The sequence below is a fragment of the Ochotona princeps genome, chromosome 21 (assembly GCF_030435755.1).
Source record: "Ochotona princeps isolate mOchPri1 chromosome 21, mOchPri1.hap1, whole genome shotgun sequence".
NCBI lineage: Eukaryota > Metazoa > Chordata > Mammalia > Lagomorpha > Ochotonidae > Ochotona > Ochotona princeps.
In genome coordinates, this window is record NC_080852.1 from 34024712 (window position 1) to 34162063 (window position 137352).

The window sequence follows — 137352 nt, forward strand, 5'->3', positions numbered from 1 at the left end:
GAACACATTTCGGGGACCCTCAAACAGTGAGAGGCCCAGGAAGGCCAGACTCTCCTGCTGCCCCTTTGAACACATCTCTGGGACCCTCTAGAACAGTGAGAGGCCCAGGAAGGCCAGACTTTCCTGCTGCCTTGGGGACAAGCAGAACATCCGTCATGTCTGACGTGCTGGAGAAGGTGGCAGGGAAGGGAGGGGCACGTACCTGAGGGCACCATGTGGACACAGGAGAGGTGGGGGTGGGGAGGCCACAGGGAGACGGGATGTGGAAGGGCTCCGAGTGCATGAGGACACGGGCCGACTCACGTTTCAGCAGCCCCGGCACTGGCCGCCATGTATAGCAGGTTCAGGGATGGGAGCCAGGACCCTGCAGGCAGAGGTGCCAGGGCGGACATCCGGGATGGCCTCAGACAGCAGGTAAGCCGGGGTTACAGCACCAAGGCAGAGCCGACTCGAGGTTGGGAGCTGAGCTTGCCCGGGAGGAGTCCAGTGTCCAGCGTCCAGGTGGGTGTACCTGGGCAGGTCCAGGCCACGCAGCGGCCTGGTGGACGAGTGGAAAATCTGCACAAGTAAATCCAGTCACAGGGTGCCAGTGTAGATGGGAGAAAATAAAGCATTGGGCTGCAGTGGTTGAAGCCTCTGCTTGGGGTACGTCTATCTCCAAGTGCCTGCTTCAAGTCCGCTGTGCTTTGGCTCCAGCTTTCTGCTGCTGTGCCCCCGGGAGGCAACAGGCAAGGGTTCCAGTGCGAGAGAGACCCGGATGGAGCTCTGGCCTTCAGCTTGGTCCAGCCCCGGTTGTTGCAGACATTTGGAGGAATGAACAGCAGATGGAAGATTTCTCTCTGTTGCTCTGCCTTTCAAATAAATAAACGCACAAGCAAAAGCAAATCCCACCCCTGACAGTTCAGGCCTGGGAGGGCACCTCGCAAGCAGGCAGAAGCCGGGATGGGCTCTGCTTCGACACAGGGCTGCCCCAAGAGTATGGGCGCTGCGGGTCAAGGAATGAGGTCGCCTAGGTACCAAGACCCTGGGGCAGACAGAGGAGGGACGGACGCCCACAGAGAACATCTGGTTTATTAGGATTAGCTGTAGTGTACGTGGTCCTTGGACAGCTGAAGCTGCTAACACGGCCCCCGCTAAGGTGTACAGAGGCAGGACGGCACTGCAGGGACAGGGACAGACTGCTGGACAGCTTGGGAAAGCGCTGTGATCCTAACGGGTTTACGCTGGCAGCTGGCAGGACAGAGAAGGTGTGTGGGGTCGGCAGGGGGAGGCCGAGGCAGGTGTGCCCACAGGTGTCCTGCAGCGTTACCTCGCGCAGTAACCCCTTTCACCAACCCCCCACTAGCTCCAGGAGGAAGGGGAGGCTGTTTGCTGCTGGGAGGGAGGAGGGGGATGCCACCTGCTCAGCCCACCTTTGCTGGGGACATGGGTGGTGTTGAGCCCCCAACTCACTGCACATGGCCTCTTTCCCCAGACCTTCAGGCATAAAAGCCACTCCCGGTGGATGCATGTCACCTTGGAGCTGCTGGGGAACCGGCTGCCTAGCATCACCTCCTGGACCCAGTGTCCCAGGCAGGCAGGGACAGGACCTGCTGCACGCCCTGGGTCCTCTTCCTGGTCATTTCTGCTCTCTGGCCCAAGGCCAAGCCCTGTGTCTCCTGCCTCTCCAGCACCCCAGCCCCCCTGCACTGGCCCCCTGGCTTCAGCCCTCCCTTCTGAGCAGGCTTCCTCAGGACCGGGGGAGGGGCACAGCTTGGAGTGGCCCTGCCTGGGACCTCTGTCCCCACTCCCAGTTGTCAGGATGTGGGGACCCGGAGTGGCCTACACTGTCCAAGCTGGGGGGAGGGCGTGGGATCCTGCTCGTCCTCACCTGAGAGCGGCAGCACAGCCGCGTGGTGGGGTGGGACTCCACACACCAGTTACAGCTCTCCAGGGAAGCCAGAGGTACAGTGGGGCTGGCAAGCTGCTCTCTTGACCCCTGGGTTCTACTGGCACCTGCGGCCACTCCAGAGGGGGCAAGGGAACATAGACCTGAGGTCTCCAGCAAGGTGACCAGCTCTTGGCCATGCTATGGTGTGGGCAGGGGCACTCAGAACCAGTCCCTAGGGTCTGGGGGGTCCAAACACCCCTCCCTCAGCTGAACCTCCACGGTGTTGGGCTCCCCAGGACTGCTTTAGCGCCTGTGGGGTTCAACCACACCCCCAGCCAGGGCCACCTGTGCACTCTTGAGGCTCCTGAGGTTAAAGCAAGGCCCCTTGAAGGTGGAAGCGCTGTGTGCACTTGGCTGAGGTCCCCGTTTATTGCTGCTGCCCTGTGAGGCCCAGGGCATGGCGGGCACCTGAGTAGAGCAGGTCAGGCTTGGGGCCTTGTCTGGAAAAGGCCGGAGATGCCAGCCGTGGCCATGGGTGAGGACCCGTGGGCACATCCTGCTAGGGCGCCTCGGGTCCCTGCTCTGGGTCATAGCGTGCTCCATGCTGTCTGCCAGGAGGCCTGAAGGGCCACTGTGGTGGGCGAGTCCCTCCTCCTGCCACCAGGGAGAGCTGTGCTGCCAGCACGGAGGCAGCCAGTGCTCTCACGTGCCCCCAGGTCAGAGGGGCAGAAGGGGCACCGTGGGGCTGTCCCAGTCGCTTTGGAGGGGGGCTTCCAACAGCTCCTGGAGCTCAGGTTCCACCTGTCCTCCTAGCTTCCCTGTTACCCCACAAATCTCTGCTTCCAAAGCAGCATTCTATGTTAAACACAGCCCGGGGCGGGGTGGGTTAAACAACCCCAGCTCTGTCTGTGGCAACATGCAGCTCCCCCGTGGGAGAGCCAGGCTCCCTCCCACTTCCCCTTCTGGGCTCAGCCTCACCCCCGGCCCCCAGAGGTGGGCTGCACTGAAGACCCCGGGCCCATTTCCAGCATTGTGGCCTCAGGGAGCATACAAGAGTCTTGGGGAGCTGGCCCCAGTGGAAACCCGGTCACATGGCCGGCTGCAGGAAGGCCACAGAGCCAGGCCAGTCTCGGGATGTGGGGTGCACTGGGGTAGGAGCTCGGGGTGGGCAGGAGGAGGGCTCCTCAGTTACTGGATCAATGTCTGGGCCCAGGCGTCCCTGGAGGAAGCGGGTTGAGACATGGCCTTGCCTTACCCATCAGGGCAGGTGACCCACAACTGGCACACTCTCCTTTTTTGCATAAAGTGACTTCCCCTGAGGGGGGAACCAGTGGCTAATAGCTTTAGGGTACTGGAAACGTCTGATTAAAAAAAATTGTGCTAGGGATTCCTCCAGTAGTGGTGGTTTTGCTGTGTTCTATGTGTGTGTGTTGTCGCGCACAAGCCACATCTGAGAAGCCAGCTCTGCCCTCCCTCCGCCTGCCTCCCCAGCCCATGAGCTGGTCACCTGTCCGGTGCGCTCAGGGCGGGCACCCGGCCCCTGCCGCAGCTGTCCTTTGGGAGATCCACGCGTTAATTTCGTGGAAGACAGAGTTGGTTACTTCAGGAAGCTCTTTGTGGAGAACGTGGTAGGCACCTTCGTAGATCTGCAATTATGGGGAGATACAGTAAGTCAGGCACTGCCTCCCATCAGAAGGGGCATGTGGGGGGCACAGGCAGGGCCAGAGTCCACAGGGTCTCCGGCCTGTCCTCAACACCCTGAGGACACAGCCAGCTGATGGCTCAAATGAACGATTTCCCAGCATATTCTTGAACTTGCCTTCTTAAATGCACATCTTAAAGGCAGACATGGGCCTTTCCTGTCTTCTGTTTCTTAGCAGGGGGCCCCTTTCTTAGGCTCCCACAGGGGCCTCATTCCAAGCCACGTTCCCTCCTTCCAGCCCACGGAGGTCACCCATGACAGGGTCTCCGAGGGCCGTGGCAAGCGTCATTCCCAAGTGGCTGTCTCCCTGCTTCCCACGCCCCTCAGGTCTGCATTCCTCCCTGTTGGTTCCCCCCTCCATGTTCCTTCTCGGTGCGGGCACACACCGCCACCAAGGGCTCGCCATGACTCTCACCCTCGCTCCCCTTGCCCAGTCCTGTGGCTCTGGGACCTCCCTGAGCTGGGGACCGCCTCTGTGTGTACCTGCAGGAGATGTGTGCAGGGCCATCCCACGCAGGGGCCCCTTGAAGGCCACCCTCACTCTGCACAGCCTGGCACCCAGGCCTGGGGCACCCTGGCCTCTTCCTGTTCATCAGTGAGCAATGAGGGCTATGGCTTGTGCCAGAGAGCCCACCCGTCAGTGGTGGGTGCCAGAAAGGGCTCCTCCCCCAGGTAAGGCTCCCAGTGCAAGATGTCCTCTTCAGGGTGTGTGCCTCCCTGCCACCCACCTTTAGTGTCTTGTCCTGGCTCTTGGCCGACTCCATGAGCAGGTAGGCCCCCTTGCTGTCGCACAGGCGGTCAGCTGAGCCCTGCAGCAGCAGGAACGGCAGGGTCAGCTTGGGCAGGGCCCGCTCCACCCGGGAGACGGCGTTGAGCAGCTGGATGCCAAAGCACACCTTGAGTCCCGCCCGGCAGATGAGCGGGTCTGTGTTATACAGGTCCACCTGGAGGGGAAGGGGGTGATGTCAGTGCCTGGCCCTCGGGCCAGCAGTATGGTCAGTCTTTGGGGAACCCCAAGTTGACGCTCTTGGTGTCTCTCCTTTGGGGCTGTGGTGCTCGACCAGCATCCCCGAGGACTGGCCTGAAGGACAGTCCCCTGTGGAGCCTCTGAGCACACTCGTTTCCTTCCAAGTGATGCCCCGGTGACGTACAGCAGTGGGCAGGTGGGCAGGTGTCAGGCCCACAGGTGCCTGGGGATGAGCAGGCACAATTGTGTTTTTGTGTCCTCCCTCTTACCCAGATGTTTTCAGCCACAGCTGTCTGACTCCAGGGACAGGGACTCTCAGGGTACAAAAAAAAAAAAAGATTCAAGTGCTTGGGTTTCTGCTACCCTCATGAAGGCCCAGAGGGAGTTCCCGGGCTCCTGGCACACAGCTGTAAATAAATCAACAACATCCCATGGCTTGTTTGATGACCTCATTGATAGGGCCCAGGAGGCGGCTCTGGTGTTTGGTTTTGTTTGTATTCTCCCCAACGTAAACCCCCAAAAGTACCTGGGGAAGAAGGTGGTCAGGCCTGACAGTGATCATGGCTCAGCAGGGAGCTACCTGCCAGGCTTTGAGAGCAGGGCGGGGCAGGCCAGGCCTGGCTGCAGCAGGGCTCCAGGTGGCAGGAGGCTGACCCTCTCCTGCCTTCCTTGGGCCATGCTGGACCCGATCATCGATCATCATCCTCTCTAGTGAGTTGTGGTTTCTGCTTCTCTTCCCGCACCTCGCCTGGCCCATAGGTTCTAGGCTGCAGCTCCACCGTGGGTGAGGAGCAGGGAGGGCTTGGGGAGGGAAGGCAACTGGATGCTTCCAGGGCCTCCCAGAGAACATTCCAGATTCATGCTGGCAAGAGATGGGCTGCCATCCCTGGATCCCTTCCCAGGGCTTGTGCCCAAGCACTGCCAACCAGAGCATTTGTGAAGGCCCCACGAGGCGGATTAGCCACTTCCTGCAGCTGAGCTGGCACAGACCCACGGGGCCAAACCATCTGCTCGGTGGCCTGGGGACACGACACTGCCAGGGAGGTGTGTAGGTTGTGCAGGGACAGCCTGCAAGGGGCTGGGCTGCGGGGCCCACCCAGGAGCCCTGAGCTGGGGTCAGTTGAGTCTACATGACAGCAGCATGGTGGCACAGAGCCAGGTCTCCCTGAGCAATAGAGTAAGGATGGCTGATGACCTCAAACCCTTTCAACACGCTCCGCACTCTTTCTTTCCCACCACCCTAGCATCACTCCAGTGAGAAAGCTGAGACAAGGGGAGGTTTGATAACCTGTCATTAGTTTCCCCAACTTTCTTTTCTCCCTGTAGGACCCATGATGTTTATGTGGGTACTCATAACTACTCAGAGTAAAAACTACACTTCCCAGACTCCCTTGTAGCTCTACATGATCATACAACCCTGATCTGACCAATAGGAATGGGGCAGCAGGGCCTTGGGATCACTGGGTCAGGGTCTTTCCTGGGGTCACAGGGACAGGGAGAGGCATACCCAGAAACAGTCAGCAACGAAATTATCATGTTAAGAAGCACCAGGCAGGGAATGAAGCCCTGTTCTCACCCAGGCTACCGGGCTGGGCTACCAGTACTGGGAACTCAGCTGGAGCGGCTGGCTGGTGCCCTGACCCATGCTGCTCTGCACAGTCTCCCTGCAGGGCTCCCAGGAGACAGGGGCCCATGGGAGGGTGTGTCCTGTGAGCACCCCTCACCCGGCTGGCCCCAACGTCCCAGGCAGCCGGGCCACTTCCTGCTCCTGGCTTCCTTTCCCAAGCCTCCAGCACGTAGGTCCTGTTTACGCAGTAGTCTATTCAACGGACCTGGGGATGGAGCCAACAGATGTGTGGGGGAAGGAGCAGGTCCCTGACGCACAACAGGGAGGTGAGGGTGGAGGCAGACCAGGACCGGGGAGGAAGGGACGGTCATGCGGGGAAAACATGGGCTCCAAGGGTCCGTGCCCTCCCTCACCCCCCTCGTCCGGACCCAGACACAGTCCCTCTTGGTTACCCCTTCATCTATTCTGTTGAAAAGTCTGCTCCATGGGGCCAGTGCTGTGGACGCAGCAGATAAAGCTGTCATTTGCAGTGTTGGCATCCCATAAGAGCATTGGTTCGAGTCCTGGCTGTTCCACTTTTTTTTTTTTTTATTGCAAAGTCAGATATACAGAGAGGAGGAGAGACAGGAAGATCTTCCAATCCGTTCATTCATTCCCCAAGCGGCCACAACGGCTGGAGCTGAGGCAATCTGAAGCCAGGAGCCCAGAGCTTCTTCCGGGTCTCCCCCACGGGTGCAGGGTCCCAAGGCCTTGGGCTGTCCTCGACTGCTTTCCCAGGCCACAAGCAGGGAGCTGGATGGGAAGCAGGGTTGCCAGGATTAGAACTGGCGTCCATATGGGATCCTGGCGTGTGCAAGGTGAGGACTTTAGCCACTAGGCTACCACATCAGGCCCTGTTCCACTTCTGATCCAGCTCCCTGGATAGCCTGGGAAGGCAGTAAAGGATTACCCTCTCTGGGCCCCAGAAGCAGCTCTGGGCTCCTGGCTTCCACCTGGGGAGTGAGCCAGGGGATGGAGGATCTGTCTCTCTCTCTCCCAGCCCACCACCCCTCCTGCAGTCTCCCTCACCTGTGTCTTCCTGCCCCCTCTTTCCCTCCCACGGAAGCCTCACCTCCCACCTGTGCTGTGGAGCCCATCCTGGGATCCCCACCGCCTCCCCCCCTGCTTAGGACTCTCAACTCTCCTGTTTCCATCATAGGTAAACCAAATGGCTTTCTCCATCAGTCTGGAGAGTGAGCACGGCTTGACCGCTGTGACCCCTGTGAAATCCAGACCCCCGCGGGCACCCTGCCGTGAAACCTCAGAAACAACCTTCTCTTCTTTCCCCTCCGCCTTTGGAAAGGCAGGAGGCTCCCCCTTCGGCGTGCTGGCTGCCATCTCCCATGCCCAGAGTTCCAAGGAATGCTGTGTGCTGCTTTTCCCATTCTCAGTCTGGACTTGACCCTGCAGGAGCAGCCCTCCCTGGACACCTCGCACCTCCCCCTGCCCTTCTGATACCTTGGCTCAGGCTGGTCCTCACGGCTGTGTGCATGCACTCTCCAGCCAGGCCCTGGCAGGGATGCTTCTCCAGAGGCCCTGAGCAAGCAGTGGACAAGCTGACTCTCCTTTAACCCAGCCCAGGCAGCAGCACAGAGCACAGACCCCGGTCCACCGAGGCCAGCAACTCTGCTTCCATCACACGGTCTAGGGTGGCACATTCTCATACTTCCTGTCCATCAGTGTCCATGTGTGCCAGGCACCTGAGTGGACTCCCAGAGGGCCCATGGAGCAAGGAGACTGCCTGTGGTATTTCCACCCCCCCCCCATGAGGGACAGAGGGGTGAGTGTGGGCTTTTCAGATGCAGCAACTCACACCCAGGGAGGCAGCGACTACGGCTCAAGGACTTGGGTCTCTTGCACTCCTCCCAGCAACAGGGACATCAGGGTAACTCTCTGGGCGCACCCCAGCCGCCAGCGTAGGGTCTGGCCAGCACGGGAGCCCCACTGACCAGGAGGCCCTGCTGTGACCACACTTGCTTGTGTCTGCCACAGCGGGCCCCCGGTGGAGCTGCACGGGACCAGGATGTGGCTACACACCCTCCTGTGTGGCCGCAGTGGTTCATGCTGGCAACCAAGGCAAAGGGGCCCGGTCAGCCTGCAGACTGGAGTCCACACCATGCAAGTGGGGCAAAAGGCCAACCTCGCGCACACCTCTGGTGCAGACGGCCCTGGGGCATGTGAGCTGGACACAGACGGAACTTGTGAGTGGCCACCGAGGGAAGGGGAGAGTGACAACCACCTGCTGCCCTCGCTCACGGGCCCAGGGTGGAAGAAGAGAAGCAAGAAGGAGCTTCCAAGGACCACCTCCACAACAGCCTGGTCACAACAGCAAAGCCACGTGGCCTCCAGTCCCCAGATCAAACACCGGTCACCATGGAGCAGGAACTATGGAGTGTGTGGGTGGCTGCGGGCCAACGTTCCTATTCTGGGACCTTCCTCACAGGCAGCACGAACTCTGGTACTCAGGGCCACGTCCCTGCCGCTTCCTGCAAACGTCCCTACAACAAAGGACACCAGAACCGTTGTGACATGGCAAGTTAAACATCCAGCTGGGACGTCCACACCCCAAGTGGAAGTGTGGATTCAAGGCCCAGCTGCTCCACTGCTGGCTTCCTGCTGGCGTCCCTAGGAGGACAGCGGGTGGCAGCTCAGGTCCTTGGGGTCCTGCCACCCTCATGGGAGATCTGTGACAGAGTTCCTTGCCCTTTGGCTTGGGCCTGGCCACTGTTGTGGGAATCTGGCGGCGGGCGGGGGGTGAACCAGCAGGTGGAAGATCTCTATGTCTCTTCACAATAAAGAACTCCTATGACTCAACAACAACAAAACAAGTAATCTCATTGAAAACTGAGCGAAGGACTAAACACACGTTTCCCTAAGGACCTTGGAGGCAACGAGAGCATGAAAAGCTGCCCAGATCACCAATCACCAGGGCATACAGGTCAGGGCCTCAGGGAGACACCACGTGATGCCAGCAGCAGAGTGACCACTGACAGCTGTGCAGGGCTGTGGAGAAGCCAGAGCCTGGTGCGTGGCCAAGGGGCACACAGAACAGGACAGCCACCGGGCAAAACAGTGTGGGGCAGCCACAATACACTAACACGATGCGTCAATCCCACTTCCAGAAGCACGCTGCAAACCACGGAGAGCAGGGTCTCCCAGAGGCGCCCGCACCCCCAGTTGGGTGCACCTCCTCTCTCCCGCCACGTGCCCGCAGTGGTGCAGTCTCGACTTTGGCTGGCAGGCAGCTGGGACGGCCCTGACGCCTGACTTTTCTGCTGATATTGAAGCAGGCGGCTTCTGGGACCTGCCCCTTTGTGTGCTCTGAGATGCTCCTCCCCGTGCCGGTGGTGGCAGGAGCCAGAAGCAGCCAGACCAATACGTGCACCCCTGTGGCGGCCCCACTGCTGCTGACACTGTTTATTCCAGCACTGCTGGCCTGTCAGCTGTCTCAAATACACAAGGATTTTGTTGCAAATGTTAAGAGATGAGCGATGCAGTCAGAGTTGAGTCTGCTAACCAAATCGGCTTAGTGGAAATCTAATAAGGTTCTCAGAGGGGACTTGTGTGGGAGGCTGCATCCCGGGGAAGAAGCAAGGCGGGGCGAGGTCCGTCTTCAGCCACACCAACCACTGAAGGCTTAGAGGAGGTAGAGCCTCCCAGGCCTCCATCAGCATGTGGGGTAACGGGGTGTGGGGCTGCGAGGAGACCTCTGAAACACTGGTGGGGGCTGGGGGTGGAGGAGGGAGAGCAGAGCCCAGCTCTGGAAAAAAGCCTGGAACTCGCCAGGCAGCCTGTGTGCCTGGCTCGGATAGCACCCCTGGGCAGGTATAGAGAGCCGAGACTGGGCGCTAAAGAACAAAGGGTGTCTGTGAGCAGAGCCTGGGAGCCATCACAGCATCCCCTCTCCCCTGCTCCCTCCAGGGAAAGGCTGGAGCTGGGAAACGGGGCCAGGCGTGCCGTGTGTTACAGGGTGGCTGCCAGGCATTCAGGGCATCAGGGCCTCAGCAATCCCTCCATCCTGGTTCTCTAACCCTCACCCTGCCCCTGAACTTGGCCTTCCAGAGTGGGAGGAACCCATTACACTCTGAAAAACTGACAGTTGTGGGTAGAGCGACTCCCCTGTGGAGAGTCTGGGGTTCCAACTGGGGCCCTGCGCCCCCTTGCACAAGCACAAAATTCTGCTTGGCTGCCAGGGTTTCAGCACGCACCCCTCCCAAGGTTAGAGAGGGCTGGGCTCGAGTCCGACTGGGCACCTGTGTGTCTGTGGGTAAGAGACAGCCTCTCTGGGCCCAAGCTTCTACTGACACCCCAGGGTTAGGGTTTGAACAGAGGATACAGGGGCAGCATGGGGAAACAGACTCCCAGAATCTTCCCCAGGGCCCTCCCGTCTGGCCGGTGGCCCCATCCTGATTTTCCTGGGAAGTTCTGACAGCTGCAGGGCCCTGTGGGAAACCTCCTGGCTGCAGCCAGGCTGCAGACGCCCTGGAGTTAGGGCTGGGAGCTGCTCCCTTGGCACTGCTATTTTTACAGCTCAGCCAGACAGTCAAACGAACCTCTGAGGAGAAGCCAGCGGCTGCCTTCCCCTGCTGAGGGTAGAAACTGCCCTCACTTTCCCAGGGGAATCCTGCCACCCCCATCCTGGTGACTTCCCTGTGGGGGCACTGATCAGGGTGTTTGAACCATCACAGCATCTGCCAGCTGGCTGGAGACCTCGGTTTTCACGGGGTGAACTCTGAACAGTATGGATGGGAGCAGGCTGCAGGTGTGGGAGGAACTGGGAGGTGGAGGCGCCGTGCATGTAGCCACACCGGGTGCTCCTTCAGGTTGTGGCGCAGTGGGTGAAGAGACCACGTGGGGTGCTGGCATTCCCACATCTAAGGCCTGGTTCTAATCCCATCCAGTCTCCTGCTTATGTGCTTGGAAAGGCAGTAGGTGATGGCCCAAGTGCTTAGTGCCCTGCCAGCCACAGGGAGACCCAAATGGAGTTCCTGGCTCCTGGCTTTGGCTGCTGCAGCCATGTGGGGTGTAAAGCAGAGCATGGAAGACCCAACCTTTCTCTCCCCATCCCCTATGGCTCTCCACAGGCCCAGGGTTCTCAGTGGCGCCCCTTGGAGACTTGGGGGGTCTCATCCTGGCCCAGTTGGGACAACACTGCCCACCTGAGCCACGAGATGGGGATCTGAGCCAGAAGGGTGTTCATACTGATTTGCTTAGTTCTGGAGACTATTCTGGTATTTTCCACACACCCAGAGTCGCTCCCCATCCACTGACCGTAAGCCCGGGTGAGGCAGGGGTAGGTCCTAGGTCTCCCACATAGTAGGGCTACAGACCTCTCCTCTGACTTGGGTTTCTGTCATTTGCAACCACAGGGGACTGGGTGGATGCAGACGATGATGCAGAAACACACACTCACCCACTCACTCAGCGGCAGCAATTCCACGGTTCTGGCCCCACCCACACCTGCCCCATCCTTCGCCTCGCACCTAAAGCCCAGCGCGGTCTCTGCTTCCTTGGTGTCTCCCGCCCCTTTCCTCGGCCTCCGGCCAAGCACAGCAGGACACAAGGGACGCAGCCCTCAGTGACCCGCCAGCTGAGGCGTTCTCTCACCTCTGTCTTGTTCCGGGAGAGCACGCTGGAGTCGATGGGCCCCAGTGATAGGTTTGGTAGCACGAGGTTGAGCACTTTCGCAGCAAGGACCTGCCCGGGGAGGGAAGACAGGAGCTGTGAGTCCACGGTGGGGGTTTCAATGGGGTGAGGGTGGTTGGCAGAGCCGGGCCCCTCGCCCCAGGCCCTAAGAATGCCCCAGATCTGTCTCCCGGGCTGGCCCGGCTCCCCCAGGCTGGGCCAGCACCAGTGCAGGACCTGCAGAGTCTGTTTCTCGCCTGCTCTGGAGCCGTAGTCGTCCATCCTGCCAGCACTCATTGGAAGGAGAAATTTCAAAAGACACAGAGGAGCTTTCTAGGCTTTTGGACACAAGAGCTAAACCTAGCCTTAGCCCTGCCCTGGCCATAAACCTGACCCTAACCAAAACCCTAACAATGGCCCTAGCAATAGCCCTGGACATAACCTTACCCTAAACCTAACCCTGGGACCCTGAAAACATACATTAGGGCAGGGTGCCCAAGGCTGGCTTGGAGGAGGAGTATGGGTTGCCTACCAACAGGGAAGTGAGCAGCCCAATCCAACCCAGGAGAGCGTGTGGCAGAGGGGAGGAGGCCTAGTTTGACACCCGGCTCTGCTGCCTGGAGAACTCTGCCCAGGGCTGAGCCTGTGTCCTTGGCTGCCAAGGAGGAGCCTGGTGCTTCCTGGAGGTGCCAGGGACTGTCCTTGATGTCCCCTGGGCAGAGGCCCTGGCGCACAGGGGAGACCTGGGCTTGAATCTGAGCCTTCCTGCCTCTCCCCCCACCCCAGGCCTCCTGGATCACAAGTTTCTTTCTCCCCTGTGGAGAAATCAAGAACCTGGATCTCACGGGAAAGCAGCTGTTTTCATTGCTGCAGGGTGTGAAGGCACTCAGGGAGGGAAGATGCTATTTCGAAATCCAGTCGTGAAATTAGAGCCAGAATTAGAACTGTGTGAAGGTGGCCAGCAGGGAGCTCTTGGGCTGAGACAGGGGACACACGGTGTGGTACTTGGGGGCCTTGGACAGGCGTGGGGCACCGCCACTCCCTGGAGCAGGCAGGGCTGTGCAAGGACATCATGACAGCCGCGGTGTCACCAGAAGCTAGAAACCGTCTAACTCCACCGTCATCTCCCAGGCCTACAGCTGCACACCCCTGGGTCTTTGCCCAATGTTACTTTCAGATGTAGATCAGGTGTGTGCACATGCCAACAACCCAGGGTTCCTCCAGGAACCCCAAAACTTCTAAGCCATCTGTGCTTTCCCATAGAAGAAGACCAGAGTTGTGCAGTGGGGCAGGTGCAGGGGACAGCGACCTCACGGCTTTGACTAGACTCCAGCTGCAAGCAGGGTGGGGTGGGGGCTTCCCAGCTTCCCACCCACCCCTTGGGGTAACAGTGACCCAAGGGCAAGGTTATCAGCAAGTCACGGACATTCCAAAGTTCCACAGCACTAACTTCTCAGTGGGTGACTCCTGCCATAGTTGCCATGAAGATGAGCAGGTGCAGGGCCAGGAGCGTCCCTGCCCCCATCCAACCCCTCACGACCCTCTCATGGACACGGCTCTTTGCTGCAGCCCCGTGTCCTAGCAGCCTCGAGCACTGCTCGCGGAGCAGGAGACAGACTTACCTCTGTGTTCCTAGTGTGGCCGCCTCTCCGAACACGCATGCCCCAGTGAGCCTGAGCCTCAGCTCCCAGGCCGAGGGCTCAGCAAGGTGCCGGATGGCTCAAGCCACCCTTGCTGTGCGGCCGCAGGGGCTGGACGAGGGGAAAGCCACCACCGGGAGATAATCACAGGGGAAACACCTGCTCTCCTCACACCAAGCGGGCAGACGCCATCTACAGCCGAAGCGATGCCTTTGACAAGAGCTTTGTGGGGAGGCGCCTCCTGGGAAGCACCCGCTTTACAGGAGCAGCACCCAGGGGTGGTTTGAGAGGGGACAGATCACCACCCACCCTCCTCAGCTGCCAATCATCTATCTGTCACCAAAAGCACAAGTAGGAGATGGGACAGGAGCAAGTGTCCCCTGGCCATGTTCCTTTGGAGAGCTGCCTGTGGGCCTCCGGAAGAGCTGGCGCTGGCAGGTTCAGGATGGGTGGACACTCCCCTTGGGATCAGCCAGTAACAACAGGAGCTCCAGTGGCCAACCTAGTGGATGAAGATGCTGGTGTCCTAGCAACAAGGCTGGTGGCCTGGTAGCTCCCTGCTAAGGGGTCCTGGCTGTCCTGTAGCTGTGTCTCCCTAGGAGTTCCCTAGCAGCTACAGAGTGCAGCCAGAATATGAGCACTGTGGGCACAGGGCACCCATGTGTCTGCAGGGCAAGCTGCCCCCCAGCTTCTGGCACTCTGGTACAGCTCTGAGCTCCAGCTCCTTCTCTAACCCTGCACGGTTTCCAAGCCACATCCCCAGCAAAACGCAGCTGGGACAAGGTCAAGCGCTTGCTTAGCCTCTTCCCCACAAAGCCCCCTGTGAGAGAGAGGAGTGTGTCCACCCCGAGGCAGGAGGCTTCCAGCAATCATCAGGCAGGCTCACTCCCTGCTCAGCTTCTATTTATTTATTTTTTAAGGTTTGTTGATTTCAGGAGCCTGGGATCACATGGGAGGAACAACACCCAACCAGAAGAAGGGGGCTGATTGTGGCAGAAGGGTTGAGCTAGGACCCTGCAGCCACATGGCGAGGAAGCGCTAGGAAGATGGGGGTCTTGGCAGAATCCACACCCAAGCAGATCATTGTTGAAGAGGTTGACCAGCTGGCTGCTGGCAGTCCCAGCGTTGTTCTCCATCATCAGTGGGCACAATCTGAAGGCCCAGTCCCAAGGGAAGGCAAAGGACTCCTCAGAGGGGAGTTTGCTCACCCATAAAAGCAGTGGAGTCCAAACCATTATCAAGCGTGACGTCTTTTCCACCACACCCTTCACAATTTCCGGGTAATCCTGTGGGGGGCGTGGAGAGAACCTTGTGCCTGGCTTGGGAGTGGGGAGCACTGAACAGGGCCCCCAGAGGCGGAACCTGGACACCCCAACAGGCATGCATCTCCACCCAGATCCCAGGTGTCACTGCCCGAGGACAGCTGAGAGCCAGAACCTGCCACCAGTGGCCACTGGGCCACTGGGCCTCAGCTCTAGGGGTGGAGGGCAGAGTGGGCAGAAGATGGCATAGAGAGAGGGGTCAGACTCAGAGGCAGCAAATTTAGAGGAGGATACTGGGTGATAAGATCCTCAGTGTTTTCATCTGTAAAGTGGACATTACAAGACCCACTTCTAAGGACAGTTCAGCCAGCAGACCCAACGCCTTTAGGGCTGGTCCTCCAGCCTCCTGCTGGCTTCCCATCTGGGGAAGCACCCATGGGCAAGTAGACGATGCAGGGGAGAGGCTGAGACCTGAGGCTTCCCAGCGAATGGTGCAGTGGCCACCGATGTCATAGCCAGGGTGCTGTGGTCCTGGATACCTGCAGGCGAACTGTGGGACGCCCACCAGCGTGAGTGCTGGAGTCACACATAAATGCTGTCATGGATACACAAAGACCCAGTGCCTCCCGGCACTCTTGATCAAGCCTCTGCCAGCGAGGCAGACTGCAGGAAAACTAATTACCTCAAGTGGCTCCAGCAAGCCGCCTTGTGCATCAAGAGGCCTGGAGTCCATGCTTTCCATGGGGCCAGCTAGAACAAGGGTCACAGGCTGACACGTCCTCGCGGCAGCAAGTACCCCCCACGGGCTACACTTCCATGGGAGGAAAGGCCCCGTTTACCGGCAGCAACACGTGCCTTTTCCAGGAAGCCATGCTGCCCAGGACACAGCTCCCGCTCCCCTCCCCAATCTGGGTAGCAGGGGACTTGCTGGGACAATGGCTATTTCCTCCCATTGAGATTGTTTGGAGATCTGTGCCCGTGCCTGAGACAGGGCTCAGCTGGCGCCTGCAGCACGGAGGTGAACTCCCATCTGCTCCTGGCTGCAGCCAAGTGGGCCAGGGCAAGGCCAGGGTCGAGCTCCGGGCTTCCGGGTCTAAATTCCCTGGAGTCCCAAAGAGTGCTAATTCCCCATGCTCCACCTACTCCCCTGCCAGCGCCCACCCCAGCTGCCCTGAGATTCTATAGTCCTCTGGATTCTAGAGATCGCAAACAGACGCACGTTACATCCAAGAGAAAGTGAGCTGCACGCATAGGAAGCTGACCCAAGGTGTCCAGAGGCTAGGGCACAAGGCCAAGCAACAGGCTCAAGGTCTGGAGTGACGCGTCTCCACGCAAGCAAGTGCGGGTTCATGCTGTCCCTTCCTGCAGGTCCCCAGCAGGGAGGAGGGCCCTGTTCCGGAGGGTTGTCCCAGGCAAGCGCAGGCAAGCAGCCGGCGATCAGCACCTCTGTAACCAGCCCCGACCCACAAAGCTCCGTCCTCCACACCAGGAGCTTGGAGACGGCGTCAGCTAGTGGGAAGCACTGCGGTCATTGCCTCTCTCCTGTGACACCTCTCGCAGCACCATGCTGGGGCCCCAGCCGCTGCCCTCAGGATCCCTGCTCAGTATCATCTCATCCTGTGGAAGATGAGCAGGGAGGTGTTGGAGGATGCCATTGGTCTGTCCTTCTGCGCCAGGGGCTGGGGACGGTCACCTTTGCTCACCTGTCTGTCCTCACATACTCAGCCTTTCCCAGTGCCTGCCCCCCCAACAACAGGCAATACTGCCCTTAGAGGGCCTTGGTGCCAGGGAGCAAATGCTGAATGGTTTGGCAAGCAGAGCCCTAGATGGGGCATCCTGAGGTTGGCACTTGGCTTTGCATCTGTTGCTGCTTATGAGCTGACTTGGGAAGGCCCCCAGTCAACCACATAGAATTCTCACCCAGAATGCATGGGGAAAGAAGCAGGTTCTAGAATCGTCCATCTTTGAGGGTCCCAAGAGCAAACAGCAGGGAACAACCTGAGGTTCCATGAGCAGGAGCCTACGTCATCTTTCCTGGGGCAGAACCTGTCTGCACCGGGGGACCCATGTGAAGTCCCGACGTGCAAGCAGAGCCCAGCTGGGCTGCTAAGCAAAACGACAGAGCAGAACCCAGGACTGGCAAAGACAAAGCCGTACTGGCTCAAAGAACAAGATCGAGTGACACCCCCAACATGCTAGGAGCTTCTTCTGGGTCTCCCATATGGGGGGTAGAGGGACCCAAGTTCTTGGGCCATTCTTTGCTGCTTTCCCAGGCCATCAACAGGGAGCTGGGTCAGAAGTGGAGCAGCTGGAACTTGAACAGGTGCCCAAGTGGGATGCTTGTGCCACAGGCAGATGGTTAGCGTGCTATACCACTGCACTGGTCCCATTGTTCTTAAAGCAGGGACCAGTGTTGGGGTCCAGCTGGAGGGCAGCCAGTTGCAACGCCAGGATCTCACATCAGAGCTCTGATTTGACTCCTGTCTGCTTTCCTTCTAATCCAGCTTCCTGCCAATGCACCTGGAAAGGCAGCAGATGATCTGTGCACCTGGATCTCTGCCACCCATATGGGAGACCTAATGCAGCTTCAGGCTCTTGGCTCCAGCAGGCCCAGCCCTGGTATTGCAGCCATTGGCGAGTGAGAAAGCAGATGGAAGACCCCTCTGCATCACTCCCTCACAGATAAATAATATGCATAAATATAAATATATATAATTTTTTAAAAGATTTGCTTTTGATTTATTTGGAAGTCAGAGTGACAGGAAAGAGGGAGAGAAAGAGATCTTCCATTCACTGATTCACTCACCAAACAGCCACAACAGCCAAGGCTAAAATCAGGAGCTTCATCCGCGTCTCCCACGTGGGGACAGGGGCCCAAGCACTTGGGCCATTCTTCACTGCTTTTCCCAGGCCATTCCCAGGCAGCTGGATCAGAAGAGCACGCAGCTGAGGCACAGTTGGCGCCCATATGGGATGTTTACCCACCATGCCACAAGGCTGGACCCAAAGAAATCAACGTATAAACTTTAATTAAATTTTTTTAATGTAGCAAGACTCTGATGCTGCTGAGATATCCAGAGAGCGTGAGAAAAACACGAAGCGGTATGGGGTGGGTAGACCTGTGCATTCCAGGCTCAGTGTGTGCCAGAGGGGCCGTCAGGGAGCTGATTTGTCTTAGTTCATAAGAGGGGACCTGGCTGTGTTACCCAGGGACAGCGGCCCCTGATGTGACAAGGTGATCTATTAGCCCCAAGCTCCAAAAGGTCACTCCAGATGGCCTTGCCCTGAAGTGCTGCCTCCTCCAGCCAGCCCAGGACTCCCCTGGGACTCCTGGAAGACCCTTGCTGGCCCCACTGCCAGCCCCAGCTGCAATGTCCCCATCCCTCTTTCCCCCACTCTCTAGATCTAAAAAGTCCCAAGTCTAGCTTCTCTCTAAGGGAAAACATTTACATAAACATCAAACACCACAGACAGGGTGCACCAGCCCCAGCTTCAATCCTGTTGCACGAATTTTGTAATTCTAGCAAGTCACTCAGTTCCTTGCCTTTCCCAAACCTCCGTCTCCTCAGACACACAACTCTCAGCCGGGCTGGGCATCTACTCTTGTGGCCACAATGCTCATATCCCACACTGGAGGGCCTGGGCACCATGCCCAGTGCCGGTCCAGCTCCCTCCTAGTGCATACCCCTGGAGGCAGCAGTAACTGGCCCCTGCCACCCATGCAGGAGATCAGGGCTGAATTCCTCCAGCTTTGACCATCCCAGCCTCTGCAGGCCTTGGGGGAGTGAATCAGAGGACAGGCGAAAACAACATAACAGGGGCTGGCACGGTGGCACAGCCAGCAGGTCCTTCCTCTGCAGCACCGGCACCCCATTGGGTGCTAGTTTGAGTCCTGGCTGTTCCACTTCCGATCCAGCTCCCTGGATTGCAGGAACAGAAGATGGCTCAAGCCCTGCACCTGACCTGGAGGACGCTCCTGTGTTTCAAATCAGCCCAGCACTGGCTGTTGCAGCCATCTGGAGAGTGAATCAGCGGATGGAATATTCTCTCTCCCTCCTTCCCTCCCTCTCAATCTCTGTAGCTCCAACTTACAAGTAAAACAAATTAATCTTGAAACACGCATAAATCCTTTTAAACACATATCCCCAAAATGACAAAACTTCCCTTAAATACCTTTTCTTAGGTGGGAGAGGAGTAGATACACAATCACAAGATATGCATGGGCCCTCCAGGTGCCCAGGGGTTCCTGACACATGGTGGCAACTCCTCCCTCTGTTCCCATTGTTCAGTTCCTCAGGCTCCTGTGGCACCATCATTCCAGTCAACACAGAACTGCCCAGCGGGCCACGCCTCCTCTCTCACAGTGAACCGAGGAGGAATTAGCCCAGCCACAACATGCACATGATGCCTGAGGCCCCAAAATACACCACCTGCTGACCAGCCCTGCGTTGGGACCTCCAGACCCACAGCTCAGCTGTGATTCCCTCACACGCAGAGCAGGCACCAAGTCCGTGGCTGGGGCTGGAGGGAGAATGCTCAGGAGCACGCTCAGGAGCACTCTGAGCCTCCTGGCTCACTGTCGGTTGCTCACATGTTCCGTGCTCTACTGTTTGGGTCCTGGCGGGCACTGGTGGTGTGAGAGCCACATCGAAGTGGTCCTGCTGACCCCAGGGGGTGCTGGCTGCCTAGCATTCCTGGCCCAGAACTGAACCACTCCCTTTGGAAGTCCTGAAAGGCACTCCCTGGGGCTGGGGTGAGATTGAGAATTCCCAAGGGACAGCTGGGGTTGGGGGCTCCATATCCATCCTGAGCCCCAGACCCCCGAGGGCAGGTCTATGGGGACCCCACAGCCTCCACGAGGCAGCCTGTTCACTACCACAGCTCCAGCACTGAAAGTGGGCGCTGTACCAGCCGAGTGTCACCCTCAGGCAAATGAAACGATGGGTCTGCTGGGGTCAGGCAACAGAGGAGAGGGCCTGGTAAATCCAGCACTACGTGATGGCCAGAAAGGAACAGCAACCGGCCCACAGCTCAGTCAGCAAGCAGACCTGACCCTGCTGGGCTCACAGCCCATGTAACCTTTCCTCCTTTAAAAGCCACCAAGAAACTACGCATAAACAGGAAAGCACTTTGCTCAAGTTTTGGAGTGGTAAAGGGACAGACACCTGACTTCAGAAATCACAGAACCCCCAGCGCCAACAATGACTGGCGTCTGTCCAGGCGTCTACACAACCACACTTGAAGCCCAGGGCTGGGCCCCTCTGGCCCAGATGGCAGCTACAGGTGGGTGCTGGCGGGAGCTGGGCAGGACCTCTTACCTTGAATGTTGTCGCTGACTCAGGGCTGGCAAGAACCAGAGGCGAGATCAAGACCATGCCAGCAAAGTGGCCAGGCCTCTCGGCGGCCGTCAGGATGGCGATGGCACCGCCCTGCAAGGCAAAGTGGGCATGCCATGACCCGGCCACCTCGGCAGCCATCACATGTTGATACTGGGCTTTTCGGTGGCGGGGAGTGGAGTAGGGAACGGATCGCTGGTGCCTTTTTCCTGGTTTGGTCAAGGTCTCAGCAGTTTAAATTCCAGGGAAAACACTTGAGAATGAAAACAGAGGGAGGAGGGAGGCCTTGTCTGGCTCTCTGGGAGACTGATGCTCATGCAGCCCAGGCAGGAGAAGCAGGAACGGAGCCAGGCAGTGGCAAAGGAGACAGGAGCCCCCTCCAGTCCTAATCCCCTGAACTCTCTCCCAGGCAGACTGCGGGGCCCAGGGATTGCCAGGGTGAGGACCCTGCACATCAAGGTCAGCCCTGGCTGATTCTTGGGGGCTCTACTTGGTGAAAAGGCGAGAAGGACTCTGGGCGACCTTAATGGTGGCGTCCAAAGGGAGCCCTTGCCCCTGAGTCACACCGCATGCTTCTGTCACGAGCACGTGGGGAGGGGGTGGAGCCCCTCCCTGAGAAGTAGCTCCAGGCAGCTTCCCCATGAGGCAACACCCAGAGGGGCAAAGGAAGCTGGGAAAAGGATCCACTTCCCGGTGGTGACACCTGAGCTCCTCTGAGCGCCTGGCTGAACCGGCAGTGCTCAGGACTTTGAGTCCAGCCCGCTGCCTAAGCCCTAAAATCTCCTGGGAACTGCAGGTGTATGTGCAGGTGCAGGGCCTGCTGAGAAGAGGGGGATGTGGTGGAGCCAGTCGAGCAGGGAGCAGGTAAGTGGAGGAGACAGGGCCACACACTCTCCCTGACCTACCCCACCCTAGCCCTGCCTGGTTGGGTCCCAAGAAGTGACATCAGCTGGGTCTGCTTACCATAGAGTGGCCCAGGAGGAAGACCGGGAGTCCGGGGTGTTCTTTCTGCAGGAGATCCACATGCTGGAGCACATCCCTGACAAAAACGTGGAAGTCGGACACGACCATCCTCTCCCCTTCGCTCTGTCCATGGCCCACTGGAACGGAGACAAGGGAACCGCACAGTGAGCACAGGGCTGCCCTCCAGCCTCGCCAGGTCCAGCGGCTCTCACACAGCAGTGACAGCCGCTGTCGGCTGGGGACCTGACCACCAGCTCATCTGATCCCTTCCCAACCACGCATGCTCACTGGGATTCCTCTCCCATCTCATTGGCCAAGAAACCGAGGCAGTGAGTGGTGAAGGAACTTGCCTAAAGTCACTTGAACAAGAACTGACACACCACAAAGTCCAGCCCCTTAGGGTTCCAGGAAGGGACGGGCGCACAGAGGGCTTGAGCATGCCTGCTGATCCTCAGGTGGCCCCAGGGAGGAGGGAGGAAGGAGATGAGTGAGCCCCGAGTCTGCCTGCGTCGGGATTCCGTACCCTCATAGCCACATGTTGGTATCAGCCTGCACCGGGGAACCTGCTGCATCCTGGCATCTCACTTCGCTGCTCTAGGTGATAATAATACGACAGATACAGCAGAAGATCAAGCCAAGCGTGGTTGCCAGAAATGTTCGATGTAGCAGGCATAAAACTGGGTCACATTCTGTTCCTGCTGAGTTTTTCTGTTGGCATCTCAACTGCTCATTTCCGCTCTCCTCTCTGCTGACCCACAGCAGTCGCTATAGAAACAGCTGGGCGGCTACAGATGAGACGAGCTGAAGATCACAAAAAAGAACTGGGACCAAGCAGCGAGAGGACACACCCAGGCCTTCCTTGCTGAGAGCCAGCAGGCTGTCACCCTGAGCCTCCCGTCTCCCTGCTCATCTTACGGAGAGAAAGGGTGAGGCCACCATGGTCTGGAACTGACTGTTGCCCAGACCCCAGCTCAGAAACACTCCTGGCGGTCAGACCCTGGACTCTGGTCTGGCGTTCTCTAGTGCCCAGCCTCTCGTCCCTCTGAGCAGCTGGCTGGCCGCTTCCGCCTGCAGTGGCAACACCCTTGGTTTTCTCATGTCTTCCAGGGATTCTGTGTGATACAGCAGGCTCAACAAGTCCATTTTTAATTTTTCAATATTTGTTCATATGGAAGACAGCAAGTGAGGGAGCAAGCTCCCCTTTGCCCAGGCTGAAGCCCCCACCCTGGCACCTAGTGACATGGCCAGGGTAGCGGGTACAAGGGAGGCAGGGACCTAAGTACTTGACCATCACCCGCTGCTTCCCAGGGTACACATGAGCAGGCAGCTAGGATGGGGACCTGAGCTGCCACATGAACCCAGCCACTTCACAAAGGGATGCTGAGTGTCCTAAACTGGGTCTTAGCTGCCAAGCCAAACTCTGCTCCCTACCCCCCTCAGCCCCGACTGACTTCAACCATCTCAAGCTGGGAGGCATTTGTACGTCCTTGGTGTCATGAGCCCTCCCCACTGTCTGCTTAGGCTGACGCTGCATGGTGACAGTTCATCCTGCACCAGGTGCCGCCAAGTCCAAGGCCCTTGGAATGCCACTGTACATGCAAACAGGCCCTTAGGGCCCGTGCCAGTCCAAGCTGGACAGAGACCACAGTGAAGGACAGTCTGTGTGTGAGGACACTGGGAGATGACCACTGCATGTCCCTGAAGAACCTGGTCCCACTACTCCCGGCCTCTGGCCCTGCATCCAGGAGACACCACGCTTCAGCTGACTGAGCCACTTGGTCTGTGGAGCTATTTCTAGCTGCAGCACAGTGATTAAACCTTCACTCCCCAGCCCCCACCTTCCATCTCTAGGAATCTACTCTCCAGCGGGTGCAGTTGGCAGCATGCGGTGCCCAAGACTGGCAGATTCTTCCCAGTAGGACACCCTTAAGGTCCATCCTACCATCCCTGCCACAGCAGGTGTCAGGATGCAGCTCCAGGAATACATCACATCTTGTCTGTCCATTCCTCTGACCTCCAGGGACGTCACTCTGCACCCACTTGGGGGCCTGTCTTTTATTCCTTGGGGTGAGCATCCAAAAGGAGAATGCTGGAGCCCACAGCAATCTCATGTTGGATTTTTTAAATAAAATATTTATTTTTTTTTTTTATTGGAAAGGCAGATTTATAGAGAGAAGGAAAAACAAAGAAAGATCTTCCATCTGCTGGTTCACTCCCCAAGTGGTCTCAATGGGGAGCCAAACTGAAGCCAGGAGCTTCTTCTGGGTCTCCCACGTGGGTGCAGGGTCCAAAGGCTTTTGGGCCATCCTCCACTGCTTTCCTAGGCCACAAGTAGGGAGCCAGAAGGGAAGTGGAGCAGCCAGGACATGAACAGGTGCCCACATACAATCCCGGAACATGCAAGGCAAGGATTTAGCCACTAGACAACCGCACCAGACACCATGTTGGATTTTCAAGCACTAGCGCCTGAGTTTGCACTTGGAAGGGTTTGCTGGTTGCCAGCCCTCTCCACGCTGACCACCACAGGCTGGGAGCATGGACTTTGGAGCTTAGTGCTCTCTCGCCTGTTCACTCCCGTCTTGGTCCTGCTCTGGTATAGCGTGTGCGGTTTGTCCAAGCCAAGATGTACACTGGGTGGTGGCTTCGGCAGCAGGATCGGGACAGGGACTTCAGTGTGGAGAACAAGACTGGCTCATGGCCTGCGGGAGACAAGGTCCCCACCCTCCCTCCGGTCCACACATACACCCTGCCCTTTCGTTCTTCGCACTATACAGCACAAGACATCCACCAGAGCGGCCATCTGACTCTGAACTTCCTGGCATGGAGGTTTGTGGGCTGGCCTAGCCTCTCTTTACAAGCTCAGCAGGCGGGGCATTTTGTAAGAGCAATATGGAGGTGGCCAAGCTGGGCTCCAGGAGACTTGGTCCTGTCTTGCTTCCCATCAGTCTGTTTTCCCAAGGTTCATGGCCATCTCAGCTTGGTCCCCATGGCCTCCAGTCCAAGGTGGTTTCAACTGTTGCATTTTTAAAAAAGATTTTATTTTTATTGCAATGGCCAGAGCTGCGCCGATCCAAAGCCAGAAGCTGGGAGCCTCCTCTGGATCTGCCACACAGATGCAGAGTCCCAAGGCTTTGGGCCGTCCTCAACTGCTGCCCAGGCCACTAGCAAGGAGCTGGATGGGAAGCAAGTTGTAATCCCAGTGGGTCATATGGGATCCTGGCATGTACAAGGTGAGGATTTTAGCTGCTAGGCTACCGCGCCAGCCTGTGGTTTTAACTATTGTGCTTTAAAAGACAACTTATGCGTGAGGTTCAGATATCAAAGTGTGTTAAAAGAGGGACACAGCTTTTTCCCATCACCATCCCCACCTACCCAACCCACCCATCTTCCCCTAAAGTCTTCTCTTCAGATTTTAATTCTAAACAAGCAAAAACAGACATACAGTCTGCTCCCCATCCCAACCTAAAATAGAGTAATATTCAAAGTACTCAGAGAGATACTGGAAAACGGAATTAAAGAAGGATTTTTTTGAAATTAAAAAAATTGAAATGCATGCAGGTCAGGGAAGTCTTAAAATCAGGGGAAAAAATGCACAGGTTTCAGATAACTTTATCAAAAATGCATCTCTGAACTCCACTTTCCATGATCTCTCCCAAGTTCCCTGGCCCAGGACAGCCCGCTGGCACTAACTGCACACCTCAGGGCCCTGCGGCCTCTGAGACAGGGTGCCGCCTGGGTGTATCTCCCTGTTTTTGACTTTGCGAGTCTTCCAACGCGCAGCCACACGGCCCAGCATCCCGGCGGACACGCTGCCTGCTCCCCGCACCCGGCAGCGGCTGCCCCTCCCTCTGCTGTGCACAGCCATGTTCATGAACGAAAACAGATCGTTTGAAAGGAAGCTGCATCAAAGGTGTTTTACTTTTTTAGGTTTTTTAAGATTTTTTTTTTTTTTTTGGAAAGTCAGATAAACAGAAAAGAAGAGAGACAGACAGGAAGATCTTCTGTCCATTGATCCATGGACTGAACTTGTGGACTTCTCAGAGTCCCAGTTTCGGTTGGTGTGTGCGTTTCCAAACCAAGATGCAGACGCTGGGGCCACTCAACGTCACGAGGTGACATCAGTTCTCCCTTTCAGCTGAGTCGGAGACCTTGACTGTTTTCTTTTTTAGAAAGCTGGTCTCCGTCACATTTCCAGTTAAAACAGCAAAGTTCTAAGGGTTTTGCGGCAGGGGTTTGGTGCAATGGCTAAGATATGGAGTGGGACTCCTCTATCGCCTGTCGGGGTGCTGGGTTCGAGTCCCAGCTCCATTCCCAACTCATTTCCTGCTAGTATGCATCCTAAAAAAAAAAAAAAATAGCTCAAGTACTTTAAAAAAACTTAATAGGGCCTGGCGGCGTGGCCTAGCAGCTAAAGTCCTCGCCTTGAATGCCCCGGGATCCCATATGGGCGCCGGTTCTAATCCCGGCAGCTCCACTTCCCATCCAGCTCCCTGCTTGTGGCCTGGGAAAGCAGTCGAGGACGGCCCAAAGCTTTGGGACCCTGCACCCGCATGGGAAACCTGGAAGAGGTTCCTGGATCCCGGCTTCGGATCAGCGCGCACCGGCCCGTTGCGGCTCACTTGGGGAGTGAAACATCGGATGGAAGATCTTCCTCTCTGTCTGTCCTCTGTATATCTGACTGTAATAAAATGAATAAATCTTTAAAAAAAAAAAACTTAATATCCTACTTTTTTTCTTCTTTGCTTTTATATTTTATCTTTTCTCAACACTGAAATTCTTGGTTCCTAATAGCACAAACATGTCTATCCGTCTATGGAACCCACACAACACGGCATGGCTTCAAGCCCACAATACCACCGTAACCATTAACCACACACCTGCCCAGGGGGGACTAGGCTGCAGGTTCATTTGCACTTGTTTTTATCCCTAAAATATAGCTCAGCAATGATAACAGCCAGGTGCTGTGCCCAAGTAACAGGTTGTAATTATCTGCTCTGTATTCACATGTTACCAATTAGGTATACAATTGGATTCATCCATTCCAAATTAACTGTATTTTGGATGATAAGTTATGCCCTTTTGCTTTTCAATTTAATTTCCTCTTCCAAACACATCAACAGTGACTTGGTTCAGCAGTCAGAAACACAAGATTCACCCAGCGAACTCTGACATCAACTCCTGCCTCCTCTCCCGCCACTCTGACCCTGCAGTTAACCATTTCAATTATTTCCTCAGTTTTCCTCTAAGCATTTCTGTTTCGTAAAAATAATAAAATTTCCTGTCTAGGTATGTGCCTAACTCCATTATCCAGCTCCCCTGCTATCCATTCCAGCCTCCGTCACCTGCCCCCTTCTCTCTTACCACGTGGCCTGTCCAACACCTGTCTTGTATCCTGAAGGTCACTTTGGGTCACAGGCCACAGAGCTCTTGTCCACTCTGTTTCCCGACTGAGTGGACCGCCTTCATGTGGGCAATCACTCATAGGAAAACCTCCACACTGGGTTCGGTCTCTTGTTTGCACAGGTGGCTATTGTGAGCAGCCCTTGGGAGGGGTGTGTCTTTCATTCTGGGGGGTAGGGTAGCAATCTGGCTTCAGGCTGTCACCCTAGACACCCAACTGCTTGCTCCAGTGTCAAGGTAAGACACACAGGAAAGTGAGTTCCAAGCAGCTCCGCAGCAGGAAGTAACCCTCGCCACCATCCAGCTCCAGGTATGGGCTCCTTGCTGAGTGCTCATTCTTTTATTATTTATTATTACTGGAAAGGCAGATTTACAGAGAGAAAGATCTTTCATTCGTGGACTCACTCCCCAAGTGACCACAACAGCCGAAGCTGAGCTGATTTGAAGCCAAAAGCCGGAACCTTCCTCCAGGTCTCCCACGTGGGTGCTGGGTTACAAGGTTTAGGCCATCCTCTACTGCTTTCCCAGGCCTCAAACAGGGAAGTGGAACTGCTGGGACATGAATTGGTGCCCATATAAGACCCCTGCATTTGGGCCAGGCGGCGTGGCCTAGCAGCTAAAGTCCTCGCCTTGAAAGCCCCGGGATCCCATATGGGCGCCAATTCTAATCCCGGCAGCTCCACTTCCCATCCAGCTCCCTGCTGGTGGCCTGGAAAAGCATTCGAGGACGGCCCAAAGCTTTGGGACCCTGCACCCGCGTGGGAGACCCGGAAGAGGTTCTAGGTCCAGGCATCGGATTGGCGTGTACCGGCCCGTTGCAGCTCACTTGGGGAGTGAAACATCGGATGGAAGATCTTCCTCTCTGTCTCTCCTCCTCTCTGTATATCCGGCTTTCCAATAACAATAAAATCTTTAAAAAAAAAAAAAAGATCCCTGCATTTGTAAGGTGAGGATTTTAGCCACTGAGCCATCATGCCGGGTCCATGCATTCTCTCTTTGAGCTGTTGATGTTCTATCTTGGTATAAGGCGTGAGGCAGGGATCTGTTTCCGTTTGGGATTATTCCGTCTCTTCCTAACAGCAAAGTCCATTGCCACTCTTCTGCATTGCTGTGTTACTGTGGCTGTATGTTAAAACTCCTTATTCCCGAGCCTGGCATGCTAGCCTAGCGGCTAAAGTCCTCGCCTTGCACGTGCCGGGATCCCAAATGGGCATCTGTGCGGGAGACCCGGAAGAGGCTCAGGGCTCCTGGCTTTGGATTGGCTCAGCTCCAGCCATTGCAGCCACTTGGGGAGTGAATCAGCAGTGGACAGAATATCTTCCTCTCTGTCTCTCCAACTTTCCAATAAAGATAAAAAATAAAAAATTAAAAAACTCCTTATTCCCTTGAGTCTAATGACCCAGCTCCCCTGGGTGAGTGTTCCTAAACCAATCCCATGTCACTCTCCCATGGGCAGCCTGCTCTCCCATGCTCCGTGTACAGAAGGGCCCCGGCCACTGCATGAGCCCTGGCTGCTCCCACATTCTGACTCTTGCCCTCACATAGTCATTGTCTGGGTTTGTCACTCCAGAGTGGCTTGTTCGTCTTCAGAGCTGCAGCTTGCCCTTGTGGGGAGCCTGGCCAAAAAGGCTCTCGCGCTGCCCCAGCCCTCCAGCTTCAAGGTCAGGTCTCCTGCTGGGCCCTAGGATCCTTCCAAATCACCCCAGGCGCACAGCTGGGGCTGTCATCTTTGACTTCAACCCACGCCCATGTCCAAGTTTGGCACCATGCCCTCCTGCACTTCTAGATTCCTTCTCTCATGCCTTACAACCTGTGATGGCTTTGTCACCCATCTCCCGGCCCTTGCCCACCCCGAACCAAGCTGTTCTGTACAGGATCCACTGCCTGCGCTGACCTGTAGGGCTTGGGCCACCCTACTATTTCCGAACACAGGCCACAAGGTCCAGTACAGAGCCCACAGCACCCACTATTGGTTCCTTCTGTTGCACGTTCCTGGCCCCACACGCTGGCCCCTACCGCAACTCCCTAACGCATAGAACACTCTCTTGCCCCAAGTCACTGACCTCCCCCCCCACACTGCCACTCTGTGGGATGCCTTTATCCTGCACTGGGCCAGGAGCAAAGTCCTACAAGGCCTGCCTCAGGTCGCACACCTCCCTGGCATCAGCAGCCTTGCCTGCATATGTCGCCTCTCTCCCTTCCATACCCACCTAGCACTCCTCATTCAGAACACACGTGAGCTGCCAGGAGATCTCCCTGTCTCCTCCAGCCCTTCCTCCTAAAGGCCCAGGACCCTCACAGCCAGAAGGACAAAGTAGGCCAAGGCTGCCCATTACACTGTGCCAGGGAGGATTCCGAGGCAAGTCTGGCTGGACCAGGCAGAGGAGGGCTGTGGTGTGATGTTTGCAGGACACAGGCAGGGGGCTCAGCATGTGCATTTGCCGGAGCTGCCCTTGAGGGCGAGGATCCTGCTATGTTCCTGTGGGCTCCGTGGGGCTTCCTGCACGGGTTTGGCAGAGGGCAGGTGCCTACTGAATGCCTGCCATCCTGGCTGATCAGCGGAGTTTGCCTGCAGCTTCCCAGTGACAGCTAATGCAGAACATTTTTTCCCCACCAGCAAAGCACGGTCGACAAGCCCTCTGCAAATACAAGGACAGTCCTCCTCCTCCTCTTTACTGAAACACCCTGTTCCTCAGGCTTTCATTGAACATATTTTCCACATTAACTAAGCCTCTGATTTTCTGTATTATAATGCTTTAACATCTTGGGCCCTGCTCATCTGCTCATCCTGGAATTAGCTTCTTCATAGAGACAGGAATCCATCTTGTATACAATCCCACCCACCCCCAACACACACACTTTTATTTAAAAAAAAAAATTATTTCAGTTTATTCAAAGGCAGAGCCGCCACAGATTGAGAGATCTTCCATCCACTGGTATACTCCTCAGATGGCTGCAATGGCCTAGACTGGACCAGGCTGAAGCCAGAAGTCCTGGGCTTCCCATGTGGGTGTGGGGGCCGGGACCAGAAGTGGAGCAGCTGGGACTCAGACCAGCACCCATACAGGATGCTGGCACTGTAGGCAGCAACGTGCTATGCCACAGTGTCAGCCCCTGCCTCCTTTCTAACTACAAGCCAAATAGTTAAGGGTCAAAGCTCCTGGCTTTGGCTTGACCCAGTCCTGGCTACCGCAGCCATTTAGAGAGTGAACCAATGGATAAAAGACTTCTGTGTGCCATTCTGCCTCTCAAACAAAGTTAATTTTAAAATTCCAGCTAAAGCTAATAGTATATATGTAACCAAAACAAACAAACAAAAAAAGGAGTGAAATGCCAATTTCAAGAGGGCGGCTACCTGCAGCCAGTTCCTCGCCTGTAAATTGAGAAATGTTCCTTGCACAAAGTCACTGGGAGAAGGACGCCAACAGCAGAGCAGCCCCACACCTGGCAGGCAACGCCGGCCCCTAGCCCCACGGCTGACACTCTTTGGAGAGTAGGACGTACACATTCACCCACAGTCCCAGGGCTCAGCATTATTCTCTGTCCAAGAGTCCTCCCCATCTGGCCAGGATTCTTTGCACTTCCAATGAGTTCCTCTCACCCTGTTCCCCAGAGACATGGGCATCGTAGCAGGTGGAGTGTGGAACTTTCCAGCCAGGACTGGAGCAAGCCACTGGGAGTTCCAGCTCGGTCAAACGGGGACAAAGACACAGAGAGCTGACAACGCAAGTTTAATTGCCACGGCAAGTGTGCTGAGCTTTGCTTTTAGGAAAGCGAAAGGGAGATGAGAAAGAGACGTGAGGTCCTCACTCCAGGATGTGAGGTGCTTGATTTAAAAAAAACTAAGAAGTGCCTGGCATCAGGCTTCCGGGACTTCCAGGAGAGGCAGGAATGGGGCCACTTGTAGACCTCACAGTGAATGTGTCCTCTCCATTATCCTGCCTTAGACAGTGCCAACCTCCCCTCTGTAAAGCAAATGGCACCATGCCCCTCTATCCAATGCCACTCCATTCTGTCCAGTGACAAGGAGTGAAGGCAAAGAGGACACAGACTCATTTGCTAAGCACCTGCTGCATACCTGGCCCTATGTCATTTGGTTTCTCTTGCTTGATGACAGCCAAAGCCATCAGCCCACTAGAAGACAAGCAGACCAAAGCCAGAAGAAGCCGGGAGATGCTGGACTGGAATTCACACACATCACGGGGGTGGGGGGGTGGGGGTGGGCATGCAGATCAGTGAGTGCAGCCATGAGGCAGCTGGCACCAGCATGGCACACAGGACATGCCAAGAAGCTCCCTGTCACTGTAACGACTGCTGTGGAGAGGGGCTGGGGCCCACACGGCCTGGAATATTCCCAATTCTAGTATGCGACCACCCACCTGCAGGAAATATGCCTTCATCCATCGCGCCTTGCGGCTGGCATGAATCACACCCTCCCCCAGGGTACATGGTCACAGGAAGCCAGAATAAAGGCAGGAGGGCTGGGGCTCCTACAGACAGGAAGGCATAAGCTGGCTTTTTTGTGGGGCTGATTCCACAGGCAGACACAGGAGCCAGCCCACCTGCAAGGCCTTGACTGACACCCCTTCGTCCTAAAGAGCCTGGCCAGGATGGGCTCTAGGAAGGCGGAGATCCAGAATAATGGACAAGGCCAAGGGAGGCCTCAGGCACATGCCACCTGCTGCAGTGGCGAGCAGCCTGCAGCCTGAGCCCCAACCCCTCCTGGACTGTCCATGAGAGGCAAGAGACATGCCATCTGGCCTCTCTGCCCACCCTCACCATCTGGACACACAGCCTGCAGTAGGGAGTGAGGAAGCGTGGCCCCATGGCTGCCCGGCCAGCCCCTGCCTGCCACAGTGAGCTTTCCTGAGCTTGCCAAATGGGCAGGCAGGGCCTGGCTTCCACCAGCAGGACTTGGAGTCCCTTGATGGTACTGGGCAGAGTGACCAGGATTGGCATCGAGGATTCTACCTGGTGCAGAAGCCACCATCCGCATGAGTCTGTGATATGAATTTGGAATTGGCTAATAATGACATACTCAGTTCCTTAGTCTCCCCTGCCAAATTTCAAGTGTTCAACAGCCAAGGCTGGCAGTGGCTGCCCCATTGGATGGAGCAGGGGCACAATACACCTGTCACGGCAGGAAGGCTCGGTCAGGCATGGGGTAGAGCAGCACCTATGTTCACCGACTGCCTAGGACACATCCTGCATACCAACTCTGGGCTCAAGGCCAGGACAGCCTTGGGGCAGCTGCTGAGGCTGGGCTAAGAATGGAGACTCCAAGTGAGACTAGGACAACCTGGCTACACTGCGAGGGAGACTTCACAAGCATCCCGGTCTCCCTAACTCTCTGTACCGTTGGTAAATCTGCCTATGACAACCCAGAAGAGCACTTCAGAAAATCAGCGGGAAATAGAGTTCAAAGGTGGGCTTGGGGCGGGGGTTTGGCACAGCAGGGGAGCTGTCGCTTGGGCACCTCACCTGCACCCCACATTGGCGTGTCTAGGTTCATGTCCTGCCTTCTCTACTTCTAATTCAGTTTCCTGCTACTGCACATCTCAGGAGGCAATGGTGACAGCCTTGCCCACGTGGGAGACCAGGGTGCAGTTCTTGGCTCTTGGCTTCACTCTGGCCTGGATCTGGCTGCTGTGGCCATCTGGGGGTAACTCAGCAGACACAAGTGCCAAAAGAGTAGAGTTTTTGTTTTGTTTTGTTTTTAACCTGACGGCAAGACCTTCCATCCACAGACAGGTTCACTTCCCAAATGATTACAGCAGCTGGAGCTGGGCCAGGGTGAAGCCCACCCAGGTCTCCCACAGTGGGTGGCAGGGACCCAAGCATGTGAGCCCTCTTCCACTGCTCTCCAGGCTGCACGAACAGGCGGCAGTATCAGAAGCGGAGATGCTAGGACACAAACTGGTGCTCTGACACAAGATGCCAACAGTGTTGTAAGGTGTTATGCCACAACATGGGACCCACAAGGACAGAAACATGATCCTGCCATGCTGTTCTGCAGGTGGGAAAGGCCCTTGGAGGGTTCCTCTCATGGGAGGGAGGATGAGTTCTCAGAGCTGAGTCAAACCCAGCCCCGCTTTCTGCCTCTGCTTCCTGGCTCACGCGTGACCCCTTCTCCACACACCACTGCCATCCACAGCTCTCAGCAGAGGCCAAATGAACGTGGCCACCTGATCTTGACTGTGAACCCCTGAGACTGTGAACCAGTGTGCTGGGGACTTTGCAACGGTGATGAAATACTGACCAACACAAGGGGCTAAGACACCAAGTGCATCAGCTGTGACAGCAAAAGCTCGATCACCACCCTGGCCCTCACCAGCTAGGAAAAAATTCAGTTTTTCATTAGTTCAGGCCCACTCCAGTGTCTCATCAGCTTGGGTACAGAAACCTCAGGGAAACACTGAAAAGAGGAAGACTCCAGCTGCCCAGCGACGCTGGTAGAGGTCTCTTCTGCTTTGAAAAGCCCACGAGACACAACTCTTTTCCAGTAGACTTGTACAAACATCCCTCAGAAACCTGAGAAAGCTTGGGAAGGAGACACCTGCTAAGGGCTGTGAGCTCATGGAGGCCCTGGGGTCTGCATGATGACCCTCAGCAGGTGTGAGGGTCACTGACCGACACTGCTGCTGCCCTGGGTACTGACCTGCACTCTCGGGTGACCACACAGTTGGCCCCAGCACACCTTGTTAGTAACCCGCTGTCTGCTGGCCAGTATCTAGGTGCCATACAAACCGAGGTTCCTCAAAACACAAGGGTGAAGGGCTAACAGACATATGAAAAGATTCTCAGGCTCCCTAGCCATCAGGGAGATACAAATGAAAACCACACTGAGGTACCAGCTAACTCCAGTGAGATTGGCCTACATTCACTACCGACAGCACTGCTGGTGTGGATGTGGGGAGAAAGGTACCCTCCTTCACTGCTGGTGGGATTGCAGGCTAGTACAACCACTATGGAAATCAGTATGGAGAGTGCTTAGAGAATTGCAAATAAACCTGCCATAGGACCCAGCTATCCCACTCCTAGGGATACACTCTAAGGAAATGAAAACAGCATATGAGAAGGGGATCTGTAATCCTATATTTACAGCAGCACAATCTACAATAGCAAAGACATAGAAACAATCCAGATGCCCATTCAAAGAGGAGTAGTTAAAGAAAGAGTGGTGTATCTACTCCATGGAATATTACTCAGTCATTAAAAAGAATGGTTCCAACTAGAGACCATTATGCTCAGTGAAATAAGTCAATCCCCAAAAGACAAATACCATATGTTCTCTCTAATATAAGGAAACTATCATGCAAATTGGAATGTGTAGTGATGGAGTAATACAGACTACCATATCCAGATGTGAGGACACAATGCAACATGTATCCCTACTTCCAAGTGGGGAATAGACTCCCAGTGAAACAGTTGGACATGTCTAGACAATGGGATGATGGACTGTCTGACGCTGTCTGTACCAGCAATGTCAGGGAATATTTAAACAACAGACTGATGGAATTACAACTCCTTATGAAGGACTATGCTATTGTGACATTATGGGGAAAATCAACCAGGGAGTAGGAATGGGGGGGTTGCAGAAATCACAGACTCTACAGAATTATACCATAAAATTCAAAATTTAAAATTAAAATTGAAAAAAAAAAAAACCACAAGGGTGGCCCTGGCCCTGGACACATGTTGCATGCAGTGAGTCACCTGTGTGGGCAGGGTGGGGAACCCACTCAGGGACTCACGCATGGGGGCCAGAGAAGACAGGCCAGGAGCAGGGGACAGGCACAGGCCCTGGGGTCCAGCTCAGCGCCACCTCCTCATGTCCAAGAGAAGCCAGAAATCCAGCTTTCAATTTCAAGGCTACCAATTACGTGTTTCTATGTTTTATTTTTAAATTACGGCAAAATGTGCATAATGCAAAATTTAACCTTATAACCATTCTCTAGTTCACTGTCATCAAGAACATTCACCCCAGTTGTGTAACCAACACTGCCCTCTGGGTCACAACCTGTCCCTTTTCTCCAAACTGAACTCTGTCCCCAGTAAACAAAAACTCTCAACGGCCTTCAGCGGAGCTCCAGGCCACGCCACCGCCCTCTTCCTCTGTCTGTGAATCCCACTTCCCCAGGAGCTCCTGGCAGTCAATTTCAGTAGCATTTGTCCTTAGCAGTTCGTTTGCCAAGTCTGAGTGGATTTATAACGGTTAGGGTGACGGTGCACCAGCCTCGGTCCTCTGGTGTGGAGCACCTGGGGGAGGCACACACAGGGCTCAGTGGGTCCTGTGGGGGCAGCAGGAGGAGGCCCCAGAGGACGTAGCCTGGGCCTACGTCGTGACAACTGGGTCCGGCTCTTCAGGATGAAATATGTCCCTGATGCAGATCACCAAGGCAATGCAGGAAAGACAGAAGTGGAAGGCCCCCATGCTGGAGTGTGTGGACGAGCTCTGGAGAGACCAACATGTGGCCAGTGTCAAGGCAGGGCGGGGGAGCCCCCTGGTCAGGTGGGATGCAAGGGGACAGAACCCGCTGTGGTGGTGTCACCATCTCATCAGGCTGCACCAACCTGGGCTACATAGGGACGAATTCCTGGGCCCAGCCCCAGACAACGGGTGCCACCTGCATGAGCACAGCAGCACCTGGTCTGGTGGCCCCAGCTGCCAGGCACTAACCACGTAGGGTGATGGGCCTCTCAGTGCCAGGGACCTGAGCATGGCCCTGCCCTGCAGAGAGAAAGAAGTGCCACATCCCAAGAGTCTCTCCGCTGGCGAAGGGGCAGAGGGTTGGGAACCAGGAGCTATGGACGAGCCTGGCAGCAGGGACAGCCAGCAAGGCCCATCCGGCGCCTTGCCCATCACTATCTTGTGTGTCACGGTTGTGAGGGACGCACGTCAGGGCATGGGTAGGGACAGGATGCGGCCTTGAACTAGACGAGACCTCTCCTCACAAGGCTGCTGCCAGCAGGAAGCCTGTGGAAAACTGATGCTCTCAAGTTCATGAACATTTCCAAAGAACTGCATGTGTGCCAGGCCTTGCCCAAGTATTCAGGGACTTCAAGTTAACTTTCAACTTCAGGGCCCGGTGCCATGGCCTAGCAGCTAAAGTCCTCGCCTTGAACGCCCCGGGATCCCATATGGGTGCCAATTCTAATCCCGGCAGCTCCACTTTCCATCCAGCTCCCTGCTTGTGGCCTGGGAAAGCACTCGAGGACAGCCCAAAGCCTTGGGACCCTGCACCCGCATGGGAGACCTGGAAGAGGTTCCTGGTTCCCGGCTTCGGATCGGCACAGCACCGGCCATTGAGCTTACTTGGGGAGTGAATCATTGGACGGAAGATCTTCCTCTCTGTCTCTCCTGCTCTCTGTATATCTGACTTTGTAATAAAAATAAATAAATAAATAAATAAATAAATAAATAAATAAATAAATAAATCTTAAAAAAAAAAAAACCTTTCAACTTCAAGTGACCTGTGACTCCTCCCCTCACGTGGCTGCAGAATCTGTGCTTGGGACTTTAGATGGAATAGCACCCTTGGGGAGGGGAGGAGGGAGTTAAACCATGACTCACTCAAACCAGCCCTTACTGTGTGAGTTGGAGACAGACTCCAAAATTCGGTTACTATAAATAACACGAACATGAACACCTTTTATGGCTCTTCAGGGAGTTTCTAGCATAAATGTGTCCCTGTGGGATTTCAGGGTCAAAAGCTATCAATATTTCTATGAGCCTTAACTCATAAAACTAAAGAGACTGTTCTACTTCACGGCTTTCCTGGTCTCCTGCAAGGTGTGAATGTGTGAGGCTGCCCGAATCCTTGTCCTGGGGGCCGGGGGTTTCTGCAGATGCCCGCTGGTGCCACAGGAGGCGGCCAGACCCACCAGGCCTCCACGCGGGCGCTTGGTTTCTGCACCAAAACTCTACTGTTTCTATCTGAAGTCACTGACATTTCACGCTTCCTTCTCCGTTTCTCCTCTTGAGGCCTTTATGAACAGACAGGCAGGAAACACCTCAGGTCGGGGAGGCTCTTTTGGGGACCCCAACAACAGACAGAAGCCCGTGAGCTGCTGGAACCATGTCACATGCACCCAGAAGTGATTTCACAGAAAAACAGCTGGGGGACCATCTGCCACCCAGACGGGGTCCAACCCCATGGCCGGCTTCCTGTGATCCCTTGTTCTCCAGTCCCAGTTGCCAACCACAATGCTTTATGGGGAAGAACATGCCAGCCAGCAGCCCCCTATTTTCTTCTCCAGCCCCAGGCTGCAGCTCCTTATGTTGAAGACATTTTCAACACCACAATTTCCTACCTTCTCATGCAGGCCTGGTCTTCCACGATCCAACCTCTAACAGCAGCAACTCCACCCCTCGACCCCCACTTCTAAGCTCCAACCTGACCTGACCATCCAGCAGAGCACAAGGAAACAGGCGCAGGGAACAGAGGACAAGGAGAAGCCATCGACTGCCACTCACCCACACTCAGCACAGATCCTTATTAGGTCTTAAAACTGCAGAGAAAGTGGCTACCAAGCAAGGCTGCCACAGAACCTTTGGGCAAGGGGGCTGGAGAAGCCTTGAGATCCAGGGAAGACTAGAGCTGCCGTGCAACCTGCCAGGCTGGGCCGCAGCCCCTGCCCAGGTCGGGAAGGATGTGTGAGTTCAGAGACAGGTTCCCCTCATTGTCTTTCTGGAACAACACGCATATGGCAGTAAGTCCAGGCTCACAGCTTGTTGGCCTGGAAAACAAGTTTGTTTCCCTCAACAAAAGCCATTTCCTCCTCTTGTGTTTGCTGATGGTTCAAGTCCACATTCGTGGACACTTGATGCCACATGTTCGGGTCTCCCGGCTCTTGCCAGGCCGAATCACCTTCCTCCAGCAGCGACACCATTCTTGGTGGCCCGTGCAGCCACCCAGCATGAGCACGGCTTCCCAGGGGCGATAAAGCAGGAATTAATTTCCTTACTGATTGATGACAGCTTGAAAAAGGTATGAAGATGCCAGAATCCAGCATATGGGCTAGGGAGACACATTTCCACTCGGGTTCTTCTTTGTTTTGTTAAAAGCAGTGACAGCATGCTTTATAATGTAAGCGGCTAAAAGGCGGCGAACGGTACAGCGTTTTCAAAGTAATGCGTTCTCGGCATTGCATATTTAGAGGATTTATTTGAAAACATCCCACTCGCCACTGTATAAATAAGAGGAAGTAGCATGACAGAATAATGTCACAGAGCTGATTCTTAGCGCCTGGCAGGATGGTCCTGCTTCCTCGTTATGCTGCAGGTGACAACACAGGCTCTCCAGGGGCGAGGGGGCTGGCAGAGGAGGACTGGCTATGGGGGTCCCTGTGGCCATGAAAGGATGGGGGTCTGGACAGTTCTGTGTAGGGCAGAACCAGCCAGACAGGGAACTGCTGGCTGCGACCAAAGCTGTATCCATAGAAGACGCCTCCGACTTCCAGACAAGCAACAGCTGTGGGGTGGGGAGAGGCGTTAGCCACCCGAAATGCGCGGGATGTGACAGACCAAGGAATAGAGCCCACAGTGAAGTCACAGGATGCTCCCTGTCACAGACTGCAGGGCTGGGCAGAGCAGCAGGTGCCCAGGACTGTCAACGCCAGATGCGCCTCGCAAGATCAATCTAGAGCCCAAGACAGAACCATGTCAGTGGGAGATGTGGCTGCATGTCAAGTTGGGCCAGTGTCTGACCTGCGTGGGGTTCTGCAGGATGCCTGATTTCAGAGGACTCTCTCCATGGCCTTGTGGTCACCTTCACCTGTGTTAGAGGACACAGGAGAAACTCAGAGCTCAGGCAGAACCAGACCTTCACAGAGTGGCACCCAGAGCCAGTCCCGGCCTCTGTGCCATCGCCATGGCAGCAATCCTGCGTTCGGGCACAGACAACCCAGGGGAGGAAGGGAGAAAGCTACGCAGCACCCAGCCATATGCACACAAAAGTTCACTTTTCTCAAGTACGGCCATGAACAGAAAAGTCCAAAGAGAACACGAAACCCGGCATCCAGGGACTTGGCAGAGCCGGCCCCAGTGGAAAGGAGAGGACTGAGAGCCGAGAGTACAGCAGGGCCAACCAGGGATGAGGGGATCAGGACTCTGGGATGAAGCCAAGTGCGGCTGGAATGCAACTTCCGGACTCTCCTTGCAACCCAAAAATTAAACAGAACCACGGACGGAGCTGGGTTCTCCCGAGTAATGGCCCAACACTTGGACTTGTCCACATTGCTAGATGTGTCCCTGGCCAGTTGTGTCCCGTGTTCCTGTGTGGGTGGCAGTGCGCCTCCCTCTGCCCACAGCTCTACTCTGCCTTACTTGGACTTTCCCCCAACAGGTGCCGGGGGGGCCACAGAATCCCAGGCCTGCACTGACAGATGCCCAAGTCACATCCCATGGAAGGGGGGCAGTCCCCACCAGGGCATGGCTCGAGCCCCATCCTGGCACCTTAGAACCTGACATCTGAATGGACTGGATGCTTTCTGCTGGAGACCACTGGGGGCTTCACAGGGGAGTGGCCACAGTTTTGTTAAAGGCATGAAATAAAACAATGACCACGAGTCAGAAAATGGACACTATCAGAAGCGACAGGTATCACCTGTGATCTCAACAAATAGGAAACAGCCTTCAGTCTAACTGGGTGCTCTTGGCAGCACAGTGGAGGAAGGGCCAGCCAGCCTAGGGGCTCTACGAGAACACTCCAGCAGCCACCATGGTCCCCGACCGGAGGCTGGTACTCAACGACAACACGAGTGACCTCTGACTGGCCCTTCCCTGCTAACTCCCTGGAAAATTATGCTTATCTACTTTATTCACTATGATGCACTTGACCATTCATTTAAACAATGTAGCAGCTGAAAATTTTGTTTATCTGAAATACAAACGTAACTAGACAAAAACAGAGAGATAGAAGAGCTCATCCATCTGCTAGGTCACTCCCCATACAGCTTCGGGTCAAGGGCAGGGTCAGGCCAAAGTGAGCAGCCAGGAATTCAACCTAGATTCCCCACGAAGGAGGCAGGGACAGCGGCCCTTGGGCCATCACTTGCTGCTCCCCAGGGTGCACAGGAGAAGGAAGCAGATACCGGACCCATGGCATGCGGGTGTTGAAAGTGGCTCCTTGGAAAGCCCCTCTCCCATACCTGCCACTCAATTTCCAGAATCCTTTGTGGACCCCACCCCCTCCACAGCCTCTCCGGCCTCCACTGCCTTCTCCCCTCCCCCAGCCCCACAGCCAAGCCTGCAGCTCCATCACACTCATCCTGAGTGTGACAGATGGCCTGGGCTTGGCTGTGCTCTGAGACGCCTGTGACCTGGGACAAGCCCGGGCCCTCGACCCTGAAATCCACGTTCTCCCCTGGTCCCCAGGGCTGGCATGGGCTGCAGTGGGCAGCAGGCCCTTGATACACAGGAGCTGGATGTCACAGCACATTCTGGTCCCTAAGGGAGCAGGACCAGATTCACTGTACTACACCCTCAACCCAGTCATGCCTGGCACTTAGATCGGGAAACACCACGCTGGGGTCTCTCTAACTCTGAAATACAGAACCTCTTCACCAGAACCTGGAGCTGGCTGCTACCTCCAGCTTCCCGTCAGTGCCAACGTTGGGAGGTGGCAGCGATGGCTTGCGCAGGCAAGTGTGAATTAGGTTCCTAGCTCCAGTCTCCAGCCAGCCCTGACCCCTGAAGGTCTGTGCAGAGCGAACCAGTGCAAGAGAGCAAGCTCTCGCCTCTCAAATTGTACTTGCACACATGTCTAGACATGCAAAGCAGGACAACCAAGTCCCCCGGCTTTGTGAGTCCATCTGCTCTCAGAGTGTGACTGGAACTGCAGCTATTGCATTTCACATATCACACACACCCAGGGTCCAGGCCTCAGCTGGGGATGGAGGACATGAAAACCAGTGAGAGAGGGGAGGAGACTGACAATGTGTGTGGCAAGTGGAGACAATGACAATCCACCTCAAAAAGCCCTCTGACGGGCAACAAGGTCCAGTGACTTGGCTTAAAGCCATAGAGACAGTCCTGGGAGATCAAAACCAACAGTCAGGAAGAGTTCCAAGAAATGCTGCTTGCACTCTTCTGCCACCTATGCCTTCTCTGCAAGGCGCCTGGAAGCCCACCTCGGTCACCTGACAGGTGGATGGCCAGCCCAGCTCTGCTACAAGACCTAGTCCAAGCTCCCATGCCAGTGGTCACAGACGCCCTATCACCCTGGCCAGTCAGCACACGGTCCCTGCACAGAGCCACCTTGCCCAGCTGGAGCTGACCACGCGGGTGTGATGGGCCTGCTGAGATTAGCAGTACTTCCCCCCGCCGCCCGGCCATGAAGGTCCAGATGGACTGGTCTGTTGTAGCTCCGCAGACTAGAGAAACGGCTGTCATCTCAGCATGGTGTTTGGGGTGCTTTGTCACACAGCCAGGGCAGATGGACTGACTGCTGCATCCCAGGGTACCTGGGAAAGAGCTGCAGCTCATTTTATCTATGTGTCTGAAAGGTAGAGGGAGGAGAATCCATCCCCTGACCGTTGATTGACCCCCTACCCAGTGCTAACAGCAGCCTTGGAACTAGGAACTCAATCTGCACGTCTTATACACCTGGCAGGAGCCATCACAGCTACCCCAAAGGGCTAAGTTCATGGGAAACTGGGCTCAGGGGCAAGTATCAAGCTCAGCCCAGGACAGCTCTTGTGTGACAGACATCTGGAAATTCCTGGGGTGTGAAGGTCAAGTACTATGGTGAGTGAAGAGCCACGGAGAACGCTCATCACATCAAGTGACCTGCTGCTTGTTTCATGGAGCTTCCTCTAGCAGGCTGGCCAGCCACGCATGCGCACACACCATCCCCTGCTCTGGAGACCCAGCCCCAGCCCACACGAGGGGTGTAGCTTCTCTTCTGCTGTGCCCAGCTCCTGCGCCTGTCCCTCGGCTGATGGGTATAACGGGACCAGGTGGTCTCCCGTGCACACAGGCGGCAGCTCAGGAAACCAGGGGCATGGCAGCCCTGGCTGACCTGGCTGCCAAGGAACCCTTTAAAGGGAAGACAGTGGCAGGTGGTCTTTGCAAACCCTCAAGGTCCCCCTAGAGAGACAGCCAGGTCTCCCCTGCCAATGGTTTCCGGGTTTCTGTCGGCCTCCACCCTTCCTGTCCACTGTGGCCCAGTGCTAGGTGCACAAAGCCGGGGCAGATGGCAACACGCACAGCATACCCTGCTCCACTGGCCGTGGATCACCCTATCCCGCTGGCCCTGGGGACCCCAAGCTGCTCCTGGGATTAGATATGGGCCTGCTTGCCCCCTGCACAGCCTGCGCTGCGGGTCTCCAGGGCAGCCCGGCTTTTGTCCCCAGGCACAAACCATGGATCCCACAGGCACTTTTGAAACACATGGCCCGTGGCACTCCTGGCCTTGAGTCCTTGCTCAGTCTTTGGAGGACTTGTCACAATGCTGTCACCTCAGGTCATGGTAATGAGATCAGCAATAATCCATGGAGGCAAGGGTTCCTGAGACAAACGCTCCCTCCGTGTTGGTCTGAGATAACCCAATGACTGGACCAAGGCCACCTGGTGACGAGATGACGAAGCAGCCTGGCTGGGGACAGTGGGGCTCCTGACACCTGAGCTGAGCTGGGTGTCTGTTCCCACCTCTGACCTGACACCTGGAGGTGGATGGGTCAGCTGCCCGTATGTCCTGTCTCCCACCCAGGGACACTTCCTTTCCTCCTCCACATGGCAGCCTTCTGGGATGCTGGCACCCAGCCCTCCCAGTCCTCTCCTAGCTGTAGGGAGCCACTGTTGCCATCAGCCTGTCTCCTACATGCACTCTTCTGTTCTGTCCACTTCCAGGCAAGGCCCATGGAAAGCTGACGCTGAGTTTTACAGGCAGCTCTCCGCTGCCCTGACCCCAGAATCACCGGGCTTCTCAGGGCTTCCTCTTCTTGCCAGAGCTTCCTTCTGTCAACTCAACCCACGGCCTGGCCGGGGATCAGCCGTGCTCTGCACCCACATGTCCACCCAGCTCCTCCAAAGCCCTTGAGAAAGTGAGAATCAGCAGGCTAACCTGCAGTCTGTGACAGCAGCATCCCATGTCAGTGCCAGTCTGAGTCCTGGCTGCTCCACTTCCAATCCGGCTCCCTGCTAGTGCACCCAGGAGTTGTGGATGACGCCCCAAGTCCACGGGCCCTCCATCCACTTGGGAAACTCAGATGAAGCTTCTGGCTTCAACCTCGCCCAACCCCAGCAGCTGCCGCTATTGGGGGAATGAGCCAACAGATAGATGAATGTATCTCTTCCCACCACCAACCCCTAATTCTGCCTTTGAAAGAAACCTTTAAAAAATAAAAATTAAAAAATAAGAACACTTCTCCTTTTCAGGGAAGCAGTCCAAATCACCTTCACCACCATGAAAGGCCACACACCCACACCCAGTGGTCCCTCGGCAGCCACAGGGAGTGGCTCCAGGACACCACAGCCTCAGATGCTGCAGTCACTGCTGTCACACAGCTAGAAACTGCACAGGGTGTCTGCACACGACTAGACTGCTCGCAGCACCACCTGAATGCCAAGTCCGACCCCATCCCTCGGGAGCACCAGCAGGAAAAGCATCTACGTGTGGCCAGGACAGGTGCATGGTTTTCCAGCTACCCTCGCCCGGCAGCTGGTGGAGCGTGGAACGCATGTGTGGGGGAGGTATGTGTGCTGTGCACGCAGTGGGGAGACCATGCGTGTTTAAAGTTCCGTGCCAGCACACCTCAGGTAGCAGCCTGTCTCAGCGTGGTAACTCCTTTTTGCCTCCCATCCTTGGCCACAAGATGAAGGCCCAGACCTCAGGTCCTAGGACACTGGGAGACCTACAGTACCCCTAATCCTCTCATACATGAAATTGTGGTCCTCCTGGGAGGAAAAAACAAGCAGAGAGAAGCGTCGGGGGACGGGGTAGCAGGGTCAGGCTCATGTGCAGCCCAGCGCCTGGGTTTGCTGTCCTCACCTGAGACTGGGCCCCAGTGGGTACCCAGAGCTGTGTCCTGCAGGCTGGGGTAGGAGCAAGGGTCCTGAAGCTGACTTGGCCTTCCTGCCTGGGCACCATACTGGCCTGCTCTTGGGGTGGAGGACACATGGCACATACAGTCCAGTGTCCCGCAGTGGATTGGCCAGCCTTCCGTCACACCCTTCTGGGCTTGGGACATCCTGGGAGATGTGGTCTGGATGAGGGCACTCATGCCCATATGACTTCAGCAGAGGAGGGCATCCTGTTTCAGAAACCCACATAGTAAGGAGGGGACAGGGGTAGGAGCGGGGCAACATCCTGCCCTGCTTAGGACTTAGGACAGCCTGGTTGGCACGGGTCTGTGAGGAACCACCCCCACACCAGCTCACCGAGCGTGGCCTCCACAGGGCTGCCCTGTATAATGCTCAGTCTGGGAGAGAAAAGGAGAACCACCCCAAATTCAGGCAATTTCACTTCTCATCGGCCCCTGTGACCCAGGAACCAGGCAAGTCGAAACCAGGCTCATGTTAGCTCTGCTTTGTGTCCTCTGGTTGAGAGACTGGGATGGGAAGAACGTGCCCCCGAAGGGTGTCTGCTTCAATATTTGCTCCTGGCAGAGTAAAAGGTGAGATGCCCTCCCCAACCCCCATGGGGGGCAGGCAGGGAATCCACAGCAATGAGTCCCCAGTGGGGCTGAATGACCATGGTGTCATGGTTCCCCTGTTGCTAATGGTCTCCTCCCATGAGCAGTTTAAGCGGCAGAAGCTGCTATATGCCTGCCGTCCACTTTCTCCATCCACTCTCTCCCTTCAGCTAAAGCACTCTGCCTTCCAGTCTCCCTGCCTATCAGGGAGACTACATTCTAGCCACCAAGATGTGGAAGGAAGCTTCTAGAAAGGCTTCTTAACTGTAAGATGGGCATCATTCTGACACAGACATAGGATGGGACGGCTGGAGCTCTCGTGGTCACACTGGACCAAGAGGGACATTCAATGTGAGATGCCCTCCTGGTGGTTTCATGATGACCCAGGGAGTCGTAGTCCCCAAATGCACTGAGTATGCCTTCTAATTCTGGTATCTACGCATCGCAGACCTCACCAACACGGGAGAACACTGCTCCATCTTAGTGTCAACCACCAGAGACGGTAAAGCGCTTGCATCCAGGTCTATCTGCAGAACAGCACCCACAGCCTCAGCCCAGACCAGACCAGCATTTTCCTGCCCTCATCACCCCAAGGCAAGGAGCACACAGCCCTGTACCCCAGACTCCCCAAAGCATCCCAATAGCCCCGCCTGGGCATGCTTCCCTGCCTCGTCCCCACCCCCCACCATAGTAGAGGCTCATGTCCCCATCCCCCGGGCGGGGCAGGTGCACCCCGGACGGCCTGGCACATCATGCTGTGTCCCGTCCCCTTGGGACATGAGGATCATGCAGTCGCCTCCTGCCAAACAGACCTCCCTACTGCCAGACGCTGGCCACATTCGCGTTTCTAGCCTGAACTAGAAACTCCTTGTTTAATCATCTGCTCTATGACTGATCTTTGCACCTAACAGCCAAACTGAATTCCCAGCTGATGAAGTACACGACAGAAAGTGACAGGCTCCGCGTTTTCCAAAACCTCCCCAGTGGGCCACGCAGCCGTGCAGGTCATGAGATCTGCTTCCCACATCAGAATGCCTGGGATGCCAGGACCACCAACGCATGCTGGCCAGCCAAAGGCTCAAAGCACGGTTCCTGCTGGGCCTGCACTATTCTCCCACCAGCCCTGCCTGGAAGTTCCCCCACATCTGAGCATCCAAGCCAGGGTCAAGGCCGCCAGGGCTGCCTTTTCATTTTCCCTTCACCACTAAGAGGTGAGAAACCAAGCACCGCAGACAGCCTAACAGGTGCCATTTGCAATCCCGCTCCTGGTACTTACACTTGCTCAGGGAAGCCACCTGCAGGGACAACTTAAGGTGCAGGACAGGTTCCAGAGTGTGTACACCGGCCTCCAAAGCTCCCAGGCCGGTGACCCAGCCTTGCAGGGTGAGGGGGGGTTCCCAGGGGACATCACCCTGCTCCCCTTCCCTGAGCTTTCCCTGGCTCACCCTGGCCGTTGGCAGCAGCACAGGTGGTTATTTTTAGCTCTTGGCGGCTTGGCAGTTTCCTGGTCACATGCTGTGTGAGCGCCCAGATTGGGCTCACAAAACGCCTGCTTGGGGCCTTCAGCCCTTGCAGCCAGGCAGCAACGCCCCCTCCCCACCAAGGACGAGGGTGGAGTGGGGGCAAAGCCTGAGTGGGGTCCAGGCCCAAATCTGCCACTCAGTCCCCTTTCTCTGTAAAATGGGAAGGGGGCGGGGCTTTCCTCACGGACTCACTGCCACCTGCTGCTGTGTCAGCGAGTCCAAAGTGAGGGCGATCAGGGTCCTCATTCCCGTTATGGTTGCTAATGTAGTTAACAGGGGCTGCTGGCAGGGACCTGGCCGCCGCCCCTTCACAGCAGGCTGGACTATGGTCCTCCCAGTTCTTGTGCTGAGGAACTCCACCCGTAATGTCAGATATTGATGGCCATTAAGGGCAGGTGGAGTCCTGAGGGTAATGTCCCCACCATGGCATTAATGGCCCTGTATAGGGAGAAGTGAGACTCCAGACCCACGTCTCACCTCTTGTCTCACCTCTGCATTGGTGCAGCAGAAAGCTGGCCCCAAGCAGGAAGCTGCCTTGTGAAGTGCAGGGGGCAGGATTTGAACCTGAGCTTTGCTCTGGAATCTGGCGCCTCGCCCTTGGCAGCCTCCCCAACTTGCTTTGCCCTTGACGTCAATACACGCCAGAAAATGACACTGACACACCCACTGGGAACAGATGCACCTTCTGTAGGGAAAGTTGGTACCTGAAGATTGGAGGAGAAAGATGGGCCTGGTTACCCAAGCAGGATGCGCTGACTTCAGTTTATAAGGTGTCTGGCACATGGCACCTGCTGCTGCCCAGTAGGTGCCAGGGGCCCCCCAGGCTGTCCCAGCAGTCGGGCAGCATGGGAACCCGGCCCCACAGAGGCTCAGAGGGCACATGGTTTCAGCAGCAGACCGCTGCTGGAGTGAAGCTGTGCTGGAAGCCACATGCCAGGCTGCTGTCCCTCCGTTGCAGCAGCCTGGGCTCCTCACGCTCAAGGCCAGCTAGGACCAGGCAGGAAACAGCAAGCTCAGAGACGCGCCCAGGAATGTGACCCCTGCTTCCCAGGGGCCTGCCAGGGCGATCAAGGCCGCCTGGGTCACACACCCCACCCGGGTCACACACCCCACCCACCCAGATCAGCAGCTTGCAGCAGTGAGAGGCCTGCCTGGACTTGTCCTGACCCCGGCTGCAGCAGGCTCTGCCTCTGCTCCAGCTGTGCCCCCCAGGGTCACTCCCTCCACTCCCAGCCCCCTCTCCCCTGGCAGCTGCTGCTGCCCATTCACACAGGTGAAACCCACTGCCCAGCAGTAGGGGGAGCAGGGGGGTGAGTTGATTGATCTGTCTCTGCCCCTTGCCTCAGGGACCAGACCCTGGGATGTGTGCAGGGCAACAACACTGTTCCACGCCAGGAGTCACTGGGAACATAGCACGTACCCACAAGCACACAGTGTGAACAGGGCCAGCTGGACACAAGCAGAATGGGAGCACTGGAGCCTGGGTGGCAACACCAATGCCTGAGCTGGCCCTGTAACCTCTGATCTGCACCAGGGTTTGCAGGCAGTTGGGCAGCTGGGGATGCCTCTGCCTGGCCACAGTACATCCATTAATCCCGCTAGTACCAACCAGGAGCAGGCATTGAGCCCGCATCCCATGCTGGAGCTCCGGCTCAGCCTCCTACCAGCACAGGCCCCGGGGAGGCAGTGATGGAGGCTCAAGAACTGGGCTCCCTGCCACCCACGTCAGAGGCCTGAATCAGCCCAGTCTTGGTGCTTGCAGGCATTTAGGGAGGAAACCAGCAGAGCAAGGATAACAGTGTGCCAACCAGCAGCTGTACAAGGGGCACTGGTGCTCCCTGGGCCCCAGAGCTCTTGGCTATTTGGGGCCACACAAAGCAGCCTGGAGGTGTTAACCAGGACCCCAGAAACTGACTAGACAGCAGCACACCCCATCTGGTACCTGGGGCTCCTGGGACTGCCCCAGAGGGAGGGAGGTCAGGCTCCCCTCCCCACGAGGTTGGTCGGTCTGGTGTGAATTCCCACCCACACATCTCCCTGACAGTGAAGTAGATGCTATCTTCTGCAAGTGACCATGGCCCAGCTCTCTCCCCAGTGTATCTTTCCAACTTTACCATGGACGGAGCCCGGGGCTCCTGACTGGGACTTCTGGCTGGTGACGGGGAAGCTTGGTCCCCTGTTCAGTCATTCTGAGCCGACTTTACTCCTGCCTCTGGGCCATCTCCTGGGCCCAGGAGGCCCTTCTGTTGGGAAGACAGTGACAGCTCACAGCCTTCGCTCTGAGGACTTGTAATGTCCTTCCACCCCAAGCAGGAGCCAATCATCTTCCCAGAGGCTGCTAGGATTCACAGGTCACCCAGGAAATCACGATCTCATTCCAGGGCCTCTCTGGAGACACCCCACATCCATTTGCCAGGGTTAACGGGGTAATTCCCCTGCTGCAGACATGCCTGGGTCAGGGGTACACCATGCTTCAGGAACATCAGGCTCCACAGACCCCAGGAAGTCCAGCAGCTTGAGGGGAGCTGTGGACACAGCCCTATCAGGGCCAACGGCAAGTGGACCTTGGGGGAAGGCACTCCTGGCCTCTGGCTCCCTGGGTGGCAGCTCAGTTGCCCGCCTGCAGAACGACCATGCTGACATCTAGGCCAGCGATGGCATGAGAGGCCAAGACAGACTCCAGAGAGCCCCGGCCAGCAGCCTGGGCCCAGGGGTGACGCCCTGGGCTGGCTGTGGCCACACTGGTGCTGGCGCCAGGGGCACTCACGAGCCTGGTCCCTTTGTGGTCATCACTGTGCCCACTTTGAGGCTACCATGAGGGACCAAGCAAGACAATCAGGGGTATGACAATATCAACAAGGGTCAGTTAAATAGGAAATATTCTCCCATCCACTTTAAGGTAGCGTGAAGCTGTGGGTGGAGTCACTGCTGGTCACCCCAACAGCCAGTGTCTGTGGGGGGCCTAGTGTGAGCCGGGCACACTGCACAGGTAAGCTCATTCTCTTCCTTTTCTGTCCCTCCCTGTCAGTCCTACAGCGAAAGAAGAGACTTGATGAGGAAACTGATGTTCAGAGAGGGCAGCTCACTTGCCCAGGGTCGCACAGCCAGAAGTGATGGCTCCAACTCAGACTTCTAGAGGGCAGGGTCTGTGTTTAGCTCTTTCCCCCAAATACAAGCCTACGTACGCATTATAACCAGGCCCGCCTTCTCTCAGTTCCCGAGCTGCAGCAAATGACATCCCTGGAGTGCCTTCCCTAAAATTACTCAATCTTCCCTTTTGCATGGAATCATGTGTTGCTTGACTTTCTTCCTCCTTCACCAAGTGACTCATGTCAACACTGAAGAGACTGGCTTTTCTGGAAGCCCACAAAAGTGTTGTGTGTTTTCTTCACACCTGAAAACCTTGGATACATTCATCTGGAGACGCTGGGGATAATTTTGCATGAACAGCCACATTTTGGGGTAAAGTCACGGCGCAACTCCAACCCATGGACGAGAAAGGAGGGCTTGGCCACGCCTGCCACTTCTGATCCAGGGTGCAGACAGCACCCTCGCGCTTGGGTCCTCTGCCCAGCAATGCAATCCTGTCACTTTGGCAGAGCCGTGTACGCCTCTGCACCTGATTCATGTCTGGCCTTCCCCACCCATTACCCATCACACACTTAAACACCGAAATGGACGGCGGGTAAGAGTAATGACGGCCCTGGGTGGTGGCAGAGCTGAGCCTCCCCACGCCGGCTTGAGAGCTTCAGAAATGGTTGGACACCTGTGTTTCCCACTGGAGGCCCCGGGTTCCACTCATAGCTCCAGCTTCCTGGTAGCATGGACCTTGAGGGTCAGTGGCAATGCATAAGTACTTGAGCTCTTGCCACTCACATAGTGGATCTAGACTAAGCTACCAGCCCCCTGTTCCAGGAAAGATGTAAATAAGATGTAAACTTGCAGAAATAACAAAATTGATTCAAAGGACCCCGTGCAGAGGGCAGACAGGGGTCTGTGTGGGAGAACGGGTGGCACTGGCTGCCACCCAATACCCATGGGGCAAACCAGCACCTGCCAACAACCACCACGTCATGTAACCCTCACTGGGCAGATACCCAGGGGAGTGGGAGTCCCAGGCAGGGACACCAAAGCTTGCCATGACTCACCCTGGTGATAAGCAATGGCGTTAGCTAGTTTCCCATGGTTGCTTGTACCAGTCTGTGCCACCTCATTTCCCCCTGTCCAGTACAGACCCAGCACTTACTGCTCTCATTGGTCCCTGCTGGACTCATTTTCAGCTGCTCCTGACCAGCCTGCATTCACACCACACCCTACTCAAAATCCACCTAGGCTGACACGGGCCCCCTTCGATCTGGGACCTACCCAGTCCCTCACCCTTGGGCCTCTGTGATTCGCAAAGAAAGTGGCTTGTTGTAGCTCATTGTACAGGATCCTGGCAGGCACTTGTGCTGTACACAAAATCATGCGATGCAAATCTTTGTGACAAAAGACTGTGTCCACCCAGGGGCTTCTCCAGGTCCAGGGTGTGCTGGACCCTTCTCTCCCAGCCCCTGGGGACTGACCTTCTGAGGCTCTGCCCGAGTTAGAGGAGACTACTACCGACCCCTGGATGGTTCAGTGTATGCCAGCACCCAGACAGAACAGCAGCTGTGTGTGCTAAGAGGCTCAGGGGAGGGCTGGGCCCTAAACCTTGATCGCTGTCTGAGGACCCAATGGGGCCCCTGCGAGGGCTCGGCTAGGAGCCTGGTGCTATTCCTCTCAGCCATCACACTGCCCACCCCAACCGTGCCAGCCCTGCCCCCACGCTGCAGCAGTAAGCGCCCACTCCCCCCCTTGGCACACCAGGCACTTCCACACTTCGCCTCTCATTTAAGATCAGAGAATTTCATAACTGGAATTATTCCTGAATTATTCAGTCCAGGAGAGTTGGAAATTTTTTAAAAAGCGAATCCTTTAATCAAATGAAATCTTCCAGAACAGAAAAGCTGAGCAGCCCTGGGTATGGTGGAGGAAGGCTGCAGAGTCTGGCACCTCCAGCTTCTGGAATCTTCCCCCACAGTTCCTTGGAGGACTGGGGCGCTGCTGGACAGCAGCGCATCGAAAGCCTGAGATGACCCCATCGGCCCTGCCTGCTTCCTCTGTGGAGACTTCAACTGGGATGGTTATGGAGGTCTGCTACACACGCTCAGTTTGGTTCCTGAGCCCCTGTTCCCTCCCCCGGGACAACCAAGGCCAGGGGCTGCAGGGCACACACCGCCACATTTACCTCACACTTCCCACAATGCCAGCACATCTTACACCTAAGGACAGGGAAGATCTGCCAGGCCTGTCTGTCTGATGACCTGCCACAGGGCTGGTGGGAGAGCTGGCGACCAGCAGCTCACACAGCAGGTTCACCAGTGACAGCTGCTCTGTCAGCCTCCGATACTGATGCCCTTTGCTATGGTTTGTGTCCGTCCCCCCACACCCACAAATTCTTGTTGAAATCCCACCCCCAGCATGCCGTGTCAGGAGACAGGGGTGATGAGGTCACGGGGGCTGAGACCCCGCAGACAGGACTAGATTCCTTGTAAGGAGACCCCAGCAAGGCTCCTGGCCTCCTCCCCTTATGAGGAACCAGGAATGTTCCCACCAGGCGCTCAATCTACCCCCACCTCGGTCTGCAACTCCACACCTGCAGGCCAGGAGCAGTAAAAATGTGCCATGTTAAAGCCACTGCTGGGCCCAGCAGCATGGCCTAGCAGCTAAAGTCCTTGCCTTGAACGCCCCGGGATCCCATATGGGTGCCAGTTCTAATCCCGGCAGCTCCACTTCCCATCCAGCTCCCTGCTTGTGGCCTGGGAAAGCAGTCGAGGACGGCCCAAAGCTTTGGGACCCTGCACCCGCATGGGAGACCTGGAAGAGGTTCCTGGTTCCCGGCTTCGGATCGGCGCAGCACCGGCCGTTGCGGTCACTTGGGGAGTGAATCATCGGATGGAAGATCTTCCTCTCTGTCTCTCCTTCTCTCTGTATATCCGGCTTTCCAATAATAATAAATAAATCTTTTTTTTTAAAAAAAAAAAAAGCCATTGCTATGTCTGAGTGTGAAGTCACAGCCACCACCTGTGTTCTAGCCCTGGCTGCTGGTTCCTCCTGGGGTCGCTGGTGAGCTCCCAGGAGAGGCTGTGCGAGGAAGCCTCATGTACACGGGGAGGTTCTGTGCACACATGCATTGCCGCCACATCTGAGGACCAGAGGAAAACGGGGTGGGTGGGGTCAGGGCGCAGCGGTCCTGAGATGCAGGCTCCGGAGCCAGAATTCAAATCAGTGTCCAGGCAACCTCAGGCAGGCAGCTGAACCCCACATCAGACACAAAGTCACTCAGAGATGCTTATCTAGCAGTTACCCGACTTATGTCCAAGAGGGTCTGTGAGTACAAAGAGTTGAGGCAGAGGAACAGGGAGTGGCAGGGGACAGCACGAACTCCAGGGGAAGGGCAGGTGGCATGATCCGTGCTCCAACCCTACTCACAAGCACCCAAGAAGTCCATGGTCCCGCCCTGGAGCTGGGCCCCTGTACCCTCAAGGCATCTCAGAGTGACGCATGGTTCCTTTCACTCCCGTGTTTACTAAAGGCAGACCCAGCTGTCAACACATTTCTCCAACGTTCCCAACCAGAGTGTATTACTTGTAACGGGTGATGCATTATTTTGGAATATTCCCAGCCCAGAGGCCTGATGGGAATCTGTCTTCTGGTATGAAAACACCCAAGCATAACAACCGCTCCCTGGTGCACCTCGCTGAAAATTTTCAAAATTCCCTGCTTCTGCCAGAGCACATGGCAGACCGCGGGCTACCCCGAAAAGTTCCTCTCCTCCAGGCCCGCCCCGCTCAGCCTGCCGAGCCAGAAAGGGAAAACCTCCCTGCCTCTAGTACTTTCCCTCAAGTATTTGCTGAGAAGTCATCCATGTTCACCAGTCAAGTTCAGTTCCTGTATAAAAGCAGGCTGCTGTGCGCTAGATGGATGTGTTAACATCTCAGTCCCTGTTGCACAGGTGGGAGACTGCTATAGACAGGGTCCCTTGCTACCAGAAGTGCTGCACAGAGCTGAGCCGGCTCCGTGCAGCACCCCAACCAGGATGGGGAGGGGGTGGGTGGGAGGACATCACACCCTCCCCTCCCCCGCCCTCCCTCCCATCAAAGTCAGACTGGCCAGTTTCGCCTTCAGGGAAAGCGAGGGGTTTCCTGTGAGTCACAGTGAGCAGCTGGTAGCCCTGGGGACCGCAAGCACACCAGGCCCAATTTTCCCCTGTGCTATATTTAGAATGCCCCAGAAAAGCCCAAGGCCGCTGGTGTTTCCACCTGCTTGGCTGGACGCGGGAGGCAGCTCCTCCTCCTCTGCCCTCCTCACCCTCCCCTGGGCCCTGCCCTGGATCCCCCGGAGCCCCACCCCCACCCCCACACCTTCTGCCGCCCAAAGCCTGAGGGCTCTTCCCAGCGGGGGACCTAGCTCCGCCCCCCCAGCTCCAGATGTCAAAGATTCTAGAGGGACCTTGAGCAGCACAGGCCAGGGACTTAATCACCATGTTTCTTCCTTGCGAAACCATTTAGGGTCCAATTATATGGTTGATGGGGGCTGAGCTGGGTCCAGGCACAAAGATGGATCTTCAACACCGCTCCCTTTGCCTTCTTGGCCCAGGACTGGGGGCGGGGGAGGGGCTCCTAGTAGTTCCTCTCCTCATGCCCCAGCCATAACCTGAAACCAAAGGCATCTGCGGCTCTCAGCGGGCTGTAGTGGGGGCACCAGGGCTGAGTGTCCAAACACCCCAGCCATCTCAACGGTAGCCAAGAAAGCGTCCCTTGCGTGGAACCACACACTCCCCATCGCGGTGGAGGCCACCCTGCTGGACCCTGCCATATACTGCTGCTTCTCTTTGAAACACACGCGGGCTGAGCTAACCTGGCTGAGCCACTGTGCTCAGGCCTGGGCTAGGCGTGGACGATGAGAGGGCTCCTTTGGGGTGTGGAGTGAGGTGCTCACCCTCGGCATGCTATATCTTGTGTTGGTCAGGAGCACAGAGGACAGACATGTGCGACTGACCGCCCATCACCCATTCATCTGGAGGCAGGGCAGCTGCCAGCCGGGTCCACCCCCTGCTCCTTCCAGGCCAGAGCTCCGTGTTGTTTCGGTCAGGGGTTAAGGAACTCCATCCCTTCCCCTTGCTTAGCAGTGGGCAGGGCCGATGGGGTGGGGAAGCAGGCTTGAGAGCCGCAAGCAAAGACAACTGAGCAACACTACAGACAGCTCCAGCCACTGGCGGTGCCAAGCAGGCCTGAGAGGCGTGGGGGGCAAACCAAGCCCTCACTCAGCAGGCTGCTCTGCTCAGATGCTGCCAGCATGCAGCCAAGTTGCCCCCCCTTGCAGTGTGAGCATTGGTGCCATGAGATTGGGATCCATCGTTATACGGCCTTGGCCTTCTCATCTACAGCAAGGTCACTTAGGCTGCTAGGGAATGCGTCCTACCCATGAGATCATTTGGCCAAACTCTACAACTGAAAAAGAACGTGAAGCTCCTGTCAGTGCTTCATGCTAAGACCCTGGGTGTGCACACTTGCGTCCCAGGCTACCAGGGACCTGGAAAGGAAGCAGTGACACTGAAATGGGGTGCAGCATTGCAGTGTGGTGATCAGCTAGTGTCAGGTGGACAGGAACCAGCCCCCATACAGGTTGCCGGGCAGACCCAGCAGCAGCATCACGTGGGTAGTCCATTCAACTTCACGATGCAGTGTGCTAACCATTGCTTCATCTGCCTTACCCTCAGCACCACAGCCTGAGACGGGAACCCTGCCTCCCCAACTCCCAGTCTCAGCTCTGCTGGCCCTGCTAAGGTGCTTGGGCTCAGGCCCAGGGCACAGTGGATGGCCCATGCTGCAGCTGACCAGGGCCAGAGGCAGCATGACCCCATCACGTGCCCTTTTACCGACAGCCTCTGGCTGTATAGCCACATCATTCTGCCCGCCCTCAGCCCCATGGGGCAGGGACTGACTGGGCATGCTGGGGCCTGGGTCGCGTGCTGTCCACATGAAGGGTGAGGTGGCATGCGTCTGCAGCAAGCAGTATCTACTGCTCCATGGTGTCTAGTCTTTGCCTCCTGCTGGCTCAACCAATGTCCCAGTGTCCAAGCCTCCACAGACATCCGTGCCCGGAAACACAGGCACAGCGTGAGAGGAGGAGGTTGCTTCAAACCCTGCCTTCCCTCTCCACTTCGGATGGCATTTCTCAGCAAGAGACAAGGCCAAGGTCACCACCAGCCGCCCCCCCTCCAGCAGCTGCCTCAGCAAGCAGCTTGCACGTGACCCCCATGGTGGCAGCCCACCTGCCTGGCTTTCTTCACTGAGATAAGCCAGAGAACAAAAGTCACATATGCACGCATGTGCAGACACACATGTGTGCTTGCGTGTACTCAACTGGATGCCTCTCTTGAATAAAACGCCCTCCAGTCTCCTGCTGGGAGCTTTCCCGTGAGTCATTCAAGCAACTTGAAGCAGGTGAGCTGGAGCTCCATTTTCACACTATATTTGGAATGTGGCAGACAGCTGTCTTAACTTGAGATGTTATTCTGGAAGCATCAAAAGGTGGGTTGCTTAGTCCCCTCCTCCCCCATCCCCCCCCCCCCCCGCTCTCTTATCAGAAAAAGGGAACCTTTCACAGTTGTTTTTCCAGGTGTGACAGTGAGACAGAGTAAGTCAGGTCCAACATGCACTTCCTGCCACAGGCAGGGCCAGGGGGCCCTGATGAGGCATCTGCTGCCAAGATACGAAACCCACTTCTGGACCTGGGGACCCAGCGTGGTTGTTGGTGACCCCTCTCCAGGAAACCAAGGCCAGAGGACAAATATCCTGAGCCATACACAGGGCAAAGGATATGAATTTGACAACAGTTCAGCCCCTGAGGTTCAAACACAGCGTCCCAAAGGCTTTACACAGCCCCACGCATGTCACGGCTCTCAAAGGGACACTGCAGTCGGCACACTCAGTGAAACAGATACTTTCACAGGAGCTCTTGACGAACCACACTCACAATTCTTCACGTACAAAATGCTCTAGCCAGCTCCGCCTCCCCCAACTTGCACACAGCCTTGCCCCGGCCTGGCTGCCCTGGCCCCTGCCCACTGCTGCTAGCTCTGTCTCCTGCTTTCAAATCACAGGCAACAGGAGCACATCTCTTCAGTCATGGGGGATGCTTCCCCTCCAAAACTGTCCAATAATGAATCAGGAGACCTCCTAGAGAACAGCATCAATACAACAGAAGAGCCACAGACTTGGGCAACGGACGGCGACCATGATGGCATGTGTGGATTTTGTTACTCCATAAAGAGCCAGGGACTTGGCCTGGGGATGCGTGTGTGTGTTTATATATGTATCACGTGCACTCATACTCGTTGACACACACTTGAGTGTGCATGTATGTACATATGCTCATTAGTGTGTGCATGTTTGTATATCTGTTTGTGTGCATGCGCATGCATGGTTGTGTGTGTGCTGGTGTTTACTTGTGACCAATATGGCCTGTTGAGACACTTGCTGCTCTCCGAGTTTGAAAGGTCTAGCAGGTCCCTTGTGGTTAGACTGGAGTTTGAACCAACTGTCCACGTTCGTTTCAAGTGCCCTGGGAGAAGACCAGGACCCATCTTAAGAGCTGGTAGTGCTTGGACACATGGGCAGGCATTCCCTGGCTTGGGATAAGTCCTCCCGTAAATATGTCCAGCAGCATCTCTCCAGCTGTGCTCCCTAGTGATGTAACCACACATTTTTCATTGGAAACATCTGTGGGTAGTTGTACAATGGAGGAAGGTGATAGCAGTGCGTGCGTGCGTGTATATGGGGGGAATCTGGTAAAACAGACATCTAATCTTCCAGGTACTGGCTGATACCGCACCCGGGACACTCACCATGGTCGTGGGCAAACACCAGCAGGTGCAGCCCCACCAGCATCTGAGCCAGTTCCTCATAGCGGCCGCAGTGCTCCCCGGCTCCGTGGGACACGAACACAAGTGCTCTGTGGGGACAAGAGGGCATGGTTAACACACCCACAGACCAGTGTGCACATGGTGCCATCAGTGGTCAAGCTGCTGCCTCCTCTCCAACAAGAAGGGCTGGTCAGCAAGACGCAAGCTCCCAAGTCCTGCAGGATGGGGGTCTGCCAGGCCTTTCCCCTGAGATTTTATCTGTTCCTCTGTCAAGCAGTGGCGACCTACTTCCCTTTGGGGTGTCCAGGAGTGGATTCTCGGGACATGTCAGGCAGGGTACTTGGGCACCTTTTGGGAATGTGCCTGCTGCCCCATGGCTTCAACCCACAGTTACTGCAAACACATGAATACTCAAGTTGGAGCTTGCAATACACCATTGGGAGGACACTGGCTAGAGAGGGCTTCAGGGCTTCATCTGGTGACCTGACAACTGGCCCCAGTCATTGTCCTCCCCCCAGATGGCCTGTCAATACAATCTTTACCCATGGTAGGATATGCAAGGTACTAGATATCCCTCCCTCTACTGCAACTGTCACTACAAATGAGTGGCTCTCATGTTGGGGGCACATGCTGGAACCAGGCTTGGGAAAGAAGTAGGTGGGGCTTTAAGAGCTACTGAGGCCCGGCCTCCTCCCACCTGCCAGTCCTGTAGGTGAGTGACCCACAGCCTAGGCTGAGCTGAGGATGAAGCTCAATGGACACAGGGCGAGAAGGCAGCTGGCGTGGAGCCATGTGCATCCCTGAGGGGCAGTTGGGCATATCTGGGGAGGTTGCTAGCCCTCAGATTAGAAGCAGACCTTCTCAGCAACACCCACAGACCATGCTCCCACATCAGGCCCCAACCTGATCTTAATGTTGTCTAGTGGGGTTTCATTCTCAGCTCCTGGGTCCTAGTCCTGTCCAATTGACCTCCCCTCCCAGGCCCCACATGTCTTTTCCCTGTCTGGGCTGAGCCTGCTTGGTGCGATCTGTCTGGCACAGGGAAATCAAATCAGGCTCCTCGCCTGCCTAGACCCTCCCGAGACTTCCTGGGGCGCCAGAGTGCAGCCGCTGCAGCTGCCTAGGCTGCTGCCTGCCCATTCAGCTCCTCCCCTTCTCCAGCTCTCCAGCTCCTCTGCTTGCAAGCCCAGATAGGTACACGCAGCAGGATAGTGCTGCTAAAACCCAGCAGGTAGGGGTGGCAGGTCCCAGGGTCCCACCGCCTGGTGTCTGCCAGACTCCAGGAGGCAATGCTCCTGATGGAGGTCACTGATGCCGCTGGGAAGAGATGTGCACAGCAGGGGTGCCCTGTGAGCTGTACCCCGCTGCACACCTCGGCCTGCCACATGGGGCTTTCCCAGGTGCCCTGGAGGAAGCTACCACGGTTTGTTTCCTGGCATGCTTTCTAGTGCCTCCCCCACCTGAGGAGGTTCAGAAAGAGGCCGAGGGTCTATTTTTCTATCACAGTCCTAGATGGGAAAGATTCATGAGCAAAGACTGGATGATTGGGGGCCACCACCACCACAATGAGGTCCAGAGCCTGAGTCCCACCGCAGCTGCAGCCTCAGAACCCAAGTCCCAGCCTGGGAGAAGAGGGGGGCTGGTATTGAGATTTTCCACTGCTTTGTCCCATTTCCCTGTCCAACACCCTCCCCCCAAGGAAAATCTCCCTTGGTCTTCCCCTACACACCTGCTGTGGGCGGAGCCGTGGTCACCCCTCCTCCCATTCCCTTCCAGTCCAGGTCCCAGCCGTCCCTGCCTAGCTGCCTGATACACAGCCAGCCATACCCTGAGCCCTGGGTTTGCAGCTATCCTTCTGGGGACGGGGACACCCCCTCAGCCCCAGGGTTTCCCACAGGGGACTTCCCCATCAGGTTACTGGCTGGACACTGGGTGGGGATTTCACAAGGGAGTGGGATTGCAGCTCTGCCTGGAAAAATGCATGTGGCCAGGCGCTACTGGGCTGAGATGCCGCAGGGAGGCACCCTGGTGTGATCCCAGGGGAGCCTGCGCAAATCACCTCACCTCACTGGGTACAGACACCAAGGCAAAGCAAATAGACGCTCAGAGAGCATTCCACATTATGCCGTGGGGATGAATGACTGCACACAACTCATAGCCATGCACAGCGCTGGCCCTACTATGAGAAGCATGGTGCACGTCACGCCGGGTGCCCTGAGCACAGCTCTGGGGAGCTGGAGGGTGTTCCCCATCCAGGGCATGGTGCCCAGCATGGCTGTGACCTGACGTGCCTTCAGCTTGCAGAGGAACCCAGATTGGAGCCCAGAGACAAGAGAGCTGAGAATCAGGCTCCAAGCAGGTGCCTGGGAAAAGTGGCCACTTCCTTCCCTTCTTTCTGGGCCATTCTGCAGCCTCCACAAATCCGAACATGAGCTGAGCTGTTGGCACAGACCAGGCAGTGCCCGCAGCAGCAGCAGCAGCAGCAGCCACAGAAGTGAGGCTGCACAGGGGGCCGACAGAGATCCCTTTCCTGGAACTTCTTTAACGCCACTGGGGAGAAGGCAGGGACTCGGGGAGGAGCCCAGCCCCAGAAGCAGATGGCCTTGCTGGCAGCCAGCCCCTGGAGCTGGGACAGCTCCCGCAAAGGCGTTATCACCCTGTGCCACAGCCTAGGCCCAGGCTGGCAGATCTATAGGCTCTTAGAAGTTCCATGAGCCAATGAATTCTCTGGTTATGGATGGCCTGAGCAACCTGGCTGCTCTGGGTCTGTCTGCTCAGAGGGGACAGTCTTAACGCCATGGACTTCAGAGGGTGTCACAAGAGAGACAAGAAAATGCAGGTGGAATGCCCCGCCCTGGCCTGACCTGTGCAGCCGCATGCTTGGAAGCCATTTTCCCCCAGTTACTTGTGATCTGGGTTGGGTTTAAGCTCCAGCCTTCTCAAAAGCTGGGCCCTCAGTTTCTTTCCCCGTGAAATAGAGATGCCCCTGCTCCCCTCACAGGGGTGCTGAGATGAGATAGTGGACATGAAATTAGGATGCTGAAGGACTCTTGGTCGGGGTGGGGTAGGAGGGAAGTCCCTGCCTCCACAGTTTCCCTCTCCATCTCACTCAGCCCCTGGGGGATCAGCCACTGCCAGTCCCTTGGTCCAGGGAGGACTGCGACAGGATACCTGGAGAGACGGGCAGGAAACTGGTCAACCCCAGGGTGAGAAGGATGCATCCCCACCGAGAAGCCCCCTCTCCCACCCTTAGATTTGGCTGGACCCTTCAGAGGACTGCAGTCCCTCAGGCACCCAGAGGGAACCGGCAGCCTCCTTCCCCAGCAGAGCCAGGCTCCACATTTGTATCTGCCACCAGTCAGTGACCTGGGGAATCCCAGGTGGGGCTGACACCTGGGCCAAGCCTCCAGCACTAGAGCGGCAGGGCCTCAGCAGTCCCTCCACCCGCCCCCAAGCTGGGCGCCAGCATGACATTTTTACATCTCCAGACACCCCCTCGCCAGGCTGCCCGCTCCATCACCCACATCTACCCGACTCCTTCCTGCCAAATCCTGTGACTTGAGCCAATGTGCGCGGCGCGTCTGTGCTAGGGCCTGCGTGTGGGATCGCGGATTCCTTTCCTGTAACTGGAGCCGGAGCAGGCTGGGCTCCGTGGAAATCCAAATTTAACTCTGTCCCCTCCTCTTGAAGAGTTCCAGGAGCACTGGGGTCTGTGTGTCTCTGGCAGGCACGGCCCTGGGGGGGGGGGCGTGGGGGGGGGGAGGACAGAAATAACACCAAATCCAGGACTCAAGAACTCCACGGAGAAAGCCGGAGGCAGACGGCTGCCTGCCACACAGACCCGCACTGCCCAGCTCTCAGAGGTGGGGAGGACGGATGGAAAATAACCCAGCGTGCGCAGGCTGGTGCCAAGCCAGGCATTAGATAACAGCTGATGCCAACAGCTGACGGCTGCTCTGGCCAGATACCAGCCTCGAGACATGATTATGTGTTAACTCATTTAACCCTCGCGGCAGCAACGTGGCAGGGAGGGGGCTGCCGGCCTGCCATTTTCACAGATGAGCAAAGTGGTGCCCAGGAAGGCTAAACAGCCCACTCTGAAGACACACGGTTTGGGGGGCGCAGGCGGGAGGTCGACCTGAACCCACCCAGGCTATTTCGCAAGTCCACCCACATGGCCACTGTGGGATTAAGTACTAGAAGAGAAAGAGCAGCCTGAACATGGTCAGCCCCTGCCCCTAATGCCCATGCCAGGCTTATCCCTCTAGCTTCCATACCCTGCCCTTGACCTTGGCTGGACCATTCCCCTACAAACACCAACATGCTCCCCAGCTTCCATCACACTGAGTTAATGGCTCTCTCTGGATCCCTGCATCTCTTATCCAGCGTGTGCCATAAGCCAGCATAGGGAGACCAGGTATTCACAGAGCATGACACTCAAGTTTCATTATCTGTCCTGGGCTCCTGTTTCTGGCAGCTGGGGCAGCCTCTGCTCCATAAACGTTGAATGAACGAACAAACGCATGAATGGCTCACTCTGAGAAGGGGGTTCTGCCACCTGCCATGGAGCCAGCGGAATGTGAATGCTTCAGTGGGAAGGGCGGAAGCAAGGGGTGCCCCAGCAGGAACTTCTGCCAAGGACATTCAAGGTGAGGGAGGAGGGGCTGGACGGGGCGGGCAGGCCTCCGTGAGAGCCTGAGGAACCTAGCTGGCCACCAGGGGTCCTGGGGAGGGTGGGAGAAGCAAGCTGCAGCAAAGGAGCCCTGGCCGTGTCCCCCAGGGCAGGCTCTGGGCGAGGACCGAGAAGGCAGGAGGACCTCAGCACGAGTCCCATCTCTTTCCTTCTCAAAGCCATCCTCCAGGAAGAGGGTGGAGTGACAGTCCTCCTGACACAGCATCTGCTTCCTTCAGTCATTCTTTCCAAACAGGCACAACTCCAAGTCCAGAACTCCAAGTCTGCAACCAGTGCCTCCCATCTTAGCACCACCCAGCTAGCTGTGTGACACACACCTGATCCCCGGTAACAGGTGCTGACCTGCAGAGGCACCAGCTCCAAGGGCTCCTGGGTCGACTCCAGCCGGCCACAGGCCTTGGTTAGTGATACGTCCTCTCCATGTCTTACATACGCAGAGGCCTCATGAAGCGTGAGTGATGCAAGAGTAAGCAGCCCAGCACCCAGCGCCAGCCAGGTGACCTTCCAACAGCACCGCCCTGATGTGTGACCTCAGCGGCTTGGATGTGCAGCAGGTGTGGGTGGGGAAGGGAAGCCCTGGCCCTCTACCACACTGACACACCCTTCATGGGCACCATGATCTGTAGGAGAGAACTGCACAGAGACTCCCAGTGTTGGATCCAGTCGACGATCCTAAACAGTTCCCGTTCCACAAGAGGTTTTCCAGGGCAGCCCACAAGTCGGCTGCAGATTCTGCATGTGAGATAAACAAGCGCCCGGAATCACTCGTTTGTCAAGTTTCCCGAATGCATCACAGCAGTATGCGTGATGTCATCGAAGGACCCCCGAGATGACTCAGGCTCAGCTCCACCACCCGTGCAGTGGCTTTGTGGGTTTCAACTTCTCTGACCTGATTTCCCACTAGCACTGCCTCCCCACAGAGACCTGCTGGGGGAGCACCTGGCTCCCTCCACTCAACCCCAACCAGCCCAACCTCCTGTGGTCCCTCACTTGGGTACTAGCTCCCCCATGCAGGCTGCCTCCAGGGGCCACTTCCCCCTGGGACCCGCCACATGAGCCTGCCCTGATGGAAGTCCTTGGTCCTCCGAGCAGCCTCTGGTTACCCCGGTGAGAGTGGCTGAGGTCCCTGTGGTACAACGGCCTTCCTCCACCCAGCAGTCAAGCGCCTGTGGAAAGCCCCCAGCTCAACGTCCACAGCCCTTGCTCTGACCTTGACCTTTAGCACTGCCTTCTGTGCACAGGCTGCAAGATCATAGTGCCCGGAAGCCCAACCTGCACACCCTATGGCCGCCTCCTCCTCCCCAACCCTTCCGTTTCCGCCTGGGAGTCACCCTGCTTTAAGGACTCCAGGGGGCCTCTGCAGCCTCCGGGGCCAACGCCCAGCTGCCGCTCCCATGTCACAGCCGGACTGTTCCACACAGCTGCGGTTGGCTATTTTCGGGTTTGGACTGCAAGGGCGTGTGCAGCTCCAGCCATCAGGGGGTAGCGATTCTTGTCCTTGGAGCCAGGCCCTTGCTTCTCTGCCCAGACTCCTCTCAACCACAGGAACACCAGTGTGGGCGGAGCAGCCCCACCTGACCCTCCCAAGGCCAGAGATTTCCTCCCTGCTTTTTCAGAGACTCTCCAGGCCACCAGCTCCCTTGGCTTTTATTTTTTTTCCCGAAGATTTATCTATTTTTTTTTTATTGGAAAGTCAGATATACAGAGAGGAGGAGAAATAGGGAGGGAAGATCTTCCGTCCACTGACATCCCCCAAGTGGTTGCAACGGCCAGAGCTGAGCCAAACCGAAGCCAGGAGCTTTTTCCAGGTCTCCCATGTAGGTTCAGGGTCCCAAGGCTTTGGGTCATCCTTGACTGCTTTCCCAGGCCACTAACAGGGAGCTGAATGGGAAATGGGGCCACCGCGATTAGAATAAGTGCCCTTATGGGATCGGGGCACATGCAAGACGAGGACTTTATCTGCTAGGCTCCCGTGCCGGACCCTCCCTTGCTGTTGTTCTGCACTCAGCAGCAGGTGGCTAGGGTCCCCCTCCTTGGGGAAGTGTGAGCCAGCCACTGAGGCCACTCACTACTGGCTGCTGAGTCCCAGTCTATCTTTCCCTCCCACTCTCTGCAGAAACCTGAATCTACCATCTTTAGGCATAAGGCTTTAAGAGGCTTGTTCTGAAAGAACTCACTCCATTTTTTTCCCTTCCCCTGGACCAATAATAGAACAGGAAATAAACAAAACATTGCTGAGATTTCTAAAATCATGTTGTAAGATTCAACCAAGGGGCCAGTTTATAATATAGTAGGTTAAGCTGCTACCTTCCAGTCCAGCATCCTATATGGGTACCAGCTTGAGTCCCAGTTGCCAACATAACTCTCTGCTAATGCTCCTGGAAAAGCAGTGGAGGACGGACCAAGGGCTTGGGCTCCTGCACGCCTGTAGAAGACCTGGAGGAAGCTCCTGCCTTCAAACTGGTCCAGCCCTAGCCACTGGGGTCATTTGGAGAGTGAACAAGCAGATGGAAGATCTCTCTCTTCAGTAACTGACTTGAAAATAAGTAAATCTTTGAGGAAAATGAAAGAAACACGATTACTCACAGCCTCAGGCACTGCACCTGGAAACAGGAGTGATAACAGTGATAAGCTGTTTCCTAGACATGCCACAACGTGCCCTCCCAGTCCACAGCACAGCCAGGTCCCTCCCCTCTGTGCCAGTCAGGGCTTGCTATGTTGAGATGCTGAGGACACAGGGGGCTCATGCACCTGCTCCTGGCCACCTGTTTGCCCTGGTGTGCATCTGGGTTTTCATACTTGGCTTATACAAAGTATACACATTTGTGCCAAAAACTGCTGGTGCCCAGACCCACCCGGGGGCTATGGAATACCATGACCAACGGCTAGCCTACCTGAACTGAAGAAATGAGCCATCCACCTTGGCTGCCGGCCAGATGGAGGCCTTACCAACTCCTACTCACTGGCAGCAGTGGCTTCCCCAGGAAGGTTTAGGCGATCAGACTGGAGCCAGACACACAGCACAGTGGCACAGCTACTGGACCATAGCAGGTTTGGCAGCACTCGCTGCCCATCCAGGTCCCTGTGTGCACCTGCCTGTGTCTGGAGGAGCCCGTTTAGACAGAATGCACAGGATGGAAGGCAAGAGAATCCTGCTAGGCATGACTAAATAAGCAAGAAAAACAGGTGCTGTGCATGTTACAACAAATGTAACTGTATTTTTAAATGTTAACATTTGAACAGAACGCTTGGTGCCACCGCTTGCAGCACCCATATTAATGCCGGTTTGTGTCTTGGCTGCTCCACTTCCAATCCAGCTCCTTGCTAATACACTGGGAAAGCAGCAAAGGATGGCCCAAGGACTTAAACCACCACACTCACATGGGAGGCCAGGGAGAAGCTCCTGGCTTCAGTACAGTCTAGTCCAGTCCAGTCCAGCCCAGCCCAGCCCAGCCCAGCCCTTGCAGCCTTTGGGAAGTGAACCAAAGAATGGAAGATAAATCTTTCCCCCTCTCTCTGACTTGCAAATAAATAGAATCTTTCAAAACAACAACAAAAGAGTGAGTGGCAGGAAAGCTGTGCCCTCCACACTTCCACCGGAGCCCCCTTGCCCTGTGTCACGTACACACCTGGCCAGTCCACCGAGCAGAACATGCCAGGCAGCCTCCATACACGTGATGTTGAGAAATGCACACACACATGCAAATGCCACCCATCTACTGAGGACGAGAACATGGGTTACTGTAGAGAAACCCCTCCACAGTCCAAGCCCCCGGGCTAGCCATTACGCACATGACAGGCCAGCAGCTCCTTCCAGGTCACCCTTTCTACAGATAACAGAAGTGCTTTGTGATTTATCTGTAACTCAATTATGAACTTATCAGCATTGTTTTTAATTACAGTCACTCTGTATGTTTCATTTGGGATCCTGCCTTTTTTTTTCCCCTGACATTTGGTCTGGGAACATTTCCCCATGGGAACAGCACCACTGCCTCCCTGCAGAGCATCTGCAAAGGTAAAGGGGGAGCATGCTGGAGAACCCCCCCACACCCCGACACACACAGCCCAGCCCACAGTCCCTGCAGGCATCCAAGAAACAGGGAGCTACAGACATGGCTGGCACTGGAACCACCACTCCTGCCCTTGAGCTCAGAGCAGACATTACAAGTCAATGGCAGCTTCCTTTTCCACTGGATGCACCAAGCCTAAGGAGGGGTTACAGTTCGGCTCTGGGTCCTGGCTTGCTAATGCCTGGTTCGGAGAGGGCTCCATCGATGACTTCCACCCAGGACTCGGCCCCACCATGCACAGCAGCTTTTGCATTTTGCTCAGTCCTTCAGTTAAAGACAGCGTTGTGGGGTTGGGTGGCTGAGATCTGAATCTGGCTCCAGGCAGAGTCCAGCAGGTGACATGGCTCCCAGTTCCACCACTAGTGGCAGGGCCAGTTTGTCTGGACTCCAGACCAGGAGATGAGAATGCTCAAGAACATAGGTACACAAGCCCCCCAACCAGCACTCCATGACTGCCTGCTGTGCCTGCAGTGCCTGAAGTCTGCAACCATCTACCCCTTATGGCAGTGAACCTTGGTCATAGTGGCACTCTCCCAGCATTCAGATAATCAGATCCTGGAGTAGGCCAATCCTAAAGTTATTCAGCTGGAAAATGACAAGCTCTAGCAAAGTCGTATTTCCCTATAAATGTGCTAAAGCAAATCCACCTGCTGCAAGCAGGGTGGGGCTGGATGCATTTGTCCACCTCCCACCCCACTCCCATCAGCTGCCAACGAGAGAGGAGTTAGACTGGGTGGTAGGCAGTTAGGGTATTCTGGGTCCCCAAGTCACCATTTTTTTTTTTCTTTAAATATAAAAGGGTATTTTCCTCACCATGTCTTAGATTCACCAGAGCACGTCTCTCCCAAGGGACAAGGGCGACATCAGCATTATCAATTCCCCACCTGAAGCACCAGCCATTATCTCCGGCCACTGTGTGGGAGGAAGTAGTACTTACATTCCCAAGGCCAGGAATGTCCAATGTCTGACACCTGTCTGGTCTCTTGCCCCAAAGCCAGATACCAGGGGGACCAGGAAATTCCTTTTGTCCTTGGAAAACCCCCTTTGAAGTAAAGCTTTAAAAGGTGCTTTCCCCACCATTATTACGGGTCTCTTCTTTCCACTTTTCCTCCTGCCACTATGGCAGAGGACTGGGGCCATTTTACTTTTTCTCTTACCACTATGGCAGGGGTAAGGGTCCCTTCTATCTCAGAGCCCCCTACCATCACTAGGACGGGAGCCTCTTTTCTCAACCTTTCTAATAAATCTTGCTTTAAAACTAAACTGTGTCCACACAAAAATTCTTTCCTGCGAGACAAGAATTGAGGTTGCTGCTGTATTCAGGGTCAAAAACCCTACAACGCCAACAGCTCTTATTTCCCTGGGGTCACTGTAGGGTTCTCGAGGCAGGCTGCCACCTTCCTGTCCCTGCAGTCTTGCACAATGGAGGAGTGAGTGCAGCAACAGTCCTTGGTCCGGGAGCACATGCTGAGCCTCACACACGCCTGTCACCCACAGCAGCCTGGCCACATCAACACCGCCCCCACTGTCCTCTGCCTCCCTTCTCTGCACAGGCCACCTGCCGGCACTGTGTTCTACTCAACTGCCGGGCCCGTCGCCTCCCTGTGTGGACTCTTCCATGTTCCAGGCCCTGAGCTGTACCCACGAAGATACAACTATAGAGGGGCTGGGTTGGGCTTGTTGTGTGCCAACAACATCCCCAGGGTGAACAAGCATCTCCTACCCAGAGCTTCCCCTTGACCTGTCCAACTCGATCCAGGGTTGCTCTGTGCACAGCTGTGCTCTGAGCTAAAAGACCCAAAAACAGAAACCGAGGACAGAAAGACAGCAAGCACGTACTGTCCGTGTAGGACGGTCTCTGTGGTTCCCGATGTATATACTTAGGGTTTTAAGGATCCTGAATGCCACTTGTATCCTCCAATATTCCAGACCAGAAAAGCAAAATTCCTTCACATCAAACCAGAATTCCTTGCACAGCACAGGAGAGCCCTTCCCATGCATCCCAAGTAGCCATTTTTAACTCACTGGAGTCACTGTCACCAGGACCTTGTCTCATTGTGACAGACACACAACTACCCAGGACTCGAACTGGTACCCACGTGGGATGCCAGCACTGCAAGTGGCTGCTTAACCACTTATGTGTGCAAGTCGGCCCAAGGTTTTGTCACCTTCTTGAAGCACCTATGGGTGCAGTGGAGCCGTAACGTGTTGGGTGGCACCTAGGAACAAACACACTCATCCTGGTGGCTTTCCTGGCTCTCATTTAACATGTTTTGGGGACTGCTCATGATTGCATACTATTCCACTGCTAGGATATTCTGTCTCCTACCCACCCTGATCCTCCTGCTGAGGGCTGTGTGTGTCGTTTCTGATTAGGTGGGCACCAAGTTGTGCAGTGGGCATCCCCGTGTGTTACTTCCTGCTACTGGGGCTAGGTTTCTCCCCAAGCAGTTGGTCCCATGGTGTAGTCAGTTAAACACTTACAATGCTGACATGCCATATGGGTGCTTGAGTCCTGGTTGCTCCACTTCTAATTCAGCTGCCTGCTAATGTGGCTGGGAAAGCAGTGCCAGATGGCCCAACTGCTTGAGCCCTGGCACCTGTGTGAGAGACTTAGCGAAGCCTCTAGGCTCCTAGCTTCGGCCTGGCCTAGTCCTGTCTTTTGTGGCCATTTAGGGAATGAAGCAGCAGGTGGAAGACTGACCCAGACTGACCCCACCACCACCACCCGTCTCTCCTTCTCTAACACTGCCTTTCAATACATTTTTTTTTTTTTTTTAAAGAAAAAGTTTCCCTATGATGTGGAGCTGGTGGTGGAAGGAACAATTGCATGGGGCTTGAAGATGCTCACTGTGTGGCCAGGGCACAACAAACTTTCCCTAAGGGGGAGGAATACTTAAGGGTCCTGCTCCAGCGCCTGGTGACATCAGACTGCCAACCTCATTGCCGTGAGATGGTGTCTCACCGTGGGCCTGGTTCCCAGGCTCTTGAGTCTCATGAGGTCGAGTGTCTCCTGAAGGGCTGTGCTGCCTGGCGCTGCCATGGCTGTGGCCATCCAGGAGCCCCTGCCCTCCTAGGACCAGTGAGTTCCCATCCATTCTCCAACACTGAGGGGGCAAAGGGACCCCGTGTCTGTGTCGGGTGAGAGCGGACACTGTGACATCAGCTTTCTGGTTCTCCCAGCCAGATTCTCCAGCCTGTGGGTCTTGGCTATGTTATTGTCCCTGGCCCTTGGGGGCTGGAAGGGCCTCTGCCTTTTGCTTAGTCCCACAGCTCGGGATGGTGCCCAGCACAGTGTGGCTGCTTTGTGTGTTAGGAGAAATGCTGATTGCTTCTGCTCTGGCCGGCTCTGGTAGGAGGAAACCGGGGGTCCCTGTTAGATGACACCTGTCTGGCTTGGAGCCTCCATCTCACACCCAAAGTGGGTTCTCAGGTGCCATCATCAGGCAACGTCTCTCAAGGCCCCTCACCTCTGAGCCAGAAGTCCTGGGTGTCCAGGGGGTAGGGGGGACCCCTCGATCCCTGCTCTGCCCCTGCACTTTCCACCAAGTCCTCCTCACCTCCCTATTTGTTCCTTCCCTTCCCTCTGCTACCACCCCCAGCCCTCATCACCCCAGACCCAAACGATTCTGACAGCCTCTGGCTCCACACCCTGCCCCCAGCCTCTCCCACTCAAATCTGTGCTGGTACACCCTCCAGCTTCCCGTTTGCCGGCCGCTCTGCTGTCATGGCGGACTCCTCCCCAACCCCACATCTAAGCAGACCTTCCCTGTCCTGGCGGTGACTGGGGGGTGGGCGGTGCTCAGCCCTATCACAGCCTTCATGCAGTACCCTGGCCATGGTGCAGGGGAACTGGCACTGTGAAGCTACAAGCATTCGGCACATCCCCACACTTGGCCTGGCTGAGCTGAAAGGCGCCAGAGACAGAGCACAGAGAAGACCAGAGTTGAGAATTAGGAGACATACAGCCATGGTTCCCGCAAGAAAGCCAGAACTCAAAGATCCCTAACACCAAAATGATAAGCAGAGCCACCTGGCCAGCCACCTGGCCAGCCCCACGGCCCCCGCTCCCCCACACCCTCCCAAGGTCCCTGGAGCTCAGGCAACTTCACAGAGCTCACCCTGCCTGCCCCAGGTGGGTGGCGAGTTGAACGGGGCTCTGCTTGTGAGGCGCCTGGGCCCACCGTGGACCACGCCAAGTGCACTCCTTCTAGGCTTTTCCTGGGGAGTAAACAAACAAGGCTGAAGGCACGGGGGAACCCATATGCAGTCACCTTGCGGTCCTCACTGCTGCCCTGTCATTGCTCAGCTCTGCTGTGGCAGAGTGTCAATCAGGTCTCCCATGCTCCTAAATTGCTCTAAGCACAGGTTCTCCCCAAGGCGGATCTCGGCACTCTCTGAGATAAAACGACCGCTTACCTTGTGAGGGAGCAGCCTTAATGGCCCTCCTGCGAGCTACACTGTAAGGCTACAAACTGCTGCCAGGCCCATTCCTCCTCCTCTTCCTCGCACAGGTTACAGACATTTTAGCCTGACATGTGGCTACCAGACGGAGCCGGTACCTCCCAGCCTCCCTTGCAGCCGCATGACCAGGTTAGGCCAACAGAAGACATCTACTTGAAATGATGTATCAGCTCCAGACTTCCTATCCTCCTTGTCGGACTCACAACGAGGCTGTAATGAGCATTGCTAATTGGACCAAACCCAAAGGCTGGCGGAGCACGAGGATGGAAGGCACCTGGGTCACAGTTCTGGCTCTTGGGCCGCTATATCAAGGATCTCAGAGAAATAAGCCTCTTACCTCAAAGGCTCCAACTGTTGAGGTCTCTGGTACAACACGACGCCTGCCTGCACGCATGCGAACTATCATTACTGTGATTAAGGTGTGTCTTCCTGCCACAAGTCATCCACCTGCCCCAACCGACATCACTCTTGTCTCTGAAACAAGCATGGCCATTAAGCATCACGGGTGGACCTGGGAGCTGCATAGGAGATGCCTAAGTCGCTGCAGGTGCGGCGTCCTCGCTAAGCTCCTCCCCCGTAACCTGAGCTCCGCCCCCTCAGAGATCACCAGCTGCCGGTCCAACTCCCCATAAGCTGCCGACACCTGAGTTCAGAATTCAACAGCGAGGGTGGGCAGAGAGGACAGCAGAGCTGCTGACAAGGGGGTAAGGTTTGAGCGTGACATGCAGCACGTGCAAGCTACGCTAAAGCATTTACTTCCTCCGGAAAGGAAAGATAAAGCTTGTCATCAACATGTATTTCTGAAACGCACTGCTCTTATGATACTTAAACACTTAGAGAAGATGAGGCCCACAACACCAGCGGGAAACCTACTGTGGTGACAGCTGCGGCCCAACAGGGACAAGCCAGCCTCGGGCCCACTCAGCCCTCAGCCACCCACTCCCTCCTTCACAGGGCACCTGGGGCGCACGCCTGTGCCTGGAGCTGGCTCTGAGTTAGATGAAGTGCCTACCTTTAATGGGAGGGAGATTCCAGTCTGGCAGCACAGCCAGTGGGGGAGACTGTGGAGAGAAAACCATGCCGGGACGAGGGGCACGGTGGCAGCAACAGACACTCCGGCCAAGCTTCACCACCCAGACTTGCTTCTCAGTATGGGAGGTCAACACGGACCAGAGCCTGGCTGGAGGGGGGCGGAGAGGAAGGGGCGTTCCCTCCTTCAGGTGTGAGCCAATAAGACGCAAACCCCAGCCCCAAAAGGAGGAACCACGGGAAGCACTCAGAAGGAGCACAGCGACATCCTGGATTCCCTAATAAGATTTAATTATCCTCTCCCACATTGCGCCTCCCTCCTGGAAGCTCCTGGAGGTGCAAACAGCATGTCAGCTGCGGGCAGAGATGGCTAATTGCCTTGCGTCAACTAGGTTGGAGACTCAGATGGCAATCATTATTCCTGCAACACCAGAAAGCCGCTGCCTCCATGGTGGGGATACAACCTCCAGGAATGATCTATTTTTAATCGAATAGCAGTCCTGCAAAGGGGTGGGGCTGAGTCCTTCATCAGCATGTGTAATGTCTTCAGATGCCCCCTCACCTCGCCTTGCCCGGCGATCAGTCAGGGCCAGCCCGGCCCTGGCCAGCTCCGAAGACAGTCTGGTGCCAAGGGCTCCTGGGGTGGGGGAGGTGCGTCGGGATCAGTATTTGGCCTTGGCCTTCTGGGGCTGCTGTGGACGGCACTTGGAGGAACCTCACAGCCATCCTGGAGTTCTGCAAGATGACATCCCAAGGCCCAGATGTACAGGGGATAGCTGGAGCCTGCTGGGCTTTCCCGCACAGCAGAGGGCTCGCCTTTGCTTCAGACCGAAAAAGCAAATGCCCATCTCAGTCCACCTGAAGGAATAGGGAGAGGGGTGTTCTGGCCCCCTCAGCTCCTCCCTTCCCATAGCGTTTCCCCCTGCCCCCCAACACCTGCAGGCTCTGGCAGCTTCCTTCCCCTCTCCCACCTCCTTGGGGGTGTGCACAGAGCAAGAGACAAGAGAATGGGTTCATTAACTGGTGGCTTGGAAGTGGAGCTGTACACAAACATCTGGGGCCAAGGTGACACAGGAAGGCTCTACACCTGCACTCATGGGGAGGGACAACAGAATGGCTCCACATACACAAAACCGCCGGGGACAGTGCAGGGCACCCAGCAAAGAGTTGGGGGTCACTGCATTTAACACCACCCATTTAACACCACCCAAGGGCACCAGGGGAAGGCTGCCTCTGCCTAGTCCAGCCATCCCACTCCTGTGAGGACATAAAAGGGCACCAGGATGGTGCCCACCCTGCTTCTCCGGTCAGGACAACAAGAGGCTAGCGCAGCATGCACTGAGCCAGGGATGGGGGAGGGGAAGCAGGGCGCAGGGGGGAGGGGAAGCAGGGCGCAGGGGGGAGGTGTCTGTTTCTGTCTCGTGATCACCTTCTATTTGCAGCGCCTGAGCAAGTGGGAGACCGGCCTTCCATTTCCTGTGTTAGAATAAAGTTTCTCCTTTAAATAGATTTAAGGTAAAAAAGAGAGAGAGAAAGTGGGCTGATTCAAACTAAAACTGCGAGTGCTTACAACAGGGTAGCACGTGGACGCCATGGCTTTGAGAGGTAGGGAGGACCTGACATAGGGGTGATTGCTTAAAGGAGAACCCCAAAGTGGGCTGCGGCAGGAGAGGGTGGGGAGGATGGGGCAGGGCAGCAAACATCACATATAGGAGCCCTGGGGGCAGAAGGCACACACAGTCAGGGGTCCCAGGCTGTCACCAGCCAGCCAGCAGGCTCCTGTCCAGCAGTAGGGTCACCCCCTGCCCAAAGCTCTCCTGGCCACCCTCACCGGCAGAGTTGGCTGCCCGCCCCCTCCCCACTCCGCTGCTGCCCAGCTCGCTCCTACAGCTGCTCTCACTTGCCCAGCCACAGCTGGCCTTTGGAGGTCAGCTGGCCTTCGGAGGTCCTGCTGTGGCCAGCTAGGAATGAAGCAGAGAATACGGGGGAGCCTGGATCCTCTGTGCCTGGGGATGGCACTAGAACCCCCGCTCCCCCCCCCAGAGCCCACAGTACGTTCCAGATTCTCCAAGCCTGTGCGCATCTGCAGTAGTTAGTTCTGGTATGGTCAGTGGTGCTGCCTTTGTAGTTTAAATTTCTCATGTTGTCACAATGAACACACGTTTACCCACCCACACAGAGCCAATGTCATGGGCAACACCCAAACAGAACCATTCAAGATGAGCAAGCAGAGGTCAGGCCCCTCTGAGAGGCGGAACTAGTCACAGCCAGGCCTGGCCAGGCCAAGCAGTCTGAGCAGGTGGCCAGGACAAAGCAGGCGAGGGTCCCCATGGGGCTGCAGACGCCCTCAGGTCCTGGAGACCACCCCCTGTGTCTCCAAAGAATGAAGATCACAAGCCAGCCACACGGATTCTGTAAGGTGGGAGAGGCATGCAGAGGGCTCCCAGAGAAGGAGTAGGGGTCTCCCTCTGGGGCCCCCCGTGGAGGCTCTGCCAGGGAACAGGTCATGCCTTGGTGGGCCCAAGCCACACAGGGGAGCAAAGGGAGCTGCCAGCAGTCAGAGGTGTGACTCCGAACCCCAGCGGGTAAGGATGTGCTGGGCTCTGGCTTATGTAACACGCTTTTTCTTTTTTCTTTTTCTTTTTTTCCTTTCCTTTTTTTTTTTTTTTTCCTGGAAGGAGAACAGCCTGAACTTCCCAAGACTGCAGATGGCTCCAAGTTCTTCTGGGTGGCGAAATGCCAAGTGGATGGCAGCAAACGATTGGGAACTTATTGAGAATGCAGGAGCGGTAATTCGGGCGAGCGGAGGGAGGCCAGGGGTGGAAGGCCAAAGGACCAGGATCTTCAGGACCCAGCCGGGGTCTCTAGGCTCCCTGATGGCCGGAAAAGGCAGCTGCAGCCGGGCCAGCATGATCTGAGCAGAGAGCTGGGACTGGAGCACTGAAAGCCTGGTTTCCAAAGGCGATGAAACTTACACAGACACTGGTTGCAAAAAATAGTTCAGGGAAGGCAGGAATTCAAGGAACACACCCGCCTCTCCACAGCCCTCTGGGGCTGAGCCAGGCATATGGGCCAGGGCTTCCTCGCCAACCGGGGCTTCGGTGGTGCTGGAGCTACCCAACACCCATCGCCTGGATTTCTGAAGGCACTGAGAGCCTGGGCAAGGCGCAAGCACAGGATGCCAGAGTTCCTCCTCCGGGAAGCTCTCCTGGCTGAGTACATTGTCAGGATGCCCGACCCTGGCACAGGAACCATAACCTTGTGCTGTGAGCCCTTGGAAGTTGGGGAAATAGGAACTCTGTGTGATCTCTCCATCCTTCATAGCCCAGCCAAGGCCCATTACAGGGATAGTGAACAGTAAATATTAGTTGAATGAAACAGGTAGATGGATGCATGCATTGAAGAAAGGAAGGATGGATGGGTGGATGCTGGCCGTGGGGATGAGGAGGGAGCCTGGCGGATGGATGGGTGAATGGGTGTGTGGAAGCATGCATGCATGGAGTGGTGGAAAGATGAGTGGGCGAGTCGAAGGGTGCGTGGATGGATGGACAGATGGTTGGGTGGGCGGATACACAGATGCATGGATGTGTGGGTGGGCGGCAAATGCATGGAAGGTAGGAAGAATGGATAGATGGGTGGGTAGCAGGAAGGACAGATGAACATTTACAGCTATGCCTGTGTTGCCTCCCTTGAAGAGGCTGCAGAACTCCCAGGCTCTCTCTGGCTGGGGTCCTGGAAGCTGGGAAGCCAGGGGCCCCTCACATCCGGCACCCTTTTCTCTTCAGGGAGTCCTTGCAGCAGCACGAGAAGGCTGTTGGTGGAGCCAGCCCTCCCCCGCCACCCCACACCCCAACAGTGATCTTCTCCCAGGCTCTCTGCTTCTTAGCTGAGAGCACCCAGGCCAGGGACAAGGGGAGACTCCCTGGCCACCTGCTGGCCCTGATGACCTCTGTGACAAAGCTCTTTCCCAGGGTCCCCCCTTCTCTCTGCCTCCTATTATCTCTTTCTCCTTTACATGCTTCCTGATGCTGAACCAGAGCCTCTGCTCTGTCCCCTACATGAACTCCCACTGCCCTCAAGTTCAAGGCCAAGCAAGGCAGACCTCTTCCAACATCATCCCCGTCATCCCCCGTGCTCTAGCTATTCGCTCTGACGCTGTACCATCTGGAACACACTGTCCTCTCTGTCCAAACCGGTTCAGGCACGGTCTTCCCCAAAACCTTCTACAAAGCTGCTCCTAATAGAAAATGCTGGAAACCCCGAAGGGTGAAATCAAACTGTCCCTCCCACTCCATGACCTAGGGGTGATCCCAACTCCTAGTCCTAGTCCTTTTCTCTGGGGACTGGGTGTTTTCTCTGGTGGAGCTCACAGCCTGTGCCGTGCTCTGTGGCTGGAGGTTCCGGGTCTCCAGGTCGACACTGAGAAGCTGTGGCAGGATGGACATCTGCAGTCTGCTCTAGATCTTAAGAGAAAGGGTGTCTGCACCCAGTCGGAGGCCTCTGTGGGCCTTTGGGGGACGGTGCTTACTGGTGGAGGAGGGTCCATTCTGGTCATCGCCTTGGATGCCTTCATCACGAAAGCATGTTGGATTTTTGTGGCCGTGGGTGTGCAGTTTCTGGGCTTTACCAGCCCTGACTTATTTTCAGATATCAGATGACCCGTGCATTCCTGGGATGCATCTAACTTGACCATGTGTGTGTGTGTGTGTGTTTCAATGGTGCTAGATGCTGTCTCATCACAAATCTTGCATCTGTAGTTCATGAAAACATTGACCTGTGGCTTTCCTGCCACATCTTTATTTGCTGTCCAGATCACCCTGACCACGTGGAAGGAACCGGAGGTGTTCCTGGGCAGCTCTGGGAGGAGGTGGTGTTCATTCTGCCTGCATCTGTTAGATTTCAGCAGTGAACTCGCCTCGGCTGGGCTGGGCTTGGTGGGTGCTTTCCTGCTGATGCACTTGAGGTCTTGTTAGGAATTTATTCAGGTTTTCCATTTCTTCAAGTCAGCTTTGGTAGTCTGAATCTTTGTAGAAATGTGTCCTTTTATCTAAGTTGTCCAGTTTATTAGCATGCCATGGTTTCATAGCATTGCACTTAGCAATCCTTTTTATCTTGGAGACAGTTATCCTAATGTCTTGCTTTAGTGCTGACTTTATTTCTCTCCTTGATCAATCTAGATTTGCTTATTTGATTGATATTTTCAAACAATCAGCTTTCCAATTTGTTATTCTGTTTGTTTTTTTTTTCCAATTCTCATTCTCTTCGGTTTCAGCTCACCATTAGTTCCTTCTGCTTACTTCAGGTAAATTTTCTCTTCTGTGGCCAGTGTCTTCAGGTTTAGAGCAACACCTGCACCTTATAGGTGACTTTTGTTCCAGGCCTCTGAGGAGCAGCCCCACGGTGAGGATGGCTGGGGGGGTGGGTCTCTCCTGGCCTTGCAGGGCACAGATACGAGAATGGGGGACATAGCTCAACAGTACTCTGTGGAACGGTGTCCTACCCCAACTCTCAGACACCCTGCGGAATTTCTTTTTCCCTTTCCTCCAGGGTCTTTGATATATATGTGTGGGTTATTAGACATATGTGCTTATACATGTCTGCAGTCTCCAACCAGAGCCTCCGACGTGACCATCCCCCGATGCACAGCCGCTCCTGCAGGGTGACGGAGAATACGGCCCACGTTCATGTGTTCCTCTGGGGGCTGTGCTCCATCCTGTTAGGTTGCCTCTGAGCAGGATCAACAGAAGCAGGACCTGTTCTCCCTTTCAACCTTCTTGGTTCTGCCATCTCCTGGTGAGCTGCTTGCTCTATCAGGCTCTCCCCTCGTGGTCCCGAGGGGCTACTCAGGGCTCAGTGCCCAGTGGAGGCCATTTTGCAGGAGGATGCCGATGGTCTCCCGCTACAAGGCCCTGGGAGGATCTTACTGACTCACACAGGGCACTCGCCTGTCCCTGTCACAATGGCTGGGAAGGTGGGGAAGGGAAAGCAGACTACACTTGCCACCCAGCTAACCTTGGACCAGGGAAGAGGGCACAGTGGATGCCATCAGAGAGACACACAGGGTGAGGGCAGATGAGAGATATGATGCCACTCCAGTTTGGGACAGCTCTAGTGGGAGGAGGGACTGACCGGAGAGACGCCTGACCAAGGCCCTGCCCAGGCCCCAGCTGCATCCCTGCCATTCTCCATGTCCCCGGTCCTCTGCTGAGCTAGGAGACGTGCCCAGAAAGCTTTTCCTCCTCCTCACACGGGCTCGGAGGGGTCCAGCCTGGCCCATCTGGCAGGCTCCGTGCAGGCCCCAGCAGACCACATGCTCACCACTCATACTTGCCATCACTAGGAGGCATCTGGCTGGAGGCCTGAGAGCATCCACAGCCACCGGCATGCATGGCCACTGGTCACAGCCTGTGTGTGGGCAAACACAAGGCTGGTCTGGCTCTTCCACCCAGGACTTGCACATCCCGACCAGCTCCTTCACTCTGCGTGCCTGTGGCTTTGCAAAATGTGGTAGCAACTGTGTATGGGTGCACCCCCGCTCACAGGCAGGAAGGAGAGGGTGAAGGGAACAGGGGAGAGAGAGAGAGAGAAAGAGAGAGAGAAGAACGCAAGAGAGTAATTATCCTCAACTTGCTCTCACTGGCTTTTCAGCCTGCAGCCAAATTCCATCCTGGAATGTTCCAGAAACCTCCATGTCATGTTAGCCACTCCCGGCTACAAATAAAACTACAAGAGAAGGGGAAGCCGATCATGAGTCATATCCTGGGGATAGAAGTCAGCAGGAAGGAAGGGGGTGGCCACAGGCAGAAGGGGGCGCCTGGGCCTGCACCAGGCCCTAGTTTTACAGGGAGTTGAATCCTGGCATAAGCCCATCTGGTCTGCTGCCAGCTGGGCCAGAGAGGGTTTCTTATCCTGGATGGCCTTGGACGCAAGACATTGGCAAGTGGCAGGGATGAAACCAGAGGTAGGCCCAAGCGTGCAAAGGTCGGCTCCCCATCCAGGTCTAGGAGGTGAGCCCTAGGAAGCCAGGCAAGACAGCCGCAGCTGCTTTGAGCGCGCTGGACTGTCAGCAATGGCCAGCCCTGAGTGGCCCCTGGCTCCGTCTCAGTGTTGACGCCTGGATTCACAACAGTCACTTGGGGATGTTGGGCACTGGACCTGGAACATGGCCGGAAAGGTCCTAGGAGGCCCCTGGCATGCAAGATGAGGAAAGGGGGACCTTGGGAGGAACCAACCCTGCTGACACCTTGACCCTGGGCATCCAGGCTCCGAAACAGGAGCAGACATGTGCCTGCTGGTAAGGTCCCTGGCTCACCAGGGTCCTCGCAGACCAACACAACAGCCAGTCTGGTTCAGACTCCACACTGCCCACTGCAAGGGTGTCCTCCATCATGCTTCACAGGCTGCAGTCCCCAAGAACCCATGTCTATCTTGGGGTGTACCAGGCCCATTGCCCCCTTTCCCCAGACCTCCCGGCCCATTTCTCTGGCAGTGCCAAAACAGAGAGCCCCTCTCCATCTGCAAGACCCAGCTTTAACTCCTCTCCCAATACACAACTCAGAATCCACGCCCTTACACCTCCACACGACAACGCCCACGGCACCGAGCATCGCCTCCCTGAAAGACGCTGTGTGATGTTGTCAAAGGCAGGGATGCGGTGGCTGCTTCACTCCCCTGTCACAGAAATCTTGGGGGATCCGGGACACACACGATGGAGCTCAGAGAGAGCTGGTGAGGCGGAGGGGTTGGGCCGCAGAACCGCAGGAGTCTTTCGCTGCAAGCAAGCTCAAAGGACACTTAGATCAAATTAGAGTTCACCCCTCGGAGCCACACTCGGTGGCAATGCTTCCGTTCTCATGCTTGGAAACTATGGCAGTAGCGAGTTTGGGGACCTTGCTGTCCCAATCACCCCTCTTCTCTATAAAGGAAAGTTAAGTCACTTATGCAACAGACATGCATGAGGCTGCTTATTGTGGGCCGGGCCTGAACCTCCCGCAAAGAAAGGAGCTGTGGAGGAGATAGAATTAAAAGCTCAATGTAAACTCCGCCCCTGAACAGCTCAAAAATGCAAACCACCCTAGGGTTACAGAAAATGTAAACAGAGCCCTGGGAACTGGGAAGACCTCAGGAGTCAGGGGTGGAAACCTGTCTACAGGAACTCAGGCAGGCGCAGGAATAAGGTTCCAACTGTGGTCACCACTCTGAGCACCAAGAAAGAGCATTTCTCCATGTGGCAGATACCATAAACAGCAACACACTATCCTCCCCTGGCCTTGCTCCTTGGGCCTTCATGCTGACTTACCGGAAAGTCAGAGTTACAGAAAGCTATCTTCCATCTGCTAGTTCACTTGCCAAATGGCTACAACAGTCAGGGCTGGGCCAGGCCAAAGCCAGAACCCGGGGTCTCCCACTTGGATGACAGGGACTCAGACACTTGGACCATCTTCCACTGCTTTTCCCCCCAGCCATTACCAGGGAGCTGGATTTGAGGTAGAGCAGCCAGGACACACACCAGTGCCCACATGGAATGTTGGTGCTGCAGGCTGTAGATTTACCCGCTACTTCACAGCACTGCTCCCTATGAACTTGCTGTCACTACTGGGGATATTCATAAACTTGACATGAGCAGAGACTTGAAAAATACCTGCAGGACCCAGCATGGTCTCCTAGTGGCTAATGTCCTCGCTTTGCATGCACCAGGATCCCATATGGGCGCCAATTCTAATCCTGGCTACTCCACTTCCCATCCAGCTCCCTGCTTGTGGCCTGGGAAAGCAGTCGAGTACGGCCCAAAGCTTTGGGAACCCTGTACCCACATGGGAGACCCAGAAGAAGCTTCTGTCTCCTGGCTTCGGCTTGGCTCAGCTTCAGCCAACGTGGTCGTTTGGGGATGAACCAGCGGATGGAAGATCTTTCTCTCTGTATCTCCTTCTGTCTTGTATATCTGCCATTCCAATAAAAAAAATTCCAAAAGAAGAAGAAGAAGAACAAAGAAAAGCACCTGTATGTTGGTATTGGTTCTCATGTTGTACTTGGCCTTGGCTGGTCTATCAAGGGGGAGAAGAACAGAGGTGATCCCACCCAAGGCTAATGCCAGATCCCTGGGTAATGCCATTCAAGGTCAGCGAGCCCTTCTCTGGCCTGCTAGTGCCCACAGACCCAGCAGCCGACCACAGACCAAGGTGGAGCCAAGCCAAGAGCAATGGAAGACCGACCTGGATGGACCAGAGGAGAAAAACACAGCAAGACCCAAGGACCCTGAGACACAGGCCACCGAGGGGTGATGGGTAGGTTCACGGTTTGTAGGAATGGATGCCTGATTGGACGAGCTAAGTGGTGCTCAGCCCTCCGCCCGGCAAGAGTTCTCCCCCAGACACTGCCCGGGGATTTAGTGCAGGGAAAGTGTGTAATGACACCACGTGTTCTCAGAAGGAATCTCATCACCACCGCCTGACTTCCTTGTGGCTTTGCTTCCTCGATTCCATAAACAAAGCGCTCAGCCTTATACAGGTTTATGGGGGAGTCTGGAGTCTCCGTGAACTACAACTGGGATTTGACTGCTGAGGGAAAAAATAAACAACCTGGAGACTAGCAAAACAAACAGGGCAGGGGAGGGGGCAGTGACGTCAATACTCCCTTCCCTCTGCAGGGCCACTGGCCATGTTCACGCTCACGTCTCACTCCCCACACGCCAGGTGGTCAGGTACTGCCCCAAGACTTGGCTCCAAGCCATCCTAACTACCCCATGGGGAGGGGGCTGTCATCCCGCGGAGGCTAGTCAGGAAACTTCTGCAGAGCGCCCGGGGTCTACTCTGGGTCCAGCCCCGGGACTTAAGTTCTGTCTACTCTCCCGGAGTTTTGTTTTGAAAGGTGGATTACACAGGATACATGGGGCCAAAACCTCTACAATATCTAAACACAGCCGGGTTCTGTCTCCTGGAGCAGGCTATAAATGGCCTGGGAAAACCAATTGCTGTGACAAAGAGACAAAAACCAGAGGCCACCAGGGCCAGCGATGCGCTGTTCTCATTTCCTCCCATCCTCTGCTTGTTCTAGTCTTTCTTCCCCTCCTCCTTTCCTCTTCTGGGAGGGTCCTCTTAGCCCAGTCACTATCCCCGGAGGTCTCCAGGGTTACTCACCCACCTCCTCTCCATCTCCCAAGTGCACCTGCTGGGCGGCCCTGTCTCCCGGGACAACACTCAACTATCCTTGTGCTCTTGACCACAGACACATTGTACTTGGCCTTGGATGACCACGTCGGGGCAAGGGCTCCTAGTTGAGAAACCAGGGGACTGTCCCAAACAGGAAAACTGGCCCGATATCCCCGACAGGGCTCACTTGTAGCTTAAAGGGATGGGTGGGCGGCTCAGAAGCAAGGTCTGGGAAAGAAAGCACCACACGCAGAAGGAACACTTGCTCTCTGGCCCCGCACTGGTCCCAGGGAGAGGCCGGAAGAACCCCTCTCAACCCACCTAGGGCAGCCGTTCCACCTGGAGGATGAGGAGGTGAGACCAAAGCATGGACCCCTGGTTGGGAGTCTGGTACACCCTATGATCCTGTTTTCTTTCCAGAGAGGTACACAGACTCATGTGGGTCTGACCCCAAAAACGGCCCAGCAGCCCCTGCAAGTCCCTCTCCCAGGCTGCCCAGTGCCCGAATCTGTTTGCTCCATGCCCCCTCCATCTAGAATGCACACAGAGCTGGGACACCCATAGAAAGCTCCCCTTGGAACCTACACAGGGGAGATGAGGCCTGTGCCTCGCTCATTCAGGACAGGTTGAACACCCAGAATGGGAACAAATGATGAGCATTTGCTTGAGAGGTGTGTCAGGGCACGGCTCTGCCTGTAAGTTCAGGGCAGCTGCACGGGCACTGACCCGTGGCATGCAGCTCCTCTTACCGGCCTTGCAGGGCCCAGAGAACAAAGTCACCCCAGTGTCACCCAGCGGCCATCACGGCAGCCCTGCCCCCCCACCCCCTAAGGGACGAGGCTGAGTGACATGAAAAGGGTCTCCTACCATGGACAACCTTGGACGACCTTCAAATCTGGGACAAGGGTCATCTTGTAACCTCAGCTGTAAAAATTTGCACCACTAAAGATCATTTCCTTCACTTACACAATGGCCAATGGTTTGGTTTGCATTCCCGGGCAGAGGGCATCTGAGATTAAGGGTTGAACCCAAAAGGTGCCGACGAATGGACAGTGGCGGACAACAACGGCTGCTATTCAGGAAGCAGCTTATTTTGCTAAATTTTTTTCCCCTTAGATTCCACTGCAAAACAAAGCCAGATCTGTATCTGCAGAACATTCTTAGAGCAACTGGAGAGAAATTATCGCCTAACGAAGCTGTTGGAAAAATCAACTACAAGAATAGCAGCCGGCCTTTCCTCCTGCCATCAGAAGATCTTTGCTTCTCGAAGACGCTTTGGGGGGCGGGGGAGCCCAGAAGTGATGCCCTATTTAAAAAGAAGGCAGTTTCCTATGGTATCACAAAGGCAGAGACAGCAGAAGAACAAAGAGCTCCATGCAAGATGCTCAAACTTCTGAAAAAAATTAAAATAAGCAAAAGAATACAGAATACTGAGAGGCAGTAACCTGAGTTATAACTAGGGCACTGATTTTCCTGGTGACACCGAGTACCATCCAAGTGACTGGTCCCTTCCCCCACCCCCGAGCTCCTCACCTCTGCCCCTCTTGCCAGCTTTGGGCAGGGCTCCTCTGACACCGCCCCTGCCCCTACTGCATACCCTCCCTGCCAGGGACAAGCCCAGCTCCTCTGCAGAGAGGACGCTAAAGGTGCCTGCAGCAAAGGACAACTGTGGTAGGGCATCTGCTGCTCTCTCCTACTCCATAAGATGCTGGGAGTCTTCCCTCTCACTCTCCACGTACGTCCACTGCCTGCCCCTCCTGCCCCACCTGCTGTTGCTGCTGTCACTGGGCCAAGGGGTGACCCAGTCCTGCCACCTGGATTACTGCAGACCCTCTACCTGGTTGGCTGTCTCAGACACAGGCTCGTGGTCTCTAACCGCAGCCTGCTCCACTCTGCTCCTCTCTTTCCTGCTGGAGGACTTGGGATGGAAAGGGGTTGGGACTATACCTGCCCAGAGGAGTGCTGGTTTCCCTGCCTTGCATCAAAAAAGAGGGGAGTGGAGGCTGACAAAGCCTGAGGGAGGAGGGCCGGCAGGGCACAGGGGGTGTCTATGGATCCTGCCTGGGGGTCTCCTCACCAGTCAGGAGAAGGTGCCTGAGGCAGAGCTGGGGGCGGGCACAGGACCACAGAACCAGGTTCACAGTGGCTCCTGGAAGGCACAAACATGTTTAGCAAGGAAGCTGCCCCTGGGGAGGGGGCAAGTAGGGTGGCACCTGCTCCTTGCCCAGGTGGCACATGGTCACGAGGGCCATGAGAGTCGGCAGGGCCACCGGGCAGACAGGGGCACCCCCACCTGAGCCATGATGCAGCAGAGTTCCCAGGGTGCCGAACACCTGGGGCAGGAGCTGGGGGGCAGGGCAGGGCAGGGCAGGGTACTCTATTAGCTGGCCCAGCCCTGCTTACCACACCTGGGTGTGTGTGCCGGGGCAGCCGGTCCTGGGAGCAGAGGGGCTGGAAATGGTGTCCAGCCAGATGGTGAGGTGGCTGGGAGGGGCCCTTACCTGGAGGGGGACATTAGGAGGCTGGCAAATGTTTGGAGCCTTGCAAAGAAGAGACCCCAACTGAGAGAGGGAACTGCACCTGCTCTAGACAGACTGCCATGGGAGGGAGGAAGTGTTCTGGGACAGCCCTGCCCAACTCTCCAGGCATGACGGCAGGTGAACGTTCTGTGGTAGAGGATGGGGACAGTGTGATTCAGGCAAGGATGAGGCTGTCTGGGACCCTCCACCCTATTCCCTAGGGACAGCAGAGGGGAAGAGTAGGAGCCAGGAGCCTGAGCTTAATAACAACAGCGTGGCTCCAAGAACTTGAGCAGCTTCCAGAACTGCCTACTCTCCTCGTCTACCCCCTGCCACGTGCATCACTGGCAGCCCCCAGTTCCATGTCAGGATGATGCCCTCCCCTCCTCACCAACCCTGGGAAAATCCTCAGTGGAGGCAGCTCAGCCTGGCAGAGCTCAGGGTGGCACAGAGAAGGCAGCTGTGGTGAGGGGGTGGCTGCAGGCTGGCCAGAGGGACATGCTACGTGTGTGGCTGGGGTCTGGGGCGCAGGGAGGGGGGCAGTGTGAAGAGAAGGCAAAGTTCACTGGGTCTCAGAGCCCTCTGCAAGGGTGGCAGGAGAAAGGCCAGACAGGGACAGACTAGCTGGAGATGGAAAGGCCAAGCCACTACAGAAGCCATGGGGGCCGCCTGAAGCCACAGCGAAAGCTGCCTTCAGATGGCCAAGTGCACGCGGCACGAGGGGCAGGTGCACCAGACAGGAAGACGCAGGGCCGTGGTGTGGGCATCCAACTTACCCTTCACCCACCTGTCACAAGCCCTACTGACGGACCACAAACACCATGCCAGGCAGGGGTTAAGCACCCTGACCCTCTCACAGCCCCCCTGGCCACTCAGAACTAAATGAGGACATCCTTGGAGCCCAGGCCATCAGATCCCAGGCACCTCCTGGCCTGAAGGGGTTGTTCACCCCTCTACCATGGCCATGGCATGCATTCCGTAGCTGCTGGATTCAGAGTTGCCCTTTACATGGGATGAAGACCACTCAATAAATTATATGGGGAACAAGAGGCCAAATATCCCTCCAGAGCACAAGAGCAATGGCAAACCGCCCCGTAACAAGACACACACACATGCTCCCGACAGGCCCAGGGTCTGTGAAAGCAGCCGAAGTGCTGGGGTTCCAGCTACATGTGGCAGGTTAGCTGGGGCAGAACAAACTTTCACCTAATTCCCACTGGTAATATGTTACTTGGAAACAACAAGGGGGAAATGAATTAACTCTATTACTCTTTACCCAGGGGAAGTGATCTTTACCCGAACTCCAAGTAGAGCCAAGGTGGGGAGAACCCCATCTGTGAACTCCACTGCAGGCCTGCAGGGCAGGGCCATCTGGGGTGGACGCTGACCTTGAGCCTCTATTGAATCATCCTCACCCTGCTTCACAGACGGATGAGAAGAGGAAATGAAAGCATTCGGGCTCAGGGTCTTGCCCAGGCCCTGGAACGCGTCCCTGGCACTCACTGCCCAGAAGTTCATTCTGTTCTACCGTAAGTATGACCCTTGCCATGACAATGAACCCTTCCAGGAGGCCATGAACTTGCCAAGTGGATGGCTGGTCTCCCTGCTCTGTATGAGTAGACCAGCACTGACCCTGCAGATCCCCAAGGCTCACCCAAGAGAGGCTTTCTCTTTCCCCTTTCCCTGGTATTGATAAGGGCACAGCCTGCTTCCCAGGAACCGGCTAAGCCGGTTTGCCTGATTGCCGCTGGCACCTGCAGCTGGCTCCCAGGTACTGCAGAACCAACCTTGAGTCCAGCAAGTGCTGTGGGGGGGCTCAAGGAGTTGAGGGGGGAGGTGGAGGGAAAGCTCACTAACTGGAAAACCAACCCAAACCTGAGCTAGCTAAGCAAAGCAATTGTGGATCTGGTACAGGTGGTCCAGGGGCCCCCGGGGCATCTGTGAGAAAGATAACATGAGAACAGAGGTCATTGGGCCCACATGTCATGGTTGGTAGAGGAGACCCAACAAGTTCAGTCTCGTCTCTGCCTCCCTCTCTGTCTCTGTCTATCAGTAAGGACAAAAGGATCTCAGGGGGTCCAGAAGTTGGGGGGAAGTTGAGGCCCATGTGACCTAGCCCAAAGCAGACAGGATGGAGCTGTCCTGCACAGAGTGTGGCACCATCTTGGGGACCATGCAAGAGGGCAAGCTACAGAGCAGCCAGGCTCAGTTGTGCTCGGTACACATCCAGACCAACTCTGGCCACTCTGCCTGCCAGGGTCCCTCCCCTGTGACCCCCACATCCCTCCCAAGGTGCAGCAACGGGTTAACACTGCCAAGGCAGGGGGCTTCCAGGACCCTGTTCTGTTCTAATTAGTTAGGGCTGGATATGAAATGCTGGGGAGCCTCCAGACCCCACCGCAAAAGGGAGTTCACGGGTCTGCATCAACTCCAGGGGGTAGAGCCAGTAGGCCTGGCCCAGCCACGCGACCTGGGCAGGTCCCATGACCTCACCACCCTCCTTCCCCAGGACGCGAGCAGTGCGACGGAAAGGGTGCACCGAGCCATGAACGCTGCTGGCTCTGAAGCTGTCTTCATTTCGGTCCCTCTGCCCTGAACTTGGCCCAGACCCACTCATTTCTTGCGAATCCTAAACGCTCTTGACCTCCACCCCCTTTCTTAACACCCAATCACCATCCTCCACAGGACACACGCTGACTTTCAGAAGTCGAGCTCAGCTGGAGCTGTGTGGAGCTGCCATCTCTAACTGGAGCAGAAGTGGCACGGCGGAGGGAGAGCTGCCTGCTACACAACTTCAGCTCCAAGATTGTGAAAACCACCCACAGCCGAGGGGAGGGCGGCCAACTCGGCCATTCGCAACCCACTCCTCTGGGGCCGGGGACTGCAGGCCCGCTCCATTGTGCAAACTAGGACAACCTCACAGCTCAAATGACCAAGCCCCAGAGCCTCAGACCGGACATTGGCAAGGCCTCCTTCTTTTGGTGCAGCAGCGATCAAACAACTCAGCGCATAACCATTTCCTCGCAAGAAATTAAACCAAGAACACAGAACCAGCTAAGTCAGGGGCAGAGAATGAAATGATTCCACTCTCTGTCCCTCCCTGGTTCCCCTCTCCCCTTCTAAGGCAGGAAATTAAAAAAAAAAAGATATTCTCAGAACTGCTAGAAACTCTTAGCCCATTAACCACAGCAAAGTTGTACTGCGCCCCTGTAGCCAGGATTATTAAGCTAGGTCTCCACGAGTCTCTAGATTCACACACACATACACCTCATCAAAGACATGGGAGAAATTGTGTTGGGTGGTCAAGGAGACACAGAGGGATAATGTAACCCGGACCCCATCGTGATCCCTGCGAGACAGGTCAAGCCCCTGGAGCAGGAACGGCTCCCCTGTCACCAGGCCACTGGGCTGACACATGTGACATCTCTCCCCGAATAACACGAACAAGCAGGGTTTTCCTGCTCCATCCAAGAGCAGGGAAGCAGCAGGAGACCAGCTGTCTGATCTGTGCGGTGCCCGGCGCCCGCTCCCAACAGCCGGGCAGAGCTCTGATGGGAAAATGCACCAAGCCATGGAGCTGCCAAGGAACATGGAGGAAAGACGCCACCCGCCCCAGCCCCTCTCTTCCTTGGCCACACATGTATGTTCCTGTCAAGAGCTCTGAACCCACAGGAAAGGCAAGGCCAGCACCTCTGGTCTTGCTTGGACTGCAAACCATCAGTTCCCCCCCAAGAAATTGAGTCAAGTGGATTTTTTTTTTTGTAAACTGCCAAATGGTAGGAACCCTATTCTAGCCCATGATGAACAAGCAAGTTCTGGTTTTAAAATACTTATATATACATACATACATACACATATATAAAGTCTATAACCTGGTTGTATTGATACTCAGCTGGGACACGTAGCAGGTGGGTCACAGAGCAGGTGGTCCCCCAGGACAGCGAAGAATCAGGTACAGCCCCAGAAAACTGGGGGACAGGGTAAGGGGTGACTTACTTGGGTGTGCCCGTGGGCTTCCAGTACTTGCAGAAGAGGTACTGTCCATCAGCGTTGACCAGGTGCGGGAGGTCCCGGTAGGGCACGTTCTGTGGGGTCCGCCGCGGCGAACTTTCCTCAGGCATCCTGGAGCGGTCTTGGAGCCCTTGAAGAGAGAGTGGACAGATGCCAAAGTCAGGTGGACTCGGGCGAGAGCCTTGCCCAGAGCCACTAACATTTCGTTAACCAGTTTAGAAAAAGAAAAAAAAATTAATTCCAAAGCTTTTTAAAAATTGCATGTATTTCTTGCAAACCTCTCTAAGACTGAAAAAGCCCATTTGTCCTTAAGAAAAAGCTCACTTTTATTTAAGTGCCTCCTTACAGTCCCCCCTCCCGCCCCCTACCTTCCCATCTGTGTTTATTTTAAATCATTTCAGGAAACTTCATCTTTAAAGACTATTTTAGCTGTAATCAAGTGGAAACGACAGCTAGCTCCCTGGGTACAAAGACCCAGCTGCGAGAAGCCCCGATCTAGCTAAAAACCTCCCAGGAACAGTTTTGGGGGTGTGGGGGGGTTGGACGCCAGAGCGAGGCAGAGGAATGCTCCGTTCCATTGCCGATAGCTCGCCAGCTCGCCAGCTCGCCAGCTCGCCTGCCCGCCTGCCCGCCCGCGGCTGAGATGCCCAAGATGCGACCGCAGACCTGTTTCCATTCCGCCCCGGCGTTCCTTCGCATCCCACGCCCGCGGCAGCCTGGAGGGTCAGCGCCCGGAGAGCCAGGGCCATCTGCTCATCGCCGCGGCCCCGGGCAGCGTGCGGGCGGCCGCCAAGCCGAGCCCACCCGCGCCGCGCTGTCCTGCCCGCAAGGGCTGTGGGTGCCGAGCCTGGAGCCTGCGCCCCGCTCCTCCCCGCTCCCAGCGCCGGGAGCTTGCCCCCCCTCCCCGGGGCGGGACCCGGCGCCTGCGGTCCCCACTTCTAGTTAGTGTCATCACTTTTCCTAAACAAATCCCCGGAAGGGCCGAGGAGGGATGCTTGGGCACCGCGAACGCGAGGGCCCCCCTGCATCCACACACAGGCGCCCCTCAGGATGACGTCCCCCTCCCCACCCACTCCCAGGGTTTCTAGGCAAACTTTGCTTCCCGTGCGTTCCCAACAGCGTGGGGAACCGGGCTCCCGCGCCTGTCACTGCCAATGCCGCCAAAGGCAGCCCCTGGGGACGTGGTCACTGTCCGAGCACCAGCGGCTGCAAGACACGGCTGCTGGGGACAAGTTGGTTTGGGGGCTGGCGCGAGGTAGCAGGCAGGGCGCGCGCCCGCACACACGCGCGCGCTGCCACGCGCACCGCCACGCGCGCCAGACACACGCACGCGGGAGGGGGTGCCCAGGCTCGCCGAGCGCGCTGAGGACCCCGATGCCGGCATCGCCTCTGGCGGCGGCACTCGCAGGCTGGGGCGGGGGTCCAGGGACAGTTACCGGGGGGCCACGAGCGCCGCAGTCGCGTTCCCCGAGCGCCGCGGATCCTCGTCTGCGGCGGGCCAGGGCCGGGACGAGCTGCGCGCGGCCGGCTCCGCGGCGACAGGGCGCGGCGTCTGCGCCGCCACTTTATCCCCGGGCCGGCTCGGCGGTGGGGGCGGCCCGAGGTGGGTGGGGACGCGCGGGACCGGCGGGCGGCGCACGGAGGCGGCGCCCCGGGGCCCACGTGTGCCCGGCCCGCGGGGAGGAGCGGGGGCGCGGCCCACGAACCCGGCCACGATCTCCTCCCCACCGGCTTCCCTGGCAGCCGCGCCCCGGGGTGGCGGCCTGGGAACTGTCAGGGGGCCCTGATCCAGAGAGCGCGGCTCTCCAGGGCCTTGGTGTGGAAGGGCGCCTGCACTGCTCCCAGGCGCGCGCACGGAGCTGTTCCCGGACAGCACGTGCACGGGAACACAGACGCCCACGCGCTCACACACACACACACACAACGCACATGTGTGTGCACATTTATACTTCACTCACACACGGCCCCTCACACAGGCACTGCTCTCACAGCGAGGCTCCAGGGAGATAGCACCTACACTCAGCGCACATCACAAATGCATGCATGCACACATGGGTGCAGACGGGCATGCACACTGTATACGCAGAAACGCGACATCCAGAGACTCATGCGGAAAATAACACAGTTAGACACAAACATATCCAGGGATACATAGAGACATAAACACAAACACCTCTCCCTGCCACCCCCATACACAGCCAAACCTCAAAAAGGGGCAAAGGGGAGAGGCAGACTTGGCAGCCGCAAATGCCCGCCCTCCCCAGCCACCCTCCCGCTGCCCCAGGAACCAGTTGTGCAAACACAATCTCACAAGGCCAGCACAAGGTTTCTGCTCTGTCTGTTGGAGCCCTGGAGAATACAGCAACAGGCTCCGGGCCTGCCAGGTCTCAACTTCAGCCTCTTCCCTGAGTGGCATCTCCTCACCTGAGTGACAGTTTGACAACTGCCCCCGACTCATGCTGACTTCAAATGGTCTCTGTGTCCTTCGTTCCATGACCAACAACTTTGCAGCTGTAAAGACTGGTCTGTGTCTTGGAGCCTCGGTTCCTACACAAAGGTGACCCAGGCCCGGGACACAGCCTTCCAGCTAATTTGACAATAGGGCCTTGGCACAGCTCGAGTCTCTGGCCTCATACAGGTCCCCGAGGCTCCATTATCAAGCAGGTGGAGAGCAAGGGGCCACAGTCTCAGGGTTGGGGAGCAAGGAACCCTGCCCCAGTGGGCGTGCTAAGCCCATGTGGCTTATCCTTGGATTGTGATTTGCTAAAAGGAGGGGGTGGGTGGGGTCTACGGGACACTTGCTTGCAAGTTTTTATGGGGGTAGTTTTAAGAGAAGACTTCACTGGAGTTGTTAACAGGCCCTTAGGGGCATTGTGGCTGCAAGCTCCAAGGGCTCCTCCCAGCCCTGCTACCCTGCCTACGGGGACTTGGGTTGCAAAACGGTGGGGATGGCACTCTGAGCAGATCTAGCCTCTTCTGTTCACTGTACTTTTTATCTGGGGATAATTGTGATACAATGGCAAGAAAGAGAGATGCTGTGTATCCTTGACTCAGTTTCCCCTCCATGGTCACTCCCTGCACACCTGTCACAGCAGGCTTGGCGGCCTGGACATGGCCACTTTGGCCTCCATCTCCCCATCCCCAACCCCATAAAAGCCGGCAATCTGACCATTTTTGCCATTTTCAGAATGTTTTGAAGGGACACGTGATACAGTACGTCACCTTTTAGGATGAGCTGTTTTCATCCTATGTCCTAGCGTGTGTGTGTGGTTTGCCCCGATGTGGGACAGGGTCACCTACTGGCAGATGTCTGGGGAAACTGCTATAAATGTGGATGCACAGGCTTGGGGGTTGAGGGAACATTGCCAAAATGTTTTTCCTAGTAGCTGTATCCTCTGATGGTCCCGCCTGCAGGGCCAGCAAAATCCAGTTTGTCAGCATTCTTGTCAGCATTTAGTGTGGTCATTTGTTTTTAACCTTTCTGTTAAGTGCCCAGCCATCTCTCGCTGGGGCTCTCATTTGCATTTACTTAATGGCTAATGTTGTTGAGTGTCTCTCCACCAGCTTGTTTGCCATCTGTAAATACAGAGTGGCCTCAGCCTCGTCTTTTGATCATTTTTTGAGTTGTTTGTTTCTTTTGACTGTGTTTTCAGAGTTCTGGACATAAAGCCTCCGGGTCAGATGTGTCATTTGCAAAACCTTCTCCTGGTTGGCCGTCGGTCTATGGCCCAGCACCCGTGTCCGTTTGGATGAAATGTGGCTTAGCAGCAGTCCCCATTTCCTGTTGTCTCAGAGCCCCTTCCTTGGGCCTCCAGCTGGAGGTTTTCGGTTCTGCCGGCCTCTACAAGTTGTGCAGATTTGACTTGTGTTTTGGATTGTAACTCAGTTCCAGCTGAATCTTGAATTGACATCAGCATTTGTTTGTGCATGAGCAATTGCGCCAGTACGGTTTATAGAAATGACTACCTTTCCTCCCTGGAACTGCTTTTGTGTCTTTCTGAAAATTTGACTGACCTGCTGTGTGGGTCTGTTTTGGAGTTCATTTTCCTGCCTCACTGACTGGTGGCTATTTCTCCAGCAGAATCCACAGGTTTTGAAGCTGTTTGATCTTGAGAATGGGCAGGCTGGTTCCTGACAACCTTATTTTTCTCATCAAGATTGCTTTAACTATCCTAGTAGTTTCAATATAAATGTTAGAAGAATCCTGTCGGTAGCTAAAAACAATCTTGTCAGTGATTTTGATGGAAATTGACTTAAACATGTATGCCAATTTGCTGAGAATTAATGTTTTTCGGTTCTGTCTTCCAATCCACAAACATGATAAATCTCTGTTTATTCAGCTCTTTTATGAAGTACCATTCCCAGCTTACAGTGTTTTACCAGATTTACACTTTTCTTTAAAAGCAATTATAAATGCCACATACTTTAAACTTCAGGTTCCATATGTTGGCTTCCTGTTAATCCCAATATATGGAAATACAACTGATGTTTGTGTGTTGCTTATCATTAGGGTAGCGAGTTAGACATCAGCTGTGTGTGTGTTCAAGGAGTCAAAGAACATGGGGATTTTGTTGTGGTTCAATGAGGGGGAAATGTAGGAACAAGAGGCAGGCCTGCACTATGCATCAGAAGTCGTGTCCTGATTGGGTGGGTTGGGTGGGTTCCAACCCTCTCCAGGGGCAGTCTACAGGAACCTGCCCCAGCCTACACCAAGGGAGCTGTAGGCTCCATTCCCCAGTGCAGGGAGGATCTGATAGATAGCGGGCACACCCAGGTCCTATAAACATTTAGTCACAAAGTCCCAGTTCTTTCCTGAGGTGCCAAGTGTGCCCTTCATTACATGCAACTGGCACACACATGACTCCTCTCCATGTCTCAGACAAGAATTCCTTCCTGTGTGCAGGCAAGAGCTTCCACTCAGCCTGCTCTGAGAATGCTGCATCTTGAACTCACTGGTCAGCTACACACACACACACACACACACACACAGGAACGTCTGGGTTTGTTGAACTCGCAGCTCACTTGGTATTTTCTGCACAATCAATCTATATGGAGTTTCTTGCAGAGATACAAGGATACATTCTACCCATGTCTGTAAATTTTTAAAAATATTTATTTTATTTTTATTGGAAAGGCAGAACAGATTTACAGAGAGAAGGAGAGACAAAGATCTTCCATCCACTGGTTCATTCCCCAAGTGGTTGCAACAGCTGCAGTTGAGCCTATATGAACCAGAAGCCAGGAACTTTTCTGGACCTCCCATTCACATGCTGGGCCTCAAGGCTTGGGCTGTGCTCTTATTGCTTCCGCAGGCCATAAGCAGAGAGCCAGATGGGAAGTGACAGTGGGGACACAAATCAGCGTCCATATGGAATCTTGACGCTTGCAAGGTGAGGATTTAGCCTTTGGGCCACCATGCGAGGCCCCCATGTCTGTCGTATAATTGATGCTTAGGTGCCTTACATTAAATGTGACTACCATTTGCCCCCTATTTTTTCTTCAGTTTCTGTGGGTTACTTGAATATAATTTTGCTTTTAAATTTTGTTGATTTTTGTTGCACAGGCTCTTTAGTGGTTACTCTATTGATTGCATATTATGCACCACACTTTGGTAATGCTGTTAGGTAGCTCGGCAGACATGAGCCTGTGTGTATAAGAAAACTGAAGCAAATGGGAATTCTGCAGGGGGTGGGGGAGAAAAGGAGAATGTTTCCAAGCTGGAACAAGGAAAGAAGCTTTGACGGCAGACTGGAGGATGGCCCCTGGGCACCGTTAGAGGCATCTCTCTCTGGTTCTATCACACTGATAAGGTTCTGGGAAGACTTTCAGAAATTCCACTCCCTGAAGGCCCTCCACCCAGCAGTTTCCCAGAAGAGAGAGGAAGGAGGGAGCAGGGCAGGGTTGGGGCACCAGACCCAGACAGACGGCAAGGACGCGGCTTGACCAGGTCTCAGTTCCTTCCTGTGGTGGTGCCTGGCTGACCAGGTGTGCCCCCTTCAGTGCACTTGGCTGGCAAGCTCACAGCTCCTGTCTGCCTCGTGTCTGAATTCTTCCTTGCACAGACAGGAGCCCTCCGACCGCCATCTCAGGTCTCAAGGTCGTTTTACCAGTTCCAGTGAATTGTAGACATTTCACTTCTCCTATGTCCCTGGGCTGGCCTGCACAGACAGGAACCCTGAGCACCACATCAGATACTGCGACATTTCTGGCTCCAACTGTTAACTGTAATCTACTTAATGTCTATTATAACTTGTCCTTGTTCTTGCTCAGTCTGTCTCCCTTCCTGGGATCCCAAGTACTTTTTTTTCTTGGTTTCTCTTCCTCCAAGAACATCTTGGGCTCCCCTGATTCCTGGGGGGTATCTTCACTAGCTAGAGAATTCTTGGCTCACAGCTCTCTAATCTCAACACTTAGAAAAACACGGAGCTCTTCTTTCTCGCATTGGTAATATCTGATTAAATACCCACTGACATTAAAATGTTAATGTTTTTCCCCCATTACAGGGAATCTGCCATTTCCTCTCATTGCTTTCAGAATTTTGTCTTTTTTCCTATTTATGTATTTATTTACTGGAAAGCCAGATTTGCAGAACAAAGAAGAGATAGAGAGAAAGATCTTCTGTTTTCTGGTTCATTCCCCAAGTGGCCACAATGGCTGAAGCTGAGTGGATCTAAAGTCAGAAGCCAGGAGCTTCCTCCAGATCTCCCATGTGGCTGCAGGGTTCTAAGGCTCTGAGTCATCCTCAACTGCTTTCCCAGGCCACAAGCAGGGAGCTGGATGGGAAGTGGGGCATTCAGGACATGACCTAATGCCCACATGGAAACCCAGCATGCAAGGAGAGGACTTTAGCCACTGGGCCACCACAACGGGCCATTTTTTTTTTAAGAAGTTTGAGTGTGATGTGTTTTGGTGCAGACAGGTGCTTAGGCGTTCTTTTGTTTGGAGATGAACAGACATGGTTTCCCACCGACACTTTCGGCTCCTTTGGCTTTCCTCTTCTGAGACTCCAGTGATGTGCATGTGGGTCTCACTGTGCCACAGGTCTGAGTCTGTTCTGTGTTCTCCTTGTTTAGCTTGAGGGTTGCTCCAGCTCAATGATTCGTTCCTGAGCCCCTCCATTCTGCCTGTGTGTTGGTCCATTGAGTGTTTAATCCCAGTTATGCCAGTTTCCAGTTCAAGAACTTCTGTGGTTTTTTTTTTTTTTTTTTTTTTTTTTTTTTGTATCTTGACTCCCTTGCTGAGATTTTTCTCATTTTCATTCCTTTCAGATGGTTTGTAATTGCTCACCGAAGCAATTTTATCATGGCTGCTTTGAAATCTCGCTCTCTGTTTTCCCTGTTGCATCTATTGATTGCCTTTGTTCATGTGGTACTAGATCTTTCTGGTAAGATCCAGAAGAAGTAATGTTTCTACTGAAACCTGGTCCTGTTCTTATTATACCATCAGACACTGGATCTGATTCAAACCTTCCATTCTACCTGTTTTCTCTGAAATTGCCTGTGCAGAGGTGGTGGTGGTGGGGAAGCGTTGGTGTACTGCTCTCGGGTGCAGGGGAATTCCAGGTTCTCCATCCCTCTGGGTGTGGGGCACAGTTGGTGTCTGTGGCTTTTGACTGGCACAGAGCAGTCATCTTCTGGAAGTTTTTGGCCTTGTTTGGCTTTCCATTTCTTGCTGCTTTGACTAAAAAGAGCAAATTCTTTAAAAATTATTTGAAAAGCAGAAAGAGGGAGAGCTCTTCCATTCACTGATTCACTCTCCAAATGTGTACAACTGCTGCTTAAGCCATCACTTGCTTCCTCCCATGGTCTGGATGAGCTGGCAACTGGAATCAGGAGTGAAGCTGGGACATCAACCCAGGCTCTCTGATACAGGAGCTAGGCATCTCAAGACTGTGTCTTAACAGTGTGACAAATGGGGCCCAGCATGATAGCCTAGCGGCTAAAGTCCACACCTTGCACATGCCAGGATCCCATATGGACACCGGTTCTAATCCAGGTGGCCCCACTTCCCATCCAGCTCCCTGCCTGTGGCCTGGGAAAGCAGTCGATGACAGCCCAAAGCCTTGGGACCCTGCACCCGCGTGGAAGACCCGGAAGAGGCTCTGGGATCCTGGCCTCGAATTGGCTCAGCTCCAGCTGTTGCGTCTGCTTGGGGAGTGAATCAATGGACGGAGGAGCTTTCTCTCTATCTTTCCTCCTCTCTGTATATCTGACTTTGCGATAAAAATAAATTTTTTTAAAAAAGTGTGACAAGTGTCCATCCCAATAGTAAAATTCTGGGGTCTTTAAAAAATCTGTGTGCACAACAGTCCTGGGTCACTGGGTTCCAAGCGTGGAATGTAGGAGGCAAAGCAAGTATCCCAGGGACTCAGCAGCATGCTGTTTCCGGGGTACCAGGTCCTCTAGTGGTCTGCCATTTCTTTCCACCTTCTTCTGCTTGTTTGACATATAATGTCCATGTTTTTAAACTGAACTCAGCAAGAGGAATAAGGAAAAGCACAGGCACACGCACCAGATCTGGTTCTCTCAACTGGTGGGCCAGGCCAGCAGGATGCAACCTGCTCATGGGGAATGCAGATCTCTGGGTCAAGGTTACCCCAGATGCAGTACTCCCCCAGAGCTGTGCCAGCAGAACAGACTGCCCCTGCCATCTAGGGTCAAAATGCACTGATAGTAATGGCCTCCTGCTCACACAAGTGCTCTTGTGTGGCCATGTGTGACGCTCCAGGGCCTGAGGAGAGTGGAGCCCAAGAGGAATCCTAGGACTAGGAAGGGAGAAACTTAAAGCCACTTTAGGAAGTTGAAACTTCTCTCTGGCCTCTTTAGGAATCTGTGAATTTTGCCTTTTACAACTGCAGGGACTTGGTTGTTATGCACGTCAGTTAGACCTCACACCTGGGGAGAGACAAGTGGAGACTGGGAACAGAACTGATAGGGGAGAGTGAGCCATAGAGAGGAAGTGAGCCATCATGTTAGCAAACTTAAGGGAGAAATAAAGTTGAAGGAAAACAGTTAAACTCCACTGACTGAGCAGCGTTATTCCTGGTGTGCCTTTCACCTGGCCCGCTCTGCCTCCCTGCCTGTAACGTGGGAACATGAAGGCAGGGTTCTCCCCTCGGGGACCTCCTAAACGGAGGTCATGAGTACACAGGGCACAGCATGGTGCCTGATGGGCAGTCAGCTGTGCTGTCAGGTGGCGGCTGCGGGGAGGGGCGAAGAAACTAGCATGAGACGTTTGCTTTGCTTTTACGTGAACTGTAAGAACTGGATCTCATCTGCGAATGCAGATTCCCAGCTTTTCTTTCTTAGGGAGTAGAGGATTTGTCTACACTGGGACCATAAAGTGTCACACATTGACCTGATGTGTGGGTAAGGGGTAGCTGGAGTTGTGGGTGGGTAGCTGGAGTTGTGGAAGAATGCACCTTCCTCTGGCAGAGTGGACAGGCAGAGGGATGTGCGGCAGTCCTCACGCTGCACCTGGACCATGGGAGGCAGGGCCCAGGTGTGACTTTACAATCATTGTACTAGCAGCCTGCATCTAAAAATGGGGGCACTGCCCAAAATGATGGCTGTCTGGGTGGGGCACTAGAAGAGGACAGAGGTCTGAGAGACCATACAAGGCCCCTTTGGGCCTGGCAGCAGCTCTGCCCGCAGCTGGGAGAAGGCTGCCCCCTTCAGGCAGTGCACGTTTCCGCCTGTTGGCCCACTGTGCTGCGCCTGCAACTGGGGAAGCCAGCCCTAGGGTTTCTGGCTTGATTCTAAGGTGGTACATTAGTGAATTTGCAGGACATGCAGGAAGGAGAGGATACCTGGGTTGGGGTGGAGTGGGAAGCATGATGTCAAATTCATCATGGATGCTGAGTGCTCTGTGGGACAGCCAGGTGAGGAGGGCAAGAGGTGGCAGGTGGTTTCGAAGTCATCAGCCACTTCCAGTGACTGATGCCGTGGATCAGGTCAGGGTGTCACGGGGGTCACAGGCTGGAAGGTCATATGGGTCTGGGGTAGCTTTTGCAGGCAGAGAAGTAACTGATGCGGCCGGTGGGCCACTGTATGACTGTATTGTACAGTGGAGTTTCCCCAGTCACTGTGGGCTGGCAGGCAGGACTCAGCAGTTCTCCATCTGCAAATGTTATACAAGTCTCCAAAACTTGGGATGTAGGTGACGGAAAAAAAGAAAAGAAGCCCTTTCTGCTGTATATAACATCTACGAGAAAAAGGTAAGAGTACAAATGACTGACAGAATAATCGAAATCTTAGGGCGTGCCTGGGTTTGCAGCTGAGCAAGTGGCAGCTCCCCTTCATGTGGCTCTGAAGAGGATGCCGACTGCTCCTACCCTCAAAATTTAGCACAGAGTTGTCTTGCCAATCATTTCTGCCTTGGCCCCCTTTTCCGATTTCCCCGGACACTCTTACGTTTGGGCCCAGTGTGGTAGCCTGGTGGTCTTACAACTGCCAGGATCACATATGGGCACTGGTTCGTATCCTGCATGTTCCTCTTCCCACCCAGCTCCCTGCTTGTGGCCTGGAAAAGCAGAGGAGGATGGCCCAAAGTCTTGGGACCCTGCATCCACATTGGAGAGCCAGAGGATGCTTGAGGCTCCTGGCTTCAGATTGGCTCAGCTCTGTGGCCATTTGGAGAGTGAACCAGTGGATTAACGATCTTTCTCTCTGTCTCTCCTTTTCTCTGTAAATCTGCCTTTCCTATAAAAATAATAAAATAACCTTTCTGAAAAAAATTAATGTACCTATCTTGAAAAGCACAATTTGATTTAGAGAGATGATAAGTAAATAAAAGAGTGCACGAATTGTAGCACTAATGGCAAAGCCATGATATTAGTGGTGTGACTGTGACCAAGGCTGGGGACACACGGGATATACAGACAGGAGTGCAGGTGGCGGAGCCAAGTGTGACCTCTGCACAGTCTGACTGTACCTGCTGGACAGGATCCTTCCTGCACATCAAAGGCAGGCCTGGGGCTGGGCTTTTGGCTTCTTGACATCCTCACATTCCACCTGTCGTATCACAGAATCTGGATCCGGGCCGGCCCAACTCCAGCTTCCTGCTAAAGTGGCCCCAGGGAGGTGGTGGTGATGACACAACTAGTTGAATCCCTGCTACCCATGTGGGAGACACGGGTGGAGTTCTGGGCTCCTGGCTTCCACCCGGCCCAGCCCTGCCTGTTGCAGGCATTTGGGGAAATGAACTAGCAGATGGGAGATAACTGCCCCCACACCTCACCCTCTGCCTCTCAAATAAAAAAAGAAAATGAAGGGTTGGCCCAGCTGCTCTCAAGCAGCCCTCCTATCCATCGTGAAATTGCTCTGTAATTGGCTGCTTTGGCTGGCACAAAGGCCAGGCTTCTTGCAAAAGGTCATGAAGCACCATCAAGCCTCCCAAGATTAAAATGCGGCTTTCCACCTCTATGCTGCTGCATGTATGTGCATGCAGCGAGTCCAGAGCATCAGCCATCAGCCGCTGGTCCGCAGCCCTGCAGAGAGTGAGACTGGGACCCCATGATGAAGGAGAAGTGCTCACCCTTGCTACATGGTCTGGGAAGCTGTCGGCAGGAGGACACACTGAGAAGACTTCTGTGGGGGGTCTATCACAGATAGAAGTGGCGAGTCACACCAGGGTCTCTTTACTGCTTGAAACTAAAGCTTTCCAGACTTCTGCTGAAATAGATGCCAGGAACCTGATAGCAACATATGGCCTTTGGGAGCAAGTGTAGGAGTGGCGAGGTTCCAATCAGAAAAGCACAAGGCATGACTGAGTTAACGGCAGAAACCACGATGGGTAAATGGACGCTTCCAGATAAGTAGGCAGGGGTCAGGGAGAAGGAGGCCAATGAGGTAGCTTTTCTTTCTTTTTTTTTTTTTAAGATTTATTTATTTTATTACAAAGTCAGATATACAGAGAGGAGGAGACGGAGAGGAAGATCTTCCGTCTGATGATTCACTCCATAAGTGAGCTGCAACGGCCGGTGCTGAGCCGATCTGAAGCCGGGAACCAGGAACCTCTTTCAGGTCTCCCACATGGGTGCAGGGTCCCAAAGCTTTCGGCCGTCCTTGACTGTGTTCCCAGGCCACAAGCAGGGAGCTGGATGGGAAGTAGAGCTGCCGGGATTAGAACCGGCGCCCATATGGGATCCTGGTGTGTTCAAGGCGAGGACTTCAGCCAATAGGCCATGGTGCCAGGCCGGAGGTAACTTATCTGCACAGCAGCGCAGCTGTTCTGTTCTGTGTCTCAATCAGCCAGCATGAGCCAGCGGGGCCATGTGGAGCTCTGCTTAGGGGCATGGACCGTGCTCTGTGCCGATGGGCAGGCTGAGCTTCAGCGGGTTACTGGGAGGGATAAGTGAGCGAAGAACGAAGTGCTGCAACTGAGGCTTGGCTCACAGTGGGAGGGGCACTGTCACTCTGTCACCACCATGACACTGGGTTGCCTCTCCCCAAACGTGGCATCCCGAGGACCTGTGTGTCGCAAAGCCTCACGGCCTTGTGCAATGTCCCACACACACTTCCTTATACATCAGGGTCAAATCAGCCAGCTGTGGGGAGGACTTTCTTGTTAGTCCAGGCCCTTGATGTCATCAAGTCAGAAGCCATGGAGGTTGGGGTTCAGGACTAAGGGGCAGGTGCCCAAGGCTGTGACCCTTGTGGCCACATGGGGATCAGAACAAGGGCCCCACCCTTCACTCTGCCTATCACGGACCATTCCTACGCTCTCCTCTCATTCCTGATGGATTAGTGTTTTCACCAAGGAATCAAAAAACAGAATCAGATTACTTGGGGTTCCCCCATCCCAATACCGCTGCGGCAGGCCTGGGTCAGACTCCCCTACTCCCCTTCCCATCAGTAAGGGGTCTGTTTTTTTTTTTTTAAGATTTATTTTTATTACAAAGTCAGATATACAGAGAGGAGGAGAGACAGAGAGGAAGATCTTCTGTCCAATGATTCACTCCCCAAGTGACCGCAACGGCCGGTGCTGTGCCAATGCAGAGCCAGGAGCCGGGAACTTCTTCCAGATCTCCCACACGGGTGCAGGATCCCAAAGCATTGGGCCGTCCTCAACTGTGTTCCCAGGCCACAAGCAGGGAGCTGGATGGGAAGTAGAGCTGCTGGGATTAGAACCAGCGCCCATATGGGACCCTGGTGCATTCAAAGCAAGGACTTTAGCTGCTAGGCCATGGTGCCGGGCCCCAGGGCTCTCTGTTTATTCCCCCGAATCCAGGGGTTCCACAGCCTTGGACTCAGCTGATTGTGTTAGTGTAGCTGCGGCAGGGGGTGAGGCCCAGTAGGTAAGGTGTTGCTCGCATGGTCCCTGCATCCCATATCAGAGTACCTGTTTGAGTCCGACTGCTCAGCTTCCCATCCAGCTTCCTGCTGGTCTGTATCCCGGAAGCACCAGAGGGCTGATGGCTGCAGCGGTTGGATCCCTGCCATCCAGGCGGGAGACCTGGAAGGAGTTCTTGGTCCCTGGCTTTGGATCAGCACAGCTCTGGCTGTTACAGCTACTTGGGTAGTGAACCAGAGGATGAAAGATCTTTCTGTTTCTCCTGCTCTCTGTGAATCTGCCTTTCCAAAGAAAATAAATACATCTTAATAATAATCAAAACTTTTTTAAACCTGCACTGCCAACATGCAGACTTGGTCCCTGGTCATATTCTCCCACAGAGCAGTCTAACAGCCACCTTTCCAGCCAGTACTACTGCCGAGGCAGGTGCTCCAAGGTGCCTAGAGGTGACTTACAGCAGGGGTGAGGGACCATGTGGAGATTTGTAACACCAGTGTGAGCCATATAAAATCAGCAACTTACAAATGTGCCCGGTATGGATTTACTGTACCTCCAGTCCCACCTGCAGTAGCCTTGGCAAAGTGAAAGCCAACAATCTCACAGGTCTCATTTGACCTGTGGGTCCCCCATTGCGCAGCTCTGACTGAGAGCAGGCGGGAGGACCCTGCAGGCTCCACACCACTTCCTGTGGAGCCTGGTGTCCTCGAACATTCCAGGCCCTGAGGTCCTGTGAATGTTGGGAGATGGCTGTGAGCACTGCACCTGCGTATGTGTTCTGGGGGCTGTCAATCACTGTGGCCAGTCTCTCCCTGGTGACCCTGGAGTGTCACAGGTACAGGTAACACTGCCTTTACTGCAGTTGGCCACCCCATCCCCTGAGGGGCACCCAGCAGGTATTTCAGTCCTAGGGCCCTGATGTGCTATAAACTCAGCCAGTTAGTCTCTGGTTTATCTCAGAGATACAGTAGTCCTCCCAGGAAACCCTTACAGCCTCAATTGGGCCAACTGGGTTGCTAGGGTGTAGCCCATTTACTCAACATCTCAGAATGGTTGGGAAAGCTCCTGGCAGGTGCGGAGATGGCTGTAGAGGGCGGGGCCTGCTGGCCTGCTGGGCAGGTGTCTTGGAGAAGCAGAAGGCTGAGTGAAGGCAAAGTGAAATACAGGAGTCTCTTTGGCTTGGTTCTACAGTGGGTAGACAGTGAAGTGGGGGATGGTGGGTCCAGAGAGACAGGGGCAGACAGGGCATCAGGACAAGATGGCGCCCTGAGGTGGAAGACTCGGACAGAAAACCAGGCAAGTGCAAGTGGAAACTCCAGCCAAGGTCACGGCAAGACAGCTCTTTTCAGGGAGACCCAAATGTGAAACCAAGCCAGTCGTGAGGACAGCATGACGACAGAAGTGGACACTCATTTATTCTTCCTGCCTTTCACTCAGCTTGCATTTATCATGCATCATCGGGGTTTATCTGTGGAAACTAAGCAAGCTGATCTCACAGAAACAGAGGCTGGGAAGGGAGCCATGGTGCAGGGGTGGGGAGGACGGGAACAAACGAGACATTGCACAAGGGAAACACAGTCTCTCTCGGACCCGAGGAACTGGTTAGTCTATGCATCTACTACACTGCGTGGTGACCACAGCTAGTAACAACAAGGTTGGAGCCCTAGTGGGCAAAGCAGGCCTGCAGTGCCAGCCTCCCTTATGGGTGCCCATTCTAGTCCTGGCTACTCCACTTCTCATCTAGCTCCCTACTAATGTTCCTGGAAAGGCAACAACAGATGGCCAGATCCTTGGGGCCCTTTGCCCACATGAGAGACCCAGATGGAGAATTCTTGGCTTTGATCTAGACCAGCTCCAGCCACTGTGGCCATTTGGGGAATGAGCCAGAAGATGGAAGCTCTTTCTCTTTCTGCCTCTTCCTCTCTTTCTCTATCACAGTTCCTTTCTTTCTTTCTTTCTTTCTTTCTTTCTTTCTTTCTTTCTTTCTTTCTTTCTTTCTTTCTTTTTAAGATTTATTTATTTTTATTTGAAAGGTGGATATACAGAGAGGAGAGACAAAGATTTTCCACCCAATGATTCATTCCCCTAGTGACTGCAATGGCTGGTACTGCGCCGATCTGAAGCTAGAAGCCAGGGGCTCTTCCTGGTCTCCCACGCAGACGCAGGGTCCCAAGGCTTTGGGCTGTGCTCAACTGCTTTCCCAGGCCACAAGCAGGGAGCTGGATAGGAAGTGCGGCCGCTGGGATTAGAACCAACGCCCATTTGGGATCCTGGCACGTGCAAGGCGAGGACTTTAACCACTATGCTACCACGCCAGGCCCTATAGTTCCTTTCAAATAAACAAATATATCTAAAAAAACAACTTTAAAAAAACGTTTCCTAAAAATCATGAAATGTAAACAGATGGTTGGGCTGTACCTTCTTGGGGATACAGAAAATTATGAACAGAAAATAGTAGCAGTAGTTAATAAAAGAATAAAATAAAAGTGATAAACAAAAAGTAAGCGATAGAGTCAGTGAGTAAGATGAAAACCAGAAATAGCTGAAAATGGCTGCCTGGGCCTACAAGGACTGAGCGACAGGCAAGGAGAAAGGAGGCTGACTCAGCCTGCTTCACTGCAAGTCCAGAAATTGACACGGGAAGCTATAAAGGGGTACCAGGTTCAAGGCCACCACCTCATCCCCCTGGGGGCTTACACTTGGGTCACACCGCTCCCCGGACACACCTGAGCTTAGGTCTGGGTGTCTGTGGCTGACAACGGCCCTTCCCAGCCCCCGCGTGGGGAGCTGCAGGCTGCTCTGGCTGCCTCCTCGGATTGACACAGTCCCTCCCTGCGCAGTGGCGACCCCACAGCTGGGCCCTGGCCCACTACTCTCCGACTCAAGGAGCTGAGTGGCTCACTAGTTAGGTTTTCATTGAGGGTGTGCATTCATGTATTTGCTTTTATTTGATTTGAAAGGCAGAGAAGGGGAAAGAGAAAAAGACTCTCTGAAGTTGGACCTGGCTCATTCCAGGGGATCTGTGATCATCTGTTAGGTAAGAACAAATTCCAAATGGATCCGAGATCGAAACATAAAAAAGGCAACCACACTAGAAAACTCCTGGTGCCTTGGTCCCTCCTGACATGTCCATGCAGGCACTGCACTAATTCTTTGGCAAAGTGACCTCAGGCCAAGTGTCTCCCTAGGAACCAGTACCCTCGCCCTGCTTGCCTCTCTGTGTGCAGCAAGGGCCGAAGCTGCCAGGTGAAGCAATAAAGCCACATTTGTCGATCTCGCTAGCACAGTGCCCCATGGGCACACAGGGCGAAGATCCTGTTTCCCAGGCACCCCTGCAGCTCAGTGGGCTCCTGTGGCTGACTTCTGGCCTGCAGATGTGCAGGAAGTCAGTGACAGCATGTCTCAGCCTGGCCCAATCTGGAACACCTCCCTCTTCTCTCACTTGCCGACCAGGTGAGGAGTGAAGGGTTCTGAAACATGGCATTGTCCTGGACAATAAGTCAAACAAGAAACAGACCTGGGTGGGGTAGAGCCTCATTGACGTATGGTTGGCTGGTGACAGCAGCCAGCCCTGCGTACCCTAACACAGTGCTTGAATGGTTTCAATTGCCACTGAAAATCCTTTCGGCCCTGCAGAATCCTCTAGTTCTTGCCTGGCTCAGGATGTGTGTGATGTGTCGACTTAAGCGTATGCCAAGTTTAAGCTAGGTTAATCCCTGGGGATCATGCCAGCTGGGGGCGTCTGTGGGAAGACCCAGACATGTGACCAAGGTTAGCAAAACACTGGGTGACACAAAATGTTGGCAGCCACAGCAGATCACAAGGACCAAGGTCACGAATGTTGGAAGTAGCACTGGCTCTCCCGTGTTTAGTTCAGATCCATCCAGAACAAAGGGTGCATTGCCCTGGTTGAAAAGCTTTCTGGTAAGACAGCGGCTCCTCCGAGTCAGAGCACAAAGAGACGCAGCCTGGGTCGGAAGGGAACCCAGGCCTCAGGCCAAGCTGGCACGGGGGCAGTAACATTTAGAGTTTCTGTCCTTGCGGCTACAACCAGTTGTTTGCACATAGGCAACAAGCTCACAACTACTGCCCCAGGAGCCCTGGGTCCCTCTTCTCAGGGGAGAACTTACAGCTGCCTTCTGGGAAGTGATGGCAGTGTGGCCTGGCTGATTCCCAGAGCGCAGGTCAGAGCTTGCTGGTCCACCAGCGGGGGTCTCCCAGGCTCCCAGGAGACTGGAGAGGAAGTGCTGGGCTTAGGGCACTAAGAAGGGGAAGGCATTGGTTGAGCAGGGGCCTGTGGGGGGAAGGAGATGGGAAGGGCTCCCTGGGGTGCATCTATTGCACGACGGAGCCACTAGGAACAGAGGGCCTACTTGTAATGCCAGCTTCTTGGGGGACGCAGGCCCCCAAGTACTCCCTGTGCACAGTCTTGAGGAGTGGCTTCTGGTGGTCCCCCCCACTGGGAAGCCCCCTAAATGCCAGTGAGTGAATGTTCAGAGACCATGGCATCCGGAGATGATGGATTCATGGTAGTCGGAGTGCCACCGCAGCAGTGGGGGATGCTGGGACAACGTGCTGACCAACTGCCATGGATGAGGGCAGGCCTTCCCAGCCTTTAAAAGTGCAGAAACACAAACTTGGATTCTCGTGGCGTTGGAAGCCCCACAAGGCCCCAGAGCCAACGGTGATCAGCTCGTCTCCCCTGTCCCCTGGGCCAGCCACACCCACCATCTCCCTGTGGCGGAAACACACCATGTTCCCTCCTGACCCAGGGGCTTGGCTGTTGCTGGGCTCACTGCCCAACAAGCTCACTCTTCCTCCAGCCTCGGCCTGGTTTACATTCTCATTCCTCCCAGCCTCTGCCCCCATTCAGGGCCTGCTCAGAGCAGCCAGGCCAGCAGTGACCTCATGCTGTCTCTGGAATAGCTTCCCTGGACTCAGGGCTCCGGCTTGACACTGCCCTCTGTCTGCAGATATTTGGTGTAGAGCCTGATTTTGTCTAGAAGGGCACTGGCCCATCAGGGAGGCAGCAGCATGCATGGCAACGGAGCCCTAGAAGGGCCTCACCTGAACTGAGATGTGCTGCGAGCATCAGGGAGCATGGGGGTGTGGACGAAGACACCCAAGGGTCACGAGACTGTTGGGGACTGGGTCAGACACAACATCAGGCATTCATTTCCTTTGTTTCCTTTTTGCTTTGCTAGGGTGTCTCCAGAAAGCCTCTGCTCCCAGGGTGGCTTGTATTTGGGCTTGGCACTTAATTCCCATGTGACAGAGCTGACCTGGGATGAACGGTCTGTGAGAGCAAGGACTTGACCTTGTCACTGGCATCCAGTACAAAGTACAGGCTTAGTCAATGTTTGCTGTGCAGGGCACTGTGTTGGATGAGAAGTAAGTGCTGTGCAGTCTCCCCTCTTCCTCTTTCTCATCCTCCGGTATCACTGTCACACAAGGTTCTCACAGCTAACCCCAGCTGCCTTTTTTTTTTTGGTAAATATTTTTAAATTTATTTGAAAGGCAGAGCAATAGAGACAGGAAGATTGGGTATTTTTTTCCTTTTACCAGTTCACTCCTCAAATAATCACAACAGCCAAGCCTGCCGGGGCCAAGCCAAAACCAAGAGCCACAAACTCCCTCGAACAGGTCTGGATCTGGGATGACAGCGTCACAGGTGCTGGCTTAGCCCGTTGCACCACAGTGCCGGTCCCCTGTTGTGCTTGCTCAAGATCTGTCCTGATTTAACTTCCTTTTGAACAGCTGCTAAAACAGATATTTACCCTTCTCTTCTAAAAATCACCAAAATAGCCATTGCAGTTTGAATGTTGCAGCTTGTGAGTGAACTGGTTTAATATAACGCACCTGCGAGGATGCTGGCAGGAAGCCTGGGTGGATAGCGAAGCTGACACACCACAGGAGAGATGGCACAGGGGGCCCTGCCGGCAAAGACCCGACAGCCTCTCAGAGGGAGTGGCGAGGAGGCGAGACGGTGCAGGTGAGAAACCTGGGGAACAAGCTCCTACTTCCAAACTGGTGCAGGTATGCCCACCTGGGCAACGGGCGGATGCAGCAAAAAACATCCACAAAAGGAGTCACATGCCACTCATTCAGCTCACTGACGGCATGAGCAGCAGGCTGAGCAGGCGGCACAAGCACAAAGCTTCAGGGCTAGCTGGGAGTGGGGAGGACAGTTTCGAGCAAATCAGAGCATTTGACATGTGACAGACCCATGCCACGAGCATAGCCATGTGTCACAGGAGTGCATGTGTGTTCTCGGCCCTCCATCACTGCGTGTTCAGAAGAGGAAGTCATGCTCTCTGTGGATGCTTGCGAGCTACAGTTTGGGGAAAGGAAAGAAGTTACACTGAGGAATTTTTAGAAGCTTGCAAATTAAGACTAGGTCAAAAATAAGATCCAGGCTAGACGTGTCAATACAGACATGCTACCATCTATGGAGCCAGTATGGCTCCCCTGAGTCGTAGGGCAGGGCACCATGGCCAGCTACGGGATGGTATCCAGACCTGCACACATGTACGGCATGTCAGAAGCTGGGCCGTGCTAATGTTCCAGGGAGGGGAGAGGGAACTGTCTCAGCGCAGCATCAGCATTAGTAAGACGTGCACCTGAAGAGCTTCTTGAGCTACATGACACTGAAGGAAGGCAGAGGAGAAGCAACGCGAAGCATGGCATCCCCCAGGGACAGCACATGATACCTTTAAAGGCCCTTGAACTCAGCCATGTTCCAGCTCAGGCGGTCTCTCCCTCCCTTGCCAGGTCAGCTGCGAGGACACCTGAGCATTTTCTGGAATGTGCTTAGTGCTGCAGCCCAGACTGCCTGCTCAGAGGTGAAAGGAGACAGAAGCAGACTGAAGTGAAGGCTTTGATTTGAAGAATTTCAAAGTGTCTGCTGTACCAGGCTGGGGGAGCCAAACTGCAGGCTTGTTTAGCTAAGAGACCTGGCAAGTTCATAGAGAAGGCAGGTTTGTGGGCCAATGCAGAATCAAGTCCCTGGGGCATACAGATTATGTAAGAGGAAAGTTGTGCTCTCAGCCTCGGCAGGGGGAGTGGGCATCTGGGCAGAGGAGGGGATGCTTTGTCCCAGAATAAAGATTATTCTTAAGGTGCACAGGCAACAGCATCATGTGCCCTTTGTCATGCAGCCACTGTGGATGCCACAGGGCCTTTTGCAAAGCCAGGGCTGGAGCTCAATGCAAAGCCAACAGGGTCCCTGATGTCAAGAGAGCCACAGCCTGGGCTCCAAGAATGACATGGCACCTGAGCACCTTGCCTCTTTGCGGGAAGTGCTAACAGATGGCTGGAAACTGAAACGGCAGCTCAGGGAAGGCTCCCAGAGGAGTGGATAATCCACCTAGAGTACAGGAGGTAGAACAGGAGTTCACCAGGCAGTGGAGAAGAGTGGAGCAGAGGCAGCAGAGAAGTTGCTGTGTCTGTAACAACTGCAAACTCCATGAGAAGGAGCGTCTGTGTGCACATGTGGGCTGCTCTTGGAGAGTGGAGTATCGGAAGAGAAAGAAAAGTGGGGAGGAAGAATAGGAGCCCGGCCTCGGGGGTTAGTTTGGATGGAGGCTCAACTGTTCTTAAAAAGAAAAGTTCCCAAGTTATACAGCAGTTTTTAAAATACAGATGTTTGTTTTTCTAACAGGATAGCATGGATAGCAGTCCGGGACTGGCAGGAGGCTTCCCAGCCACTGAGACCTGGGCTGTTTCTGTCTGGGTGCCTGGCTTCCCCGGGGGACTCAGTCCTTATGCATTCAGTGGAACCGGACTTGGCTGCTATCTGTGTTCTCCCACCAGCACCTCTGTATTCCGCCCCCCTTGTCTGTGGTTACAGAGCCTGCAGCATCCACCTCACTCACATTTGCTTCCACCTTGTCCTCCATCAGCAGTCCAGCTGGAAGGGGGGGGAGTGTACCAGCCTCTTACCTCCAAAGGGACTCCTGGGACTTGTGCTTGGTGCTCACGTAATGTGCCGACCTGGTAGGACCTAGCTCCATGGAAGCCTGGGAAATGTAGTCTTTGCTCCAGGCAGCCATATGGGTGGCCATCTGCCCATTTTAAAATGGGAGGTCTGACACGCATGGGGAAGGAAGGCATGGGGGATATGGGGTTTGTGACCTCTGTAGGCCATGCCCAGGGTCTCTTATATGCCTTTGGAAAAGAAATGCAACCCTTCCTTTATCCCGACAGGCTAGCCTGAACGTGACTTTTCCATTTCTCAAAACTAGAATTTCTTTTTTTTTTTTAAGATTTATTTATTTTTATTACCAAGTCAGATATACAGAGAGGAGAGACAGAGAGGAAGATCCTCCATCCGATGATTCACTCCCCAAGTGACCGCAACGGCGGTTCTGTGCCGATCCGAAGCCGGGAACCTGGAACCTCTTCCGGGTCTCCCACACAGGTACAGGGTCCCAGAGCCTTGGGCCGTCCTTGACTGCCTTCCCAGGCCACAAGCAGGGAGCTGGATGGGAAGTGGAGCTGCCGGGATTAGAACCGGCACCCATATGGGATCCCGGGGCGTTCAAGGCGAGGACTTTAGCCTCTAGGCCACGGCGCTGGGCCCTGAAAACTAGAATTTCCAGGACGTAAGAGGTAAATCAATGTCGGCAAGCAAGAAGCAAGCTTTGAAAGCAGGGGCTATAACTTCACTTTAAAGACACTCTCCTGGGGAGTGGAGGCCAGAGCCCCACCTTGCTGTGGTGCCCGAGTTCACAGAAGCAAGTCTGGGGTTTTTGTCTCTACTGTTCCAGAACAAGGAGAGCAGAGCAAACTTCTCAGCAGGATCACGAGGCTGACCAGCTATCTCACACCAGCTTGTGCCAGAATCCTGAGGTGCATACCCCTGTATGGATCACTTGAGCTCGCCTTGTTCTTTTTAAGATTTATTTTGATTTATTTCCAAGGCAAAATAATGGGGGTGCAGGGTAACAACAGAGAGAGAGAGAGAGAGAGAGAGAGAGAGAGAGAGAGAAAATATCTTCCATCTGCTGGTTGAATCCCCAAACAGCTACAAGAGCCAGAGTTGGGCAGGGTCAAAGCTAGGAGCTTGAACTATCTATGTCTCCTGCACGGGTGGCAAGATCCCAAGCTCTTTGGCCATCTTCTATTGCTCTCTTAGGTACATTAGCAGGGAGCTGGATTGGAAATGAAGCAGCCGGGACCAGAACTGGTGCCCTTGTGAGATATTTGGCACCACATGCAGTGGTTTAATGCCCTATACAGCACCTGGCTCATCACTTGATCTTCCTTGGCTCGGGCTACCTCCTCCATAAAATGGAGAGAGTGGTGCCTATCGAGTTGTCAGAATGGGATGAGACGCTGGGTGACCCAGAGAGGGCCATCTGTATGTGTCTGCTTTCTCCCAGTCCAGGACATTGGCTCTCAGGGGCCATGAGCATAGCACTTGGGGTGGAAATCACTGCCTGGGAAGGGACTGAAAGCCAGTTTCCCATAAAGAGAGAGGGATCCCACCACCTTTACTGATACCTTAACAAACCCAACAACCCCACCCTGAACAACAGAGACAAGGCAGCATGGTGCGCCACCTGCCCAGTGGCTCCAGGGAAGTGGGCATCACCATAATCCCTCTGAGAATACATGACCTGAATTCCATCAATGCACAAGCAGGCAGATCTCAATCAAGGGCCACTCTGCAGAACATCGGGCCTGGACACTGAAAACACTGATATCATGACACACAATACATGCTGACACATGCTCACACACGTAACACAATACACTTACACATGTGTGTGCACACAGGGGAAGGGAAGCCACTTTATTTATTTAAATTTATTTGAAAGGCTGAAAGGCAGAGTTACAGAGAGAGAAACAGAGACAGAGAGAGAATCTCCATCCATGGGTTTATTTCCCAAATGGCTACAGCAGTCAGGCCTGGGCCAGGTTGAAACTAGAAGCCAGGAGCTTCTTTTAGGTCTCTCACCCAGGTGCAAGGGCAAGGGGTTGGGCCATCTGCTGCCTTCCTAGGTACACTAGCAAGGAGCCAGGCTGGAACTGGAGCAACCAGGACTTGAACCTGTGCCTGTATGGAATGCTGGTGCCACAGACAGAGGCTTAACTTGCTGCGCCACAGTGCCAGTCCTAGACGAGCTATTTTAGTTTAAAAGGAGACCAGAAGTATAAACGGTTCAGTCTCAGATTAGGCCAACTTGAATATCAACCACAAATTAAAATGTCCTGCTTTTAAATTTGCCAAGTGAAGTCACTTGGAGTGCATTTATCCTGTGGCATTCCTGGTGTGTGTGTGTGTGTGGGGGTGGAGGAATGGGCTCTAGGAGCCCCCAAGATGACAGAATACTTGGACACCCTGTTCCCTTCTGTGAGGCAGGGTAGCACTTCATGGGTATTGTGCACAGCCCCTAAAGGCCATAAGCCAGCTCTGTGAGACTTTCCACACCTGCCACATGGTAGCTGCTGGGTTGAACCTGTTCATGCAGAATCCACAGAGGGTCGACATCCATGAGCTGGTCTGCATAGCGTGCATGTACAATGGCTGTAGTTCCTCTTAGGGTTTTCATGTGTGTGTGTGTGTGTGTTTCTTTTAACCTCTACAGTGGATTTGAAATCAGTCAAAATCAAAGTTGGAGGAGCCAAGCGTGCCATCAGGCAGGTGAGGCTAATTGGAGGCCAGACATGCTGAGCACGCTGGGGTCAGGGGGCCGCTGTCTCTCCCAGTGATGATGTAGAAAATAAATCATTTATTGTCTATTTGCATTAAAAGATGAGAAAGAAGCAAGAGACCCCGTGAGTCAGGGTGGTAGCCTTTGAAGAGGATGGGAGGGAGGGCTGGGCCCTCACCAGCTTCGTCCCTCTCCCCATTGCTGCAACGACTTAGGAAATGCAATTCAGAAGCTGAGCAGGAAGCTGGGGGCAGCCAGACACAAGGGTGTGTATATGGGGGAGATCAGAGTCGTAGCACCCACTGAGATGACAAGGCTGGGTCAGGGGACACATGTTGGGGAAAGGCAGGGCAGCTTGGTTGTTATGGAGGGAGGGGCTGGCAGCAGCAGGAGCACGTGGGCTCTGGGGGATGCATCTAGGGTTCTCATTCCCTTCCCGCTGGTGGCTCTCCTGGAGCTGGAGGGCTGAGTGACCTGGCCATCGTGAGGACTCGCAATGGCTGTGTTAATTGAGGTCACAGTTAACGCTGCCAAAATGACCCAGAAGAGGACAAGTAAAAACAGATACTCAGGCCACATGAGTGGGAGTCCTGGGGTGCCCAGGTGGCCAAGGCATCTGTGTCCATGTCAGAAAACCTGGGCTTGAATGGTGACTCTGGCACCTGCTCCCCACTTCCTCCCAAGCAGACCCTAGCAGGCCGCGGTGCTGGCTCAAGTGGTTGAGTCCCTGCCACCCACGTGGAAGACCCAGGCTGGGTTCTCAGCACTCAGCTTTGTCCCTGGTCTAACAGCGTGGGCATTTGGGGAATACACCAGTGGATGGTTGCTCTCCACTGTTGTATATTCTTCTATCTCTGACTCTCAATTAAAGCAAAAAAAATATATAATAATCTAAATGGTTAAATGGAGTATGAACTGAAGTATAAATCTCTCCTTGAAAAATCAGTGTGATTAAAAATACTAATCTGCTGCTTTTTCCCTTGGTGTGTGGGTGTCCACATACCCTGACATGATTATCTCAACAAAGTTTCACGAAAGAAAATTTTCATGTTATTTGTCTTCTAGACTTTTTACTCCCTTTGATTGTCATGATTCTTGCTGAAGAGAATTCTGGTGTCTGGGGGAAGAGGAGGGACATGCTGAGAAGCGATCCTCATTAGGGGAATCCTGTGTCAGGCACAGGAGGTGGAAGTGGCAGACGGAGCGGAGGCATCAGCAGTTCCCTCCACTCCCGGCCTCCGGGATGTTCCCGTGGATGCCTGGCTTTAAAGGAGAGCAGAGCAGAGCACCCTGGCTCTGCAAGGTGCAGCATGGAGGGCCTGAGGCTTGCTGCTTCTTTGCCAGTATGTGACACCAGTCACTCCAGGTAAGAGGGGATACCGCGACAGGTGTACCGCTCAGTTACAGCCCTTCCATGCCTGCTGCTTCCTGGCGGTGTGTACAATAAGTCTAGCTCTGCTCACTCCATGTGCAGAACTCTCACCCACCTGCAGGGCAGCCTCATTCAGTGGCTTCCTGTGACAGGGTGGGGAAAGCGGTGATGTGACTGTCCTTCTCCTAGCCTATCAGAAGAGGAGATGGTAGGTTTCTTTTTTGTTTTTGTTTTTGTTTTTTTGAGGGGGAGGATAGAAAAGGAATTAGGACACTGGGATGAGCAGAGCGAAGAAACAGCTGATAGAAAGGACAAACATCTTTGCAAGCCCTTCATCTGACAAGGGTAAGGAACTCACACAACACAATGGCAAACAAAACCAAACAATCTGATTTAAAACAAACCACAGATCTAAACAGACGTTTCTTGAACGAAGACATACGAATGGTCAAGAGGAGCATGAAAACAGGCTCAACAACACTAATCATCAGGACGTGCAGATCAGAACTACGGCGGGTACAGTGGCATTAGGGCACAGCCAGGTGAAACTTCAGCCTGTGGCATGGGCGTCCCATAGCAGAATGCAGGTTTGAGTCCCAGCTGCCCTGCTTCTGATCTAGCGCCCTGCAGATGCGCCCGAGAAAGCAGAAGGTAGTCCAAGTGCTTGGGCTCCAGCGACCCATGTGGGAGACCAGGATGGAGTTCCTGGCTCCTGGCATCGGCCTGGCCTATGTCTGGCTATTGCTGTACTTTGAGGAGTCAGCGGTTGGGTGAACTCCTCTATCCCTCTCCCATCCCTCACCATCCCATCACTCTGTCCTTCAAGTAAGTAAATAAAGAAACCTTTAAGCCTAAGCCCCAGCCTCCACTCCCAATTCCAGCTCCCTTGTAATGTGCACTTGAGGAGGCTGCATGTGACGGGTCAATTATTTGGGTCTGTGATACCCACAACAAAGACCTGCCCTGAGTCCAGCCTAGCCCAGTTGTTGGAAGCATTCTGGGAAAATAAATAAAATAAATGCATATAAATAACACACATGTTTTTAAACTGCAATGAAATACCACCTCTCTCTAGGCAGTTGGGTTGTTATCAAAAAGCCACAAGGTGGCAAGTACTGTCGAGCTAATGGCGGCAAGGGGAAGCAGATCAGCCCAGCTTCCATCCAGGACTGTGAAGAGTCACCTCAGCAGTTAGGACTGGGACCACCCCATCATCCAGCCACAGCACTACGAAGTGCAGGTGCCAGGGACATGAAGTCACTTTGTCCAGGACACATCTGTGCTCCCCCGCTCACTGCATTGCTCCCTACAGAAGGCAACAAATGGCAACCATCCCCTGATGCATGCAGAAAGAAAACACGGCAGACACACACCGCGGAAGACCACAGAGTCACAAAACGGAATGGAATCCTTGGCTTGGGCTAAATGTGAAAGAAGCAGGGCACAGAAGGACAAGCACTGCGTGATCTCCTTCTTGTGCAGAATGTGAAGAGGCGGACCTCAGGGCTGCTCAGGGTGTCACAGGAGTTATCAGAGCCAGAGAATAGGTGGAAAGGAAGAGGCGTGGCAGGCTGACTCAGGGGAGTGAGGCAGGGTCTGGTGCCATTACACAGCAGGGGGCTACAGGGGACGACAGACTGTAAGCAAGGATTTTGAATATTCTCATTAAAAATATTACATTTGAGGAGACAGACACATTCGCCCTGATTGGACATCAGACAGTATATGCAAGGATCACAGCATCACACAGTACCCGCTAAGGACGTACATTTCGGGACGGCATTGTGGTGTAACAGTGAAGCCACCCTTTGGGACACCTGTGTACCACACCAGAGGGCCCAGTCATGTTTGGACTGCTCCCCTTATGATCCAGCTTCCTGCAGAATGTACACGGGAGACAGCATCCCTGCCACCCAAGCATGAGACCGGGATGAAGCTCCAGGCGCCTGGGTTTGCTCTGACAGCTTAGAACATGAACTTTCTAGTAGATGAAAGTGCTCTCTCTCCCACTCTCTGCCTTACAGATAACACTGAATGAACGAACAAATGAAAGAAAACATGTGACTTTTAACGTGCCCATTAAAAACAAATTTTTAAAAGATTTTTTATTTTGTTTTTATGGGCAAGTCAGATTTACAGAGAGAAGGAGAGACGGAGAGAAAGATCTTCCATCTGTTGATTCACTCCCCAAGAGGCCACAACAGCCAGAGCTGAGCTGATCTGAAGCCATGAGCCAGGAGCTTCTTCTGGGTCTCCCAAGCAGGTGCAGGTCCCAAGGCCCTGGGCTGTCCTCTCCTGCTTTCCCAGGTCACAGGCAGGGATTGGGAAGGGAAGTGGAGCAGCCAGGATACGAGAGCCCATATGGGATCTTGGCACCTGCAAGGTGAGGACTTTATCCACTAGACTACTGCGCCGGGCCCCAACACTAAAATCTTTAAAAAGAACAAACCAAAAAAACAAAAACCACAGAGGTGAATCTTCTGACCTGCAGGATAGCCAAGGTCCACACTGTCACAGCAGAAAGTCTAAAAAGTGGATTTTGGATACTGCCATGCCCATCTCTCTCTCCTAGATTCTAGAATGATTATTGATACCCTCCGGAAGACAAAAGAAGACATGACAACCCTGAAACTCAGCAGAATGTGCTAGAAGTAAACATTCAAAGAACAAGGAAGAATTCTGAGACATCGAAATCATGAAAGTTGTGGAGCTGGCACTGTGCTGCAGTAGGTTAAGCTGCTGATTGGGATCCCAGCATCCCATGTTAATGTCTTCATTTGAACCCTGGCTTCCATCCTGGCCCCCTGCTAATCTTCCTGGGAAGGCAGAGATGATGGTTCAAGTACTTGGACCCCTGCCACCCATGTGGGAGACCTGGCTGGAGCTGCTGGCTGTTCCAATCACCTAGGGAAGAAAACGGGAAGATGGACGATCTTCCTGTATGTCTCTCTGTCTCTGTCACTCTGCCTTTCAAGTCAAATAAATCAATATTAAAAAAAAATTATGATGTCTGGAATGAAAAGCTCCATGGAAGCGCCAGAAGACTAAGGAAAGGAAGTAGATGAGAGACAGCGAGTTAGAGAACAAAGGAAGAAAGTCAAAGAATACAAAGCATGGTGCTTGAGACTCAGTACCCAAATAACAGGGATTTCAGACAAAAAAAAAAAAAAAAATCAAGGAAACCTGGAAAGGTGGGGCGAGACGGGGATGGCTCTGACAATTTCCACCAGGAGATGGAAGGCCCACCAGGTGTACACAGCAATAGAGAGATGGAGATCCATCCTGGTTCACTTCCTAGATGCTGTAAGAGCCAGGGCTGGGCTAGGACTAACCCAAGAGCATCATGTGGTCTCCCATGTGGCGCAAGGGTCCAAGCACTTGGGCCATCCTCCACTGCTTTCCCAAGTCATAAGCATGGAACTGGACTGAAAATGGAACAGCTGGAACATGAACCAGTGCCCACACGAGATGCTGGCACTGCAGGTAGAGGCTGTGCCCTCTATACTACAAGTGCCAGCCCACACTCAGAACTAATGTCTAGGCTACAGACTCAGTGCAGAATTGAGAGCGAGCCTGCAAGACTGCATGACTGGGTCTCGTGGCAAACTCCCTGCCACCTTCCAGGTTCATCAGTGAGCCTCGTGAACTCCGCGGCCTTCTGGAGAGTTCTGAGTCACTAAGTCCACCTTACTGCCTGGCCCGCTGCTTACTGCTTACTACTTACTGCTGTCTATTGGATGAACAGTCCCCCTTATCTCAGCCATGTGCCACCTCTTTGGAAGGCAGCTGCACAGGTGTGACACAATCTGAAACACACGTGCTCCTTGAATCACAACTCAGAACCTCAGAGACAGGCCGTGAAGAGAGATTCAGGCAGGTGCATAGAAAGGCACATGTACAAATCTTGTTGCTGCATTGCCTAAGCAACTGAGCCCTGTTTCTGGTGGTCAAATGAATCATGGCCCCAGTGTACCGTGGCAGGGTGAGCAGCCCTGCCAGGAAACAGGGCAGTCCACCAGGGTCACCTGCCTGCAAGAGCCACAGGGGAAGCATCTGCAACACATAACATCCGCTTTCATTTTCTCTGCTAGGTCACGATTTACCCTAAGCATGAAGACTTGAAACTACACGCATGCGTTCTCTGCATGGCCCACACTTGGTCCTGCTCCTGTAGCACAGAGCAGCCGCCATCCACCCACCACATTCGATGTGAGGGTGGTTCAAAAAGTGCCTGCTGCTCATGCACAGCCTGGGAGGTAACAGGCGGTGACTCAGGCCGTGGGCTTTGACCGCCATGAGGGAGATCTAGATGAAGTTCCTTGGCTCCTAGAGCATTTGGGGAGTGAATCAGTGGCTGGGAGATCTCTGTCTAATGGCAGTGAAAATAAGTTTATTTTGGTACAAATTTTGAATCCATGTGCAGCTTTTAAATTTTTTGGGGGGGTCGGGTAACATATTTTTCTTGAACTTTATGAAACCTTCTTATATGCATGGATATCAAAATTTTCACCAAAATAAACTTACCTTTTTATTCCATGTTCCCATGAACTCTGCTGAGCACCCTAGAACTTAACGGGCTTCAGGATAGAGCTGGAAGGATGCATTCCGAGTCTTGTACTGTGACGACTGCCCAGGAAGGAGTGGGGGGCTACGGCTGCAGAGCTGGGAGCTGTCCACATCTCACTCCAAGGACGTCACCCTGCAATCACTCAGGACTGGGGAAATGTGAACGGCACATGTCTGTACAGAAAAACTCAGTAAATGCTGGCGACCATACCTGAGGGGCGGGAGTGGCGGGAACTCTGCAATTCACCAGCTCTCAACCTCTGTACTTCTGCTGGGATGCGTTGTGGCTATGTTGCAAGTGGAAAAACACACACACTTCTGTTTGAGGTTTGCAGAGACTTCCCCGCAGAGAGTCAGCCAGCCAGCGTACGTCCATGACATCTGTCTGGGCTGGGGACATGCTGCTGTGACAGCTTTGAGCGACACGTGTACAAGTGTGCCCGGAAAGCGAATCCAACCCCGTCAATGTGCACAGAAAACAACGGGGAGGAAATTCGCTAGAATGTAAACAGTGGGTGTTCCAGGCGGTGAAATCTTGGGACAATTATTTCTGCCTTTTTGCTTTTAATACATCCCCATTTTCTATTATAAGCATGCATTATTTCTATAACTGAAAAAAAAAATCAGCACTATTTAAAAGAAAAAAAATAAAAGGAAATGTCACTGCCAAGTCTATTGCAAGATTCCTGGCGATGATTGCCAAATTTCCTTCCCAGCATGGAGGCCTGCTCAGGAAATAGTGGAAGTCAGATGTTCTTAAAGAGTACGGGCTCTAAGGAGAAGGAATCAGAAGGCGCAGGGGTGAGGCCAAGGTGAGGAAAGGCGCTTTAGTGGAGAGAACCAGAATGCAGGGGCCTGGGGTTGGGGTGCTGATCTCTGATTCCTTAACCACACCTACTCTTCAACACCCCAGGCTATATGGTACTCCCAGCAGGATGGGTGGCTTTGTGCTTGTTTCTGGAAGGTCTGTGATGGGCTTCTTAGGAGATACATTCTCTCAGTACAAGACAACCAACCTGACCTGCAGCTCCCAGGGGATGGCCCTTTCCCAGACAGATGGGTCTGGATGCTTCAGCACCACTTCCATCCCTCCTCCCAAATACACCTGCAGCCCCTGAGTGTCTGCTTTATACAAGGTCTGGGGCACGTGAGCAGGCAAAGGTACACAAGCTTCACAAGCACTCATGGCCAGCGGGGCGCAAATGATCTGGGACAGAATGTCCTGTGGGGAGAGTGGGAAGTGCCTTGAGGAGGGTCAAGGGGTTGCCGAACGGGCTGACAGGACAGCTTTAATGGTGGAAGTGATGGTGGAGTCACACTTCAGTCAACCTTAAAAATTGTCCATGTTGAGACAGGAAGAAAAAGCAGAAGAATCCCAGCCTGCTTCTAAAAAGGCAGTGTGACCAAAACTACAATGTTTTCCAGCTATCCAGGATGCAAGCTGTCAGTGTTAACCTGCTTGCACATGACCAAACCCCTCCACCTTCAAGTCCCTGCAGCAGCCAAGAGCCCCAGCAGAGCCAATGCGACTTCCTGTCTCAACCTGAGTCTCACTAAGAAGCAACAGTAACAGGGCTGGCCCTCACCCTGGGTCACAGTGTGACAGGCACAGAGGAAAGCTGTTCTGAATTCAGGGTGTGCCCCTAGGGAAGCTAGGGTCAGGGATAGGCACTTGGACAGTGCTGCCACGAACACAGAGTATGCTCCCCAATCCCGGGAGGGGAGTTTGGCGATGCCTACAGCTTCTGTCACTATGACCACCTGCAGGAGTCCATCCACACAAAAGGCACTGCATTCAGTGAAGTGGACGCACGAGGCCACACTGCGCAGCTGTATTTGCAAACAACCCAAAAGTTCATGGAACAGAAGTAGCTGAACATACGGGAGAGCCACCCAATCTGTGCACATGAGGGGTGTTCCGAAAGCTTCTGAAACATGCATACCACCAAAATTCGGCAAGGATCTCTTTCTTAATGGTTTACTTCTCTAAAAGACAAGCAGAGAAAGAGAAACAGAGAATGTGCCATGTTTTGGTTTGTTCCCCAAATGGCTGTGATGGTTAGTTCTGGGACAAGCTGAATCCGAAGCCAGAAGCTTCTTCTGGGTCTCCACATGGGTGCAGGGTTCCAAGACTCTGAGTCATCTTCAACTGCTTTCCCAGGCCACAAGCAGGGAGTTGGATGGGAAGTGGGGCAGCCAGGACTAACTGGCATCCAGATAGGATGCTAGTGCTGTGGGGGACAGCTTAATCTGTTACGCCACAACATTGGCCCCAATAAATAAATTTTTTTGAAGAAAATTTCAGACCAAAATAAACTTACCTTTTCATTCCATTTCCCAAAATTTTCTAAAGTACCCTCAGATATACAGAAGAAAGTATATAAAGCTACCACTCAGAGGCAAGCTAGCTTCTCCATTATTAAAAGGTAAAATTATAAAATCTAACTTTGGAAAATACCTATAATCCTTAATTTATAGGGAAAATATTATAAACTTATAACCTATTTGCTGTTAAAAACAATGAAGTAGGGCAAATGCTGAGCGGTCAGGACACCTGACCGTATCAGAGCACCGGGCTTCAATTCCTTGCTCTAGCTTGAACTCCCATGAGTGGAGCTCATGGGGACAGCAAGCTCATGTATGTTAGAGTCCTGTGTGGAGTTCCCAGCTCCCAGGTTCAGAAATCTTACTTTTCAGCTTCACAGGGTGTTTGAGAGCCAATTTACTATCTCAAAGACAGGTAAGTACAAAGAGAAAAGCCCAACTCTTGTTCCCCTGCTTTCCATGGGAACCCTGGGACTGATCCCAGAGGCAGAACAGCTGTGGGCAGCTCTGCGTGGAAGAGGGTCTGCCGCGGGAGGGAGGGGCCCAAGAACCAGAGCCCCATATGTGCCATTCCTCAAAGCCAGGAAAGTCCTGGGCAGTGGCAAGTACTACTGCTCAAGCGTGGTGAGCTGAGCGCATGCAGCTGGGCCCATTGGTCAGAAGGGAAGCTGGGACAAGAACTGGATAAATGGAACAGGGGTGCAGTTGACCAAATACAGGAATTGGGAAATTCACACGAAAAGGGATTTGATTTCCTAACCAATAAAGCATAGGAAAAAGATCAGAAAGTCAGAGGGAGAACCTATTAATTGAAAGGGATTTAATAAACTCATCATCACTGTGGTGATGTAGCAAGCTAAGCTTCCACCTATGGCATTGGCATTCCATCTGGGGGCTGGTTCAAGTCCCAGCTGCTCCACTTCTAATCCAGCTCCCTGCTTATGACCTGCGAAAGCAGTGAACAATGGTCCAAGTCTGAGTGGGAGACCTGGAAGAAGCTCCTGGTTCCTGGCTTCCAATTGGCCTCAACTCCTGCTTTTATGGCTCTCTTTCACTCTGCCTTTCCAATAAAAAAATACATAAATGCATGTGTGTGTGTGTGTGTGTGTGTGTGTGTGTGTGTGTGTGAGAGAGAGAGAGAGAGAGAGAGAGAGAGAGAGAGAGAGAGAGAGAGAGAGAGAGAGAGACAGCCTGAGACCCTGCCCACGAGAAAGCATGGATCCTCACATACATGGAAGACCTGGGCTGAGTTCCCAAATCCCAGCTTCAGCCCAGAGCCCACTGCTGGCATTTGGGGAGTGAACCCAAGGACAGGAGATCTCTCTGTGTCCAACTGTCTCTCTGCCTCTCAAGTAATTATTATTTAAATGAAATAGCAGAGAAAAAAGTAATCAAAATTAATTGCTAATATGCATGTGGTTTCATGTGTATGCAACTGAACAATTAACTAGCATAGTAGACCACTGACTAACTTGTATTCCTAGAAGTCTATATTCAAATTAGGAAAAAAACACCTTTGTTTCTTTCCATGGAAAAGTACCGTTATTTTGACTGACTTGGATTTACATGCTGTTGGGGGTGGCACTATGGCCTAACAGATTAAACCTCTGCTGTGGTTCTTGCATCCCATGTGGGTGCTGGTTTGAGTCCGGAATGCTCTTTGCTACTGAGCCTGGGAAAGCAGTGCAGGATGACCCAATTTCTTGGGCCCTTGTATTCGTATGGAAGACCCAGACGGAACTCTCGGCTCCTGGCTTACGCTCCGACCCAGCCCTGGCCGGTGCAGTCGTTCGGGGAGCGAAACAGCAGACGGAAGTTTGCTCTCAATCCCTTCACCCCAGGTTTGCAACTCTGCCTTTCAGATAAACAAAACAAAATTTAAAAGATTAACACTGTTAGATTCCATACCAAGGAGAAGGTGTTGGCTGCCATGGCCAAGTATGTTTTCTGGCCCACACGCTGCTATGTATGCCTGAAATGCAAGCTTGGGGAGACCTTGCCATTGAAATGCTTGGCTGGATAAGGTACCTGGTTGGGCTGCTTTTTCAACAAGTTTGGGTAAGCATGCAATCCTAACTTTGGTCTGGGAAGCCTTCTGGTTCATCGGAACGTCATAAGGAAGACGTACTAATTTATCTCTGATTCAATGTCCACAGTTGAGCTTCGGTTCACCAGCAACACAGCAGAATGGAGCTCCAACCCAGAAGAGGCTGCTGTGTGCCTTCTGCTGACGTTGGGTGGGTAGGGGCCAGGTCAGGGCCACGCCCTAGGATGACTGTCCTTCCTGTCTTTGAGGAGCCCCCAGGCAGGCAGATTTCCTTATCAATTTTCTCTCCAGAAGGGTCACCACTGAAGGCTACAGCACTTGGCAAACAAGCAAGCACCATGCAAGGTCTGTGCGCTTGAAAATGAACTTGGCTGCTCTCAGAGTCCAGCGTGCCAGGGCTGCTCCTCTGTAGGGGCAGCGAATCTCATGGCAGGGGACTTGGGGGTCTAGGGCTGTTACCATGGCAACACTCCCTCCCTCTCTCCTCTGTTCAAGTATTATATATATATTTATTTGGATATAATACTTTATGTCAAAATTAGCAATGATTGACAGCAGTGGCGGGGACTGCTGCCGCCACTGTTTCCAGGGATCCTTTCCTCTTCTAGTGACGGAACAGCTGCTGTCACGCACGTTGTTGGAGTGAAATATTTGAGGTTGGCATCTTCTTGCCTTGAACAGAACTTACATCGTAGATTTCTCTCACATTTCTTGGAGCTGGGTTTGAGCAGGAGCCAGATGATGTTCATCGCTGAAATTCCATAAAGCCTTCCCTGAAAGCAGACTTGGGGACTAGGAAAGCTGCTCTCACCCCACTGCCAGGCAGGGCTGAGGAAGGAAATGTGACTGCCAAGTTGGGACACATCCCATCATTTGACCTAGCAGCTTTGATGTCCATCTCCCCTGGCAGAGACCCTGGATTTGGGGCTGTGGCTCCTGACTTTAGCTTCCTACAGATAGAGTCCCTGGGAGGCAGTGGTGAGGGCTGGAGCAACTGTGCTCCTGGCACCGCGCGGGGCTCCTGAATTGCGTCCCTGCCTTCTGGTTTTGGTCCTAGACCAGTCTCACCGTTTGTGGGACTCTGGGAATGTGTGTGTGTGTGTGTGTGTGTGTGTGTGTGTACCAGCAGACTGAAGCTCTTTGAATTCTTCTTTCTATCATTGTTGTTATTGTTTTAAAGATCTATGTATTTGATTGGAAAGGTAGATTTACAGAGAGAAGGAGAGACAGAGAGAAGGATCTTCCATTTTCTGGTTCATTCCCCAAGTGGCCGCAATGGCTGAAGCTGAGTGGATCTAAAGTCAGGAGCCAGGAGCTTCCTCCGGGTCTCCCACGTGGCTGCAGGGTCCCAAGGCTCTGAGTCATCCTCAACTGCTTTCCCAGGCCACAAGCAAGGAGCTGGATGGGAAGTGGGGCAGCCAGGGCACAAACTGGTCCTCACATGGGATGCTGGTGCTTGCAGGCAGAGGATTAACCAGTTGAGCCATGTGCCAGTCCTTGTCCGACTTCTTAAACAAATAAAAATGCTAAAATAATAATAAAGAGATAGTTACACATACACACACGTGCGTGCACACACACACACAAGTGAATCTTTGTAATGACAAAATCACAGAGCACTCTGTGTCTGAGCCCTGCAGTCAGGGCAGAGCCTGTGAACCACAGAGCAGGGCTGCGAAGGTCACATTTGGCACCCAGGGTCCTTGAGGTTCCTGACAAGATCCTGGCCTTGAACATGCCTTTATTTCATCAGGGGCAACTTGCTTGCATGTCCACGTGGGAAGAGTCACATTTCAGCTGAACCAATCAGATCTCAGTGGGCGACAAACTGAACAAAACTGCCCACTGACACAGCAGGCACACTGTAAAATCTACCTGGTCCAATGTCCCTTGTTTTATGGTGAAAGAATATAAAACCAAGTGTTGATTCAGCGATGTCATAAGGTCAAACTGTCAGTGAACACAAGCTGAGGCTCAAATCCAAGTGTCCCAATTCCAGGTTCAATGTCCCCGCCGATTCCACATGTCAGCTCTCATATAACCTTTAACACTGTGGGGTGTTTTTTTTTTCTCTTTTTCTTTTAAAACAATTTATTTATTTCTTTGAAAGGCAGTTAGAGAGAGACAGAGAAAGAGGTCTTGCATTTGCTGGTTCATTCCTCAAATGTCTGCAATGGCAGAAGCTGAACTGATCTGAAGCTAGGAGCCAGAAACTTCTTCTGGGTCTCCCATGTAGGTGCAGGGGTCAAAGCTCGTGAGCCGTCCTCCACTGCCTTCCCAGGCACATCTGCAGGAGATGACTTGGAAATGGAGCAGCCAGGACTCAAACTAAGGCCCACACGTAACGGAGCACCACAGCTGGGAGCTTTACCTGCTATGCCTCAGGCTGGCTCCAGCTGTTTTTCCCTAAACAACACTGCTTCGCATTTCTTGAGAGAAATCCATCCATAAAAACTTAGATGTTTTGAACATTTCTGTTATTTTATAAGCTTTATAAGAAAAAATAGTAACTCAGACACCCCAAGTTTGAAATCCATAATGTAATTCAATCGTAGAGTCTCTCCTCTCATGGCTTTCTGTTTAGAGAGAGACTCCCTGGAACATCTGGCTCTTGAGAATATGAACCAGCCCACGGAGGACATCAAGTTGTCCCCCCTGGGAAATAAAGCTCCACCAGATGAGAAAAGAAAGTTCTAGAAATGGGACCATTGCCCTGACCTGTGGCTCACGAAGCAACCAGAACCGTCACCATTCTGAGCATGACTGCACAGGTGTTAGCCTGTTCAGCCTCAGGACAGCCTCCACGGTGTGCTCTGGGGGGAAACTGAGGCACGAATTGGGTCAGCTGCTGAGAGGCAGAGACTGAGCCAGGCTGGCTGGCTACTAGGCAACCCACTGGCCCCCAGGACTGTCCCCTGCAGAGGGCCCTGCCATCCACTTCACCCAGTGTGGCTGCTGTCCGGCAGTCAGCGGTGGAATGCTGCGGCAGGGGGTCTGGATGGGCAATCCTGGTTTCTGTGTCCCACACTAGAGGAAGAGGCGGCAGTCATTGTCTGTCATCTTCTCTCTCTTTAGGCTGTAGGGGGCAGGAGCAGGAACTTGCCCATCCAAGTCTGCTGGGAGCTGCTCGCCCACCGGGTATACTGACCCCTTGGGGCAGCAGCAGATGGGGACCCGGCTAGGGGACAGCTCTGACCCCTGAGAAGACACACATGTGACTTCAGACTTTAGAGCAAGCCCATGGCCAGCTTCACAGGGTCTGGAGTTGCTTCACTTACTTGCCCACCACTGGGCACCACTGGCCTCCCCTGACTTTGACCTCCAGCCCTCCCCAGGAAGCAACTGCCTAATTTTAGGCCCTGTCTGCTGACCACACCAAGGCCATTTCCCCCTTAATTCCACTTGATTCTAGCATTGGACGTGAACAGTGCTGCTGCCCAGTCTGAAAGGAACGTAAGGAGTAAATGGTGACAGCGAGGGGTCCTCAGCCTCAGTGCATCCCCGCCCCTCTTCCAAGACCCCTTTGCCCTGATGGGAGATGGGTTACTTTTAATTTATGAGCTGAGGTAGCTCTGGGAAGCAAAAAGGACATCCCTGCAGAGACCAGCTGAGCAGAGAAAGCAGCAGGAGCTGGACAGTGCTGGGCAGAGGTGCCCACCTTATGATGAACCCACAGAGACAGAGCGCAGGTGCCTTGGGCAACGCAGCTGTGTCTGGAGTTGCCAGGACAGGAGGAAGACAGGGCTGTCAGCCTGGCCAAGGACAGAGACTCAGCATGGCATGGCTCCTCCGCCACGTACCCACAAGAATCCGCAGTCCCTGTCGGCTGCCTATCCTGGGTCTTGTAGGCAGCCTCTACTGCTTGTGTTCACACAGAACCCATCCCCAGGGCCAACAGGACCGAGGGGGCCACAGCAGAGAGGCCCTGCGCCAGGGGCCTGGTGGGAACACTTGTCAGCCATCAGACAGCAGCTACTGGAGGAAAACCACAGCAGGGAAGCAAGGACCAGGAGAGTCCCGGGACCTCTAGCAACTCAGGATGCTGACAGAAAACAAGATACATCTCAGAACACATGTTTACTTTCAAAAAGCCGTCTTTGTTGGCATGCTCCAGAAATCATGAATAACAAGAGCAACATGGGGAAGTCTCCCTCCCCTTCATGCCAACAGCTTTGTCCTGCCTCACCCCTGTCACTAGTTTCCTGTGCAAGAGCAGGCAGCACTGAAGAATTGTGCTAGGCTGGTGACAGTGGGAGCTGAGTGGACCCCAATGAGCCCTGGGCTGTCTCATTGCCACTGCTCGCCATCACCGCAGCACCCTAGGAGTTGCTGCAACTTCCGTGGCCACCCGGTCACCATCACTGTGCCCGTGAGCAGCGAGCTGAGTCCCAGTAGCCACCTGCCATGCCTGGCCAACGCAACCAAAACAGGCATCTCACAAGCCAGGACAAATGTAACCATCACAATGAAGGTTCTGGGAGTAGTCAAACAGCCCTGTGTGAGAGACTGGTCTGGTTTCACCCTTAGGGGTGACAGAAAAAGAAGGATGATGCCAGGAAGTGCTGTGTAGCGTGGGAGATGGCGAGATTGCGCGGCTGGAGCAAGACTGAAGGAGCAAGGCTGGGGAGGCAGCCGATGCTCGGGCTCCAGGGCAAGGCAGCACACGCGGTGGACCACATCCATCGGAGACACTCTCTCCATGTCCAATAATGAGAATGCAGGAAAGGGGACGAGATCAGAGTGCTTCCCACAGGCCAGGCCTAACCTTACCCCGCCTTAGGTCCTGGACTGAGGCATTCCCACCCTCCAGTGCAGGGACGGAGAGGCTGCCAGTTAGGCTGCAGGAGAAGCAAGGTAGACCAGCGAGACAGATACTTGTCTAGTCATAGACCATGGTTCTGCAGACCTCCTCCTGGCCCAGGTCAGACTTGGAGAGGACAGCAATGAAGAGCACGAGGAAAGCCAAGGGGCTGCGACCAAGGGCAGCAGCTGTCACAGCGACAGTACTGACTTGGTCACCTGGACAATCCTAAACTGTGGCATGGACAGCAAGGAGTCAAGGGTGGATGATCCACCAGCTGACAAGTCATCAGCTGCTTGGCCTGAGTAACCGCTGGCTTAACGTCTCTATCACCGTCTGCAGGAAGACATGAAGGTGAGGTTGCAGTACTAAAAAACAAACACAAGCTTGGGGCTCAAGACCTCATGTGCCTGCTGTCTGCTGGCTGACCAGATTACTGCGACCATCCACATTCTCTATACAACAAGGGCTTTTCAAAAAAAATTTTTTTTCTTCAAAATGTCTATTTTCATAATGACAAACATTTTTCTCTTTTTCAAAAGCCTTTTTCTTGATACAACTTTAGAGGTTTAAAAGTTTCCAAATTAGGGCCCAGCGGCATGGCCTAGCAGCTAAAGTCCTAGCCTTTTACGCCCCGGGATCCCATATGGGTGCCGGTTCTAATCCCGGCAGCTCTGCTTCCCATCCAGCTCCCTGCTTGTGGCCTGGGAAAGCAGTCGAGGATGGCCCAAAGCTTTGGGACCCTGTACCCGCGTGGGAGACCTGGAAGAGGTTCCTGGTTCCCGGCTTCGGATTGGCGCAGACCAGCCGTTGCGGCTCACTTGGGGAGTGAATCATCGGATGGAAGATCTTCCTCTGTCTCTCTTCCTCTCTGTATATCCGGCTTTCCAATAAAAATGAATAAATCTTAAAAGAAATAGTTTCCAAATTAGCTGCTCAAGGTGAAATTTTTAAGAACTTCATTTTATACTTCTAATAAAAGTTTACAACTTGATTTTTCCTTTCAAAAAAACACAATAAATTACAAGCATCTGTTAATAAAGTTCTTAAATAATTGCAAAAAAAAGAAAAAGTGCATTGTTATCTTACTTCCTTTCTCCCACAGAGTGCCCCCAGCACCCTGCACAGCAGAGTTGAAGTTTGTTGTGGCTGCCCCAGCAGAGGAGCCGACTCAGGGCTCCCCCAACAGAAAGAGCTGGAGACTGGCAGCCCAAGACCAAGGGCTGGGCAGCAAGCCATCTCCTGGCTCATTGTTCTGAGCTGGCCACCTGCAGGCCTCTCCTGGATGCGCTCTTGATTCCAGGCTTCCCTTCCTGTGGACATGTTGTCCCCTACCAACCTCACTGTCACTTGATCATCTCTGCAGAGACGTGACCTCAAACACAATCCCGTTCTGGGACAGGAGGCAGGACGTGGGGAAGAACGCAGCCACCACAATACACCTGCTGCTGCTGCTGCAGTTGGCCTGAGTGTGTAACGGCCTCCCGGGGTGGGGGGTGGGTAGGCCCACAGTAGGGTATGGAGAGGGTGGAGACTTCATCTCCCAGCTGGGGCCTTTGGAAAGTGGCTAAGCTCCTTGCAGCGGAGTCTAAGCCCCCAGGCTGTCACCTGCTGCCTCTGGATCAGCAGGAAGTCACAGTCAGGAGCAAAGATGGGATTTGAACCCAGGCAGGCCGAGGTGGGACATGAGTGTCTTAACCACCAGGTCAAAGACCTGCTCTCGCACTCTCTCTTTTTTCCTTTTCCAACTCTTTCTGTTGGACATGTTCAAGCATTTCTGAAGGCAGAGTGTGTAAAAGTGAAGCTCACGTCCCTGCTGCTCAGCTTCAGCTGTCACCAACACGATGGGCACTCCCTCTGCCCTCACTCCTATGACTCTGCAGGTTCCAGTCATCGTAGGATTTCATCCACAAATAGTCCAGTAGGGATCTACAAAAGCCACCTAGAAGAGTTGCTGCTTGTAGTAGCTCTTCAAAGACAAACAAACTTATCCACAATGGAGACATGCTAATAAAATCAACCAAGAGCATTCACAGCATTATTGCCTGCCACGTGAAATCAACCAAGAGCATTCGCAGCATTATTGCCTGCCATGTGAAAGTAACGGTCTCAGTGCAAAGGTTCTAAGAAATCAGAATATTCTGATGGAAGTAGCAGGTGGGCAGGGAGAACACCAAGTGAGGGGACTGGACAACAAACTCCGAAGATGTAAAGACACAGATAGAAAATGGGGGAAAAAACAGGTGGCAGAGAAGATGGGTCCAGGAATGCTGCTGTTCAGCTATGAAGAAGTCTAGAATGAGCATGAGAATCAGAGCTGGGGGTGGGCCTGATTAGACAGGCAGTGGTACCTGCTGGCATGAGTATGGGTTGGATCAGTTGGGTTGAGCTAGACTCCAAAGCATATTGATGTGTACAAGAGCTGAGTGGGAAATAGGACAGACTGGACCAATCTGCTGCACATACTGGCATGCACAGAAACCAGGGCTGGGGGTGGGCATAGTGGGGGATATTGGGGGGTCACCCTGACTGGCTACAGCTCCCACTGGTGTGCATGAGGACAAGTATGTGGGCAGGGTTAGGCTGGGTCACAGTATCCATTGGTTTGTGTACAAGATGGAGATGCGGGAAGAATGGACTGTGCGACTGCAACCACCAGAGTGTGTGTGTGTGTGTGTGTGTGTGTGTGTGTGTGTGTGTGTGTGTGTGTGTGCTGATGTGGGTGATGGACTGAGCCAAACCCTGCATGGCTGGCACACACAGGAGTCAGCTCTGGGGTCACCTCTGGCGAGGTTTCTTTGGGGACACCTCCCCACCAAACTGGATCACTGGACTCAGAACTCCAACCATGGTGAAAATGACAGGATACGCGGTCTGACTATGGAGTGTATGCATCAGAACTGGGTCTCCACAGTTTGCTCAGGCCTGTACAGTGGACAGCATGCCCAGATGCTCATGGGAAGGCATGACAAGCAGTTCACTGAGGCCAGCAGAGGACATCTAGTGCCATGGAGGGCAGAACAAATTGGACAGCTCCAGTCCTGGCACAATAGCCTTTCATACGCCAGTATCCCATACTGGCACCGGTCCATACAGCAGCTGTTCCACCTTCCATCCAATTCCCTGCTTGGAGCCTGGGAAAGCAGTGGAGGATGACCCAGAACCTTGGAACAGCACTTCCTGCTGATGTGCACCATGGGAAGCAGCAGGTGGCTCAAGCACTTGGGTTCACACCGCCCACATGGGAGACCCAGATGGGGAGTTTTAGGCTCCTGGCTGCAGCCTGGCATTTCTTTGTGTATCTTTATCTAATCTCCATCTTTATCTCTATTTCTCTGCCTTCTAGGCAGATGAAAAATAAACAAACATTAAAAAAAAACTTCCTTCACTTCCCTGAACTTGCTCCTAGTTTGCCACAGCAGGCGCAGCCCCACTGCCCACTCTGCCCCACTCTTCTCTGAGAAGTCGCTTTCTCTCCAACCCTCATGGTGCTGCTGAGGCCCACAGAGCTTCTACTGAACGGAACGCTAACTGCACCCACTTCATCCTGAACACAGACTCCACAGAGCCAGGTGTCTGACATGGCATTTTATTCCTTATGACCAGCAGACACATTGGTCTTCACCTTCTTCTATTCATTATCATTATCTGAACACACGATTCCATACAACTGGGGTGTCTCGGCTCCCCTGGGTCGAATCCACAATCGTGGGACAAACAATGTTGAGCCTGCATATCCCTTCTGGACAGAGTGTTTCGTGGGAAGGAGAGGATCTCCAGGCAGGAAAGACAATGCGTTGGCACTCTGAATCAACAAAGCAGCACACAGGAGGCAGCATGACAGAGAGGCAGCAGGTGCTCCGGACATTCTCCCCGCTGGCTTTGCAGGGAGGATGGCAAACGCAAAATTAGGGGATCAGTATGATAGCTAAGTAGCTACATTCTTAACCTTGCAGGAGTTCATGTCCTGGCTGCCTCACTTCCCATCCAGCTCCCTGCCTGTAGCCTGGGAAAGCAGAGGGGAATGGCCCAAAGCTTTGGGACTCTGTACCCACATGGGAAATGGGCTCCTGGCTTCAGATCGGCTCAGCTCCAGCCACTGTGACCACTTGGGGTGTGAGCCAATGGGTGGAAGATCTTTCTCTCTGTCTCTTCTTTTCTCTCTGTAAATCTGTCTTTTCAATAAAGACAAATGAATCTAAAAAAAAAAATACAGAGCGAGGACTGAGGCCAGCTCCTTGGTTACTTCTGGGCAGCCATGCTAGAGGACAAGACTACGTCATTGTCCAGAGATCTTCATTTGCTTTTTATCCTAGCACTGGGCAACACCTCATTCTAGAAAACAGACTGCTCTGATGATCTGAGTGAAAGAGGCTGGATTCATGAACAAGAAAGAGCTTAAAGAAAGCAGAAACATGCAAACCAACAAACCAACCCAAATGCAGATTGGTTGTTTTTGAAGTTACTTTCCTGGTGCAGTGGGCAGAGAGAGCCAGAACAAACTGAACAGGTGTCAGCTCATACCCGGTTACTTATGGTCACTTCTCTCATCTACGGATTAGAGCGCAGGGCATATTGCTATAGGGCAACTGACAGTGGCACGCTGGGGAATTCCAGCCATTATGTCTTAATCCTCATTTCTCAGGAGGGAACATCAACAGTCCAGGGGTAGTTGGGCAAACACCAATGCAAGTGGCTCTCCTTCTATTTTTAGCTTGGGAGGGGTTGGTGGGCACTGCAAGGATTTAGGGCAAGACGGTGCTCCCTGCAATTTGCACTTGGCACCAGCAAGCTACAAGCAGCTCCTCAATGGCTAGAATGCTCCAAAAGGTGATGCTCTTGTTGTGGTACCTATATGTGAACCTTTATGGGAACCCAACCATTCACCCATCACCTGTTGCCACTCCACACTCACCAAGGTCAAGTTTGCAGCAGAAACTCTGGCCAGCAACACAGCAGGCAAGGGCCTAAATCATAGTGTCTGAAACACCAACTTTCACAGGAAGAGCTGGCGGCCCCTGGCAGGAAGGCTCTGGTGATGTCATAACTTCCGGTGGCCCAGTGATCTAGTGGCAGGGATCTTCAAGCTGAAGGAGCCTGAAGAGTGCCTTTGTGAAAATCTGGGCACAGTTACCCTGGTGAAAGTTCAAGGCTAAGGGATGAGATAAGACAAGTGGAGATAAGGTGGAGGACAGATCAGTTCAGAAGGCAGGGGTTCTGGGGACATGGAATGGGGCCCAGCACCAGCCAAAGGGAGCTCTCATCACCTGATGCCTCCCAGCATGCACGCCAGCTGGAAGGTAGAGTTGGGCAGTGGAGCCAAGACTTGAAATGAGGACAAGATATGGGATGGGAACATATCAAGTGGCATGTTTTAAATCTTTTATAAAATTTATTTATTTGAATGGTTAAGTTCAGAGAGAGACAGAGCTCTTCCATCCTCTGGTTCACTCCCCAAATGGTTGCAATGGCAGGGGGAAACTGGGAGCCTAGCATTCCACCTGGGTCTCCCAAGGATTCAGGCATCTTCTGCTGTTTTCCCAGGTACATTAGCAGAGAGCTGCATTGGAAGCAGAGCACATGGGACTCAAACTGGTGCCCATATAGGATGCTAGCATTGTATGTGATGATTTAACCCACTGTACCACAACACTGGTCTCCCAAGTGACATCTTAACTTAAGGAACTCTGCTCTCTCTTCTGCTTAACCCCCTCACAGCCAGCCAATTTTAAATGAACTTCCCTGGTAGTCCTCTGACCTCACCCTGAAAAGAAACATTAGACGCCACTTGATACGTTCACTTATCCAGTGAGGAGGCATCCCTGTGCTTACTGAACACCTACTGGACAATGCTCTCATCTGAGCATTGGCTCCAAATCCATGGCCAAAGACATGAGCTCTCTGCTCCCCAGGGAAACAGTGAGGATTGTGGGGGAACTTTTAAAAGAACACAAAAGGCTCCCCAACGCCCCAGAATCCTGCTGTGCAGGAAAGGAGCATGGTGTTCAGCCATGGATAAATGTCAGTGCAGATATTCCTCTAAAGACACATGCAGCCCTGGAGGGTCTGTATTAACAACGGCAGCAGAGCTCACGCGGAACTGCAGGGACTACCCCGAAAGTTTAGAAAAGTTTTGTGGTAAGATGGTCCTAGGAGATCTTGCTAAGGTTGTAAAACAATCAGAGAGTTGGCCCTATCATCCATTTTTGCACGTGCTAATTTTGCATAAGCACTGATTCCTTGCCATGGAATATGAGAAACAATTGTGTTCCTACACTTCTTTCCTCTCCCAGCATTTTTTTCACTGTATTTTAATTTTTTAAATTTTGTCAAGTATTATAACATTCACATTTAGTTCCATAAACATTTATCTGTTTGCTTAGGTTTTTTTCTATGTTTATATAACTAACATTTCCAGGTTTAGATGCCATAACCCTAGCTTCTTTTTTCTTACTCAGAATTTTCTTCATGACAGAAGTCCAAAAAAATTAAATCTCACCATTTGTTCTGTATGCTGTTGAGTCAGTTATTGACTTATTTAAAGATGTAATTTACTTTACTTGAAAGAGTTACAGAGAGAGAGAGAGATCTTCTCTCTGTTGATACATTTTCCAAATGGCTGCCACAGCCAGAGCTGGGCCTGTTCAAAACCAGGAGCCAGGAGCTTCATCTGGGTTTCCCACATGGGTTCAGGAGCCCAAGCATTTGGGCCATCTTCTGCTGCTTTCCCAGGCCCTGACTTTGCTTGTTCTAGAATTCCAGATAGGAGGAGTCACAGCATGTAGTCTTTTTTTTTATTCTAAAGTCAGATATCCAGAGAGGAGGAGAGACAGAGAGGAAGATCTTCCGTCCAATGATTCACTCCCCAAGGTGGACACAATGGCTGGAGCTGAGTCAATCTGAAGCCAGGAGCCTCTTCCAGGTCTCCCACGTGGGTACACGGTCCCAAGGCTTTGGGTCATCCTCGACTGCTTTTCCAGGCCACAAGCAGGGGGCTGGATGGGAAGTGGGACTGCTGGGATTAGAACCAGCATCCATATGGGATTCTGGCGTGTTCAAGGTGAGGACTTTAGCTGCTAGGCTATCGTGCTGAGCCCCATAGCATGTAGTCTTGCATGTCTAGCCTCTTTGGCTCGTCACAATGTCTTTGAGATTCAAAATAGATTGTTCCTTTTTATTATTGATCAGTGTTTGGCTGCACAGACGTGCTATAAATGGTTTATTCCTCTACAGCTAGTTATTTATTTTATTTCATTTTATTTTGCTGCTTTACATGTGTCTGCTTGTGAACATATACTCAGCTTTTACCTGGGAAAAACCCAGAAGTAGAATTTCTGGGTTTTGCCCAGAAATTCTGTTGAGGTGCTCTGGTTGGCTTTTGCCTCTGTAGATCAATTTTAGGAGATCTGGTACTTTAATCACGTCAACTCTTGCTCTTTGTAAGCTTGTTGTATTTCCCCACCTGTTGAGCTCTTGACCTTCTCCCAGCACTCTTCTGCACAGACACATTCATAAACTGCATTAAGATGTGAACGATATTTATGCAAAGAGTCAACAAAAATGCCATGGCTGTTGGTCTTCTGTATCCACAGGTTTAACCAACTGCAGATCAGACTTTTTGCTTAAATTGCAAGGGTGCTGTACACATACAGGTACTCCCCCTCTGTCCTTATTCCCTAAACAACACAGGATTGAAACTATCTAAATGGTTTTAGGAATTAGTAATCAGGGTGATCTCAAGGACCCAGAAGGAGGTGTGTAAGTTCTGTGCAAATACCACGCCATCTGAGCACCCACAGGCACACAACTTTTTGCAGGGACTGGAGGGGGTGTCACTGTAAGTGGCTTCCCCTCCTCCCCCGCAAAAAAAGTCTACAGATCTAAATGAATGAGTGGAATCCCTGACGCAAAGGGAGAGAAGCACTCGGTAAATGTCGTATTGCTACAGGGGCACTAGCCACTCGAAGGGACCTGTAACGGCCATGATGGTGGTGATTCAGTTTTTAAGTGAAGAGCAAGAATCCTGGAAACAAGACTTTGGTCTGACTGCAGCATTCTGTAAAATGACCGGACATTCTTGGCTCCTGAGACCTCTCCTCTTGGTCTACCAAATCTGTTGGCCCCTTGCTCCCAACTGACCACCACTGCCTGGGCTCAAGTGCCTCCTGGCATGGGTTTGGGTCACTAAAATTATGTCCAAACTCACCCCTGCCTCAGGCTCACAACGGCCAATCATGCCACATGCAGGACTTGGGCGCTCTCTTTGAGACCCACTCTTAGGTATTCCATTCATGCTTGGCTGTTGTTTCTGTTCCATCAGATTTGTTCAGCTGCACCTTCTCTGGAGTCATGGGTGTTTTTCTTGACTGTGGCATGGCTGATACACTCTCCATATTCCCTTGGTTATCTGTTAAATTAGACGTTTTTAATCCCCATTCATTAAAAAAACCACATCTGGTTCAAATAATTTGGTTAGGTTAAAATATTTGAATCACTAGTCAGACTTTGGATTCAGTTACAAGATCGCGAATCTGAAAACATGAAATTAAAAAACTACATGAACAGCCTACACCTTCTACTTCTATGAAACACATCCACTCACTTGCTCCCAAACCAGCCACCCAACTATACCTATTGTAGAAGAACAAACAGCAAATTCAGTCTCACTGACTAACACTTTGGGTTGTGTTTTCCTGGCTATAACACAAATTATGATGAAAAATATGATTAGCACTGACTCAATATAAATAAAACCTACATTACCTGGAAGTCATGTATCCAAAGAGAATGGGGAAGGCATTTAGCCTGGCAGGTAATTAAGATTTTGGTTAAGATACCTACATCCTTACCAGAGTACCTGAGCTTGAAATTTGACAATGTCTCCTGACTCCAGCTACCTGCTAATAATATAGACCCAAGTATGCGTTCCTGCCAACCACATGGGAGCCCTGAGTCCCCAGCTCCCGACGTTGCCTGGCCCAGTCCCAAGCATGGCAGCTAGTTAGGAACTGGCCAACCAGCAGATGGAAGCACTCTCTACCTCTCGCTCATATGTATTTTTTAAAGGATAGTTTGCCATCATGTAATGTAAGCATCCTTAAGAGAAGACTATTGTGCAACTGAAAAACTATAAATAAGCAACAGCAAACTTCTACCCAACCGAATTATAGCTGCTGGCCATATAATGGCGTGTCGCTTCCTGACATAATTATGTGAGGAAAAAAAACCCTACCAAACATGAAGAGGTGGCACCTTGCAGCATCTCTGCCAAACTGGCAGGGAGAAAAAGACTCATTATGACACTTTGCATCGTGGCTGCATTCCAGCAGCTCCAGTGGAGGAAACAGCATCCATCATGCCTTGCATGACAATTTTTCTCTGCCAGTTTCCCCCAACTCATCATAACATAATTATGTTCCATTTGTTTTTTTTCTTTCTAGTCAGGAGCCAGCGTTTTCTTCCATACGGGACAACAGCTGCAAAGCTCAACCTTGATGCCTCTTTAAAATAAGGAGATGTGTTGGCTTTTGTTTTGGTTCTGGCATGTTCAGATTTCACACTCCTGCTTGGCAATATTTCTTGCCTTCAGCCCTGAAACTCCCCTAGTTGCTGGAGCAGAGGAGAGTCCAGGCTCCTCGGCACTTGTGTGTGCTGTAACTGACCCCTGAGCCAAGTTGATTGGCAAGTGTGTTGAGAAGACCAATGCTGCTTTCATTCTTTTTATAGCCCCGTAATTGTGAAAGGAGAATTGTTTCTCTGTCAAACCAAGCTGAACATGCTTAGGTGTCTCTCTATTGATGCCTACTCATGTCTGCACGCACCAGCGTCTTCTGAGAGTTGGGAACGTGAGGCCAAAATCTCACCAGTAGAAATTCTCTGTACTTGATGGAAAAGAACAATTCTGAGTTAGGAATATCAATACTAATAATCCACAGGGTGTGTGGTGGGGGCATCACTGTGGCTAACCAGGTCCTCAGAAGTGTGGGTGAAGTAGCTAATGCCTGGCACACAAAGCCACAAGATGGGTGTTACTGTCCACTCCAACTCTCTAAGGAGGAGCAGGAGACTGGCAGGTATGGAGGTAGGGAAGAGGAGGGAGAGGATATTGAGAAACTCCTCCTGAGAGCCCATGGCAGGAGTTAACATTCAGGCAGCTGAGCTCAAAGCCAGCGCCACAAAGCCATCCTTCCTCCTGCCCTGTGGGCTGTCAAATGCCAGACTGGGAGACCAGCTTGCCCTGCTTCCAGTCCTGCCTGGAGAAACCTGGGTCCTGCCAGTGACTTAAGACCTCCAGGTGTCAGGGCAGGAGGAGGCCCTACTGGGGAGACCACCCCTTGGGGTGAGGGACATTTACCAAGGAACCCCAACTGGTCAATCTGCCCAGCCCAGGTGTCAAATGAGCAAAAAGATGTCTCCCAGAGCACCCCACTAGTAACTAACCAGTAGCTGTCAGACTCACAAAAGTCACTGCTTCTGAGACAGCAACAGAGCACACCCAGGTGAGCGAATAGCATGGGTTCTAAGGTTAAGTAGCTGTTGGCAAAGGAATGTTCCATTGCGGTTGATGTATGTTATCTGTTGTATGGATGCTATGAGTAGAACATGGACAGGCACTGCTATCAGTCAAACATGTATTTAACTATAAGTCTTTGACAGAGTCGAAGGCAACACAACGAGAAAATGATAGTCTGTCCCCCCCCCCCCCCCAAAGGGCTGGAACAGCTGGAAAGCACATGTAAGGATGAAGGTGGAGAGGAACTCAGGTGCAGGCCTTCCAATCCTCACCAATTAGCCCAGAGTGCATCACGGATCTGACACGCGAAACCATAACACTCTAAGAAGAGCATTCACAAAGAGACAGACGATGACCTTGGGTT

At 54.0% G+C, this 137352-nt stretch overlaps 1 protein-coding gene across 3 annotated transcripts; it reads right to left on the reverse strand.

Moving 5' to 3' along the window:
* Nucleotides 1-3310: 3310 nt before the first annotated feature.
* On the reverse strand, nt 3311-89015 carry MGLL (monoglyceride lipase). 3 transcript variants are annotated; one of them, XM_058678891.1, is made up of 9 exons: nt 88853-89015; nt 87402-87546; nt 56465-56571; nt 20972-21108; nt 19991-20101; nt 14619-14696; nt 11753-11842; nt 4301-4516; nt 3311-3516 (listed from the first exon to the last, which is right to left on the reverse strand). In XM_058678891.1, the coding sequence occupies exons 2-9, from the start codon at nt 87524-87526 to the stop codon at nt 3391-3393; spliced, it is 990 nt and encodes a 329-aa protein (XP_058534874.1). In that variant the 5' UTR covers nt 87527-87546; nt 88853-89015; the 3' UTR covers nt 3311-3390. The 3 variants fall into 3 exon arrangements, with proteins under 3 accessions (XP_058534874.1, XP_058534873.1, XP_004581405.1); XM_058678890.1 differs by lacking the exon at nt 88853-89015 and adding an exon at nt 88083-88260; XM_004581348.2 differs by lacking the exons at nt 14619-14696; nt 88853-89015 and adding an exon at nt 88083-88255.
* Nucleotides 89016-137352: the final 48337 nt, after the last annotated feature.

What these genes read in the sequence shown, in the direction of transcription:
- MGLL (XM_058678890.1), bottom strand. An exon ending in TCCTCCTGGGCCACTCTATG is followed by an intron (nt 20,102 to 20,971) that starts GTAAGCAGACCC and finishes TTTGCCTTGCAG; the next exon opens with GGCGGTGCCATCGCCATCCT. An exon ending in TCTCCCGGAACAAGACAGAG is followed by an intron (nt 4,517 to 11,752) that starts GTGAGAGAACGC and finishes CTTCCCCTCCAG; the next exon opens with GTGGACCTGTATAACACAGA.